The 144,179-nt window shown below is 39.8% G+C and overlaps 1 long non-coding RNA gene and 1 pseudogene across 2 annotated transcripts; both read right to left on the bottom strand.

Annotated features, from left to right (window-relative positions):
- Nucleotides 1-25,986: 25,986 nt before the first annotated feature.
- On the bottom strand, nucleotides 25,987-97,006 carry LOC149126015 (uncharacterized). Of its 2 annotated transcripts, XR_016234881.1 has the most exons (3): nucleotides 96,620-97,006; nucleotides 54,670-54,745; nucleotides 25,987-26,645 (listed from the first exon to the last, which is right to left on the bottom strand). It is a non-coding gene; the product is annotated as an uncharacterized LOC149126015 (long non-coding RNA). The 2 variants fall into 2 exon arrangements; XR_016234882.1 differs by lacking the exons at nucleotides 25,987-26,645; nucleotides 54,670-54,745 and adding an exon at nucleotides 96,322-96,410.
- Nucleotides 97,007-117,798: 20,792 nt separating this feature from the next.
- On the bottom strand, nucleotides 117,799-118,744 carry LOC149126016 (arginyl-tRNA--protein transferase 1 pseudogene; annotated as a pseudogene).
- Nucleotides 118,745-144,179: the final 25,435 nt, after the last annotated feature.

The raw sequence follows: 144,179 nt of genomic DNA on the forward strand, positions 1-144,179 counted from the left end.
TTGTACCCATGCTACCCATGCTACCCACGCTGGAGACCCCGCCTGACTTCTGGGCTCCTGGATTCTGCCTGCTCAGTCCTGGCTGCTGTGGGAATTTGAGGAATAATTCTGCAAATGGAATATCTTTCTCTGTCTCTCCTCCCCTCTCTGTGTCTAAAATAAACTATTTTGACAATTTTTGAAAGATGCCAATCATCTCCAAATTGAGGTTTTCTTTGTTAGAAACTGACAAGCTGACTTGAAAATTTGTAAGAAAAAAACAAAAATAGGCAAAATAACTTGGATAAAAATAAACTAAAGTTGTGGGAATCCCACCATTTGATCCAAAGACTTATTTAAAGCTAGCCAAGACTGTATCATTAGAATAAATATAGACATAGAAATAAATGGAACAGAATATAGAGTCCAGAGAAACATACTCCTTTATATGATGTCAAGGTAATAAAATAATGGATAAAAATAGTGATTTCAACAAATGATGCTGGAATAATTGAAAATGCAATGCAAACGAGGAAACCTCAGGCATTCCCATAATGCTCTTCTCCCATCCTTTATCTCTCTAAGTCCTAAATGTAAAACAGAAAACAAAGTTTCTGAAATTATAAAGAAATGTGAACTTTGACAAAAATACTTTATGTAGTAATATAAAATCATGAGTATTTTTAAAATAGGGGTAAATTGAACTTCATTAAGTAAAAAGTTTGTTTGAAAATCCCTAAACCAAAATGAAAAGCCAAACCAGTAGTTGGAGAAAATATTTGTCAACTTATCTGCTAAAGATTCTATATGAAATCTGTATGCAAAATTTTATACTCAATAACACAAATAACCTTATAGAAACAAAAAAATCTACATAGCATAGAAATAAAAAAGTACCAAAAAAGGTATTTGAAACGCAAATATGCATGTGAAAAGATGCTCAACCTGTTTAGTCATTATGGAAATGCAAATTAAATCTAAAGTAAACACCATGACTGTACACTCACTAGAATAGCCAAATGGAAGGGAAAAAAAAAAAAAAAACTCATTACTAAATGTTAACCAAGGTGCAGAACCACTAGAATTTTCTTATAGTGAGGTGAGGTACCAAACGATTTTTCAGATGTTATTTCCTGGAAGGGAGAACTTTTTACTCATTTGCTACATTTTGTCAGAAATAGAAGACTCCCAGATTAATATACTTTAGGAACTCTTGATTCTGATGTCATATATCTTTCAGAGCATTTTTGCATATTTATTATTCAGATTATTGAAAATAACTGGATTGATATTGGTCATAGAACATTTGTTATCTTTTTTAAACATGTATTACCTATAGTAATTAAATGTAAATCCACATACCAGAAATAGATCATTATACATTTTATTTCAATATTATAGCTACTTTTCTAATTTATGAAGTTATCTAAATCAACAGTTTCTGAAATCTACAACTGTAGCTAGAATAATACTAAAAGCTTGCTTATACCTTTTTTTTTTTTAACTTTTTGAAAACATTTTTTGTTCCCTTTCAAAGAAACCTTTTATTTAAGGAGTACAAACTTCCATTCAGCCAGTCAGTGTCTTTTTTTTTTCTTTTTTTTTTTTTTTTTTTTTTTGACAGGCAGAGTGGACAGTGAGAGAGAGAGACAGAGAGAAAGGTCTTCCTTTGCCATTGGTTCACCCTCCAATGGCCGCCGCGGCCGGCGCACTGCGGCCGGCGCACCGCGCTGATCCGATGGCAGGAGCCAGGAGCCAGGTGCTTTTCCTGGTCTCCCATGGGGTGCAGGGCCCAAGCACCTGGGCCATCCTCCACTGCACTCCCTGGCCACAGCAGAGAGCTGGCCTGGAAGAGGGGCAACCGGGACAGAATCCGGCGCCCCAACCGGGACTAGAACCCGGTGTGCCGGCGCTGCTAGGCGGAGGATTAGCCTAGTGAGCCGTGGCGCCGGCCTACCAGTCAGTGTCTTTTAACTAGAGTTGAGGCTGACTCAACTCAAGTTTAAGGTGACTAATGATAAGTAACGACTTTGCCCTACCATTTTCCCATAAATATTCCACTTTTTACTTTGGATTTCCTTTGTACTTTTACTCAGTGATTTTCTTCCTTTACTTTCTTTCATAGTGATAATCATGTTTCTGTTTTAGCACATCCTTAAGCATCTTTTGCAGCACTGGATGGGTGGTGACAAAATTCTTTAAATTTCAGTTATGAAAGGTCTTTATTTCACCTTCATTCATGAATGACAGCTTTGCACAATATGGTATTCTGAATTGACAGTTCCTTTCTCTTAAGATTTAAAATATACCTTTTCATTCTTTTTAAGCCTGTATGGTTTCTGATGGGAAGTCCACTTAGAGTCTAATTGGAGATCCTCTGAAAGTAATCTGGTGTTTCTCTTGTGCACATTTTAGAATCATTTCTTTGTGTTTTACTGTGGAGAATTTGATTACAATGTATCATGAAGATCTTTTCTGGTCATGTCTATTAGGAGTTCTATGTGCTTCTTGTACTTGAATGTCCCTTTCTTTCTCTTAATTGGGGAAGTTTTCTATTATTATTTCACTAAGATGACCTTCTAATCCTTTCTCTCTTTTCACACTGTCAGGAATGCTTAGAACCCATATATTGGGTCATTCGATAGTATCCTGTAGATCATCAACAGTGTTTTTTAGTTTTCTAATTTCTTCTTATGTTTGGTCTGAATGTATAATTTCCTGTGCTTTGTCTTCTTTCTTCTGCTTCACCAATTCTGTTGTTAAGGCTTTCCTCTACATTCTTTATTTTTTCTTCATTTCCAAGATCTTCTTTTGATTTCTCTTTAAGATCTCAAAATCATGGAAGAAATTATCTTTCATGTCATGTTTTACTAGTTTGTGCATTTGCTTCTGATTACTTCTAAGTAATCCTATGTCACTGTTTTGAATTCCATTTCTAACATGTTTTCAATCTCATCTTCTCAATCTAGTACTGAAGTGTTGTGTTCTTTTGGAGGTGTCATGTTGTCTTCCTTATTCTTGTTTCTTGAATTGGTGCATTTTTTATTTGGCATTTGTGGAAATACTCATTGGTTTCTTCTTTATTTTTGCTGCTGTGGTAGCTTTTATCTTTATACTATTTCTCTATAGATTAGTGGAGTGCCTGCTCTCAGTGAATACCCAGAGTCATGTGGTAGGTGTGGCTAAGGAGCTCTGTTCAGTTCTCCAGGTTGGAAGGGTGTGTCTCAGTTGAAACACTCAGGTTTGGTGTTGTAAATCTGTCTCTCTCTCTTTCTCTCTCTCTCTTTTAAACAGAGGGGAGGTTTGTTCTTGTCTGTTGCTGTAGACCCAGCTGAGACCCTTTAATCAAAGGAAACCAATGCCTGGGCGCTAGCCCCAGTGGGTTTAATATTCATCCAGTCTGCCACAATGACCACACAAAGGATCTGTGCAGTTCTCAGTGTAAGCTCAGATTCCCCAGCAATGTTCCTCACCAGATAACTAGGGATCCCTGAGCATGTGGACATGTGGAGCCTCCCACAGTGACTGCCCAGATCTCAGCCACACCCTGTGTCCTCCCACACAGCCTCAGTGTTTTCACAGTCCCAGCACACAAGCCTCCCACAGTCCTGAGCACCCAGTCCTCTGTCTGTTCTCCCCACCTGACTCAGGAGTCTCTGCTTATCTGGTTGCTGGGGGCAGCCGTGAGCTGGCAAAGCTATTACATATGCCTAAAGTGGCGCCTGCTCTTTATCAGTTTGTTACCAGATGCTATTGGAGGGTGATCAGGGAGAGTGAAACGTGCTCCACACTTTACTTTTTTCTCCTCTAGTTTGGGAGGTACAAACTCTAGTTTGTACCTCTCCTCTAGTTTGGGAGTTGTGGGGGCACCGGGCTCCAAGCTGGATTTCCTCTAGGCACTTCCTGCAGCTTTTTCACCGGCGGCTTGGGCTGCTGCATTCTGGTCTCACCTCACTCTCCAATGCTGATGTGGAGGCTCTCAGCTGCTAGGGTCCTGAGTTGTGTGCATCCATGCCCTCCATGTAGGTCCACTGTGTCCCTCTGATTTGTGTAGAGTTTCCTCTGCTGTTTTCTCCCAAACTCTTCCCTAAGACTGACTGCTTATATTTTAAGGGACTTCCAGATTTTTTTTTTAAGTAACATAATCTAAGCAAAGGACATCATTTGATGATAAAAATTATAATGGAAACCAGACTGAATTGTGCCCTGTGTGGGCAAACACTTCTGCAATCCTTCAAATTTCCATTTTTAAGATATTTGTTTAATATTTTATTAGTGAGTTTAATGCATATAGGAATTATGAAGAATTTAATGCTATTGTGCAAGCCCAAATTTGTGATGCCATACTCATAGTTACATCAGAATTCTTCCCAACCATATTCTGCCCTCTGAGAACACTGAGATAATTTTACAAATGTTAACTTTTGTTCAGTCCTTTAATATTTCAATGTAATATTAAACCCTAATAAAAAGATGAATTACCACACATGCCCCTTATTCCCATTTTATGCAAATACTCGGATGCTTTTTCTCCTAGACATTCAGAACAGGATTTACAAAGGACATATCAGATGGCTCACTATTACGTTCTTATTGAATTTCTCTGCTCCCTTATCAGGGTGGGATTCTACTCATTATTATTGTGATTTCATTCCATGCTTCTTCTCCATGTAAACTCCACAGCACTTTAAGACTGGCATACACACATTAGCGTCATTTCTGGACACTTGGAGAAAATGCAGAGAAATGCTGCACTGCACAAAATAGTTTACTTACTTCAGTAGCAAGAGGAAAAATTCTCTAAACATTTAAATGTTTACAGAAACATCTAAAATTTTGTAAAACGCTTGCAAAGATATTTTGCATGAATGTCAGTGTTGAAACTTGCTGTATTACTCTACAAAGCGATTTGTCAGGCTATGAGTTGAAGACACTTAGGAAACATTTGTCCTTTATGTTGCCAAGAACAAGATGTTCTACTTGAATTTCCCCAGCTTTGGAAACAAGATGATTGTCCCCTAATTGATACTAGTTTTGTATGACTAATCACCAAACATTGTAGACTTCCGCTGCTGATTTGGTTAATTGCATCTCACTTATCACATTTATCTTCATACCGCATCAGGGTGGGTGGGGATTCTGCCACAGTGATTACATTAAATTATGAGCACTTTATGTGATGGTTGTTTCAGATGTGTTCTAAGATATGACACGGATGATGGTTAATAAATGATGGATAGAAAAGGAGTTAAATTCTATATACAGATGCCTTTTTAGACATAGTATACAGTAAGTCAAAGGAAGACAGCAATAATACAGATGGTTTCCTATAAGACTTTCCATTTTAAAGAGCTGTAGCTGGGGTAGGCATTTGAGAAAAAAGTTAAGTAGCAGCATGAGATACCTGCATTGCACGGCTCCTCTCTCTGTTCCACATTCCTGCTAATACACGTGTGGGAGGCAGTAGGTAACGGCTCACGTACTTGCAAGTCCTGGATTGACCTCCTTGTTCTTGGCTTTGGCCAGGCTCAGACCTGGGTATTGCAGGCATTTGACATTTGGAGACTAAATGAGCAGATGGGATATTCATTCATTCATTCATTATCTACCCCTCCTGACATAAATAAGTATTTTTTAAAAGGGTTGTAGAAATAATTTCTTTGAGAAATGTGAAATCTTTCCAATGTTTCAAGATATTTTAATATTTAAGCAGAACAAGATATCACCATGAGAGAATGTACTAAGGGCATATTCTATTAGGATTTACAGTTACTACATTTACCATTGAAAAGTATGACTCATAAATACTTAATAAAATATTTCAGAAACCTCTAAGGTCCTAAACTCAGCCTAACTTCACACCAGATGATTGTGTATCCTGTCCTTTACTGTGTTGCTTGTACAATGGGAACTCATCTCCAGTAAGGATGCCAGATACACAAGCTCTTTGAGAAACCGGAAGTGGTAGCAATCATCCAACATATCAATTTCTAATGCCAAGATGTTTCCTTTTACCCAGTCTGATGGCTAAAAGCAGTCTGACACTCGTTAAGCATTTCACTCCAAAGTTTTCACTGAATCCTGGACACTAGCATCTGCTCTGATCACTATCTATCCAGCAAACAAAGCTTAACTTTAAACATATTCTAACACTACTAGCAAGATGATTCTACGCTGTTTCATGCAATATAATCTTACTAACAGAGCTTTTCTGACTGACTGACTAATGTGTATTTGGTGAAGTAGCTTTTAAAAATCAAACTGATTGGTTATATTGTTATTATAGCCAAAATAACTTTCGATAATTCAATTCCCTGTCTGAATAATTCTTTGTTAATATTAAAATGTTTTCTCCCGTTTTTCCAAATTACTTTCTGGTATTAAATTATGCTTATTTATTTATTTATTATTTATTTATTTGTGTATCAGGGACTGTATCTAATTTGCCTTTGTATTTCAACACACAGCAGTTTCTGTCACATGTTAGACACACAATGATCTAATGCAAACCATAAACTTGGGTTAGAAGATCCATGGTTTTCTCAGATTATCTTTTCCTGGAAGGCAAATCCATTTTCAAGCTACCATGTGTGCGTCTGTTGGCTGCTAATGGCTGATGCTTTCTACCCAGAATGTCTCAAGGTTGTTTGAGCATTCTGTGATGTGCTTTACACTCCAGAGACTTAGGATGGAAAATGTCACCCAAGACCACACCCATGCTGGGTTGCCACAAAAACTAAAGTGATCTTTCAAAAAGTATCGTGCATACCACGTACAAACCCTTCAGGGGTATCCCACCTAACACAGTATTAAAACCACTTACCTTATCCCACAAGACCAAACACTTCCACTCCACTACATATCGGTTTTGACATTCTGAATTTTCTAGCTCATACATCATACCCAAAACACAAACGTTCTGGAGTAGTTGCAAATACAACTAGGATATCCTTCTGTCTCAGATCCAATGCCAATGTTCTCTCCACAAATCCACCAAAGTGAACCCTATACATTACAAAATAATTATTTCCTATGTACAAATAAGACAAGCAAAAATACCTAAAAAACTTGAGAAGATAATAGATACTGTCAACAGTAGGATATCAGTCTATAAAGGAAATCCAATTTAGTAATAAAAGGAATCAGAACCATTTTTAGAACATAAAATGTTGTTGAGGGTATGGAAGAAATAGAAATATCATCTACTTCTAGTATTAATTTAAACTGATACAAATCCTTTGTGAAGTAATCTAAATTATCCAGTATTTCTATACATACCTTTGTTGTCTACTTTATATCCACGTATTAAAGCTTTAAAATACATGCCCCAAATTACATCAGATATAATTCTAATATGTTTTTGTTAACTTTTTCATACAGTTTGTTTTACAGCTCCAAAATATGACCTTTCTCTTTATTCTAATGAGTGATCCTTGCACTTAGTTTTTGAAACAATAATTTTTCAAAATGGGATTAAAAAATTTCAGCACAATAATTAAAACAGAATATTGGCTGTAAAAACTACATATTTTGCCTCATTACCAAATCTTTATAAATATCACCCTAGTTGATTCTGTCATTTTATCTATTTCTTGTGAAATTAGCCTGCAGTTTTAAAACTAATTTTGAAATGTTTGGATGCTTAATAATTTGTCATTTTGATATTTATAATTAAAAATTTTGTTGCAAAGTATAAGTGTTTGTGAATTTTCTTTGTTAAACTAAAAGATGGTCACTGGTCTATAATGATACACTAACCTATAATTCCATTATTTTATTTAGACAAAGAGTTTGAATGTGTCTATTTAAAATAATACTATATTCTTTAGATAAATTAATTTACCTATTTCCAAGAATCATGCAACAGAGCACCAATGGTACCATTGTCTCTGTAAAGGAAAATATGTAAATAAACTAAATGTTTACAAAGTCTAGAATGGAAAAAGAATAAAACAAAATATCTTACGATATAGCTATGCAAAACAGCATAGCAAGGAAAACAACATTTTTGATAAATAAAAATTGATCCAATCAGCCTGTGAACAACTGTATTTCCCTATGGTAGTATTGGCAGAAGAGGATCTCAGGAACACTCGTGGCACCTCTTTTCATCTAAGGTAATTAAAGAGCAAGTCCAGAACCAATAGAAGTAAGGACTTTGGTAACCTTCCTCACTGCCATACTTGAAGTATGAATTTCAAAGAGAAATACCCTAAGAGTGATGATAAATGAGAAGAAAAATCACCAGTAACACTCACAGCAAGTTTAAGTCATCTGAATGGTACAGGAAAAATAAAAATCAAATGAAAAGAATAATCCATTGCTGTGACCCATACAAAGTTCATGGAAGAAGGTGAGAATCATCTATGGAGGAAAATTGCACCATCCTAAATCCTACCATATTTCCAAAACCAATCAATCAAAAAGATACCATGTAGCTAACATTTTCTGGAAGAGAAGTAAAGGAGCATCAGACCAGATAAAACAAGACCCACAGGACTTAGAAAATTATCTGGTATGGAATGTTAAGCCCCAATACAAAATATATTGACAGGTAAAAGGCAACATTCAAATTTTTAACAAAAACCTGGACATGATCAATACAAAACATGCGAAGTTTGAATGATATATTACTACTTGTAATCCTGTAAAAATTACTAAAGTTGTCTTAAATAGCATTATTAACTCACTGAATTTTCACATATTTGGTGGTGCTGCTCAAATTATCTAAATCTTGGGGCTGGCGCTGTGGCATAGTGGGTTAAGCCACTGTTGGTGTGTCAGCATCCTAAATGGGCACCCGTTGGAGTCCTGGCTGCTCCACTTTTGGTCCAGCCATCTGCTAATGTGTCTGGGAAAACAGTCGAGGATGGCCCAAGTGCTGGGGCCCCTGCCCCACATGCCAGATCCAGATGGAGTTCCTGGCTCCTGGCTTCTATCTGGCTCAGCCCTGGCCACTGCAGCTGTTTGGAAGAAATGGAAGATACCTCTCACTCTCTCCATCTCTCTCTGTATTCTGACTTTCAAATAACTAAATAAATCTTAAACTCAAAAAAACTTCTCAAATTTTGACAATGGTGAGTTCCTCATTTTGATTCTTACTCCTTTTGGTCTCTAGCCCACTCATTTTCCCTTGGTTCCTTGCCTTCTGGTTTGGCAAAATGTGCCATTTTGTCCTTGCACATTTTTTGCCCCAGACTATAATCAACCATTTCACCCAAGAGTGGTTTCTTTTCTTTCCTTTTATTTTTCTTTTGAAAATCTGAAGGGAACAGGCATTTAGCCCAGCAGTTAAGATGTTGGTTAAGATATTTGTTCCTACATCCAAGTATCTGGATTCAAAGTTCTGACTTTGCTCCTGATTCCAGATTGCTGTTAAAGTGCACCTGGGGACAATGAATAATGGCTCAAATAGCTTGATTTCCTTCCACCTACATGGGAGACTTCAACTGAATTGCTGGTTCTTGGCTTTTCCTTGACCTGCAACCATCCATTGTAGGCATTTGGGGAGTGAACCAGTAGATGAAAGCTCTGTGTATCTGTCTCACTCTTTCTCTACCTCTCTGCCTCTCAAAAATATTTTAAATGCAAAATAATACAAGGGTACTTTAAGTTTAGTAAAGAAATGGAGTCATGCCTTTGAGGGGTCTTCAAAAACTGCATCGAGCAGGTGTATGATGATAATACTACGGACAGATTTCAAATTTTTCCCCTTTCCTTTTTACTGGCACCTAGGATTCTGATTCAATGAAGTAAAATGACTCTGAAGTTTCTCTGATCCACTTGTCTATATTTAAAAGATTTGGGTAGGGATACTATGAGCTTTGAGAACTTATCTAAAATAATAAATATTGACAAACACACAACTTCGTAAGAATAGTGATAAAATAGAAAATCATAAAGTATTAAAAAACATGAATCACAATACTAAAAATATTTCCCTCTTTGGAGGAGTTACAGCATGGAAAGGGTGAACATTCTCAGAAATCTCTAACTTGTATCTTCAAGGATATTTAAGAAGCTAATCATTTATGCAATTAAACTGGAAGCCATGGCAAGGGCACAAAATAATCATTTGGCAACAATATAGCTAATTGCAAAGTAGGCATGTGTTTAAACATGGTACTAAATTCCATATAAGAACAAATCAGCAAATTAGAAAATAATGGCAGAAAAATTATGTTACTCAGAAGAATGAGATTTCCAAAAATGAAACTAAATGGAAAGAAACCTATAAAAAGATCTATGATATTCAACATATTTATCATAGGCTCAACAGTGTAAATATGGTTATTTGTAACTTTCTAATTAATTACTCCTGTCTCTACATAATATGTTTACAGGTGATTAAGTATCTCCTCTTTGATATTTCCCCCCCTCAGAATGATGTATCACTGGGAACTAAAGGACATTTTGGGGGTTGAATAGGTTCTATGTGGCTTTATTTCTCTGAAAGATGAAGTGACAGCATACAAATAATCAACATGGGAACACCTGTGTAAGATTTTATTTGTAGAAGAACTACACAAGTTAGCAATGCCAGTAAGGCATCATGGGGATGTGTACCTCTTTCTTGAAATACATTTCTAGCTATTTCCATTTTAATCATTTGATAATTTCTACTGGTGTTTTGAACATTCTTATTGATTTTTGAGGTTAGTAAAAATGATAAAGTTAACATAGTCTTTTAGATTAAAGAAAAAATATCATAAACTATACAGAATAGGAAGACTACAGTACTGTGAAGACATTTAAGTACTCTAAGTCAGGTGTAGCTGTGTGTGGAAGTCTGTAAGTTAAAAGAAGAAAACAGAAATCCTTCCAGTCGATAAACAGGATCCTACCGAGAGGTAGGTCAACATCAAGCCATCCAAGGAGCACTTGTAACGACGCTCACAAATCCACATGTGAAAAAGGACAGCAAACATCAAGGTTCAATTGAACTGCAGTGTGTTAGTCGATTTACTGTGCTGCCAACAGTAAATTCTTTCCTAAAGAACTGCTTCTCACAGAAATCATTGAATGCTGAACGCGTCATGACAAGATACAAAGCAGTGAGACCAGATGGAGGCTGAACACAGGATTCTGTGTTTGAAGATAAAGGAGCTTAAACTTTTAGAATCATTAATCTCTTTGTTTTGAAAGTCTCTTCTGCCAATATAATTGAACGAAGGAATTAGTGCAAAACAATAATGAGTGCAGGTTTTACATGCTTTGCTTTTGTTTAATTTTTATCACATACTTGATGCACTGCCAGAATTTTGCTTCTGATGGTAATGTGGCATAGTCTGCTTGTTGGATTTCTTTCTCCTTTGAATGTGGGAAGAACTAATGGTTTTTTAAAGAAGCAACTAACAGCACTCTATTTGTTTTAACCCTACATTTATGGTAGACATTCCATATCACGCTCAAGACCTTTATTAAGTAACCCATATCTCTTCAGTCTCTACACTGAAAAACGGACGGCTGGAGATTAAAATGGCTCCTCCGAATCATCAAGTAATTTTATACCTAAGAGATTGTAAATACTGCTTTGACCTTGTGTGAAATGCTCATTCACAGGTCCTCACACAGGTGGCTCTTTCTAAACATTCTGTTCTCCGTTTAATATTGGCTCCTCAGCCACCAAGTAACTTCCAATCTCTGTCACATACCCTCCTTTATTTTATTTAACATAATGATTCATAGATGCAGATCTGTCCACCCATCCCTCTGTCTACAATTTGCATGGCTGCTTGCTGTCTGTTTTCTCAAACTAGAATAAGCCTCCCGAGAGCCGATTGTTTCTGTCTTGTGAACTACTCTATCCCCACTGCTTGGATTAGGATCTGTCATTAATGGGTACACATATGTCGCTCCCCCTCTTCGTGGAGGAACGACACAGGACCCTGCGCTGTTCTTTCGTCTGCTCGGCCCTCCCCGGGTTTGCTGCTGGTTCTTCCCGGGTTGGCTACTATCCCTTCCACCTCCGTGGAAGGGCAGTTCCCCCTGGCCACATTCCCCACTTCCGCAGGGGAGCGGCACACCGCCGGCCGGCTTTCTCGGGGGCTGCACGGGTGTTCCTTCAGCTAGATGTTCCCCTTAGATGTTCCCCATAGATGTTCCCGGTGCATGCCATCTCTCTCCTCCTTCATAGTCCTCCCCCGCCAATCCCAACTCGGCTGCCCACACGCCGAGTACGCTGCTCTCCTCCAATCAGGAGCAAGTCCTACAGTTTATTAGTTGAACTGGAGGCAGCTGTGCGGAAGCTGTTTTCTCCTCTCCCAGCGCCATATTGTGGGAGAGCAGATGCATAGAATAAGTCTTAATTCCAGTAACTCAGTCCAGTCCGGATTGCTCCCCACAGGTCCCCCTTTCTTTTTATTTTTGGCGTTGATACGCGCCTGTCTTCGGTGTCCCGCGGCACACACTCTGCTCTACTTGCTAGAGTTGCCACAGGCTCTTACAAGTCCTATCAATCAGGCAAACCGAATCCGGGTCCTCTCTTCGCCATGTTGTGAGGAGGTTTTTAGGCGCTGATGCGTGCCTGTGTTCGGTGCCCTGCAGCGCATGCTCTGGTCGAGCCTGCAGGGGCTTACAAGCCCTATCAGGCAAACCGAATCCAAGCCTTCTCATTGCCTTTTTGTGGGGAGGCCTTACTGATGTTAATTCGTGCCTGTCTTCGGTGACCTGCGGCGCATAAGCTGCTAGCCGCCCAGGTGCTCATCGCCTCACTAATCGGGCAGACCGAATCCAAGCCTTCTAATTGTTGTATTGTAGGGAGGCCTTTCTATTTCTCTATTTCTCTATCTCCGGGCATTCCTATTTCTCCCATTTTACTTCTGTCTGCCAACATTCCCATTTCTCTCACTCCACTTCCAAACTTCTGTTTCTCCCCGCAGCTTCCCGCTGCCCGCCCCGAGGCTACTTCTCGGCGGCTTCCCGGCTGAGCCCCTTCAGCCCGCGCCTCTTTCATCTGCGCAGCTTCCCGGCTTTGCGCGGCTTGGCTTCGCGCGCTCCGCGGTCTCCACGCCCTTCGCGTCTGCACCACGGCCTCGCGCCAGCCCCGTTCCCTATCTATTCACGCCCCGTGCTCTCTCTGCACGCGGCGGCTTCCGCGAGTAACACAGCGTAGCTTACGTGTCCGCCACTAGCATTCAATCTAAGTTCCCCGGGCTAGCCTGGCGAATTCAACCCAGCATACGTCTCCGCCCCACGGTTTGGCTTCCCGTCCTTTGCTCCCCGGGCTAATCAGACGGATCCCAATCTGGCTTACGTTTCAGCTTCTGGTTTCAACTTTTCGCCCCCTATTCCCGGGCTAACTTGAGAACCCCAAAGTGGCTTTCGTGTCCGCCTTGGCCTGCCCCCCATGGCTTCAATTTCCCTAACATTTTTCTCTACCCGGTATGTTTCCCCAAGCTTTCCTCCAACAATACTCCTCCCTCATTTCTCCTGGCCTCTCCCCACAGTCCGCATCCGAGTCTGTTTGTTCTAGCTTTTCACTTTCGCTTTCGACCTTAGAGATTTCTCCCAGCTTCCCCCCGTAGTCCGTATCCGAGTCTATGCCTAGGCTTTCAACAGCTTCCTCCGGCACCTCTTTTGTCCGGCTTTTCCCTAGGCTGTTTGCTAGTCTCTCTCTCCGGTATTTTCCCAGTTCTTCCCGTTTCTTCCCTCCTAAGTTTCTTATCCGTCCTAGGTTTCCTATCCGAGTCACGGCACCACTATGTCGCTCCCCCTCTTCGTGGAGGAACGACACAGGACCCTGCGCTGTTCTTTCGTCTGCTCGGCCCTCCCCGGGTTTGCTGCTGGTTCTTCCCGGGTTGGCTACTATCCCTTCCACCTCCGTGGAAGGGCAGTTCCCCCTGGCCACATTCCCCACTTCCGCAGGGGAGCGGCACACCGCCGGCCGGCTTTCTCGGGGGCTGCACGGGTGTTCCTTCAGCTAGATGTTCCCCTTAGATGTTCCCCATAGATGTTCCCGGTGCATGCCATCTCTCTCCTCCTTCATAGTCCTCCCCCGCCAATCCCAACTCGGCTGCCCACACGCCGAGTACGCTGCTCTCCTCCAATCAGGAGCAAGTCCTACAGTTTATTGGCTGAACTGGAGGCAGCTGTGTAGAAGCTGTTTTCTCCTCTCCCAGCGCCATATTGTGGGAGAGCAGATGCATAGAATAAGTCTTAATTCCAGTAACTCAGTCCAGTCCGGATTGCTCCCCACAACATAAGTACTTGCCAACGAAGGAAGGAGCGTATGCAGCATGTGCGAATGGAAAACCATTTACAATGTTGCCAGTAGGCATGAAACAAGGGATTGCAGAATTGTAGCTTGGATCAGCCTCATCCCGGTTCTGGCTCAAGCTTTAAAATTAATAAAAAATTAGATGATCTCTGAACACTAGAAAAAAATTAGTGATATTAGGACTTAACATTTTTTTTTTTTGACAAGCAGAGTTAGTAAGAGAGAGAGAGACAGAGAGAAAGGTCTTCCTTCTGTTGGTTCACCCCCCAAATGGCCGCTATGGCCTGTGCGAAGCCAGGAGCCAGGCACTTCCTCCTGGTCTCCCATGCGGGTGTAGGGCCCAAGTCCTGGGCCATCCTCCACTGCCTTCCTGGACCACAGCAGAGAGCTGGACTGGAAGAGGAGCAACTGGGACAGAACCGGCACTCCAACAGGGACTAGAAGCCGGGGTGCCGGCGCCGCAGGCAGAGGATTAGCCTAGTGAGCCCCACAAACTTGAAAGCCCCTCATAGTTGTAGGCCCAAATGTGCGCATAAATTTCCAAACTACTCACAGTCCAGTCACTCTATTTCTACGGTTGTGATAGATGGAGAACAGGGATTAGAAAAGAAGAAACATTCTGAGGCAAAGCCACTTCCAGTGTACCACAGGGTATGTTGGGCGTGTTTCCTCTTATGTGCCTGGAGAACCCAGGGCAGGTGTGCCCAGACCTGGAGGACTTTAGAAATCCCTGTAGTTACCGTGTCCATGCAATCTCCAGGACCCACGCTGCAAAGCCGCTGGTTGGCTCACTGGGGCTCCCACACTCTCTGTGGGGTTCCAGCCTCCCCTGTTCATACCCATTCTGTGGTTTTACCACCAGAAGCAGCAGCCCTTGAAGAACTTCGAGATATTCAATCATGAGTGACGAGCCCACAGCAGATTCTCAAAAAAAAAAAAAAGTGCCATACAGCCTGAAGATGGGACATAAGGGAGAGACCTGCTAAGCACTGATAGACAAAACATAGTAACATTTTTTCCTTTCATTTTTGCAGATGAATGCTATATATCCTTTTAGACTTATTTTATGCATGGACCCAAGAAGGCATCTCAATGTAATTTATTATACTTACATCACTACTACTACTAAACACACACGCACGTCTCTGTATGAGATACTGTTCTCTGAAGTGTTCATTTATTGATCAATTTGCCACTCAGAAACTCCATGAAGCAGATACTCTCATTAACCCACGTTTGTCAAATGGCAGATTTAGGAACCCAGAAAGTAATAAATAACTTACCCAAGATTATGCAGCGTTGGGGCCAAGATCTCTACCTTAAACTATTCAAATTTACTTAACTTTGTCACAACTCACAGAAATAAATATTTTCAAAGTGCTGTGTGGGTTTTTTTCATTTTTGTTCATGTTTTCTTGTTCTTAAACCCTTAGAAATGTCAGTGCATGTGGTTTTTAGGTGGCCTTTCAGGTCTCTTATTCTCATGAATAGAGACAGTGAGAGCATCCAAGGACAGCTCAGTTAAGAGAGCACCTGAGGTGGACTGGGGATGGGGTGTGAAAATGCAGACATGGAGTGCTCCTGTCTTTCTGCACCTGCCGAGGTCCATGGAGAGGGAACTGGGCAAGTGTGCATGTGTTCCTGTGTCTGACCAGGCTCATGGAAGGAGATCCAGTCAGTCATCCGTGTCTCCCTACACCTGACAGGGCCAGAGGGAGAGGGAATCAGCAACCCTCCATGTTGTCCTGTAACTGACAGGGGCCGCCAAGAAAGAGAACCAAGGAGAGATTCCTCCCTTAGGGCATGAAGCAGAGATTCCTGTGAGCAAGAACTGAACTATAAGAAGATCAATAGCCAAGAAGGCAGGGGTTCAGAACGTTGGTATTTTGTGATTATATCCATGCCCCTACGCTGTACTCACCAGGACGGGGAAGCACAGGACACAACAGTTACACAGGCTTTAGAAGTGAAGTATGCAGTAATTTTAACCAGTGATCAATTGTAGTGTCATTAAAGTGACTGTCTTCCTCAAAAGTGCTGCTGTCATCTTTCAGAATAAATAAATTAGGTTAAAAAATTCAACTGTGAGAGAATTAGGCAAGTGACAAGCATTGGAAAAAGGCAGTTGTGGAATTCCATGAAAAGCTCTAATTATTGGCACTGCCAGGGTGATATTTTAATTACAATGTTATTTCTGAAGTATTCTGGGATAGCATCTGATTATTCATTAATATAATATCAAAGTGCCTCCAATTTTAAAAAATGGCAATCTGATATAAAAATATTTAATACTGTGCATCATTCAGAAGTTGAATTAATAACAATTACAATCTAATACCATGTCTAAGAGGTGAGAAGACTGTGAAATGAGTACTTTTTTATTACATCTGTTCAATATAGATTCACTACACTAGTTAGTAGCTTTCAAAAAGAAAATATCACTAATTATGAAATCATAAATAACTATAGAAAGAAAGTACACTAAATTTTTGGTTTAATTTCATTTTATAGCAAATATCAGAAAAAAATTACATCAGGCTTCACTGCTAACAGAAAAATGTAAACAGATAAGCCCTAATTCTACAAATTCTTAACTTCAAACAAAGCAGCATCTGCCTCATTACCTCCTCTCATTACAACATGTAAATATATCTATAAATGAAAGCTGAAACACTGCCCTTGATGTTCTATCTAATGTGTATTCTTCTTTTAAAAAGATTATTTATCTGAATGACAGAGTGTTATATCGGGTGGGGGAGTTAAGGGAAGAGGAGAGAGAAACACAGGGAGGGAGATGGAGGTGGGGAGGGAGGAAGAGAGAAAAGGATGCCTCTTCCATCCACTGGTTCACCTGCCTAATGGCTGCAACCACTGGGGCTGGTCAAGACCAAACCCAGGAGCCCAGAGCTTCATTTGGGTCTCCCACAGGGATGGCAGGGGCCCAGGCACTTAGGCCATCCTCCACCGCCTTCCCAGGCACCTTAGCAGAAAGCTGGATCGGAAGTGGAGCAACCAGCACTCCAACATGGGGTTGCAGCACTGCAGGGGGCACCTTAACACACTGTACCACACGGGAGCCTCTACCTTTTCATTCAACAAACAGCAACCATCAGCAAGAAAGTACTGATTACTGTTGTGTATTATTAATAGCTTACATACATGTTTCATTATATTGTGACTTTTTCATTTTACGTTTTATCAATCTTATTATCCTTAGTAACTAAAGCTGCATATAATTTAAAGAATGTGCTCAGAAAGCATTAATTTATAACTTCATCTATAGTATACACATCTTACTACTTCTATAGAACAAAACAAATAAATGGATATTAAAGAGTCTGGCTTGTAATTAGATGTGTTATTGCAAAACTCTTATCTCCGTTAACGAGATGCTGAGACAATACAAATGAAAGAATACAAAGATTATTTTTCGTAATCTTCCCTGTTTCTGCTAATGTGCCTCTGGAACTTCTTAGAGTACTTGGAAATAATCTGGATAAACAAACCACACATGTCCAATATTTTCTAAGAGTGAGAACATCAGATTTCAACACTATTTTGGTAGAGGAAAGAGTAACTTTGTTTCACATAATGAAAACACAACAGTACATACTCGGTAAAATTCAGTATTTGTGCTTAATAAAACACAGATTAATTAATGAAGAAAAAGGTTTTTTGTTTGCCTTCATTCTGCTCATCTGACTGACCTGCGTGGATTCGGACAAACTAAGAGACACTAAGAATCAAGCAGCTCCTGTACATTCATTGCATTTACCTATCATCTACAAGGCCTTTGGCCTAGCAGGCCTGACCTCAGAGTCGCGAGATCAGCCACAGTTTAGCCGCCATCTTTCTCTGGTGTTCAAGCAGGTTGACAGCTGCCTCAGGGTGCATGCGCATGGCAGACAGAAAAGGTCAATTCTTGCACTTGTGTGCATATCTGAAGACACAGATCCACCACCACCACTCACTAATGAAGAGTCTGTAGGGATTTCTCACTAGTCAAAGTTGGCATACCTGTGCCGGAAGATAGAAAAGATTCCTCAATTACCAGCATAGATCAGAGAGGCCAGAGCATGAGAGAAAAAAGGCGGTGGTGCAGCTCAAACGGAGGAGTGCACGCAAGTCTATTTTAATGAAAGCACTGATTCTCTGTAAGAGATGGAGTTTAACTTTTCTGATCTGAAGTCTCTGTGGATGACAGACAGCTGGTGAATGCGAGCGTGTAGCAGCTGCGGAACTACGCCAGCAACTAACTCACCCAGAGAAGAACAGAGGGAGGAGAATCATGTTCCTTTCCATTAAATCTAGTCTGCTTCATAAACAAGCATGCTCTATCCATATAAATGCAACTAGCAACTTCTGGAAGTCATCCAGGCATTTAATTTTTATTTTCCATTTCAGAAAGTGCTTTTTCACATAATTAATTTATAACAATCAACTAAATTTTTCACTATTTCCTGGCATATAATAAGAGTTTAATAAGAGTTATTATGATTAGAATTATGATTGTGTTTACTCTATGAAGGAACTAGCAGGAATATAGGTAAATAATTTATGGACCTGCCAATGAAAGGTTTTGAAATCCAGTTGAAAAAGCCAAACAAAGAGACAAAATAATCAATGTAACACAGGATGTTTGAAGAGAAGCAGGTAATTGCTAAGTTCTGGAAAGACTTTTGAAGGATGCAGGACTTCAGCAGGACTTGGAAGAAGGGCTAAGAACTAGGGCAGTACAGATGAAAGGATATTTTGAAGTGGGAAGAATAATATGAGACATGACCTTGGAAAAGATTGTGCAAAGCATTTAGTAAATTACAGCTTCAGCTCACTTGTTATTCCCCGTTCACAGTCAAGTTGTTATTTTTGTTTTTCTAGTACCATGAACCTGAATGTTGTCTCCTCGTTGACATTTGTTACTCTTGGTCTGCAATACCTCTGCTTCTCTTTCATTCCGATTTTAACTCCCGGATGTGTTTCCCTATTTGGCATACAAAGATTCCATCTCTCTCCCTACTCATACTTCAGGGCATGGTGTCGCTTTTGCAACAGCCATTGCTATTACAATCAAAGCCCATTACTCTCTTTTTTTACTGATTTTCACTGGAATTCACTACTGATGGGGACTTGGCTGAAAATTTCAATAAAGAGCAGCTCATGTTTCTGGACACTTGGATAAAGACATACAAGAGTCTTATAACTAGAAATCTTAGTAAATTCTGTCAAAAGGGAAACTTTATTTTCCCATTGAAAGGGAAATTACAAAATATCTTTAAGAATGTGAGGAAAAATGTGTGAGAAGATAAATCTATGTAAAACTCAAAGATCTTAACAGACATTGAGACTGTTCACTCAAAATGGTAACTTTCTAGGATAGAAAAGAAAAACCGACTCTTAGTCCTTTCATTATGATCAATTGTGAACTGAAATTGATCACTTGGAATAGTGAGATGGCATTGGTACATGCCACCTTGATGGGATTGAATTGGAATACCCTGGTATGTTTTTAACTCTACCATTTGGGGCAAGTCAGCTTGAACATGTCCCAAATTATACATCTCTTCCCTCTCTTATTCCCACTCTTATGTTTAACAGGGATCACATTTCAGTTAATTTTTAACACTTAAGAATAGCTGTGTATTAATTACAGAATTAAACCAGTCATATTAAGTAGAACAGACAAAAAAAAATACTAAGAGGGATAATGTATTAAGTTGTTCATTAACAGTCAGGGCTATGCTGATCATGTCACCGTTTCCCATAGTGTCCATTTCACTTCAGGAGGTTTCCTTTTTGGTGTTCAGTCAGTTGTCACCGATCAGGGAGAACATATGGTATTTGTCCCTTTGGGACTGGCTTATTTCACTCAGCATGATGTGTTCATAATGAAAGGACTAAGAGTCAAAGGGAGCACATAAACAAGTCTAGTACCTGCTAACACTAACCTATAGAATAAATAAAGGGGAGAGTGATCCAACATGGGAAGTGAGATACTCAGTAGACTCATAGAATGGCAGATGTCCTAAATAGCACTCTGGCCTCAGAATCAGCCCTAAAGGCATTTGGATCTGGCTGAAAAGCCCATGAGAGTATTTCAGGCATGGAAAGCCAAGACACTCTGGCAAAAGATCTCTGTGAGTGAGATCCCAGTGGAAAGAACAGGTCTTCAAAGAAGGAGGTACCTTTCTCTGAAGGGAGGAGAGAACCTCCACTTTGACTATGACCTTGTCTAAACAAGATAAGAGTTGGAGAACTCAGAGGGCTTCCATAGCCTTGGAAACTCATGACTGGAGCATAGGGAGATTATTGATGCCATAGACAGGAGTGTCAATTGGTAAAGTCAACAACAGGAGTCACTGTGCACTTACTCCTCATGTAGGATCTCTGTCCTTAATGTGCTGTACATTGAGATTTAATGCTATAACGAGTACTCAAACAATATATTTCACTTTGTGTTTCTATGTGGGTGCAAACTGTTGAAATCTTTACTTAATGTATACTAAACTGATCCTCTGTAAAAAAAAAAAAAAAAAAAAAAAAAAAGAAGAAATTATCAACTCTCAACTTGACTCTCACTGGGATTAAACATGACAATAGGTCTGATCTGATTTCATCATCATTAAAAAAATCATCTATTATTTTTCACTTTATGTTTCTGTGTGGGAGCAAACTGTTGAAATCCTTACTTAATGTATACTAAGCTGATCTTCTGTATATTAAGATAATTGAAAATGAATCTTGATGTGAATGGAAGGGGAGAGGGAGTGGGAAAGGGGAGGGTAGTGGGTGGGAGGGACGGTATGTGGGGGAAGCCATTGTAATCCATAAATCGTACTTTGGAAATTTATATTCATTAAATAAAAGTTAAAAAAAAAAGAAAAACCGAGAGACTATAAATTAATAATACATTTTATACTTATGTACTGTCGCTCCCCGTCTTCGTGGAGGAACGACACAGGACCCTGCGCTGTTCTTTTGTCTGCTCGGCCCTCCCCGGGTTGCTGCTGGTCCTTCCCGGGTTGGCTGCTGGTCCTTCCACCTCCGTGGAAGGGCAGTTCCCCCTGCCACATTCCCCACTTCCGCGGGGGAGCGGCACACCGCTGGCTGGCTCTCTCGGGGGCTGCACAGGTGTTCCTTCAGATAGATGTTCCCCTTAGATGTTCCTGGTGCATGCTGTCTCTCTCCTCCTTTATAGTCCTCCTCTGCCAATCCCAACTCGGCTGCCCACATGCCGAGTACGCTGCTCTCCTCCAATCAGGAGCAAGTCCTACAGTTTATTGGCTGAACTGGAGGCAGCTGTGTAGAAGCTGTTTTCTTCTCTCCCAGTGCCATATTGTGGGAGAGCAGATGCATAGAATAAGTCTTAATTCCAGTAACAGTATAGTCCGAGTTGCTCCCCACAATGTACTACTATTCTTTATAATGAGTTTCTATCTTATACTTTTTCCAAATTGGTCAGAAGAAATAAATTTTTAAAATGTAGGTAATTGATAGCATGTATGATTATACATCATTTATTCAGTGGAAAAACTGTAACATATCAAATACCAAAATGAGAAAGATCCACAATGCATCTATCACACATGAAAAGCTGTGCACATAAGTTAACTTGTTACAATCATAGACTGATGGACTCAACTAGTAAGTCAGTAACATTTCCATTTCTAAGTCATCAACTTTGAGGATAACAGCTTAAATGGAGGCATACAACAAACCTGAGCCAGCAATAAATTGCACTGAAACACGATATAGATTGTAACAAACTAACAGAGATGGTGAAGGAAAATGGAATACAACCTTGTACGTGATATAACCTTTTTCAAAATAAATCCAAAATAATAAGAGAAATGAAGAAAAAATCACCTTCAATTAATTTTGAAAAAAAAAAACACACCCTAAACCACAACATATGAGAACAGCCATGAATATAATGAAATTGAGACCACATGAAGGAAAACAGCTGGAGTTAGCATAAATCCCTACGGATGCCCCAGACACAGAGGCAGCTGGAGTACAGGGAGGAGCTTTTGTGAAGCATGAGATCTAGAATGGTCAGTCCAAGAGACCCTGTCTGTGTGAGGAGACTTGTTAACGGAATGGGAAAAATCTACACCCTGATTATAACAGTTTCATGAATGTATGCAGTTGTCATAACTCACTGAATCTTATATTTAACTTCATCAATAATTAAATGAAAGTTATGCCACTGTAAGCTTAATTAATTTTATTTTTTATGCCTGAATTTCCTCATGGAATTTATCAGCACTATACAGAAATGTAGAATTTTAGAAATTATGAAAAATTATTGTTTCCTACTTTGCACTCAGATTTTTATTACACTAATTCTAGAACTTCCCAGAAGTCATGATTATTTTTTTCATCACATTAATGAATTTCTTTGGCCACCTGCCTTAATTACAATTAATTTTTTCTGTAGATTCACAACACTACTTCTGCCAATCATCATTGTCTGACCATTTGTATTACACTGCAATCCTCTGTTATATTCTAGCATCTCACATTCCTGTGGCTTTGTGACCCAAAAGTAAAAGAAGTTACTATTGGGTGGTTAGTCTCTATCTTGTTACTGAACTTAAATGGAAATAGAGTGCCTAATACAAGAGGTGTCTTAAGAACTCATTCACTTGACTTTTAAACTATAATAATCCTTAATAATCATTTGCTATGATTATAACATGTATTAATGCTAAATATAAAATACATTTTAATTTCTTATTAATTTTTCAATGGAATATAAAAAAGAAAATTAGAGATTGGTATCTTAAGGATTAAGAAAATATCTAATAAAAGCAAATAGTATAATGCAACACAAAGGAAGATCTATAAACATTGTAAAACAAGAATAGGGCCAGGCACATAGCACAGCCATTGAGATACCACTGGGGACTTCTGCCATCTATGATGGAGACCTGGGTTGAGTCCTGGGCTCCACCTCTTGGAGGCACATAGAAAGTGACCCAGCAGATGACAAGTCTCTCCCTCCCAACCCCTCTCTACATCTTTCAAATAAGTAAATAAATTAACTACAAGTTTTTTTTTTTTTGTAAAGTAAAATAAGAGCAGGACTTAGCAAAATGCATTCATCATTAACTTATGATATTCCCTCGCTTTGCTTCAAGACTGACACATATTGAAAAAATAATAAAACAGTTGGCCCACAAAATCACCATCAACATGGTGCACTCAAATACATTCTGAGCCATTTAATTAAAGTAACTTCAAAGCCAGAAAACATGATGGAAGGAATTCTATTGTCTTTAAATAAAATTTGCTTTAAATAAAATTGTGCATGTGTGGTACAAGAAGAAACCCTCCACACCATGCGTGCTGAGAACTGTAGGTTTCCTCAGAATGTCACAGAAGTCAACATGGAAAGGGGGATGAACCTGCATGCCAGTGATATTTTAATGGTATTTTAATGGTGAAGAATTGCATATGAAACTCTCAAACAGGTATCTCAATTTTTCCTACAAAATACATGAGGACCATTTGGTCAACTTCTTTATTGTAAGAGGCAAAGTCCAAGGTGCAAAGCATGGTGCAACACACTGGATTTATGCCAGCTCTGATCACTTTTGGTAAGGAGTACAGAAACCACAAAGTTTGTAATAATAGGTTTATAAAAAACTGTGACAGAACACAGTGGAGCAAAATAACCAGGTCATTCAATGGGAAATACTATTGTGTTAATGCACTTCAAGGAAATTTCATTTAACTAGTGAGTAGCTATCATCACTGAAAAATTAATTAATTTAATTTCAAAGAACAGGCATAGAATTAGCTTTAATATGAAGAGGGTGTGAGTAGGAAGGTTGGAAGTCACAAACGAAGACTCTCACCAGAGTGTAAACACAGTGTGAAATGATACAATTTGAAACTTATCAGTGACATAGAATGAACAAGAAAACTGAGAAATGAACAAAGACATAAAAATAACATCACAGAACAGAATAAAGTCAGTTACCATGCAAATAAAGGAATTATGCTACAGCTGAAGGAAAACTAAAGGAAGTCATGGTGATTCAGGTAAAAATTAATGAATTGAAATTCAAGCTTTTGTATCTAGATTTCAAACATTTATAAAGGACTAGCATTGTGGCACAGCAGATTAAGCCGCCACTTCAATAACAGCATCCCGTATCAGAGCATTGATGCCAGTCCCAACTGCTCTGCTTCCAATCCAGCTTCCTGCTCGTGTGCTTGTCAGACAGTAGATAAGAACCAAAGTACTTGAATGGTCACCATTCACACGGGAGACAAAGAAGTCCCTGGCTCCCAGCTTCGGCCTGACCCCGCCCTGGCTGTTGTACACATTTGAGGAATGAACCAACATCCGGAACATCCCTCTCTGTTGCTCTGCCTTTCAAGCAAATAAATATTTAAAAACACTTTTAAGTGCAGTTAAGTGAACAACTTACAGCAAGTGAAAATAAAACCAGACACTTATATACAGTAAAATCTTCATATTCTCATTTCTAGAGAAGAAAGGATGACAGTCAATGACTTAGAGAACTCCTGTTTAACATTTAGGAAGCAACACTGTGATATAAAAAGTGTTAAGCAAAAATTTGAAATTACAAATTTTTATAACTGGAATAATATGTCTCTGAAAAAATCAAATGGACAAATCAATATCTCAGTCATAGGGGTTAAAGAATTAAGTCTGTGACGTGGTGTTATGTTAAAGAGGGGATATGGGAGAGGGCAGATGGAGGGAAGGAAGTAAGAAAAATCAGAAGTGAGGAGACTAAAATTATTAATAGTTTATAGAAGAATAAAAAATGATTTATAACGATCAGATATAAGCTTGATGTAACATACATAAAAACAATAAATGTGGCATAAGAAATGAAACAGAAAACCTGAAAAATATTTCACGTACTTCATTTTCTGTACTGACATATGATCACTAAATAAAATATTGTTAAAGCTTCTGGTGGTTACTGTACACTCAAATCCATGATCATTTGCAATGTGGACTCAGAATGAAAAAAGACCAGTTCATTCATTCGTTCAGCAATCACTTACCATGCACCAAATGTGTGCAAGGCCAATTCCCAGAACTTGGAGAACAAAGTCTTGCTCTTGTGAAACGTAAAATGAAATAACCACACATAATAAACAATAAATTGAATGCTATGTCAGAGGTGAAACCAGGGGTGAAGAGACTGATAGGAGAAAAACCAATGTGGATGCAGAGAGCTGGGGATGACTCGGGAGGGCTTCTCTGGAAAGCCTGAAAGTGGGTGGGAAAAATCCGTTGTGGGAACAAAGTCAGGATGCTGGACCCTCGGCTGCATTTGGCTTTAGTCGGCAATCACTTTCATTCTGCTTGAGGACTGAGAAACTTCCTGAGTTCGATTTTCTCATGTAGAATTCCCTTAAATGTGTCCAAAATTATCCTTATTTTATTTTTTGATATTACATTTTCATAGGGATATAATTCTACACAGGTATTCATTACTTACATTGAGAATTCTGCTGTCATTTTTATTTTGTTCGGTGTGTGGTTATCAGCTGTTCTACAAAAAAGTGGATCTGTATGATTATCTTGTGTTTACCTACTTGGGATCCATAGCAATTCCTGATTTTATCAGTAAATGTATTTCACCTGTTAAATTTAAGTTTTGCAATAATCAAATGACTATTTATTACAATGTATTTAACAATTTCGTTTGATAAATCACAGATTTATAATTCTCTTTGGATTTTTATTTTTATGAACCTATTCAACACAACCCCAAAACTTAAAATGAGTGGGTTTTCCCTGAGTGTATCTCTGTTGTCTGTTTCATTTTTGGTTATTTACTCAAGTCCTAGAATATCAGTACTTGATTGAATACCAGATATCATAAAAATTTTAGAGACACTTTGAAACTGTAGATGGCCTAGTTTACTCTGGAAATGATGATTTTTTTTCTCCTACCAGCACAAATAGCAGCACTCAGACATGCAATGTGATAATGCATAGCAAGGATTCAGCATTTGCAAAGCTGGGCTATTACTGATCGCTGTTTATTCTTACGGACAGCATTTCATGTGTCTCTGCCGACAGTATTTTCCTTGGATGCACTTCACTCACAGCTTTATGAAACTGTCTGCAACTGCACTCAGCTTACTAACACCCCAGCCGCCAGGTTCCATTTAGATTCCCACCTCTCTGTTCTTCACTCTTCATCACTTGATTTCTGTCGCAGAGACGCTCAGCTGCTTGGCTTCCACACCTGCAAGCTTCAGCTCAGCAGTTAAATCAAAACCTGCTCAGGATATCGTGCTCACCTTTGTGCTTCAGCTCTGCGTAGCCTGGACACCACCTTACTGGTGCTGCAGTAGCACTCCTGCACCGTCAGGTGATGTTTACTGAACTGCTTTTCTATTTCCCACTTACGTATTGTGACAGATCTCGATCCAAACTAGACTTGTATGTCTGGAAACAGAAAGCACACATTCTTTAATGTATTTGTTTATTCACCAAGCATTTTTGAGTATTTACTGTTTATTCATTCAATGTGTTTGCTAAGTCATTGGTACTCTTCAAGGCGTTGGGATACCTCAGTTGAATAAAAGATAACTCTGCCCTGATGGATTTTGATTTTAATTTGGGGAGACCTGAACCAAAAAACTTCAAATATATTGATATACTCATAGAATGTTATTTCTGATATGAAGATTACAGTTTGTAGGGAAAACTAAAAGAACATCTGAGGATAGAAAATAAAAAGGAGTGAATTAAAAGGATGATTAGGAAATTTCTCTTTAAGCAGATATTAGAAGCACCCTAAACTGAGAGGCATTTAGCAACCTGTATAGTATTTGAGAAAAAATATTATTATATACAAAGAAGGTTAAGTGCAAAAAACTGTAAGGAAAAGGCTAGTTACTTCTCCTAGATCAGCAAAAGGTCCAGTTTGGTCAAACAGTTACCGACAGTACTAATAAGAGGAGATATGCTCAGATAGATTTATAGTGCAATCATGCAAAGTCTTTTAGGTCACAGAAATAACACACCACTTTATTCTAAATATGAGTGGTGCCCTTTAAAGGTAATAGCTATGCTTAATTTTTGAAAATATTTTTCCAGTTGTTTCGTTGATGATACACTGGAAAAGTAAAGGAGGATTTAGGGAGAATTCTTCGTTAATCATTCCAACATTCTAAGCAAGAGATTGTGTTAACATAGGGATGTTACTATTTGGGGGATATGAGATTACATTTAAAGCTAACCAACTGAATTTATGAATATGTTAAAAATTAGTTGAGTAGTAAAAGCTAATTTCAGCATACTCATTTAAAATATTTGAATCTTTTGGAATTCAGTTTGACTTGAGCATTGGAATGCCTGTGAGGTGTCTAAGATGAGCTACTGTGTTGGCAATGGAGATGCCCAAACTCAGCACTGAGTTTGGAGCTGATGACATGCAGATGAGTATGCATCCCTTTTGAAACCGTGACCATTGATAAAATCCACAGGTAATGAATGTAAAGTGGAAAACTGCTAGGGTGAACACTCACTTTTGGAAGTTTCAGTTTTGGAGGTTTGGGGAGGAAAATTTAGTACATGAGTCTAAGAAGGAACTCCTAAAGAAGAAGGAAGTCAGAATCTTGTCTTCAACTGTAACTTCATTCCTTGAAAGAGATGGCATCAAATACTACTCAAAGTTGAATGAGAAGTCTGGTAATTGGCCATTTACTATGGTTTATCTGTTTGCCAGGTTTGTAATTTAAGAAGGAAATGGCTTCTGTCTTCAAGGGGTTTCTATCCACGGGTAGCAAAATGACAGCCATCCAATTATATCTAAAGAAATGAGAAGTGCCTTTGTGCAAAGTTTTCCATAGTAAACAGCATAGACTGTTAAAAAAAGCAACTTTCATCTGGTGTGTGAGTCAAATAATAGTTCATTTCTGAAGTGATATTTAGATCAACAACAAGGGGATGAATAAAAGTTAAACAAACAAAGAGGGTAGAAAAAAATAATAAAGAGAACTGCAACCAAGTAGAAGTTAGAACCAAGAGGCCCTCATTCTCTAGTTCTCCCTTTCTGGGCTTCTGGCAAGGTGTGGGCTAAATTATGACATCATTATATTTCCATGAATCTATCAGAGTCAGGAAGCATGGACTGAGATAACGTACTTTTAAAGAAGAATGATTTTTAGATTGACTACTTTCAAAAATTTCTACCTGATGAGACAACTAGCATCAATATAAAAAACATTAGTACCATTTTATTGCAGAATAATTCATGTATTTTATACATAAACTGAGTCTTCACTATCAGAATTGGAGCATTCATTACCATGAGTAATATGAAAGTGTGTAAAATAGTTTCTAATGTCTGCAGTCACTTTTATTAAGTTTCAATTACTATGGAAGAGATTGTTTTTCTCTATTCTAAAGTACTGTGTAAGGTAAGTGCTCTAAGTGTGCCCCCATTTGGGCAAGAAATCTGTGATGAGTGCACGTGGGAAACACTCTTGAGGTCACACAGCTACTGAAGGGAATATCCTTTTAACAGAGGAAGAAACAGTGCTCCTGACAACTCCATTTTAGTTCTTTATAACGCAAAAATATAGGCAATCCTCATACAGAGAAGAACTGAGATTTTCCGTCTTCAGCCTTCACGGTCCCAACAATGTGATTGTCCATATTCCTTAATGCACTTGACCTTTGTAGTTATAATTTGTAGTAAAACCTAAAACTTTTATTTATTTGAGGTAATGGTCCTTCAGAAACATTAAAGGAATGTAAGTTAGATGAAATACAGCTCATTTCAAAAAATACATTGATTTTTGTAAAAAAAAAAAAAAAAACAACTGCATATAGATTTGGAAAAAGAAAAAGTAAAGATTAAGGGATAGCCCTACCTCACGTTTCACCAAAGGGCAAAGCGCAGCCTGCACTGGATGAAACCTGCCTGCAGGAGGGGCGAGGAGGGTGAGCAGGCTGGCTCACTGGCCTGCGGAGTGCCAACACAGGCAGATCAAGTGAGTGCAGTGGAGCCAAATCAGCAGGTTTGGGGGCAGAGCCTTCACTGAAAGCAGAAACCTGCTCTGGTCTCAGCATTCTGCAACCATGGCTCAGGGGCCGTCAGTCCAACTAGTCCACTCACTATAGAATAAAGCAAGGGACCAATCCACTCCTCAGGCACCTGAGAACATCACCCCTCCATTTTTTTTTTTTTTTTTTTTTTTTTACAGGCAGAGTGGACAGTGAGAGAGAGAGACAGAGAGAGAGAGAGAGAGAAGGGTCTTCCTTTGCCATTGGTTCACCCTCCAATGGCCGCTGCGGCGGGCGCACCATGCTGATCCAATGGCAGGAGACAGGAACTTATCCTGGTCTCCCATGGGGTGCAGGGCCCAAGCACTTGGGCCATCCTCCACTGCCTTCCTGGGCCACAGCAGAGAGCTGGCCTGGAAGAGGGGCAACCGGGACAGAATCCGGTGCCCCGACCGGGACTAGAGCCCCGTGTGCCGACGCCGCAAGGTGGAGGATTAGCCTAGTGAGCCGCAGCGCTGGCCGGCCCCTCCACTGTTAAGATGGTATCAGGCACCCCATTCACACACACAGAAGAGAATGGGACATGATGTGGGGGTAAATTCTGGGGAGGGGCCCAGTTTCTTTATGCCAGGGAAAAAAAAGACCAAAATACCAACATTAATTTCCCTGTAGAATGAGAGTGTAAAATGCATTGAACTTGAGTGTCCCAGAGCTTTAAAGAGCTGGTTCAGTTCATACCAAATACACAGAAATCACCTGGAGTAACTTCTCCAGAAGAATTTAAGATGGCAACTCCTAGTGCATTGATGTCTAGGCTTAAGTGGCAATAAATATTAAGTAACAATGCAGTTAGTTGTCACTTTAAGAACTATTTTACAAAAACAAAGGAAACTAAAAGTATATGAAGATGAAAGAGAGGGCTAAGATAGGAAAAGGAATTTTCCATATAAAATATAAAAGCCAAACAAAATTAACAATCAAGGAAAGAAAAAAGAAAGCCAAAACATAATCTGAGAGCCTTTTGATTAAAACAAATTTTTGGGTTCCTTTCTTGAAAAGAAAAAGCTGTCCCCCAAGATGCTCTATGCCCTGAACATAAACCTGGGATTACCAAAATAGTATGAAAAATGTCACCTTTAAATCTTCTGCTACAATACCCAATGTTATAGGAGCTCAATGTTTTACTTCAACTATAAATTGTACAGGGGCACAGTAGAGGCTTTTGAAGAAACTATTATGATTAAAAAAAAAAAAAAGATCAAGCAGCAGTTATCACTTTAAACACACATCTCCTGAAGATACACACAACATACTTCCGCTAAACGCATACGCAACAGTGCATCAGGCTCAACGGTAGAGAGGTAAATGTGTGGGACAGCAGACGCTCTCTAGGACCCCACGCATGCAGCAGTGTAACACCATCTCTGGCCTCAGATGACCCAGGTTCCAACACCCACTGACCACTTATGTGGTATAGAAAAGGTGGCCAGGTACCGAGATGTCCTCCTTTGTTGTTTGTAGCTAAGAACTTGACAGGAGAAGGGACCTCTTCACACATCCCGAGGTGCACGTGACAGCATTCCCAGGACTCGCGTGCAGCAGAGCTCCAGAGACGACTCAGCTGCTGCCACTGGAAGTGACAACAGCATCTGTCGGCTCCCTCTCTCCCACCCCTGGCGACCACCATTCTAGTCTGTTTCCAGAAATTTCTGTCTCAGTTCCTCACAAAAGTGGATTCATGCAGTATTTTTCTTCCATGACTGGCTTATCCCTTGAGCATAATATCCTCCAGGTTCATCTCCGTTTAACCTATGGCCAGGACTATAATATAATAGTCGGCAGATTTTCCTTACCACAGGCCATCAGGGAAATGCCAATCAAAACCATGATAAGATATCACCTCACATCTGTCAGGATAGTTATAACTTTATTTTTTTTAATCTGATTTTTTCTCATTTATTTTAAAATAATGATCCAATTGTTTCCATTAGAGCAAGAACACTGAGTTTTGTATTTTCCCTATTCCCTCCCACTTTTTTTTATTTAGTAAATATAAATTTTCAAAGTACAGTTTATGGATTACAATGGCTTCCCCCCCCCATAATTTCCCTCCCACTCGCACTCCTCCCATCTCACGCTCCCTCCCCCCATTCCATTCACATCAACACATTTTCAATTATCTTTATATATAGAAGATTGATTTAGTATATATTAAGTAAAGATTTCATCAGTTTGCACCCACACAGAAACACAAAGTGTAAAATACTTTTCAGTACTAATTATAGCATTACATCACATTGGACAACACTTTAAGGACAGATCCCACTTGAGAAGTAAGTACACAGTGACTCCTGTTGTTGACCTAACAATTTGACACTCTTGTTTATGGTGTCAATAATCTCCCTAGGCTCTAGTCATGAGTTGCCAAGGCTATGGAAGCCTTTTGAGTTCGCTGACTTCGATCTTACTCCGACAGGGTCATAGTCAAAGTGGAAGTTCTCCCTTCAGAGAAAGGTACCTCCTTCTTTAATGGCCCCATTCTTTCCACTGGGATCTCACTCACAGAGATCTTTCATTTAGGTCTTCTTCTTCTTTTTTTTTTTTTCCAGAGTGTCTTGCTTTCCATGCCTAAAATACTCTCATGAGCTCTTCAGCCAGATCCGAATGCCTTAAGGGCTGATTCTGAGGCCAGAGTACCGTTTAGGACATCTGCCATTCTACGAGTCTGCTGTGTATCTCACTTCCCATGTTGGATTGTTCTCTCCCTTTTTGTATTAGCAGACACTAGACTTGTTTGTGTGATCCCTTTGATTCTTAGACCTATCAGTGTGATCAATTGTGAACAGAAATTGATCACTGGGACTAGGGAGATGGCATTGGTACATGCCACTTTCATGGGATTGTATTGGAATCCCCTGGCATGTTTCTAACTCCACCATTTGGGGCAAGCCTGATTGAGCATGTCCCAAAGTGTACATCTCCTCCCTCTCTTATTCCCACTCTTATATTTAACAGGGATCACTTTTCAGTTAAAATTTAAACACCTGAGAATAATTGTGTGTTAATTACAGAGTTCAACGAATAGTACTAGAACAAAACAAGGAAAAAATACTAAAATGGATAAAGTATTACATTGTACATCAACAGCATGAGAGCTGATCGAGTCACTGTTTCTCATAATGTCCATTTCACTTCAATCGGTTTCCTCTTTGGTGCTGTTAGTTGTCACCGATCAGGGAGAACATGATATTTGTCCCTTTGGGACTGGCTTAATTCACTCAGCATGATGTTTTCCAGATTCCTCCATCTTATTGCAAATGACCAGATTTCATTGTTTTTGACTGCTGTATAGTATTCGATAGAGTACATGCCCCATAACTTCTTTATCCAGTCTACTGTTGATGGGCATTTGGGTTGGTTCCAGGTCTTAGCTATTGTGAATTGAGCTGAAATAAACATTCATGTGCAGACAGCTTGTTTGTTTGCCAATTTCATTTCCTTTGGGTAAATTCCAAGGAGTGGGATGGCTGGGTTGAACGGTAGGGTTATATTCAGGTTTCTGAGGAATCTCCAGACTGACTTCCATAGTGGCTTAACCAGTTTGCATTCCCACCAACAGTGGGTTAGTGTCCCTTTTTTCCCCACATCCTCTCCAGCACCTATTGTTGGTAGATTTCTGTATGTGAGCCATTCTAACCGGGGTGAGGTGGAACCTCATTGTGGTTTTGATTTGCATTTCCCTGATTGCTAGTGATCTTGAACATTTTTTCATGTGTCTGTTGGCCATTTGGATTTCCTCTTTTGAAAAATGTCTATTGAGGTCCTTGGCCCATCTCTTAAGTGGGTTGTTTGTTTTGATGTTGTGGAGTTTCTTGATTTCTTTGTAGATTCTGGTTATCAACCCTTTATCTGTTGCATAGTTTGCAAGTATTTTTTCCCATTCTGTCAGTTGCCTCTTCACTCTCCTGTTTCTTTTGCAGTACAGAAACTTCTCAATTTGATGCAATCCCAATAGTTAATTTTGGCTTTGACTGCCTGCGCCTCCAGGGTCTTTTCTAGGAAGTCTTTGCCGGTACCTATATCTTGCAGGGTTTCTCCAATGCTCTCTAATAATTTGATGGTGTCAGGTCATAGATTTAAGTCTTTAATCCATGTTGAGTGAATTTTTGTGTAAGGCGAAAGGTAGGGGTCTTACTTCATGATTCTGCACGTTATAACTTTAAAAAAAAGTTAGCAAAGATGTAGAGAAATTGATACTTTGGGCACTGTGGGTGGGAATGTGAAATCATGCAGCTGTTAGAGAAAACAGCATGAAGTTTCCTTAAAAAAAAATAGCATTACTGCATGACCCAGTGATCCCACTGTGAGGTGTGTGTGGAGTGCAGTATACATATGGAAATCAGGATTACAGAGACTTGTCTGCAGTCCCATATTCAATGCAGCTTTGATAACAATCATGCAATGAGTGAATGCCCATCTGTCAATGAACAGATTTAAATGATTATATATAGATAGATAGATAGATACATTGGAATACTATTCAGTCATAAGAAGAAGGTACTCAACTACTTTGGCTTCTATTTCTTCATTGGTAAAAGATGGACTATTATGGTATGTGCCGCTCTGAACTGTCGTGAATATTAAAGATATGGATGTTTATCACTCAATTCATTTTCAGATAAATGTACTGGTAACTAATCAATAAATCCTAGACATGATTATGATATGATTTTTTACTTAAACATGACATTTATTGCCATCCTAGTCCTTTTATTTTTCTGGTAATAAATAAATTAAATATTAAGCTAGAAAATTCCCACAAAGGTTTTATTTTTTATTTTACATAGGTTTATGTGTTAACCAATGCATGCATATGCAGTAAACAACCTGCATTTCAAATTCAGGCAGAATTAACCTCTTGTATAGCCTTATTTTTAACTGCATATTAGGTACTTTTATAAATGAAAGATTTTTTTTTAAATTTTTTTGACAGGCAGAATGGACAGTGAGAGAGAGAGACAGAGAGAAAGGTCTTCCTTTGCCGTTAGTTCACCCTCCAATGGCCGCTGCGGCCGGCGCGCTGCAGCCGGTGCACTGTGCTGATTCCGCTGATCCGATGGCAGGAGCCAGGTACTTCTCCTGGTCTCCCATGGGGTGCAGGACCCAAGTACTTGGGCCATCCTCCACTGCACTCCCTGGCCACAGCAGAGAGCTGGCCTGGAAGAGGGGCAACCGGGACAGAATCCGGCACCCCGACTGGGACTAGAACCCGGTGTGCCGGCGCCGCAAGGCGGAGGATTAGCCTATGAGCCGTAGCACCGGCCCATAAATGAAAGACTTTCAAAATGCATTTTGAATGAACTGTAGGAAAAGAGTAAGAAAAACTGAGAAAGGAAGAAAGGATTTATTTTAGCTTTAAAATTAATAATGGACACAAGATTGTGCATATTTATAAACTTTCGAAAGTCGTGTACAGCGCACAGTGATTAGATCAGTGTGATTGCCATATTGGCCACCTCAACCACTGTTCATGTCACTCTGTCGGGAATATGCTAATCCTCTTTCCTATTATTCTGAAATACAGTTATTGCCATCATCCATGGATTGCTCCTTGTGCTGTGAAACTTTAGACGTCACTGCACCTGGAAACCTCTTAGCCATGCTCTCTCCTCCCACCCCTACCTTTCCCAGCCTGCGGTCAGCACGGTTCCACTCTCACTTCTGTGAGATTAACTTTGTAACCTCCATATGTAGGGAGAACCAGTGGCGTTTATTTCTCCTGTGCCTGAATTATTTCACTTCAAAAATGTCTTTCAGTTCCATTCATGTTGCTACAAATAACAGAATTTCATTCTTCTTATTCATAAATATCTCACTGTAATATGTATTACAGCTTCTTTACCCCTTTTTTATTACCTTTGCTATCTTTTATACCAATGGAATTATTTAAATTTTGTTAACAGACACAAAAATTGTATATAATCTATGAGGTACCATGTGATGTTTTGTTACAGCTACATATAACATTGAATCAGTGCAAATATATTTATCTTGAAAAACATTTATTTATGGCAAAAGCATTCAAAATCCTACCTGACTTTTCAATAAAATATTTAATATATTAACACTATCTGTAGCCATTATTCTGTGTGATAGAATCCTATAGTGTCTTACTCCTAACTATAACTTAGTATCCATTTTAGAGTTTTATTTATTATTTATTTCAAAGACAGAGTTTCAGAGAAAGGAAAACATACACACATGGCCAGGGGAAGTAGGGAATCTTACATCCACTGGTTTACTCCCTAAATGGCTGCAATGGCCAGGGATCGATTGGGCTGAAGCAAGAAGCCTATAATTCCCATCTGGGTCTCATGTGGGTGGCAGGGGTCCAGATACTTGGGGCTTTTCACATGGCTTTGCCAGGAACACTAATAGGAAGCTTGATCAGAAATGCAGCAGCCAGAACTGGAAATTTGCTAACTTGCTATCCCTTTATGACGCAGGTTTCTATTACTTTTGCATGGTATTTATGCTAATAATCTCTATGCATTCTTTATAAGAAATATTTAATTATTTCAAAGGCAGAATTGAGAGAGAGGAAGAGGCACAGAGAGCAAGAGAGCCATCTTCCATCTACCGGTTTACTCCCCAAATGACCATGACTGGACCAGGCTGAAGCCAGGAGACTAACTCCATCTGGGTCTACCTTGTGGGTGCAGGGTCCCAAGTACTTGTGCCGTCTTCTGCTACTTTCCCAAGAACATTAGCAGGGATGTGGATCAAAAATGGAGCATTAGGGACTTGAATCATTGCCTCTATGAGATGCCAGCATTCCAAGTGGCACCTTATCCCACTAGGTCACAATGTTGGCCCCAACTGGCCTCTGGTAACCACCTTCATACTTAGAACTTCTATGAGACCACCTTTATTTAGAATCCAAAGGTAAGTCAGATCATTTGGTGCTGTATCCGTGTTTGACTTAATTCACTTAATATAATGACCTTCAGTTCCATTTATGTTGCTGCAAATCTTAAGATTTAATCCATATTTATGGCTGAGTGGTATCCCATTCTGTTATTTGTATTGTATTTTCCTTATCCATTCATCAGTGGATGGACCTTTAGCTTCTTTGCATTTCTTGGTTATTATGAATTACACGGCAGTAAACATGGGAATTAAAGTATCTCTTCCACGTACTTAGTTCCTTCTTGAACACACCGAAGGGGCCAGCGCTGTGGCATAGCAGGTGAAACCGCAGCCTGCAGTGTCAGCATCCCATATGGGCACTAGTTTGAGCCCTGGCTGCTCCACTTCCAACCCCGCTCTCTGCTACGACCTGGGAAAGCAGAGATGGCCCAAATCCTCAGAACCCTGCCTCCATGAAGACTGGGAAGAAGCTCCTGGCTCCTGGCTTCGGATTGGTACAGCTCCAGGTGTTGCAACCATCTGTGGAGTGAACAAGCAGATGGGAGACCTCTCTCTGCCTCTGCCTCTCTAACTCTGCCTTTCAAATAAATAAATGAATCTTTAAAAAAAATGGTAGAAGCCATTAATTTGGCATTAATTTGGTGTACCTTATTATGTATAAGATCTGCACAACTCTACATACATTTATGTGAATCATAAAACATGGGAGTGGGTGGGAATTGTGCTTGATGCGATGGTTACGGGATGACTTGTGATGCCTGCTACCCACAGGAGAGCAGGAGCGCAGGTTTCACGTTCTCTCCCAGCTTCCTGCTGCTACACATTGCGGGAGGCCTCAGGTGGTGCTTCATGTACCGTACGCATGGGACTCAGGGAGAGACCCTGACTGAGTTGTGGACTCCAAGCTTCGGTGCAGATCAGCCCTGCTGCTGAGAGCGTCTGAGGAGTGACCCAGGAGATCAAAGGTCTGCTTCTCTCTCACACACTCTCCTGCCTTCAAAACAAACCAACAGCTTAAACTTCCTAACAGAACAGGTTAAATCAGGCAGATGGCTACAGCAGATTATTTTACTAAATCTATACTGACAAAGTCATTTATTAAGAAATGTCTTAACTATGTTTAATACAGTACTTTTTATAGTACTTGCTGTATACTTGGTCCATAATTATTATTTGCTTAGATTGTGAAATGAGACTCACATCTAAGTTAGAATTCAGAATGCTGTGGGGGCCATAATATTTTTTTTTAAAGGGAGAGTGGACAGTGAGAAAGAGAGAGACAGAGAGAAAGGTCTTCCTTTTTTCCGTTGGCTCACCCCCCAATGACCGCTGCGGCCTGTGTGCTGTGGCTGGTGCACTGTGCTGTTCTGAAGCCAGAAGCTAGGTGCTTCTCCTGGTCTCCCATGGGGTACAGGACCCAAGCACTTGGGCCATCCTCCACTGCACTCCCTGGCCACAGCAGAGAGCTGGCCTGGAAGAGGGGCAACCGGGACAGAATCCAGCACCCGGACCAGGACTAGAACCTGGTGTGCTGGTGCCACAGGCAGAGGATTAGCCTATTGAGCCACGGCACTGGCATGGGGACCATAATATTAACACTGTTTGAAAAAAAAATACACTATGAATGATAAAATACATGTCTCAAATTCAGTATGTAATAGCATCAGTAACACTCATCTGCTTGTATCCCAGCAAGTAGACGCTAAGATGACAATATTCATCCTAAGCTTTGCTTTTCAGACACTTTGGTAAGAAACATTGTCTGGAAGCCTAGCACAGCTAGTAGGTAGACACTGAGCAGTTAAAGTGATTTGGAAAAACAAAACCACAGTTAGGAAAAGCAAGCTGGGAGCCAGCATTAATACTCACTGTATGCAACACACAAAAGAAACGACCGACCATGAGAGAATAAGCAAAGAACCCTCTCAGTAACAATCCCGCAAACTGTGAGGTCTCCTGGGGAGCCCCCTGCCACACTCTTTTCTTCAGAATCTAGTTTTTCTGTTTGCCTGCCTGTGTGTTTTATATTTCAGACAGCCCAGCATAGCCAGCAGTTAAGTTTAAAAACTGAGCACACATTGTAATTCTAATAAAACATACTAGAGAAATTAATCACGCAAAGTAAGTAGTGTTAAAAACATCTATTTTATTCACTTATCACAGAGATAAAGGTGATTCTTTAAAGGAGAAAATAGAGACACTCCTCGTCTATAGACCCACAGAAGTATCTTGATGAAAAAAATAACCAAAGGGGTTAAAGATCCATTTCACTTGTGAAAAATGTGTGTGAGTAAAGAGCACTCTCCAAATGTTCTCTCCCTCCCAGTCACTGCCTCTGAGCAATCCCGAAGACACGGGAAACCTCCCCTAGACGGTGGGAGCGTGCACACTGGGAAATAGTTCTATCTGTGAGCCCAGAGGCGCTATCAATATTTCACCATTCATCTATTTTTAACAACCTAAGACCATGCCTCACAGGCTCTTAGAATGGCATGAACTTTTAGCTCCTTAACTGTCTGCTCCCCCAGGCAGACGATTCTGAAGTAAAAACCACTGTGAATGAAAGGCCTCAGTACCACTGAAAAATTACAAAGACGTTCATTAAGACATTAAAAATAAGCACTTCACAGTCTTACCAGCACTTCACATTTTACAGTATTACCCAAGAGTCCTTGCAAAACTGATACATGTGTCACATACTTTCTTACTCTTTGAGGTATTGATTTATTGAAATATTGATCATATTTTACTGATTGTAATTTCTAGTTTCCTCAACACTCAAAGTGCTATTATATTTTATGTCTACATTAATCAATTTTCAAGCAAGTTTCAATACCTTGTGGTCTTCTGCAATTGGGTAGTGCTTAGGTTATTTATATAATTTGGGGTTATTTAAGAATCAGTGAAAAAAATAATGCATTCTTGAAGAATTTACTGCTAATTAGGCAGTAAAATATCTGCTATTGTAGAAAAAATTTCTATAAATTGATGCTTGACAAAAATACCAAAAATAAAGGATGTTGGTAAATCTAAAGTACCAATAATCTCACATTTGTTTAGAATACTGAAAAATGAGGTGCATCTTCATTGGCCCTGTCTGGCATAGTCATTTCCCCAGGGGATCTAAGGGACCTCAAAATGCTGCCCATCCAAAACTTTCAGTTCCCTAACTTCCTCTCTTTTGGGCAGAGACCTCACGGAGACAAATATGTTTTACGTGCTTCGCAGTAGCTTTCCTTTCATGAAAACATACAGAATACACCGCCAATGTATTATGTGGGAGAAGGGTAGGAGGACAAGATCAGCTCAAGTTCATATCAATTCTAAGGTCGGTCATAGTCCCCAGGACATAAAATAATCACGCATGCTCTTAGAATTGATGAAAGATGACTTCTTTGTTTTAGATACCTGATTCTAAAGCACAGGATATTCTAAGTGTTTATTTTTTTTTTAAGATTTATTTATTTGAAAGGCAGAATTACAGAGAGGCCAAGACAGAGAGAGAGAGAGGTCCTTCATATGCTCGTTCACTCCCCAGTTGGCCGCAACACCCAGAGCTGTGCCAATCCCAAGCCAGGAGCCAGGAGCTTCTTTCAGGTCTCCCACATGGGTGCAGGGGCCCAAGGACTTGGGCCATCTTCTACAGCTATCCCAGGCCATAGCAGAGAGCTGGATCAGAAGTGAAGTAGCCAGGTCTCGAACCGGCGCCCATATGGGATACCAGCACCACAGGCGGTGGCTTTACCCTCTATGCCACAGCACTGGCCCCATAATATGTGTTTTAACTAGACATTTTGCCTGTGTAGTCTTGAGTTATACTTATTTGTATCAAGAAATGGAAAATTTGGTTTTCCTTTTTAATGTAAGCATAGATTCAAAAATAATTCATCATCACCGAGTACAGTCAACAGGCAATATGTATGAAGGCACGTGTCACAAAATATCTGTAAAATTATCTTCTAGCGGGATTAGATTGTCAGTACTTTCTTGGATAATAAGCAGCATTGCTAACTCGTTATTTTAAAATGATGCATAGAGCATATCAACTTACACTAAAAAGGAACACTGTATTACTCTTTACTGGCCAAACAATTACAGAGATTATATCTCTTTATGGAAAAGCTCAGTGTAACCCATCACAAAGCTGACTTTCCCTTTTCCAACTCAGAAATTTAAAAAAAGAAATTTCAGGCATCATATAAGGAGAATCAATTAAAAGCTAATCCCTTGTGAAAGCTATACTATGTTGTAATTGAAGAGTCGTGTGAAAACTTACAGAGGATAAAATAGTATCCAAATAACCAAATTCTACAGACTACATGTTTGTGTTGCCCCAGATTCACTTATCCAAATCCTAAATGGACCACAGGGAGGCAGTTACTAGGTTATAAGGGTTGATTGAGCCTTTATGATGAGACTTGACTTCTTAACAAAGGAGACTTGAGCGAATTTGTTCTCTCTCTCTTCCTCTCTTTCCTCTCCTCTGCTCTCCCCCTCTTTCCCTGCCATTCATCGATTTGAGAATAAAGGAAGACAACTGTATATAGACCAGGAAACAGTCTCTCACCAGACACTGGATTGCAGGTGCCTGCATTTTGGATTTCCCAGCTCCAGAAGTGTGATAAATAGTATCTGTTTTATTCTCATCTACTCCAATTTAAAGTAACTTACTGAGGCTCTTCATTTTGGGGTCCAGTTTAGGAACAATAATCCTAAATAGTTAAACATAATCAAGAACGGTTTCCATAAAGTGCCCCATATACACCTCTATACCTTATATTGCATGCATGTAGGATCTTTTCCAAGCCATAGTTCAATATAATACACAATCTTAATATTGCCACATTAATATAACTGTTTAATATTTTAAGAGGTGAAATGTTTTCCATGTTCACAATGACATAATGCTGTAAGTCCAAAGCACTATTGTAAAACCTGACGAAATTTGGAGGAATTTAGCACCTTGGGCTGTCTTTAACTCACAGTCTACAAGTGGACACTACATTTGTAAGAGAAAATTATCGGTGTATCTCTATGAATAGTATGGAAAACAAATCAAGAGCTCCTAGCAAAAGCGAGAATAAGTCACTGAACTGTTACTGAAAAGATCTGAGATGCCAAACCATGAAATGTACTTGAAGTCAACACCACTTGCACAGGGTGCAAAGGACATTCAGACTTCTGAGGGGTTCAGACACACTCACGCATGAGAAAGTCAGAGGGTCTTTATGTCAGTTACATCATGGGGACAGGGGAGCTTCAATTAAACACAAGTCAACATGGCAGTGCTTGACACACATTTCTGCAGGGCTTTTTTTCTTTTTATTTAAAGGAAAAACACAGAATGGGTGAAATTAAGAATCTGAGAGTTTCAGAACTTAGCACTGCTTCATTTGAGGAAGAAGGGCCACCCTGCTGTTCCTAACACAAATCCAGGTTTTAGCAGCCCTGTATCATCCTTCATTTGATTCCATTACTCCAGGAGCTTAAACTTTCTTCTTATTTGAATGTAAGAGAAAGACGAGAGGGGAGAGGGAGATAAAGGGGTATCTTTTATACACTGGTTCCCTCCCCAAAGCCCACAACAGCTATGGTTGGACCAGGTGGAGTTGAAGCCAGGAGCCTGGGGCTCAGTCTGGTTCTTCTTTGGGGAAGGCAGGGACCCAAGTACTTGGGCCATCATCTGCTGCCTCCCAGGATGCGCATTAGCAGAATGACTGACAGGAAGCAGAGCACACTGGAAGCACGCACTCCAGTACCGGCTGTGGGTGCCCCAACCTGCACCAGATGCCCATCGTCATATACTCACTTTATAACCACACTAGCCTTAACTGGATCACCTCTAGTCACACTTGAGCAACGGAACCACTGAATTTAATATATTTGAATGCTAATTCTGTCATTCATGATGTGAAATACAGCACGCTGTATCACTAATAAAAGTACAGTGAATTGGATATAGAAATCATATAAAACCTGTCACTTTACAATATGTACTGCTCGATATTCTCCTTCAATCATGCTCTGCTCATAACGTAGCCTTGTTTTCTGAAAAGTCAGACTTGCAGACTCACAGAAGAAAATAAGGCAGCACTTGAAGTCACATGGAAGCCCAGGGTTCCTGGGGAATTTTATTAGTGCTGTTTCCACATGAACTCCAGAAACGTTTAAAGTAACTTTCAGAGAAGGTATTTCCTCCTTGTGATGTCACTTCTCCTTTAATAATATAATAGGCTTGCAAATAAAACATGTGGAAAGCACAATGCTTGCAAAAATAAAATAAAATAAAATAAACCGATCTGGATGCAGCTTTTGGTGCACTTCACTGAAGCACAGACTGGAGTGGGACGCTCTCCTTCAGTCCCGTTCCGTGTCCTCCCCACTGGCTCTGCCCTTCCCTGCGGGTCAGGCTCCCTCTCCCTGTGTCTTGCACTTGGTCTGCTTACTTGCAAATCAGCCGATCACTGGATCACATGTGGAGACAAAAGGGGGTCGCTGGATTTTCGTGAATCACTTCACTTGCTCCTAAGACCAATGGGTAGTAGGTGGTCCTGGCTACTGGTCATCCAGCTTTATGTGACAATCTCCATTGGTTTTCCTTAACTGTCGTTCCACACAAACTGGAAGATTTTGAGGGATAGAGTGACTGAGGGGCAATGTATGTGATGGACTCATTGGGAATCTGAGCATTATTTATTTCTAAGCATAGATTATTTGAAAACAATGTTCGCTGGGTATTTTTTAAAACTTAAACAGCATAGCAATAATAAAAGGCACAAAGAGATTGGAAAAGATAAAGCTATTAGAGTGTAATAAACGTTATGATTTCTAGGAAAATTAGTGAGGAAATGAAGTACACTTGATCACTTAAGAAACAGTGCAAAGGAGGAAAACCAAGCGGTTAAAATTAACTCCTTACATTCAGAAAATATGAAACAGGTAGAGATAAAGAACGATGAAGTGTGTGATGTAAATAATTCACATAGACTCACTTCTGCTGGAAAAGACAGCATGAAATCAGAACTTAAATTGATGAAAAATAAAACGATAAATTATTTCTGAAACCTAAGGGTATAGAAAGATTGGAAAAAATGATAGAAGAAAGCATTCCATGAAGAAATGCAGAGACCGTATGTGCAGGAATTTTCCACACCCCGTAAGAGAACAATGGGTGTAAACTAATAGAATGAAATGGAGGCAGAGGCCAAACTCATGAGCTGGCAGGAAAATCAGTAAAAATACAGTACCAGATATGAAGTTAGAGGGAAGGTGTGGTTCTGGTGGACAGCTCATGGGATTAGAGTTCACCATGAACCAGGAGTGAATGCTTCCAGGGGGGAAAACAGTTACCCTTCCGTCAGCCACAACTGCCGAGACGGCCTCAAGTAAGTGAAATGATCGAAACTGTAGGTTAAGGTACAGTGACTTAAGATTAGAAATTACTCTGCTGTCACAATCAGAGTACAGATTAAATCTTCTGAGCATAACTAACTCCTTATTAATTGGGTATTTGGGAAAGTAAGTTGAAAGGGTAAGCAAAGACAGCCTCCTACATTGGCTCTAATTTGAGCAACCAGGCTGAGGGTCGGTGTGCATGATACGTATGACAGGTGAGCATCTGCAACTAAGAGTGGAACGGCACCAGATGTCAAGCAGAAGCACACTCCTGAATCTTAACATTAAAACCAAAGTCTCATCTACGGGGGAAATTACAGTATGAATTTGATGGGGAAAACACAGAGGATGGGAGTAAATTTCTCATTTCACTGGAAGATAGTGATACTGAGATAAAACCACATGCTCGTGGAGAGCATTTAGAGAAGGGAGTGTTTCTGTTAGGATTAAAGAAATTAAATAAATTCATAGCAAAGTATTATTGTACAAAAGATTTTATTTTTCTACCTAGCGTCTTACATGTGAGAAAACAATGTACCTAAATATTAATGGGGATAATTCTCAAACTACCCATGTAAAATAAGACTCCTTGTTTCTCTGGAGAACCGTAACATGTGTGGGTTTTTTGTCTGTCTTCGTATCTATGCATTCTGTCATCTACACTAGTCATTACCGTGGCTCTTCCATGTCTATCCCTAACACATGGCAATTAATTTATGTTATACAATCAACACAGCCTCAGAATTGATCAGAAGACTTAACTGGCACCTGTAAACTCTATTCTAAGAGGAAGGCCATCGAGAAAGTGGATTAGACTGTTTTCTAGAATTTTAGTCTCTAAATTTCTGAGGATAGCAAAATCTAAGATGAGATCTATGATAGGTATTACAACCCAAATATAAGCCAGTTCTAGATTACTGAATCAAAAGCAGGAATTGTAAGGATCCAGTGATTTTCTTTGACAGTAGATTTAAGAGTGACAGTGATAGATCACTGGTTACAAGTAATGGGAGTTCTAGCAGCAAACATATATTATAGCATCCATAGAACATACTATGAAGCTATATTATAGTCATCATATTTGATAATCAAGTTTTATGCAATATCAACTTTTAATGATTAATACATTTTACATCACAGTAGTACATGTTAGGAAACATCTAGTAACTTCAGAATTATCCATCAACCTTGTAGTTGTTTTCTTTTTAATGCCTAAAAGAGAACCAGTGAATGTAAGCAGAATTTTTGATTGATGCAGAAGTTGCTTTGTTTGACCTTATTTTTACAGAAATCTTTTCAACAGAGACAATTTCTACCGCTTGTTCAGATGAGCTATATTTTTCAAAAGGAAAATATATCCCTACAGCATAAATCCAGCAAAGCACTGAACAAATTGAGAGGTACTCCTTCCAATCTGTGCATTTGTTTGAACAATCTTGACAAACATCAGCTGTCATCCCTATTTCATGCTTGAGTTTTTATGCTCAATCTTTGTCATCTCCGAAAGAGGCTTTTCCCAATACAAAACAAAATGAGGAATACTCTCTCAAAGGGTGCACCATAAATTGGGAGCACCAAGCCAGAAATCTCTAATGGATCTTCTACCTCAAATAGAAGAGGAAAGCAAAAAATTAAAGTTGCTCTACATCTTCTGACATCTATCTCTGTCTTACATCTCGCCTCATCACACTGCCAACCAAATCTGAATAAAGAACAATACATGGTGATCAAGGACCCAACGACCTCATACAACTCAGAACTGTCAGGACAGCCCTGACAACTGAATCTCATTTTATTAAATGTAACATTTGATGACAGTGTCTTTTCACGTTGGACTTTCAAGCGTCTAACAAGTGATGCTCAGATCATCAATTGAAACTCAACTGTCTTGACCAAGAACACAAATCCTTGAAAGGCATGGGGTAGACAGAGGCACAACTGAGTCATCACTTTACCTAGCATTCATTCATTTTTTTTTTTTTTTTGACAGGCAGAGTGGACAGTGAGAGAGAGAGAGACAGAGAGAAAGGTCTTCCTTTGCCGTTGGTTCACCCTCCAATGGCCGCCGCGCTGCAGCTGGCGCACCGTGCTGATCCGAAGCCAGGAGCCAGGTACTTCTCCTGGTCTCCCATGGGCTGCAGGGCCCAAGCACTTGGGCCATCCTCCACTGTACTCCCTGGCCACAGCAGAGAGCTGGCCTGGAAGAGGAGCAACCGGGACAGAATCCAGCGCCCTGACCAGAACTAGAACCCAGTGTGCCGGCGCCGCAGGTGGAGAATTAGCCTATTGAGCCGCGGTGCCGGCCTAGTTATGTGGTTTTTATGACTGTAAGCATAAAGAAATAGTTAGACCTAAGAAACAATAAAATGGGCAGAAAATGAAGTAAAACTAATACATAAAAACCCAGTTCATCAATTTTTAAAATCTAGAGTCTAAACAAGGCTAACCCTGTCAAAGACAACTGGAACACTTTGGAACAAATATGTTGCTATCGCATGGTATCCTTCACGTTGGCAAAGCGAAAATGATCAGGGCAGAGAAGGAAGCAGTACCTTGACTATACAACAAGCTCACAACAGCCGTGAGGACTGTGGGGCTGGATCAGTGTCAGGGTGACCACGACTATGGATGCACACCCAGAATTCCGCTGGGGAAGCTTATTATGTTCTGCTTTAGGAAGCAATGCCATGGAAGGGAGAAGAAAAATACAGAATCATGCAATGGGTGAATCTGGACCACACGGCGGTCCCAGCAAGGTTTGTCACCCTGGTGGAGATGTCTAAAGGTACAACATCTCTGTGATGTCAGGACCTGGGCTTGAGGTTTGGGCCTTGAGGCCTCCATACCAACAAGTCGCTGAATACAGGCTGCCTCTGCAAAAGGCTTGCCCTTGGACTAGGTGGCTCACTTCAACTCAGTCAAGCTCTCCATAAAGCTTTGCAACAGCCAGGAGATAAGATCTTAGAAAGAACCACTCTCTTCAAATTTAGTCAATATACCAATTCATCACTTGCTGATAGAAATTTTCATTTTCACTTTTACCTTCACTTTTCAACACAATCGACAGTCATGCCAAGTGTTTCCGCCATTTCTCTACCACCTCCATGCTCAATGAGCCTGGCTTTCAATGTTCTGAATGTATTTATCAAATGTTTTCTATCAAATATTAAACCATTTGGAAATATATAAGGAAGATAATTTTTTCCAGAAGATGCAATTCTTTCCATTCTTATTTTTAAAGGGAAATCAAGTCAGATACATGTTTTCTATTTTCATGGATCTGCATTGTACTTTCCTTGTGCTAAATGTTACTGCATGCATGCGTCACTGCATCTTTTTGGTTTATTTCTTAACTGCAATTTTCATTTACATGCAGAAATGCATGTCATAAATCTGCCACAATATATTAGTTGTACCGGATGTATTAAATGTAGCTACTTTTTTATGACACAACTAGAAGAGCTTACTTCATTAAGCTGTCTTAGAAATACATTATCTACTCATCAGCTAACAAAACGCAGGACAGCTAAGCTTCCTTTCACAAATCCATGCCTTAGATTGTCTGAAAAAACACAACCATTACAATGTACCAGAACAACCATTCACTTCATTTATCTGACACATTCACTGATACCCCAAAAAATTGAAAGTTTTAAAAGGAAAGTCTTTAGCAGACATATAAAAAAAAACAAATTCTATGTTATGAATTATTGTCCATGAGGATTTCCTAGGCATCTGATTATCAGTTAATTCCAACTTTTCTCACAGATACTACAGTTGATTGTGACTATCTCTAATAAAATTATTATTAAAATCATGTATGTCAAAGCACATTATGTGAAGATGAATTTTACCTTAGTAAAACACTGGATTTGACAAATTCTTGATATATATTCCCAGAACACTCTTCCCTACCTACCCTGACATGAATTTTTATCAGAATAACTAAACCTTGCAAGAAGCCACCACGTTCAATCTTAAATTATCATCACCTCATTATATTCCAACTTTTACTACTACATATCCCATATCTCACATGTTTCAACCAAGTATTCAATTGCTACGGCATTTGTTGTATAATTGTTTGTGGACTGTCTTGTCCACACAGCTACAAGCTACATCAAGAATGATGCATGTTACTCACCACTGGATTCATGGGGCCCAGGGCAGGAACAGGCACACAGGAAGCCGTTAATAAGCAGCCACGGGATGAATACATGAGTATCAGTCAACTCCTTTAACGCATGGTTGAAAATCTGAAATTATCAATTCCCAACTTGACTCTCACTGGGATTAAACATGACAATAGGTCTGCTCTGATTTCATCATCATTTAAAAAAAATCATCTATTATTTTTCACTTTATGTTTCTGTGTGGGAGCAAACTGTTGAAATCCATACTTGATGTATACTAAGCTGATCTTCTGTATATTAAGATAATCAAAAATGAATCTTGATGTGAATGGAAGGGGAGAGGGAGTGGGAAAGGGGAGGGTTGTGGGTGGGAGGGACGGTATGGGGGGGAAGCCATTGTAATCCATAAGTCGTACTTTGGAAATTTATATGCATTAAATAAAAGTTTAAAAAAAAAAAGAAAAAAAAGAAAAGTTATGGAACACTTATTTGGCAGGCGGGCTATTATCCTCACTCAGAAAAATCTGAGAAAATGGACTGTAAATAGTGTGACTTGAGATATTCGTTAAAATGTAATTTGTAAAACTGACAATAAGACCTAGCAATAGCAATCCTGGGTATTTTCTCAGAGAAATAAAAATGTATGTCCAAATAAAAAACATGGACATGTGTAAAAAAAAAAGAAAATCTGAATATGAATTTTAATTGTTTGTATCCTATAACAAATGGATAACATTTATATAATAGTCATGCTTTTTCATTTATTTAATCACTTTTACTTCATTTATCCATTCACTTAGTAACTATGTACTTCACACTTCACAAGTGCTAGGTTCTAGCTATACAAGTTAGAAATACAAACCCTGGGAGGGGTGCGAGTGGGAGGGAAGTTATGGGGGGGAAAGCCATTGTATTCCATAAACTGTATTTTGGAAATTTATATTTACTAAATAAAAGTTAAAAAAAAAGAAATATAAACCCTGTCCTGGCTCTGAAGGATATTACACATGAGAAAAACCAGTGTTAACCAAATATGCCCAGAGTAGGAGCACCATGCAGACATAGCAAGAAGCACCATAGGGAGCAGTGGCCAAGTTTCACCAGCACGTGGTAAGAGCCAAGATGACCAGGAATGCCTTTTCCAATAAAACAGCGTCGACCTGAAATCTGAAGAGCGAGGCTGCGTTCCCAAGATGCGTAAACACTTCCGTGCAGCGTGCCCTACAAAGGTGTGGGGGCAGACACCAGTGTGATGACCTGGTGCTGACAGGTCAAGTCAGGCGCAACTGGATGCATTAAAACTGCTATCAATAAGGGATGCAGGTTGCCCTGCTCCCTGGCACTTCCAGACTGCCCGACTGGGAATAGATAACACGGGAAAATGTTTTATCACAGGAAACTTTCTCCCTGTGGTGCTTCTAAATCACGATGTTAACATGGGGTTTGTGACTGAAGCAGCTTGGGACACAAAGCTGTCAGAGCTAACGTATAGCTGTTCAGAGCAGTGCTGCTCAGCACTGCCTTGGGGCCCTAGTCCTGTAGGAAACGGAGTTCAAAAGCAGCTAATCCAGGTAGCATAGTGATAGGAAAACGCAGCATGCCTCTGTGATCAATCATTTAACATCCTGCTTTACACCAGGTAAATGCAATGGAGTAGCAAAGACCACAAAGTAGGAAAAATAAGGGCTACCCAAGGACAGCAAAGAAGGCTAGTGCTGATGGAGCAAGGATCATGGGAGAATTAACTTCTACTCAAGGCCACTTTCATTTTTAACTACAATCTTTTCATATGCATATTAGTGGTTTGACTGTAAGTATTCCCAATTTACTTCAAGATTCTGCTCAACACAGACATTTGAATAGGACGGAACTTTGTTGTTGATGTTGTTGTTCAAGTACCTGGCCATGATTGCTGTCACAGGAATTTTACTAACGTCCAGTGCTTGATACAGCTCATCTTAAAAGCAGAAGCATAAATGAAGCATAAAAACAGCAAAACACTCTTCAAAAGCAGCACTAGGGCCTGACACAGTTATTGCTGTCAGGCCTCCTGAGAGGTAACTGTCATTGTCTTCTCTACCTGGCTGGATCTACTTCTCCTGTGGAAATCATCACACTATTGGACAAGGTTTTGGATTAGGCTCAACCTTTTAAGAAGCTTCAAGGGATTGAGAGCACAACAAACAAAACCCAGAAACCTTATGTATAGTAGAGATGACACAATCAGGTATGATATTTGTCCTAAAGGCAGGGCTTGTAAAATGCACGCCCACTCTATGAGGCACACATCAATCTGTGGTGGATGCATCGAAATGTCCTGGAATATATGTCTGTCCACACCCAAGTCTTACCTGCCTGCTAGAATTACAAGAAAGCTTCTTGGCCATATTTGAGGTTCCAGAAATGTAAGCCAGACAATGTGGTCACTTTGGCTCAAGGAATATTATTTTTAATTGTACTCTTAATGAATGACTGGTGTGTGCATTATGAGTGTACAATAGCAAGTCAAGGAAGACAGTCCAGGACATCCCTAAGAATATTTTACCAGAAGGTAGGGTTTTAGGAACTGATTATGGAATGTGGACTGAAATTACAGAATCAAATTAGAGACCTCAGAATACCCCATGCGAGGACATAATGAGAAGACATTTATCTATGAATGAGAATATGGATGCTTACCAGACACTGAAGGTATTGACAATTAAACCTTGGACTCCAAATTAAAGAGCAATGAGGAATAAATTTCCATGGTTGATGAGCTACATATTGTACAATATTCTGCTATGTCCATCTGAAAGGACTGAGACTTAAGTCCTTATTGCACTCCTGATTTTCTCCAGCACCTATCATAAACTCATCACAACTCTGTGGTATTGGCTCTGATTTTGTGAGAGGCCCTTCGCTCCCTTAAACATAAATTGAAGTTTATAGCTGTTCCCATTGTATAGTTTCTCTGGAGATTTATTTTCTCTCCTTACTTCATAGTGTAAATTTCAAAAGTCATATGGGGATAATTTGATCAAGACATTTGAATCTTAATTCTAGAGCAAGCCAGAAAACCCATCCCATCAACTCTAACATGGTCACCAGACTTTGTTAAGGGTATCCATATTCCAAAGACTTAACACTGAATATAAATATATTCCATGCTTGAGTTTTCCTCAATATGAAGAGTAACAGAAAAAATTAAGGAAAACCACCATATTTTTTAGCTTGGAATGGAACAATAAAGAATACTGTGAATAAGTATGGGCTATATGTCTTTATATAGTTGTTATTGAAGTGGTGTTTAGATGTTTGGGAAGCACATATAGGATTCAAAGAGGACTTGGAGTTGACAGGTGTCAATACATCTTCACAGGCATCTGGCATTAGGTACAAGGCAGAAGTCTCAGCAGGAAATTATGTGGAATACCTTAGAAGAACAGGGCATAAGGATCAATGGAGAACTTGAGCTTTATGAAATAAAATAAGGTGGAAAACTGACAAAATAGAAGAAATATTTATTTTATGCCTTTTCTATGCTTTCCACTGTGCCACAAGAAACTGAGGTAGAACATATTTTTAAACCATTCTTTGGTACCCTTGAATACTAGTTTTACCATGAAAGTATCTTAGTTCTGATAATATTAGGCAAAGGGTTTGAACAGTCTCATACGTATGTATTACGTATTTCCTAGTGCTACCTTTAAAACTTTGGCATTTCTATCTCCCAAGGGAAATACTGTTATTGCTATCAATGTAAAGATACCAATTATTGATACTTTACCTCTCAATCATGTTGTAATTTTAATAATGTACCAAGTGACACACGAAACAGTATTTAAAATGTCTAACTCAATATTAAGGCGATGGTAAATACTGAAATCTGTGTGATTCCAAAGTTAATGCGCTTAATTTCTACATTTGACTGACTCCAAGCACAGTAGCAACTTTGTTAAACAGCGGGTCTAGGACTTAGTAAGACTCGAGTGATTTGACTTCATGATGGTACAATAGCAATAAGCATTCAGCAGGATGTGTTCTTCAGATTTGAATTCTCATCTTTTCCTAGACTGGCCACATACAAGACTGTACTTTCACAATGATAGGTAGTGGCGAATCCATAGCCCCTGTCAGCCACATAATTTCAAAGGCAAACAGCTGTACTCTGTTTCTAAGCTATGATGTTTGGTGGATTAGGTGGATTCAATGTATTTTTGACTTACAGTATTTTCAATAGATAATGGATTTAAAGAGACAAAATCTGATTCTAAACCAAGGATCACCTATACTTCTAAGGGTCATTCTGATGGAATTATCAATGGAAAATGACTTCTCTAAGAAAGGCCATCTGTATTTTCAAGAAAAATGCTTTCTTAAGTGGCTTTTAATAGCGATGGCGACATTGTACATCACCTGCTACCAATATAATCACAGAAAATGATGAACAGAGTATAAGAGGAAATATGCTGACCTCAGAAAACAAAGAGTTTTATAAAGATGGCCAAGTAAGTGAAAATTTGTGAATTTATCCCTCATAAAAAGTACAGAAAGCTGCAATAGCAATAAATGTCTGTTTTGTGTCAACATTTCCTTACAGCTTCTAGTTTTATAAGAAAATGATTTATATGTTTAAATATATGCTTAGCTAAATAATTAACCACAATCTTTCTGTTTCCAATCATCTCTGGCACTTGAACTGCTATGTACACAGAGATTTCATGATATACTTTCATTTGGTAGCGAACATTAAATGATCTTAATTTGCTTGAGTTATTTGCATTGATAACTAATATCCTCTTGTAAAATATCCTCATTTTCTATTTGATTCTACTTCAACCAGTATAAGGGAATGACCACAATAATTTAAGTATGAAAAAAGTATAAATTATAACTCTTCTATTCAATTAAAGTTTTTTGATGTCTACACCTACATTTTTCTATAGAAACTATCAGTAGTACAGTGTAATAAAACGGAGCACAACTTATGAGTAATATGCTTTACAAAAATCAAACACAACTATGGTACTTATGACAAAAATAAATATATGTAAGTAAGGACATTTTATATGTTCTGAACTGATAATCTCCAACATCTATTGTGTGACAAAATAGGGTCCCTTAGATAATAACACTATAATGTAGATTTAATGGATGTCATTTTTCAGACATTTGGATTTTTAATTGCTTTCTTTTCAGCTTCATTAGCACTATGGCAACTCTTTAGTCATTCTAATTTTAAGCAAAAAAAAAAATACTGCTATAACTTTTTTTGTTTTTAAGGAGATGTGCTATTAAATAAAGCCATCACATAAACTGAAACATTTATACTTAGTACCACATTTCAGAAGGGCTAAAATAGGTCTCTAGTGATATGCTTGTCTGATTCTTTGCCTGCAGTCTAATAAAACTAGCATTGTTTTACTATGAAAACTATATCTTAATGGTTCCTTCTCTTCAAAGTATCCTATCTGTCATGTACCTTGCCCAGCCTCCTACCCCTCTGTAAGTATGGCTGAGAAATGGCTTGGAATCCAAAAGTAGAAATCAAAGAAGCCACAGTGTTAGCCAATAAGCCTTAGAACATTCACAGAAAAATGGCAAGACCATGTAATTATTTATCAATTTATCAATAATAACCTTGAATGTAAATTCACTGGACTCTCCAATTAAAACATACAAACTGGCTGATCAATTAAAATACAAGATCCAACTATATACTGCCTTCAAGAAGCACAGCTCACCAACAAATATACACAGACTGAAAGTGAAAGGATGCAAAAACATACTCCACGTAAATGGAAATAAAAAAGCAATAGTACCTAAATTAAAATAAGACAAAATAGACTTAAAGACAAACTGTTAAAAGAGACAAAGAAGTTCATTATATAATGATCAGTTCAATAGGAAGTTGCAACTATAGTAAATGTACACACACTCAATACTGGAGGACCCAGTTATTTAAAACAAATGGTAATAGATCTAAAAGGAGAGATATCCTCCAATATATTATTAATGAAAGACTTTAACACCCCAGTTTTATCAATGGACAGATAACTAGACAAAAAATCAACAAATAAATAACAGAACTATTATACACTGTAGACCAAATGAATCTAATTGATATCTACAGAGAACAGATTATATGTTAGCCCATAAAACAAGTCGCAACAAATTGAAAAATACTGAAATCGTACCATGTGTCTTTTCTGATTGCAATGGAAGAAGCTGTAAAATAATAACATAAGAAACTCCAGAAAACAGACAAACATATGAAGACTAAACAACATGCTCCCAAATGAACAGCAGGTCCTACAAGAAATCAGAAGGGAAATCAAAAAATTCCTGAAATAAATGAAGATGACAACATTACACATCAAATTTGTGGGACACAGCAAAACAAAGTGGTAAGAGAATTTTACAGCAAACAGTGCCTATACAAAGACGTTGGAAATACATCAAATAAATGATCTAACAACGCATGTAGAAGAACCAGATCAAAGCCAAAACTAGTAGGAAGAAAAGAATAGTGAAAGAAGCGGCTGTGAGCCACCATAAAAGTAGCCTTAATAAAAAAAAAAAAATGGGGCTCCTGAGACAAACAGTTCCAGAGACAGCCTTGGGAAATGGGGAGTAAACCGGTTCACAGAGAAAGCAGTTAGCTACTAACCAGAGATACGGGAAACAGAACATCCTTCTATGTAGATAAGCCCCCTCCCCTGTGCTTGTTCAAGCTTAACAACAACAACAAAAAAAAACCACGAGGCATGTAGGGCACGTAGCCACCCCTTTCTGCTCTTCAATGACCCCCTCCCCTTATCCAAGCTTCCGTTTCTCCTCCTCCTCGACGACCTCCTCCCCTTGTAGTTGCCCAATAAACTTTCGCCACCCTATGGTATGTTAATTTTGTGGTTTTGCCCCTTAAAAGCTGTGTGAGATAGCTGCTCGGGGCTCCTCTCTCTTGCTCGCTGCTTGCAGCAGTAGAGGGCCCATTTGCGCAAATGAAATAAAATTACCTCCTGTTCTTTTGCATCGTCTGGTCTGGAGTCTGTGTTTCTGGGGTCGTCACAAAAGGACACCGCTTTTGGGGTCCTACAATAGAAATTCAAAAAGTTATTAAAAAAGCTGAAAAAACAAAAAACCACAATATGAAAGGTCAGTGAAATGAAGAGCTGTTTTTATGCAAAAATAGACAAATGTGATAAGCCATTGGTTCAAGTAACCAAACAAAAAGGATAGAGAAGACACAAATGAATAAAATCAGAGATGAAAAAGGTGATGTCACAGCTGGTGGCATTGAAGTAAGAGAATCATTAGGAATTATTACAAACAACTTTACTCCAACCAATGGAAAACCTAGATGAAATGGATAGTTTTCTGGACACATACAACTTATCAAAACTGAGTCATGGAGATACTGAAAACCTAAATAAACCAATAATCAAGATAGAGACTGAGTCAGTAATAAAGAACCTTGCAACAAAGAAAATGCAGGACCAGATGGATTTACTGCAGATTTCTACCAAACTGTTAAAGAAATAATTTCAATTCTTCTTAAAGTATTCAAAACAATTGAAAGGGAGGGAATCCTCCAAAACTTCTTCTATGAAGCCAGCATCACCTTAACTGCAAAACTAGAAAAAGACACAAAGATAGAGAACTATAGACCGATATCCCTGATGAAAATTGACGTGAAGATCCGCAACAAGATACCACCTAAGCAAATCCAACAACACACCAAAAAGATCATCCACCTGGACCAAGCAGGATTTATCCCAGGGAGGCAGGGCTGGTTCAACATATGCAAATCAATAAACATGATACATATTAACAAACCGATTAACCAAAACCACATTATTAGGGCAGACATTTTGGTGAAGCAAGTTTAGCCATCATCTACAGACCCAGCAACTCATACAGGCAACCAGTTCAAACCGTGGCTGCTCTACTTCTGATCCAGTCTCCTGCTAATGTGCCTGGAAAAGCAGAAGAAGATGGCCCAAGTCTTTGGCCTCTGCATGAATGCGGGAGATGCAAATGAAGCTCCTGTGTCCTGGCTTTGGCCTGGCCCAGCTGGACCACTTTGGGAAGTGAACCAACGGAGAGAAGATCTCTTTTGTCTCTCCCTCTCTCTGTGTAATTATTTCAAATAAATAAATGCATCTTTAAAAAAAAACTACACGATTATCTCAAGAGGTGCAGAGAAAGTATTTGATAAATACAATATCCTCAATACAATTGAGGCAATATATGACAAACTCACAGCAAACATCTTATTGAACTGGGAAAAGCTAAAAGCATTCCCACGAAGATCTGAAAGCAGAAAAGGATGCCTACTGTCATCACTGTATTAAAGACAGTTTTAGCCAGAGCCACTAGGCAAGAAAAAAGGAAACCAAAGGGATCCAAACTGGCAAGGAAGCAAATAAAATTATCCCTGGTTGCAGAGGACATAATTCTACATATAGGGGAAGCAAAATAGTTCGCTAAAAGAATACCAGAACTCCTAAGAGTGTTTGACAGGGCCAGTGTTGTGGGATAGTGGGTTAAGCTGTTGCCTGCAGAGCTGGCGTCTCATTGGGCACCAGTGCAAATCCTGCTTTGAGTCCCAGCTGCTCCTGCACCCAGGTGAGAGACCCTGTAGAAGCTCCTGGATCTGGCTTCGATCTGGTCAGCTCCAGCCATTGTGGCCATTTGTGGAGTGAAGCCACAGATGGAAGACCTCTCTCTCCCTGTAACTTTGTTTTTCAACTAAGTAAAGTGAATCTTTTAAAAAACAAGTAGAGGGACACAGTCAAACAGGATGCACTCATTCAACCAAAAGGATGTGGAGTTATGAAAGATTTTTTGGAAATAGGGCTATGATTAAGCTACTTGGTCCCTTACCTTTGTTACACATTATCCAGGTTAGTATGTGTACTTCCCAGTGATGCCAGTCATTGTATTCTCCATTTTTCCTAAACTAGAATGTGTTAGTCACTTTCTGTGGCTATCACTGAATACCATAAAGACAAGAGATACAACCAGCTCATTTTTCTGGAGGCTGGGAAAACTCAGGCAACAGCGCTAGTAGCATCTAATGATGGCCTTCCTGTTGGCCTTGGCATTCTGTCCCGTGGAGAGTTGCAGCAAGTCTTTCTCGTCTAAAGCCATGAAATCAATCACGGGGGTCCCTCATCTCGTCCAAATGACCTCCCCCAGGCCTCACCTCCAAATACCATTTACGTACAACTTGGAGGTTAAATTTCCAGCACATGCTTTCTGGGGGACCATTAAAACCAAAGCACAACTCAGGTTGTTTTTCAGAGAGAGATCCAAAAGAACCCTTCACGAACGCAACACCTCAGCCAAGGTTTCTGAGCTCAGACAGACTACACAGCAATAGCACCGCTGGTAGACAACCCCAAAATCACAGGTGGGATAGAAGCAGTCCTGCAGCTCATTACACACTCCAGGTTGACAAGTGAGAATTTAATAGACATTTCCTGGACTGTTTATGTTAATTCTGATGCTGTTGTCTGATTTTAACACATTGTTTGATCCTATTAAATTTATTGATTGACCAATTACTTCACTCAAATGCTTATAGGTGGGGCTGGCGCTATGGCACAGGGGGTTAACACCCCGGCCTGGTGTGCCGACATCCCATATGGGTTCAAGTCCCGGCTGCTCCACTTCCCATCCAGCTCTCTGCTATGGCCTGGGAAAGCAGAAGATGGCCCAAGTCCTTGGGCCCCTGCACCCGCGTGGGAGACCCAGAAGAAGCTCCTGGCTGCTGGCTTCGGATCGGTGCAGTTCTGGTCATTGCGGCCAACTGGGGAGTGAACCATAGGATGGAAGACCCCCCTCCCTCTCTCACTCTCTCTCTCTCAGTCTCTGACTCTGACTTTCAAGTAAAATAAATAAATCTTTAAAAAAACACAAAAGCTTATATATAATGAAAAAGCAGTTGTTATTGGTCTATGTTTTATAGATCATCTCTCCCAAGTGGATAAATAATTCTAGGATCCCAGAGGTTACAGATGGTAACAGTTAGCTCTCTGGTGACCACTGAATATTGATTTATCTGCTGTTGCCATACATCTCAACCTAGAAAGATGGGGTCCTAGAAGGGCAAAAGTGACTTTTCAGAATAGATGTTTCATTCCACATGGTAGGTATGAACCAAACTGGCATCTCTATGTGTGAAAACATGCCTTCTGTACCAAAGTAAATGAAAATTTAGGATGAAAGGCGCTTCGCAACCTGAAAAATACAGAAAACTCTCCAGGCACTACAGTGCCATTTCATTGCCATCACATCAATGACAAAGACTCCTTTTGAAAACAGGTCCTCTGATAGCACTTCACTCTGTCTGGTGAATTGCTAAAACAAATACTCAAATAAGTGGCAGCTGTTCCGCAGCAGTGAACCTATCCTCTTCAACGATGCTTCCATAGCTTTCGTTTCTACCAAAATGTCAGGTGAAGGGGGTTGAGATGCAACACCACCGTCTACATTCCAGAAGGCAGCTGATCTCAGCCATGGAACAGCTCATCATATCCAAGAATGTGATTCGTGCATTTCAGAGCACAACACGAACCAAGAGTTGATTCCTTTTTCCTTTCTCACCATTACTTTACTTACTACCACAGTCACAAAATATTTATGCATATCCTTACTGATTTATTATGTCTAATCTCAATTAACCTCTCACTGAAATATGAGCATCTAACCCACTAAATGCCGTACTCACATCTACATCCTGACTCATGTAAATATTACTTTTTAGATATTCTAGGAAATGTTTGATAGGGTGTTTTCCTCCAGACTGCATTTTTATCTGTGCTGTAAAGACAAATTAACATCAAAAGCTTTAATTCCCCCTGTTGACAATAAGGACAGAGTTCTCTTTCCTTTAAATTACAGAACTTAAGTCAGAAAATTCTTAATTGAAAATATTTTCTGCCTTCTTTGAAATATGTATCTATCTCCCCATGGAAATTAAATAAGCCTCTTATCAGTTATAACACCCAGGAATGTCTTTCTTAGGAGCCCTGGAGCCATCTTTTTGAGACATAAACATGAAGACACAGCATCCCTTTCACCTGGCTTTTGTGAGAGAATAGGAGCCTAATTTGATGGGTGCCTTATCCTAACTTGCAGAAACTACCTTCTATCATCAACACAACACAGATACGTTCTTCTTCTGGATGAAGCTAACAGTCAGCCAAATACCCAGTGCAGTCAGGATAAACCATGTGGGGCAAATGGTGCTCTCGAGTCCTCCTGAAAACACACATGTAACCAGTTGTCTCTGCTTGCCTAGAGGCGTTGGAACCTTTATGTTTGTTCAGTCCCTGAGTAGAGGGTCTGTCATGTGCAACCCAATGTACAATAAAACAAGTTTTCTATGTTTGCCATCGTTGTGGAGAAATTTTCTAAGTTGGATGACTGTTTTTAATTATATTTCCCCCAACATTGCACACATGTCCACAAGCCATGTTTCCCAATTTGCCTTGCATTTATTTCGCTTTATCAGTTACACTTCTGATATTGGCTACAGTCAGTACTTCGGTTTGTCCTGACACAGTTTGGAGGAACTCTTCTTGGCATCTCCCCATGTAGTATCTTTACATTATCTCCATGCAGATCCTACTTGGGAGCTGGGCATCTCATAACCTTATGGATTTGTTTCACATGTTGGTTTGTATTGCCGTTGGCTTCTCTATCATATAGTGGGTTTAGCAAAGCTTTCACCTTCTGCTCATGTCTTATCTTTCAAATGCCTCAAATAACTATCCTCTATCAAATAGCCTCTCCTGCAAGTCTATTTTTTAAATTCAAATACTTAAAACTTCTTGGGTTTGGGAAGTAGTGAATTCTTTATATTTTTAGTCATTTCCTTAGGTGGTAAGAGACAGATTTTTGTAATACTACCTTATTCAGGTATCTAGGTAATTCACTACACCAACAGCTATTTTATTAACTGTTTTTTTCTTTGGCATAACTGAGTTATCTCAATAGAAAGATTTCCACTCTGCAGGCTATGGAAGGTATATTGTTATACAACTCCCCTTCCCCAGATCTGGTTATTTCTCTTAAATGGGGCCATTTCCCCCCAAAAGAAAGCACCCACTGTGACATAAAGATCTCCTTATTCACTTAATGTATTTATAATAATGAAACATCATGTCCCTCAGCTACAACACTTACCATAGTTCCCTGTCTTTGCCTACACCAGCTCACCTCTACCAAATATAAATTTTCGCAGAATGTTTGCACTAACTATAAGCATGCCATTAACATGACTAAGATGAACCTTTATCAAAAAATAACAAAGCTTAATCATACCCAAAATTCTACCTGTCAGTATGTTTAAGGAACCACCACAAATAACTGAAAACTTTGACAGGATGTAATTAAAACAGACAATAGCTACAATGAAATTAACAATAACTACCACATAGTTTCTATGAGTCAAAAAGACAATAGTTGGCATAAACTTTCAGGTAGAGAAGGCTGTTTAATGTTAGCTGAAGAAGTGTCTCAAAAATTTCCATTCTTACTTTCTTTACTTCAAAGCTATTTTGCTCTGCAGATCCTTTACTGGGGCCAGGTTTGTGCTTTTCAAAGAACAGTATCAAAGGAATTAGCCCTTTGGAAAAAGTCAAGAGGGAGTCATGAGCCGGGAAGTGCTTTTCTGTGCCTTGGGCTGTTCCCAGGGAGCCTGAATGCCCAAGGACTGGTTTAGAAGTTATGTTTGTGCCTGAGTAGATATTTCTTTCAATCTACCACTCCATGTTACTATTGCTTTTTTATGGTGGGCTTAAAATTCAAGTCAAATCATGACCTTGGAAAGATGTAAATGTGAACAATCCATTGCCATTTCATGTTAATTTCTGTCATCAGCAACAGACGCAAGACAAAAACCTGGCTTTGCCACAATCAGAGCACCTTTGACCCTTGCGTGCTAATGCTCAGCATCTTCAAATTTCACTACAGTGGGTAAGGGGGGACACCAGGGCCTTAGTGTCTCTAATTCCCATGAAGTGTTTCTGCAAGGAATACCCTACTAAATACATTCATCTATTCACCCATTTAACAAGCACTAACTGTGTATTTAATCAGCTCCATATTGAATACACAAAGCTAAACTCAGCAAACACTGCTTATTGTTTAAAAGGGGAAACATCTTAGGCATAAGGAAACACATGAATATATTTTAAACTTTGTGTGTATCAGGTAAAGACTAAAAGTTTTAAAAAAAATTGACAGAAGTATGGGAAAAATAGATTAGATACTAGGTCAGGGCTAGTCTCCTTTAAGAGTGGGTAGCTGTGGCCGGCGCCGCGGCTCACTAGGCTAATCCTCCGCCTAGCGGCGCCGGCATACCGGGTTCTAGTCCCGGTCGGGGCGCCGGATTCTGTCCCGGTTGCCCCTCTTCCAGGCCAACCCTCTGCTGTGGCCAGGGAGTGCAGTGGAGGATGGCCCAGGTGCTTGGGCCCTGCACCCCATGGGAGACCAGGAGAAGTACCTGGCTCCTGGCTCCTGCCATCGGATCAGCGCGGTGCGCCGGCCGCAGCGCGCCGGCTGCGGCAACCATTGGAGGGTGAACCAACGGCAAAGGAAGACCTTTCTCTCTGTCTCTCTCTCTCACTGTCCACTCTGCCTGTCAAAAAAAAAAAAAAAAAAAAAAAAAAAGAGTGGGTAGCTGTGACTCAAACTGGGTAGACAAAGGAAAGAGAAGAGAGAGAAAAGAGGTTTAGTTGAAGTAGGCCACGTTCAGACACTGCCAGATACTGACTTCGATTATTTAATATAGTTTAACTTTCTGAGTTAAAAGTTTGCAAACTGTAGAGTCCTTTTCTCTTACTTTCTGCTGGCCTCAGAGTGTCTTTGGAAGCTCGGGATTCCTGAGCACTTTTCCAAAGTCTGTATTTGTTTTGTCTTCTCAAACCAGATCTATCTCACTTCTCCCTTGAGCTCTTGGCAAAAGCACATTCAATGAAATATATATATGTATATATATAATATTAAATGTATATATGATATATACATATACAATACATATTATATATGCATATATAATATACACATATTATTAATATATATTATTGTATATTAATTATATATTATATGTATATATAATATATACATATATTTTATATATCATATATACTATATATGTATGTTATATAATATATATACATATATATTTAAATATTTATTCACTTGAGAGGCAGAAAGGGGAAGAGAGAGAGAGAGAAATCTATCATTCCCTGGGTCACTGTATGCCAATAATTATACCCAAATATATCATCCAGCCCATTAAAAATTTCCATTTACTGATGCTTTTGAAAATGCTATCATCAAGGAAAATATAGAAAATGTACTATTTTCAACAAACTGCAAGGGGAAAAGAAGGTGATATTGTGGCTGACAGAAGTTGACCTTATCAAATTATAACAGTGGCTACCTTTTATCCTAAAATCTAAGTGTGTGACCAGTGACATTTCCAGCAAAGCACATGTAAAGCATAATATACTACCTAAACAACACTTTTTCTAGAAGCAGGGATCAAATACAGGTTTTAGATGTAGGGACTAGAAACAAATGTCTTTTAGATGTATTATTCTTCAAGTATTGATTCAGGTTATGTTAAAAAAAAAAGAGAGAAGAAAATAGAGTTTTGGGGGCTGGCACTGTGGCCTAGTGGGTAAAGACACCACCTGCAGTGCCAGCATCTCATATTGGTTCCAGTTTGAGTTCCAGTTGCTCCACTTCCAATCCAGCTCTCTGCTATGGCTTGGGAAAGCAGTAGAAGATGGCCCAAGTGCTTGGGCCCCTGAACCCATGTGAGAGACCCAGAAAAAGCTCCGAGCTTTGGATCTACCAGTTTTGACCACTTCAGCCAACTGGGGAGTGAACCAGTGAATAGAAGACCTCTCTCTTTGCCTCTCCTTCTCTCTCTGCCTCTCTTTCTCTGTGTAACTCTGAATTTCAAATAAATATTTTTAAAAAATAAATAAAACGGAATTTTAAAGTATTTTAAGTTTCTCATGTTACAGGATATAATTAAAAATGGAGAGAGGGGAAACAGAACACAAAATATCATTATTTGAAATTTACTGTGAGAAAACTTAGCACTGGAGGTCAAAATGGATTCAAATACTTACCAAGCCAAATCCCAAATCCTGTCCATCTTTTGTTGTGTAACTGAAAAGAGATTTTTCTTAAAATGTACTGTTCAATGTGCCTATTATTCTATCAGATGCACAGATAATTGAGATTGGCACACTTCAATTAGATTACTGTTCCTCATTCTCCACTCTATAGCTATATTTTGCCCAACATTGATCCTTGCCCTCTAAACTTTGTGTTTCTTCCAGTGTGTAGAACATTTTCCCTATACTACTGGATAGGGACTTCTGGCATGGATTGACCAGTCAAATATTAGTACCTGGGGGAAATAACAGATTTCAATCTTTTCCATAGTTTGGTTTGCCCTCTTGTCTTCTGAGATCCAGCTTCAGTGTAGCATATTCAGGCCAGGCACTGGTCAAGGACAAAGCAGGGAGGGGCTCCAGACAATGTAGTTTTACATTTGCACTGGATCTTAGCCAAAAGGCCAAGAAGCATTATGTCTTACATCTGAAAACTTAGAAAAATTTGCACTAGTTTGCCAAAGAGTGACAGTTGAAAAAATGAAAAGATAATTTTAAAATCAAACATACTGAAACTGCATATGAAGAATTTGATAGACACATACATTATGCATAAACTTCTATTTCATTACCATGCTTTAAGTAAATGCTTAGTGTATCATGTACATGAGGATGTTTTTCTATACAAATTTAGTGAAACTGTTTACTCCAAGATATTCTAATAACAACATCAATGTTAATTGTTGGGCTATACTGTTATGTGCCAGGTGCACTTCTGAGGATCTTACTTAACCTATACATCCTACCATTTTAGAGTTAAAAATAACTAAAGTTCAAGTTCTGTTATTTCTTAATAAATAGAATTTTTGAGCTATTTGACTCTAATCCCATGATCTTTCTCCAATTACTGGTTAGTACTCAAAACACTACTTAGTTTTCCAGACATATAAATTTCCATAGATTAATGGAAATGTTAAAGAATATTAATATGTTTAGAATAAAATAGAAATTAAATGATTACAAACCTATGGCTTGATGAGGTAATAAAGCTTTCAGGTAAAGAATTCCTTTTTTATTCTCAAACAAGTATATTTACACTCATACATTAGCATTCATAGGAGTTTGGTTCTATGACATCCTGTAGGTACCCAAACTCAAGGATGTTCTAGTCCTTTAGACTTCAAAAAGATTGTAGAAAATGAAATTAGTTTTATTTTGGTAGTAGCACACACTTTTTAAATCCATGCATAATTTTTTCTAACATACATTTTCCATAAAGTTTTTGAAGACCCTTTTATATAGCATTATCCAGAATATATCTGAACTGATACCGGTGTCCTATGTAATTCTGTTGTTTTGCCGTAAGACAAAAGGACTATTGGGTCCAGATATTCTTTCAGCTGGAACACGAAACTAACTAGTGCTAAATATTCCCTTAGATGGTATGATTGACATATTCATCATGATGTTTTCTTCTAATCTTGGACTCCCTTCAGAACTTCTTGTAAGGCTGGTCAGGTGGTGGTGAATTCTCTGTTTTTGTGTATCTGGGAAATAGCTTATTCCTCCTTCCATTCTAAAGGATAGCCTCGCTAGATGTAATATTCCTGTTTGAAAGTATTTTTAACACCTTAGTCATTCACACGACCCATCTAATCAATTAGCACACCATGCTGGCTCGCTGTTCAAAATATATCCACTGCCACTGCCACCATCCCGCTCTCAGAAGAGTCCAACATTTCCTGGATTACTAACGCTAATGGCCTAACCAGCAATTCTTATATACCACCTTTAAAATGCAAGGAGAATAGGAAATTTAAAATAACCTTTACTTGAAGTTAACATGAGCATTACAGGAAGCAAAAAATTTAAGAGGAGCAAAGGGCGAAGCAATCAATCAGATGTAAAGTGTCTTAGTTCCTGGGTGCACATATACACGAAATCCAATTGTATGTGCACATATACACAAAATCCAATTGTAATGTGTGCAATTTGAAAACCAAGAGTATACTACACCAACTCAGTCTGTTGGAAATATATAATCCTTGCATTCTTCAGACAAATTGTGTACAAGATAGAAAATTTTCTAGATAAAATTATTGCAGTTACAATTAAAAAGCTCTGCTCCCTTAATGCTCAACTTTACATAAGATCTGTATTTCTAAGAAAATTCATTATCAGACCTATACCATCAAAACATTAGCAAGAAATTATTTCCCACTGAATTGCCTAACAAAATGACAGCCAAAGGCGTTCTCTCTGATGCCCCTCATTTCTTGCCACATCACTTTCTCCCTTGCAGCCACATTGACCACTGACATCCTTGGCTGTTCTGATGTCAACCAAGCCTTCAGGTCCTCAGACTGGTTGCTCCTGCTGTCTCTTCCCCAGGAAGTTAACTCCCCCCCCTCTTTCACCCTTGGTCCCAACCACAAGAGGCACCTCTACTGGACTGAAGGCTAGCAGCTGAGAAAGCCACATCCCAGAAACCCAGACTGTGAAGACGCTGGGGTGCTCCCCCAACTCCTCACGCCTTCCCACCATGCCAGGAAGCGCCAGGTAACACCAGGGGACTGACATAAAGGATGCAAGGAAGATCTACAGACAGGGATGGAGCAGACATGCCCAGGACTCCGCTCTGGCCAGCCCTCTAGCACAAAACCCTAACAGGGGTGGGTGGTTGTTTTATTTTTCTTTTTTTTCTGCCAAGGGCCATTTGGATATTTGTAACAATATTCACACACCATACAAAATGACCAACATTAAGATGAGCTTGCTGTAGAATTATTGAATTTCAAGTCCCATCTGTGGATGCCTTGGCAGGGCAAGACTAAATGATTTTGCAGGCCGTAAACAGCCTGCAGTCTGGACATCCCCACACCTGCTACAAGAACCATCTCTTGGATAAACGCTTCTTTCATCCTTTCTCCCTCCAACAAAGGTCTTTTCCTATGCCCCGGGGACTTTCAGGCACCTGAGCCCTGTGTCCTAGGGGAAAGAAGTACAGAGTCTAGCCCAGGTTCAGCATTTCTCACGTCCCTCCACTCCAGGGTCGCTCACGAAGCAAAGCTTTGCGCAGTGTCTGGCTGTGCTCCTGATCTTTCTCCTCAACACCCAGTAGCAGCCATAGCCGGACAATCAGTGCAAATGCACTTTATCTGCTCCACCCAGGGGTTTTATTTTCTGGTATAAACCCACATCCAGCCTTTAGTAATTCATTAAAAAAACTGAGTGTTTTTATTTGATTCATTTGCATTACAGCCCCATCTTGCTTCTTGGTCTGCCACAGAGATGCCAGCATTAACTTTCTCTTTTTCCTTCAATTTCGGATGAGTGTACTCAACCAGTCTTTGAAGTGTTCAAGAAAAGTAATGACTCTGCAGACTGTATGCCCTTTTCTTGCTGTCAAAGTGAGAACAATGCTCTTCCCAGCTCTCTGTAAACTTGGATGGAACCAGAATTTCCCTTGACGTTTTGCTAAGAGGACGTTTTCTACGGAACAGTTCTTGATGCCTCTACCAAGACAAAATACGAGATTTTCCCTAGAGTTAAAGGGGTCTTTTTGCACTTTGTGTGAATTTATGAAAAGATAACATTCTGCTCGATGAGTCCACAACTCTGTTTTAGGTAATGTTGCTTTCATGTGTGTGAGATACAGGCCTTCTGCAGGCATTTTTTCTTTTTCTGTTTTCTGTAATATATTCTGAGTTTTCTCATGTTAGGCCAACCATTTCTTAATTGTATTCTGTTCCATTTGTTTTATTTTCTTTATCTGAAAGCATTTTGCCTCCGGCTTTATTCTGGAAGCACTTTGAGTTCCTTTCATGTTGAAACGGACACTGATTCCCATGCATCGTCCTACTGTGTCAGAGGATAACTAAACTCAGGTCCCTTTCTCATTTCTTGAAGTGCCTTTTTGAGGTATATTTGACATAAAAAAAACTGTACATGTTTAATGCTCGATGTGTTTGGAGTTAAGAGTAAACCAACGACACCATCTCTGCGAACATCATACTGTCATTGATTATCACCGATCTCAAATGAGATGGGAAAAGTTCTTATTATCACCCTTTTATCCTGAACATCATAGAGCTGTATTCTGGAGAACTAGTGACAGCCATGGCAACACTGATCTTTGAAAGGTAATCTCTCCAACGTGGCACACGATGAGATGTTAACTCAGTAAGTCTTGTTCTTTGAACTGGTAAATGAGCATGGCAAATGCAGTCCTTGCACATTTAATCTGGAAAGACTCAGATTATATCAGCCACCAAAGGTTTCTAACCAAGATAGATCAGCCCCTGAACAGCCCATAATTCTTTAACCCTACTTTGAAGAACTTCTGAACAACATCCCCCTGGGGAAACACAAAAACAAAACAAAAAACCAGGCAGACCTAGCAGTAACTCAGTGGGCAATGGATACACATGTTAAGTATTTTTTTCCTTTTTTTAATTTCAGAGGCAGACAGAGAGTGAGACAGTATGAGTGAGACTGGTTCACTCCAGACTGGTTCACTCCCCACATGCCTGCAATGGCCAACCCAAAGGCGGGAGCCAGGAACTCAGTCCAGTTCTCCCATGTCATTGGTAGCTTCTCCAGCACCTGAGTCTTACTGGTACCCCTCAGGGTCTGCATTAGCAGGAATCTGGAGTGAAGAGCCAGAGCTGGTTATTGAACCCAGGTACTCAGATGTAGAACTTGAGTATTTTAAAGGGTCTTAACATTTATGCTCAAGGTCTGCCCCCTTCTCCCCATTGCTAAAGTACAAGATATAGGAGAGTTGTAATGGCTTATTTTCCGGACCATATGCCTGAAATCTTAGCATTTTCTACAGGTTCTTTTATATTTAAGCAGGATCTTGGTACAAGAGAGAATTTTCCTGCACTTTTTTTTTTTCTAATAACTTCATTCCCATGCTCCCTGTGCAAACATAAACGATTAAAATGGCTTGGATTCCAAGTATTCCAATTATTTCTGTGGGATTTCCAAGGGTAATAAAGGCCAAAATTCTGAATTTCAGAAGACTAATATAATCATACATAGTTTTCTAATTTTAAGCATTGTTAAAAAAAAAATTTCCTATCCATACATTTCTGGTGAGTAATGCAAAACAGATCACTTTAGTACAAAAAGAAAAAAAAAAAACACAGTTCACCAAATCAGTATTACGTGTATGTAACAAGAATATCATTTAACCAAGGGTTCACCACGGTACAAAGTTGAATGCGGTTGTCAATTTCTGAAGACCGAGCTTTGCTGTGACGCTTGCATTAGTCTCCAAGGAAATGCTGCTGTGACAACGTAAAGCCTTACGCCATGATCCAGAAACCAGTGCCTCATCTTAACCTTGAATAAAGTGGCTGCAGACGCTCAGCGGCTGTGATGGGGAAAGGGGAGTGATTGCCCTTGTGTGATGTCAAAATGGAAGGTGGTAACGACAGCAGTCAGGGCTGTACGCATATAAGCTTACATGGGCAAAAAAAATAGTGTCTTCCACAGCCGTTCTCTTTAGTTCCCTTTACAGATTTATTGTGATTTTGGCATTGCCTAGGAAACTTATCTAGCATTTCCAACTTTCTATGTCTGCAGACTCTAAACCGTTCTACTAAATGTACAACATATAGCGTCTATGATATGTCTACAGCACACAATTTTACTCATTTATCTACATTTATCTTACAGGTCTGTCAAACCAATTTTGCAAAGCACTGTGTGCCAGAGATCTTTTCCAATACAAGGTACTGTCTGCATGTGTAGCCTTAGTAATAACTTTCATTGCCTTTTAAACTGGATTTATTCAAAGTCATCTTGCTATGCTATATTTTAAGTGAAGTTGAAGAAAGAAAGTAATGTAACATATTTAAGTACTTACTTCTTGAAGAAAATAATGTCCCCAGGACCACCTAGTAGACCATAATCATATATAACCATATATAACTTTAGAATAAGGGTCTGGCGCTGTGGCGTAGCAGGTAAAGCTGCCACCTGCAGTGCCAGCATCCTATACGGGCACTGGTTTGAGTCCTGGCTGCTCTACTTTCAATTTAGCTCTCTGCTAAGCCTTGGAAAGCAGTAGAAGATGGCCCAAGTCCTTGGGCTCTTGCATCTGTGTGGGAGACCCGGAGGAAGCTCCTGGCTTTACACTGGCACAGCTCCAGCCACTGTGGCCATTTGAGGAGTGAACCAGCGGACAGCAGAACTCCACCCAAGCTCTCTGTAACTCTGCCTTTCAAATAAATAATTTTTTAAAAAAGAACTTTAGAATACATTAAAATATCATAATCATAGCTTATACATGAGAAAAAACAGATACCATGCAATTTCAGAGATCTATAAAACCAAGATTTTGAAGAGAAAAACATCATGCTCCTGAAAAGGAGTATCTGAAGTTTGCAGATTATTATAGTTTTAAAATCCCACATTAAGTTCTACAACTCATCCATCACCGCGTTAGGTTCTAGGAATCCAACAGTTAATGTTTTGTTCTTGGCCTTCAAAGAGCACTTATTCTGTGGGGGAAAAGTTGACAGTAAAAACATAATTACAATTTCAAAAGCAGTACAGGAAAGGGTCACAACAAATGGGTTTACAAACTCCGATGAAGTCTTGAAAAATGTTATGGAAGAGGTAAAAGAGGATTTACGGGTCAGCAGTCAGAAAGAGTAGAATAGGTAATCCCCAAGAAGCACATGCAGGTCTCAATAGGAAGACTTGAATAATCAAAAACCTGGTAATTCATTTGACAAAAACATAAAGAAGTGGCTAAATGTATTAATACATTAATACCTCTGTAGCCTAAAATCACAGCAGTGAAACCGGGCATTCTTATTTATAACTCTAGAAAGTGAAGGTTTTTTATATTGCTCTGTTCTGTTACTTGATGTAGTTTTAGCAAGGTTCTGTTTACCAATTAAGAATATAGGTCTATTGGCAAATTTTTTAATGCCACTAAGAAATTTTATCTAATCCTGCTCTCCTGCTTACTCATCCATTGGGGATTATATTAATAGATGAACATATCTAAACATTGTTGATATAATCCCTATTAAATTTCCCCCAAGTTCAAACATTCATTCATAATTTACTATTATTTCAACACATAGTTTACTATATATGCAACTATTTATTTATGATTTTTCATTGATCTCAACTTTTTATTTTTCTATTTGTCTGATATAAAAGAAAGGGAAGAAATCAATCTGGATGCAGACCTTCCATACCCAGTTGCGCAGGCATATTGGATGGCAGTCAGAGAGGAGGTTGCCATAAATTCCTCACCAAATTCCCAACTCACAAACTCACAGGTTAACTATCACACGTGTTCAAAGTTATTAAGTCTAGAGATGTCTAATATAACAAGAGGTAGCTGAACACTAATTCTCTTCTCAAAAAGAGTATGTTTCTGAAAAATACAATGGGGACTTTGAGCAGGTTCACACTGCACTTCAGCACCAATCCATCACCTATCTCTCAATGCTGCTGTCATTGAAAATCATTGGGTTCTATTTTTATTGGGAGCTAGGAATGGTTTCACTGGAATATAAATTTCTTCTATTATTAGTTGCATCTCTTTGCAATTCTATCCTGAGTTAATGTTACTGAAATAAAATGCATAACTTCCATTAGTAATTTCAAATTAATTGGTAGAGAACATTATAAAGAAAAAATAAAAACAAAGTAGATATAACATGTTTCCTCTCTTCCTTAATGTTCATCACTCAATAAGAATCTCCTGTGTTTTTATGGCTAGACCCCAAGATTTTTTTTTGTTTGTTTATCTTGAGTGAAATGAAGGAGACAGACACAGTCCTACGGAAGCCAAAAGAACTGAACAGATTACTGTTCTGTGTATCACCTATCAATTAACCTGTGGATTGGTAATCTCTCTCATAAATGTATATATAACAATTAAAAGCAATATTAGAGAATGAATAAAATTTTAAGGGATACTTTACTATATATACTTACATATGGAAGTATCATTGAAAAATATTAAGAGTAACATCCAGTCCCAAAAACGGATTTCCCCCTTTTCTCCTGCCATTGTCATTTCAGGCGCCTCCGCTCCCGGCACAGTGGTGCCATGTCAGGCCTTGACATTACTGTCAAGACATCATTTGAGGACATCAAGAAGGACTCCGGCTTTTTCAAGAGTCAGATCATTTGCCTCTATAGCCGGTTCACCTGGACAAGGCGAGAGTGCAGCTCTCAGCGGGGAAGTTGTCCAGAGGATTCCGCAGCTGGCAGATGGGATCACCACCGCATCCTTCCCGGAGGGAAAGGACCAGGTCAACTTCTGTGGATTCAAGAGGTCCTTGACTTCTTCCAATCCAGAGAGAAAAATGCAAGGAGCAAAGCAGTGAATGGACCAGACCCACTCAACTGACTACGTAGTCTGGACAAACGTGACATGATTTCCCATGCTGAGCTGTGACAGGCGCATATGAAGCAGAGAGCAAACCACGCCAGGAACCACCCTGCAGAGCTCTTTACACTACAGCCAAGGTGCCTTCCCTCCAGCTAGGGGCCAGCAAGTTCCGTCATCCTTTATGTTTGTCCTTTGCATCCTTCTTCTCCCTTACGCCCAACCTGCTATCCACTTTTTCTGAATCCCCTCTGTTCTGCTGGGTCCCCAAGATACGCCTATTGATTCTATTCCTGACTTGGCAGGACAGTTTGGTGGTCTGGCAGGGCCTGTCGACCTTTACTTTTGGAAAGATCTCTAGGATGCTGTCTCTCCAGGAGTTTTCAGTGATCAACACTTCTTTCAGAAGAGTAAGACCATCTCTTGGTCCCCTGTACTTTATAACGCCATCAGAGGCTTTCTGGGTAGAGACGTCTTTCTTGCGAGGTGGCCTCAGTGTTTGGTGTGGAGCCAAGTTCTACGTTGCTTGCCCCAGTCACCCCTACCTTTGGCCTGTGGCCTCTGATTCTCTACTCCATGGCTTTCTTTGCTAGTGCACTGACAACTGTTCAGCAAGCAGCCATGTGCCTGCAGATCTGCTTGTTCTGAGGACAGTTACCCCCATGATGGCTGCTCTGAACAACATACTTGGAGACTTTTTCCATGGATTTTTGAGTAAGGATGCTGGATACCCTATAAAGCCTTATGCATTCACACCATGGTTTGTACCTCAGTGTTACTGCTCCAAGTTGTAAAATTAACATTTTGAACTGCCTAACTTTCCCCAATCCCAAATATTTAAAGAATGCCTTCAGAATCCTGCAATTTTGCACAAAATTCTTTGTGAACAATGTTTATACTGGGAAAATATTAACGCTGGCAGCCATTGTCACCTAATAGAGGTCTAAAGCATTGAATGCATTTTATCATTCATTGCCTGGTTTTATTGGCTTTCCTAGTTCCTCCTGTAGACCGCTGCTAATCCTTTAGAAGCAAGCACCCCTGGTATAGCCTAAGGTGGCAATACAAGTATTAAGCAAGTGAGAGCAACTTCTCTGCCAAAGTCAGCTTAACCTAAACTTTGTTTGATTAGCTGTTTCCATCTTCATGTCCTCCTGTATCAGTCTATTCACCTACGTAAGTATCTGCCCTCGACTGATTTGACTCACTGCTTGCTTGCATCCTTGCTTGTTTCCTTGTCTTGGAAGGCTGTCCAAGACGTGTGCACAATGCTTTAGGAAGGGGAAGAGTAGGCAGCAGAGGAGTGATCAAGCTGCATGATCCAAGTCTAAATGAATGCAGCATTCTTCGTGAAATAACCATCTGACTTTTTGATCAAGTGATAAAAGAAGTTACAAGGGAAGAACTGTCAGATGCTGATCTGTTAAAGAGGGACTTCAGAGGTCTTTGATTTGCATATTTAAAGTTCCTAAGATTACAGCTTTCGCCCTGCCTTTTGGGTGTGCAGCAAACTATTTTAATCCACAGTTGTGCCTTATTGTCCCATTAAAGTTATATTCTTCAATCCATCAATAAATACTTTTGGCTAATAAAATTTCCCTGAACAATCATTAGGATTTGAAAAAATACTTCTGTGCATTAACATACACATACATATGTAAATTTAACACATATTAGACAGCCATACAGGTCCCATTTTTTAAGAGATGACTGAACTCCACATTTAATCATTTTCTGTAATAAAGCAACAAAAATTAGCAAGAGAAATCAAGATATTCTGCCCAGTTTCTAAATAATACTCACACTGCTGTGATTTTTAAAAATGTGAGTATTTTTTCATTGTTCCTCAGATGGGATAATAGCATACTTAGTGCAGAGAAAAACTTATTTCTGAGGCACTAAGCATCTGGGGAAATAAATGACTAACATTTTATGTGACCAAATTTTTGTTGCCTTTTTTAAAAAAATTTAGTCTTGTGGAACTGCAGTCTTCCTACTTTTTACTTGTTGAATATTATGATGAGTAACAAGTTGACCGTGTGAATATAGAGTGGATTAAAATTATGTCTTGGCCAACACTGATGAAGACAGGGGCGGGAGGGAATGGGCACTGGGGGCAGCAGGGGAATGAGAGAAGTGTGGATGTCTTCTTGGAACAATACCCACGGGATCCATCAAATCTGCTCGCTTTATATTAATTTCTTTTAAATTTAGTTATATCCGTGGCAAGCAGTCAGGCTGATGGATTTTGTTTTGAAAGCCAGAGCACATAAAGGAACACTATTGATCATACCTGGAGACAGGATAAAAGGGAAGCTTTGTGTCGTCCTGTTCAGCCACTGAAGGCTACAATCATCATTAGTCTCTCCCTGGACAGGAAGCCAGGACAAATTAGATCAGAATTTTAAGCTCCAATTTGATCTAATCTGCTCGGGTAGATAAAACCTCATAGTTCCATTATGCAAAATGTATCATCTTAAGCAATTTGTTTCCTTGTCATCTTTCCTTTGACTTTTTATTCTGTGACAGACCAAGAAACAACACTGACTTCCCTCAGAGAGTTTATTTCACATCTGGTGTCTTTCAGAAAGCTTCCTATAGGAACAGCCTTCATGGTCACCATCATTCACTTTCTTTAAACATCACACGATTCACTTGCACACAAATCAAACTTCTGAAGGAATTTGTCAAAGTGACTTCCATACTGATATGGACCAAAGACCTGAAGAGAGAGCTAGCGCAACCCGAGACTAACTCTCCACTTCACGGACAGTGCAGCAAAGTGCATGGGATGCCCCTGGGAAGGGTACACAGCACCAGAGCTGAGGCCAACTTCTCACAAGGGACTCCTCACCCAGCAGGACTTCCTGAAACAATCTCCCCTGGGAGTGTGGCAAGACCGGATGCAGAGGCAGATTTTATTCATGCATTCTCCCTCTATCCCATTTATTCTCTACAGTACCTTCATGATAGCAGCAAAATGGACTTTGATTTCATTTTGTGTTTCTGACAAGTGCTCAACTTTAATGGGGAGATAGCAGGTTTTTTGCACAGTTCCCCCAAGTCCAGAAAACCTAAGTTAAGTTTCACTCAGAACAGCTTCTCCAAACATGATTCTGTATGTGTGCACCAGACATCGATCTGCAATTCAGCCAGCTAGTAGCAGAGGATTATGAGAGGGGTCTGGCTGCAGGCAGGACTTTTGAGAGCTCATGTCATTTGGCCTGGGTTGGAAAGGAAATGACCGCTTCTCCCTCCATTTGAAAACTTATCAGGTGGCTGACAACTCACTGTAACCCTTCCTCATATTTTTTGCAAAGTGGAGAACTTACTAGGTTTCTGACCCATGTCTAGTTGATAGCATGCACAGTTCTTTTGGCTCATTTTCTAAGACATTATAAAAAGGAAGCAGATACCTGTTTTGCTGGTGTGGATATTATATTTCAAGGATGGGGGATGAAATGGCTACGAGATTGGCTCACGTTTTAATCTTAATCTTGGATCCTACACATTCTGTGATACTGTGGGCAAGCTTCTCCATCTTCTTACACCTCATGATACTACACAAAATGTGAGAACAACCACACCTACTTTGTGTATTGGATTTGGAATGTGAAATGCCATACAGATTAGAGTTGTATGTAGCAAACACTAAATCCACAATAAATATTGGTAACAGAATTTGTAAGTGGATATTCTGCATAGTACTTGGCACTGTCGAAGCCAATAGACTACATATAAGAATTTAGGGTCATGTTTTTATGAGATTCACTAGGTGCAACAATTTTATGAGTTTACTGTATAACTCTAAGAGTAGCCGTCATGTTGTGAACTGCCACCACAAAATAGTATGGGAGAGACAGTGAGTCAATTCTGATCTGAAACAAAGAGATCAACAGTGACAGAAAATAATCCCTTCAGAATGCAGATTCCTCAAGGTGCTATGGGTAATAAATCTGAGCTCATTCTACACAGTATGGGAGGGCTTCAAAAAGTTCATGGAAAACAGAAGTAAAAGTTCATTTTGATGTTAAACTGGAAGTCCATGCAATGTTTTTTCATAAGTACATTCTGTGACTTTTAGATGATCCCTTGTATAAATGGATTTCAAAAATGTTGCAAAAAAATAATATTTTAATTCCAACTTGATGAACTATACAAAGTATCCCTCATTATAGAAACACTCATAAAACCCATTAAAAGTGTGCACCTTTCTGAAATCTATAAGCCCATATTAATGAAGTAAAAAAACAATAGTGAAAGTCTTAAATCATTCAAGTTGTTGTTTTAAAGAGCTCAATCAAGCAAAAATGAGGATATGAAAAAATACAAGAAATGAGGAAAAAAATTAGAAAGATCAAAAATAACAGAATTTTAACTGTACCTACAGAAGCACTTCTTAGTAAGATTTACTTCCTTGGGGCCAGCGCTATGGCTTAGTGGGTAAGGCCAACGCCTGCAGTGCCGGCATCCCATATGGGCGCCAGTTTGTGTCCTGGCTGCTCCACTTCCAATGCAGCTCTCTGCTATGGTCTGGGAAAGCATCAGAAGATGGCCCAGGTCCTTGGGCCACTACACCCATGTGGGAAGACCTGGAGGAAGCTCCTGGCTCCTGGCTTCAGATCAGCGCAGCTCAGGCTGTTGAGGCCAATTGGGGAGTGAACCAGCAGATAGAAGACTCATTCTCCCTCTCCCTCTCCCTCTGTGTAACTCTTTCAAATAAACAAATCTTTAAAAAAAAAAAAAAAGATTTACTTACTTGAAAACTATGAATTACACAAAATTAACCTCAAGAGAAGTGAGAACACTTACATAATTACCAGAAGAAAGAATGGGAATGTGACAAAGATTGAAGATTGAAAAGCCTAAGAACCAAGAGGTTCACAATCAATTTTTATCTGCCGTGTTTACATCAGCAGTGGTGTAAATATTTTAACTATTTAAATTTGTTTTAGGATGTCAGCATAATTTCTATATCCAAAATGAATTAAAAAGGAAAATGTCTATCTCACTTTGAACTCAATGATAAAAATTGTCAACAAGTATTTCTCCATAAAAGCAACAGTAGTAAGTATGAAGGAATTACTTGACATTACTACAGTTTATATTATAAATTAAAATTTCAGAAGAAAACTGATATACCACTTAAAAAGTTACAGAATCAAACTACTGAATTTTTTTTTTTTTTTTTGACAAGCAGAGTTAGAGAGAGACAGAGAGAAAGGTCTTCCTTCCGTTGGCTCATCCCCCAAATGGCTGCTACGGCCGGCACACTGCACCAATCCAAAGCCAGAAGCCAGGTGCTTCTTCCAGGCCTCCCACGCGGGTGCAGGGCCCAAGGACCTGGGTGATCCTCCACTGCCCTCCCAGGCCACATAGGGAACTGGACTGGAAGAGGAACAACTGGGACAGAACCGGCGCCCCGACCGGGACTAGAACCTGGGGTACTGGTGCCACTAGACAGAGGATCAGCCTAGTGAGCCGTGGCGCCAAACTACTGAATTTTTAAAAAAATGCTTAAAACATTATCCTACATGTCAAATAACTAAAATAACTTATTTTTTAATATTTAGTAATTTGTTATTATTGTTCACTATTGCCTTGACAAATTTATAAAACAGAATATAAAACAGTAACATACCACATATTTTCTTTGATAAAAATACGTGACCATCCTTTACTGTTGATATGCTTATGTATCTACATTACTGAAGACATTGTTGTGAGAAGTTCTAGATTTAAAGAAAACATTTTGGAAACAAAATGTAGAATATGAAAATTCAAGTTCAGTAACACTTCTTCAGTCTCTGAGAAACAAAGTTACACTGAAGTGAAATAAGTATCACGCACCAAATAGTACCAAAGTTCTAATTTGAAAATAAATATAGAGATATGTTGCTTCTGTGTGAAAAAATAAAAAGCTAACAAAGATCACTAACATTGTGTTCTTATCAGATGCCAGGTAACATTTTAAGCATTTATATCCAATTGCATTTCAAAATAACTTATGTGGAATTAGGCATTCTACTTTTCCTTGATTAAACTGCCCAGTAGACGTATACAATGTGAATGGGTACAATAAGTGGTAGGCAAGGGACTATGGCTTCAGGTCTATATAATCAGTTACTGTAATTCTACTAAATCTTAATGATGTAAATCAAAAAGATATGAAGATTAAAGCAAAGCAAAAATAAAAAACAGAAAGCAAAACCCAAACAAAAAACTACAAAACCCATCCCCCCAAAAAGATATGAAGCAATAGTAAAACATAGCATGGTTTGGAAGGGAAGACAATTCTAAAAATAAAAATTCTAAAAAAAAATAAGATAGGAATTTAATACACTTCTGATTAGTGTGGAATTAGAGAAATTCCACATTCCAAAGTATACTATAGTACTTAACAAAATAGTATGAACTTTGTAATGTCATGGATTTAAATTTCTATTTTCCCAAATATTAGCCAAATGACAAAATGAAAAGTACTCAAAGTCTCTGAGATTACCATTGGTTTTTTGAGGATTATATGCAATAGCATACAAAATTTTTCATAATTTGCTATACAAATCATTGTCAACTCAATAGTAGCTGTTGGGTGGGTACTGTGGAGCATCAGGTTAACCTCCCACTTGGGTTGTCCACACCCCTTTCCCAAGGGCCTGGGATGGAGTTTGACCTCTACTTCCAACTCAGCTTCTTGCTAGCACACATCTTGGAAGGCAGCCAGTGATGGCTCAATAGGTGGGTCTCTACCACCCACCTAGGGGGCCTGTATGGAATTGTTGGCTCCTGGCTTTGGCCTAACCCAACACTGACTGTTGCAGGTATTTTGGGGGAATGAAGGTATTTTGGAAAGTGTGTCAGTGAATGGAAGATAGTTATTCTTTTTGTCTTGCTCTCTCTTCCCTGCTTTCTGCGCCCGCTACTTCCAATTAGGTGCAAATGAACATTTAAAAACAGCACTAGCCATTATTTCTAGTAAACCTCTAGACAGTCAAAAGTCTGTTAGTCTATCTTAAATGCTTTAAAAGCAAGAAAGGCTATAAAAATTGCATATTACAACTATAATGAGTATTCTCAAAAGAGTTTTTGTCAGTTAGAAAAGCTCCACTTAAGAAAAAATAATTAGCTGCATATAATTTATAATTTTCCAATGGCCAGGTAATTTAAATAACCATCATAAAAAAATATATCCTGCTCTATTTATGACTTTTCTTCTTCAAAGATAATTTTAAAAATTTTTGAATTGGACATTGCAAACATCTGTAAGGGCAGAAGTAAAATTATATATTTTAATAAACATATCCAGTAATTAATCATCCTCAATTGATTTCTATTGACTGAGTTAAGAAAAATACATTCAGAAAAATAATTGACATTCACAGTGATAATCTGTGCTAAAAATTGGCACCCTACAATCAATCTTCAAGATGCTTAAATCAGGGAAAATCCATGCTGATTCTGACCAGGGGCAGATAGCAGGAGCAGCAGAGGCGCTGCATTCCCAGGGGAGGGGTGGAGCGAAGGCTGGGGTGCAAAGTCTACACAAAGCAGAGAAGCTGTGCAGCAGCAGGAACAGTCCAAATAAGCAACCGTGAATGGGGACACCGGTGACTTCCGTGGTCCAGAGGGGACGCCAGCCTCTGAGAGGGTGGAGGGAACAGACTGGTGGCCCCATCACTGCAGTTACTGCCCGAGAGAGAACCTTGCAGACCGCACCCACTGACTCGCCTGGGCCCTGGCAGGTCCCTGGGAAAGAAAAGCGTGTTTCTTTCTTCACATCCCACAAAGGGTGCCTGGAGACCAGCAGGGAGAAAGCTGCCGTCTTAGCATCAGCAGAGGCTATGGTGGCTGTCACACATGGATTTGGGGATTTTATCAGGGAAAATTCTGCATTCCTCACTGACTTGGAGTCTGGCCTGGAGGGTTGACAGGGGGCTGGGCAAATATTTAGGATGGTGGAGGACTCCCATCTCCCCACTTTACCCTTCCATGTGGGGCTCAGACTGCCCAGGCAGCACACTCACAGGCAATTGGCTCTGGGAAATCTTGTGCTTTCTCCAATGAATGGGGCTAGCATGTGGGGCTGAGAGTGGATCGCCTATACCCTGTGACTCTGGGAGCCTCGCATCAATGCTGCGACTGCAAAATAGGGGGTGGGGTGCAGCTGGGTCCCTGGGCAACTATTGTATCAAGCCTCAGAGCTCCCTGAATGCCTTGGCTGGGTCACTGCAGAGGGTTCGGAACTACACTCAGGACTGCACAGATCCTTTGTGCAGTTCAACTGCACCCAACAATCCATCGAAACATCATGCACCAGGACCCAGTGGCTTTTATCCCTGGTATGCAGGGATGGTTTACCACACAAAAATCAACAAATGTGATACATCACGTGAACAAACGGAGGAATAAAAACCATATGATTATCTCAATACATGCAGAGAAAGCATTTGATAAAACACAACATTCTTTCATGATTAATAAACCTTAACCAAATTGGGAATAGAAGGAATGTTAATATATATATATGTAAAATATATAACAAAATCACATCAAGATTCATAATGAATGGGGAAAAGTTGGAAACATTTCTACTAACATCCAGATTCTGACAAGGATGCACACTTTCACCACTGCTATTCAATGTAGATCTGCAAGTTTTAGCCAGAGCCATTAGGCAAGGAAAAGAAATCAAAGGGGTATTAATTTGTTTGCAGAAGACATGTTTCTATATAAGGGAACCAAAAGACTCTACTAAGACCACTGGAACTCCACAGGGCCGGTACTGTGGCTCACTTGGTTAATCCTCTGCCTGTGGTGACGGCATCCCATATGGGCGCTGGGTTCTAGTCCCGGTTGTTCCTCTTCCAGTCCAGCTCTCTGCTGTGGCCTGGGAGGGCAGTGGAGGATGGCCCAAGTGCTTGGGCCCCTGCACCTGCATGGGAGACCAGGAAGAAGCACCTGGCTCCTGGCTTCAGATCAGCGCAGAGCGTCGGTCATAGCAGCCATTTGGGGAGTGAACCAACAGAAGGAAGACCTTTCTCTCTGTCTCTCTGTCTATAACTCTACCTTTCAAATACAAAAAAAATTTTAAAAAGACTACTGGAATTCTTGAGAGAGTTTGGTAAAGATATAGAATATAAAATCAACACATTAAAAATTAACAGCCTTTTTTTTTTAATATACACACAAACAGTGCCATGGCTGACAAAGATATTTAAGATAGTCACTTCACAATAGCTATAAAAAATTTTTAGAAATTTGGAATGAATTTGTCCAAGGAGGTGAAAGATCACTACCATGAAAATCACAAAACATTAAATAAATTGAAGCCAAAAAATGAAAAAAAAAAATTTCCATGTTCATGGATTTTAAGAATCAACATCTTTAAAATGTCCGTACTACCAAAAGCAATTTACAGATTGATTTTGATCCCAATCAAAATACCAACAACATTCTTCTCAGATCTAGATACAAGTATGCTAAAATTCATATGGAAACACAAGGGACTCCAAATAGCTCTAACAATCTTAAACAACAAAAACAAAGCTGGAGGCATCACAATACCAAATTTCAAGACATACTACAGAGAAGTTATAATCAAAACAGCCTGGTACTGGAATAAAAATAGACATCTAGACGAAGATAACAGATTATAAACCCCAGAAATTAATACACGCATCTATAACCAACTAATCTTTGACAAAGGAGTTAAAATCAATTCTTGGAGCAAGGACAATCTCTTGGACAGTTGGATCTCCATGCGCAAAGCTGTGAAACAAGTCCCCTACCTTACACCTTGTACAAAAATCAAGCCCAAATAGAATAAGTATCTAAATCTATGACCTCATGCCATTAAATTACTAGAGAAGAACATCAGGGAACTCCTGCAAGGCATTTACACAGACCAAGACTTCTTGGAAAAGACTCCATAATCACAGGTAATAAAGACAGAAATAGACAAATAGGATTACATCAAGCTAAGAACTTTCTAGACTTCAAAGCAAGCACTAAGCAAAGTAAAGAGGTAACCAACAGATTTCACAAAAAAATCTGTGAAGTATGTAACTGATAGAGGATCAATACCCAGGATGTATAAATAGCTCAAGAAACTCAACCAAACAAATAATCCAGTGAGATAGGCCAAGGACAAGAAGGCCACTGCCTGCAATGCTGACGAACTATATGGGTGACAGTTCAAGTCCTGGATGCTCCACTTCTGATCCAGCTCTATGCTAGTGCACCTGAGAAAGCAGAAGATGGCACAAGTCCTGCACACCCATGGAAGACCTGGAAGAAGCTCCTGGCTCAGGGCTTCAGTCTGGCCCAGCCCTTGTCATCATGGCTATTTGAGGAGTAAACCAGCAGATTAAAGAGTTCCCTCTCTCTCCTTCCTCTCCCCACCCCCTCTCTTTAATTCTACCTCTCAAATAACAAAGTAAATCTTCAAAAAAGCTAAAATGCATGTTTATAGCAGCAGCGAGTTAGCAAGGGCTGGTCCTGCTTCTATCTATCTTCGTGTAGAGAATAAACAGTTCATTTACCTTAGAGTGTCATCCTTTATTCAAAGGTCACCTCTCATTTGCTATAATTAGAAAAGTATTGTGAATAATGACATCCCTAAGCACCAGTTATGTTTTATAAATTAGAATTATGTCATACGCTATGCCAGAAACAAACAGTCCAACAAATGTGTTCAGAAATCTTGAAAATGAAGACAAATTCCATTAATTCTAACATCTGTTTCAAAAAAACAGTCTATTATTTCGAGTCTAAAATGCCCAAAAGGCAAAGAATTCAACAAGAGATAGATCTCTGAACTTAAATGGAAATTAATTCAACATAGTAAGTTTCAAAGCACAGTAATTTGATGCATGTATTCTTTAAAGTTCTTAGTAAATCTCTGTTCTTTTTTCTCTCTCCTTATCACAGAAAATTGACCTCTTATCATCTCAACAATCATCTGCTCAAGCTCATTATTTTTAATTGGCGACGAACAAACTGAGTAAGGAAACTAAATAGCATAATCTATTTGATCACTTTAGCAAGAGTACACTTGGTCACTTTTAGTTAGATCTGAATTTTTTCCAATTTGATCTTAGAGAGGGAATATATTTTACATCTTGAAATAGTTAATTTAGCACAGGACAAGGACATATGGCCACATGTATGCTCACACTTTATTTTTGCTGATTTATTTGAAAGGCAGAGTTCCACAGAGAGAGGGACAGGATCCTCCCCCCCCACACCAGTGTACTCCCCAAATGGCCACGATGGTTGTGGCCATTTCTCTGTTACGTTCCCAGGCACATTCGCAGGGAGCTGGATTGGTGTAGAACAGCCAGGACTCAATACAAGGCCCACAGGCGATGTCAGTGTCACAGAAAGCAGCACAAACAGCTGCACCACAACAGCAGTCTACTTGATCGTTAGAAATCCTCACTTTAATCTAAGATTCAAGTCTCTAATAAAAATGGTATTCATAATGTAATCCATAATCCTGCCATGTACATTTATTGCTACTTCTCATCTAATATTTCCAGGAATGCAACTGTGTGACTGAAAGACATCACTAATGCTGTAAATGCAGTCTCTGGCTACAATAGGTTTATAGTCATTGGTATTTATGTTTCCTCGTAGGAGAGGCATTTTAGCACAGCATTAAGAACTTATAAATGAAGGAAGGAACAGAAGTGACTAATACAGTCTGCTGCTGTTTTGAGTCTCTTTGCCTTATGTAGAATTTAATAGTTTGCTTACTTTAACAGAAAGATAGCCAAGGAGGGACACTGCCCCATAAAACCATTACAAACTGGAAGAGCATACATGTGCTCCCGTGTATTCACCTGGCACTGGCTGTGGTCAGGTAGTTGATTACATGCTTGGTCTAGCGTCTCATCACTTCCTTTACTATGTTGAGCTTTCTGTATGGCAAAGCTTTAATACCAAACACTGATTGCATATTAGTATCATTGTATCCTAACATGTAGCTAAGTAGACGTTTTTTAAAAAGATTTATTTGAAAGTCAGAGATACTGAGAGAAGAGGAGGAAGGGAGGGAGGGAGAGCAAGCGAGCTAGCCCATCTGCTGGTTCACCCCCCAAAGGGCCACAACGGCCAGGGCTGGGTCAGGCAGAAGCCAAGAGCTTCATCCTGGTCTCCTGCTTGTGTGCAGGGGCCCAAGCAACTCAGTCACGTTAGGCTGCTTTCTCCTGGAATATTAGCACAAAACTGGATCAGAAGCGGTACAGCCTGGACTCAAACCAACACCCATATGCTATGCCAGCACTGCAGGTGGTGGCCTAATCCACTGTGGCACTGTGCCAGCCCCTAGGGGCATATTTTAACCTATTCTGAGAATGGACCTTAAAAATAATTAAATGGCCACTACTAAGTGCAATGCTTTTAAATGCAATGCTTTTCTTGTAATAGAACCTCCAAATGCCAATTAATGAAATGCAAATCCAATTTGTATAAGAGAGGATGAGCACCTGAACAGCAAAACGATTCTCAAGTGATAGTGAAAAGCAGACTTAGGCAAAACTGAAGATTAATACGAGTATGTATTAAAGTTTTTGCCAAAGAAAATGTAAGTATTTCTACCGCAGGTAACAAGTGTGTATTACCTAAAGCATCATCATATATATATAGTATGTTTCTTTTATCCAAAAGCATTTCATTCACAAAATCATTAGATATATGCATCTGACTTAGTAGTGCTTTATGCCTATTTGTGAACGCCAAATAATTGATCACACATTGTAATAAAGAAGGTGAATAGTATGTATATCAACAGTTCAATATCTTACAGAAAAGAAAGGGTTTAAAAACCCAATTATTATACTTTTTTTTAAACTTTTATTTAATGAATATAAATTTCCAAAGTACAGCTTATGGGTTACAATGGCTTCCCCCCCATAACGTTCCTCCCACCCGCAACCCTCCCCTTATCCGCTCCCTCTCCCCTTCCATTCACATCAAGATTCATTTTCGATTCTCTTTATATACAGAAGATCAGTTTAGCATACATTAAGTAAAGATTTCAACTGTTTACACCCACACAGAAACATAAAGTGAAAAATACTGTTTGAGTACTAGTTATAGCATTAAATCTCAATGTACAGCACACTAAGGACAGAGATCCTACATGAGGAGTAAGTGCACAGTGACTCCTGTTGTTGACTTAACAAATTGACACTCTTGTTTATGGCATCAGGAATCACCCTAGGCTCTTGTCATGAGCTGTCAAGGCTATGGAAGCCCCCTGAGTTCACCGACTCTGATCATATTTAGTCAAGGCCATGGTCAAAGTGGAAGTTCTCTCCTCCTTTCAGAGAAAGGTACCTCCTTCTTTGATGACCCGTTCTTTCCACTGGGATCTCACTCACAGAGATCTTTCATTTAGGTTTCTTTCTTTTTTTTTTCCCCAGAGTGTCTCGGCTTTCCATTCCTGAAATACTCTCATGGGCTTTTCAGCCGGATCCGCATGCCTTAAAGGCTGATTCTGAGGCCAGAGTGCTGTTTAGGACATCTGGCATTCTATGGGTCTGCTGTGTATCTCACTTCCCATGTTGGATCATTCTCTCCCTTTTTGATTCTATCAGCTAGTATTTGCAGACACTATTCTTGTTTATGTGATCCCTTTGGTTCTTAGTCCTATCATTATGATCAATTGTGAACAGAAATTGATCACTGGGCCTAGTGAGATGGCATTGGTACATGCCACCTTGATGGGATTGAATTTGAATCCCCTGGTATGTTTCTAACTCTACCGTTTGAGGTAAGTCAGCTTGAGCATGTCCCGAATTGCACATCTCTTCCCTCTCTTATTCCCACTCTTACATTTAACAGCAATCACTTTTCAGTTAAGTTTCAGCACTTAAGAAGAATTGTGTATTGATTACAGTATTCAACCAAAAGCATTAAGTAGAACAAACAAAAAAATACTAAGAGGGATAACATATTAAGTTACTCATCAACAGGGCTGATCAAGTCACCGTTTCTCATAGTGTTCATTTCACTTTAACAGGTTTCCTTTTTGGTGCTCAGTTAGTTGTCACCTATCAGGGAGAACAAGTGATATTTGTCCCTTTGGGATTGGCTTATTTCACTCAGCATAATGTTTTCCAAATTCCTAACAGGGATCACTTTTCAGTCAAAATTTAAACACCTAAGAATAATTGTGTGTTAATTACAATTATTATACTTAAAAAGTTTATCTTTCCCTAAAGAAAAAATTCCTTGGTATCCTTTTTAACATGTTGCTGAGATTATAAAACTTAATTTATTGAAATTCTTCTATCATTACAATCTCATAATTAATAGAAAACAAACATTACTACTGAGTACATCAGTCCCGTAGCCTGTTAACCAGTTCTAGCAAACCCCATTGCTGCTACTGTTGACAACTGCCTGAAGGGTTTCCCCTCCACAGAACTGACGTGCTACAGGAAGTTACGGTCGGTAGCTTATGAAGGAGCAGGGCAGTATAGTGGGCTTCTGAGCCGTGAAGAAATGATTCCGATTAGGAAAACGTTTCCCTGGTCTCCTAACCAACAGCAGTGCCATAGGCTACTGCAGGAGAACTGTGCAGTAATCTCAACATCCCAGAAATTAAAACCAATCCCAAGTAACAGTCACTTCAGCCATCCACATTTGAAATCTAACATCACATATACAATCCTCAAGAGGAGGCAACACGATTCTGCGGAAAACATCAAAACGAAGAAAAGATACAAATAATGCGATGTATCTTAGTGGTTGGTGATGAAGTGAGAATGACTGCCAAGAAACCAGGTGCTGTGGGGCAGTTAAGTCCCTACCAGGAAGCCCACACCCTGTATCAGAGTGCTTGGGTTGGGGTAGCACCTCTGCTTCCAGTCCAGCTTCCTGACAGTGTGCATCCGGGAGGCAGAAGATAATCGGTCAAGTACTTGGGTACCTGCCACTCACGTGGGAGACCCCCCATTGAGCTCTTGGCTCCTGGCTTCAGCTGGCACAGCTCTGGAAGTTGCAGGTCTGTCTCTGACTCTCACTCTCTACTGCTCTGCCTTTTGGTGGTACTATCTATCCAGTTGTCTTTCAGCCTTCATATCCTGGTCCATACTGCACAACTTAAACTAGATTTTCTTCTGTAAATTTCTTGGTACCTCCATTGCTGTTTTCCAAGCACAATTTTTCTCTGCTTGGGTACTGGGCAGTGTGGAGAGCTATCCAATTTCCTTCAGCAGGGTACAGAAGGCTTGTGTGTTCCTGTGACAGGGAACCACAGGTCAGTGGATGCTTTCATATCCATCACTTAGGCAACTGCAGGCTGTGGGGTCCCTCCATTAACTAGATCTGACCTGCTATTCTCAATGACAAGTCTACAGGGAACTGTAAAGAGCGAGCATGAAACACATAAATACCCCGCTGTTGGTGAAACACAGTGTCAGAAGAATGGAACACTTTGCCATTTAAAAAATGTAGAGGGGGCAACTATTTGGCCTGGTGATTTTGTTCTAAGCAGAACAAAGGCTGAGAAGGATTCTCAAGTCTGAACCAGGTGTGAAGATCATTTAACCAGAAGGCAAGGGAGTAGAATGAGCATGTGGCACTGGTTGTTGAACTTGTGGTAGGCAGTGAGGGACAGGTCATCAGAGCAGGGTGCTACAGTTGAGGGGAAAGGTGCAGCAACAGTGATGGGAAATTGGTATACTCAAAGGTGTTATTCAAATAAACATTAGAAGTAACAAAAGTAGGGGCTGGCCCTGTGGTGTAGAAGGTTAAGCCTCCCCCTGTGGTGCTGGCATCCCATATGGGCGCCAGTTCATGTTGCAGCTGTTGTTCTTCCAATCCAGCTCTCGGCTCGTGTTCTAGGATAGTAATGGAAGGTGGCCCAAGCGCTTGAGCCCCTGCACCCATTGGGGAAGAAGCTCCTGGCTTTGAATGGGCCTAGCTCCAGCCATTGTGGCCATTTGGAGAGTGAACTAAAGATGGAAGACCTTTCTCTTTCTCTGTCTGTCTGGAACTCTACCCCTCAAATAAAATCTTTAAACAGAAAAACACTGATAGGTTTCTCAGTACAAAACATAGCATGGTTTTTCAGTGTTGGTGTGTACTTGATGACCATCAAAAAGATTACTGCATAAATCATTTTACATGTGTATGCATATAAGCACATTTACTTACATGCACACATAGCTTTTCAAGTTCTATCCACTGAAAATGCTTTGGAGCAGAACGTTCCAAAAATAAGGGTTAAATCTAGCACCCCAATATAAGGTTCTAAGTATCATTTTCCATAAATATAACCAGAAAGAACTTAAGCATTGAGTTGACACTGGATACCAAATTTTTTCATTAAAATAACAAAATTCTGTATTTTTCCAATAATGACCATATTATTGTTTTTCTTCAAAAAATCTTCAAAATAAATTTTTTTAATTTGCCTAGTTTTACTGAAGAACTAAGCACATACTTGAATTGCATACTGGCTACTTCACTTCTCAGATCTAGGTGAACCCTGTTCAGCTTGGATAAATCACCAATTTTCCTGAGCTGATCTGAAGTTTCCACTTCATTTGTATGTATTATCCTACACAAGGAAGGGAGGCCACAGCAGGGCTGCACATCTATGACCACAGGGATGATCAGAGTCAGCAACATGGCTGCAACAAAAAGTTCCACGATGAATAAAATGTAGATGAATAAAACCTAGGTTCCCCTAGCTGGATGGCATGTTCTTCATGATGGTGATTGATATAGAGATGAAGTTAGTCACATGCAAACAATGATACCACTTAGGACCAGTGTGACAGATGAGAGAGAAGATTGTGAATATAAAGAAATGCCAGCTCTGCAGATCAGAGCATTCCTTCCCAGTAGGAGCATGGCTAGTGTCCATGTGTGGGTGTGTGAATAGCTTAACTGGTTCTACCAGGAGCCATTCCAATACAGGCGGAAGCAAGAAGCCTGGATGACAAATCAGCACATTCTCCCCGTTACTATTACGGATCAGCTGAACAGTTCAGAACAGTAGCTACAGTGTCACTGAGTGGTTTTCCCCATCTCTCTGGCCACTCAGGAGCTCTGAGCACCCTCAAGCAAGTCTTATGATGATGACGATGAAGACGACGATGATGAGGATGACAAAAGTCGTAACTGCAACAACTACGAGAAAGCTAAGTAATGAGTAACAGCACTGAACTCTCCATGTGGTTTACTTAAAGCAGTGCTAAAAACAAACAATATCCACACAATTATCATCCTCTTTCGAAGATGGATAAACTAAGACCCAGCAAAGTTAAAATGCCCACAGTCACAGAGCTAATGACTGGAGGTTTAACATTAACTTTGTGGGGAGCAACTCGGACTATACTGTTACTGGAATTAAGACTTATTCTGTGCATCTGCTCTCCCACAATATGGCGCTGGGAGAGAAGAAAACAGCTTCTACACAGCTGCCTCCAGTTCAGCCAATAAACTGTAGGACTTGCTCCTGATTGGAGGAGAGCAGCGTACTCGGCGTGTGGGTAGCAGAGTTGGGATTGGTGGAAGAGGACTATAAAGGAGGAGAGAGACGGCATGCACCGGGAACATCTAAGGGGAACATCTGAGGGAACACCTGTGCAGCCCCCGAGAGAGACGGCCGGCGGTGTGCCGCTCCCCTGCGGAAGTGGGGAATGTGGCAGGGGGAACCGCCCTTCCACGGAGGTGGAAGGGACAGTAGCCAACCCGGGAAGAACCAGCAGCAAACCCGGGGAGGGCCGAGCAGACGAAAGAACAGCGCAGGGTCCTGTGTCGTTCCTCCACGAAGAGGGGGAGCGACAAACTTTAGTCAAACTGTCTATTTTGGACATGTAAGTTAGCAACTATAGAATCGCTCTGTACTTTAAAGTTCCTCAAAAATGCCCATCTTCAGCCAGCTTTCTTTTCTATCTTGCTGGTTTTGGCTAAATAGAATCTGAAGTCATTGCAGCAGATAATAAGGGAAGAAAAGCAAACAGGTTTTCTCCATAGGCCCCAGCAAATATTGTGCTTGGATTTCTTCAATGTAATCTGCCAAGTCTGAATCCAAAGCTTGGGATGCTCTCATATTCACACATACCAAGCTGTGCCTTCACAACTGATACAGTCTCCAGCTTGCCAGAGCTGCCCAGGGTGGAAAAAGCTGTGGACTCCATCGGATTTTGTCTGTTCCTGTTTTGTGAGCGCCCATCAACAAACACTCACTAGCCCATCTGTTTGGTTTATCATTTACTACTCCCAGGAAGTGAACAGCTTGGAAAGCTGACCAATCTAAGCTTAGAGTCACGTGTGGAGTCACAACAGAGCCAGATTGAGCTTCACCCTCAGAACAAGATCAGTAAGGGGGAGGGAAAGATTCTGTTGATGAACACCAGTATACATGGGAGCTTTCCTCAGTGTGTTAGAGAAACAAATTATCACCACAGGATGGCCAATGTCTTCAAACCCTGCTCCTCAGAATCTGTTCAAACTGCGCATAGCTCTGGTCTTGTGCTAGAGAATTACAGAGTTGGAGTCAATCATTTCAGGACTGCCTCTGGGCACTGTTTGGAAGTGTCCCAAACAGTTCAGTCACGCAGGGATTCAACTGAAAAACAAAGCCAAATGCCCAATTTTCTCGTCTAACTTATGTTTTCCTTCTCAGTTTCCAGTTACAGTAACTAGAGAATTGGTCGAGTATGAAGATTAAAACATGCCAAAAAGTACTTCAAAACTTATTTAAATACACATCTCCTCTGCATTGTTGATTTCTTCATTCAGAGAACTCCTTCAATCAGGATATTTGAATCACTGATTCTTCTATCGCTGGGAGACAAGATATTTTTTAATGATTAATGTAAAAACAGTTGTCTTTATGACATTAGAGGCCAATATTCACTTTTTTATTTATTTATTTATTTATTTATTTCAGGCAGAGTGCACAGTGAGAGAGAGAGACAGAGAGAAAGGTCTTCCTTTTGCCATTGGTTCACCCTCCAATGGCCGCAGCGGCCGGCGCACCGCGCTGATCCGATGGCAGGAGCCACGTACTTATCCTGGTCTCCCACGGGGTGCAGGGCCCAAGCACTTGGGCCATCCTCCACTGCACTCCTTGGCCACAGCAGAGAGCTGGCCTGGAAGAGGGGCAACCGGGACAGAATCCGGTGCCCGACCAGGACCAGAACCCGGTGTGCCGGCGCCGCTAGGTGGAGGATTAGCCTATTGAGTCACGGCACCGGCCCAATATTCACTTTGATTTTCCCTTAAATTCTTGAGATTAGATTAACATCTCGAGTCGCTGTATCATTCACCCTATAACTAAAACTACAGCAGGGATCTCAAAGACTTCTGTTTTACAGCATACTGGACCAAAGAAAAGCCACAGGGAACCAAAAAAGTAGCTTGCCAAGAAGCAGAGTTTAATAAAAACATAAGTAGCGGGGCCGGTGCCATGGTGCAGTGGGTTAACGGCCTGGCCTGAAGCACCAGCATCCCACATGGGCGCTGGTTCTAGTCCCGGCTGCTCCATTTCCAATCCAGCTCTCTGCTGTGGCCCCAGAAAGCAGTAGAAGATGGCCCAAGTCCTTGGGCCTCTGCACCCACGTGGGAGACCCGGAGGAAGCTCCTGGCTCCTGGCTCCTGGCTTCAGATTGGCACTGTTCTGGCCATTGCAGCCATCTGGGGAGTAAACCATCAGATGGAAGACCTCTCTCTCTCTGCTTCTCCTCTCTTTCAAATAAATAAATAAAATAAATATTAAAAAAAACATAAGTAGCATAAGTAAACTGAGGCCAACCTATATTACCAAAAAAGAGAATATTCTTTCAGCAAAAAATCTTTCACTTAATCAATAATTATAACATAAAAGGCTAAACAAGAATATTTCCAAAAAAATGGAAAATGGAATTTAAAAATAGGGTGCAAAAAGCATTCAAAACCCATGCATTTCTGTGAACTTTTTTAGATCCCTTCATTCACATGGATGAATAAAAAAAATAAAAACCCCTACAACTATAACATTATTGAAAAAAGCATAGGTGATTCCTTTAAAAAACACTACTTCCTCAGATTTAAGAAAATCTACTTTTCAGCAATTAAAATGCAAACAAGGCTTATAAGAGAAACAGTTACAAAACACATATTTGAAATAGTGTTTATGTCTAGAACATATTTTTAAACTCTTATAATATGAACACAAGTAAAGATGGACAAAAGATTAGAACACAAACATTACCAAAAGACATAGCAGTCACGGACACCTATATTGAAGATGTTCAACACTAGACATTCGTGAATGCAGATTAAACCACCATGAGATACGATGATACACCTTTAACATGGCTGTATTAAGAGAGCAACTCCAGTGTTGGCAGGTTTACAACAGCAGAAACTCACAAGCCTGCCTACTGGGAACATCAAATGCTACCACTTTATTCTGAAAAAAAAAAAAAATACCAGTAATTTCCAAAATTTTTGCATCAAAGTAAATTTTTTCAAAGATTTATTTATTTGAAAGGCAGAGTTACAGAGAGGCAGAGGCAAAGGCAGAGAGAGAGAGAGTGGTCTTCCATCTGCGGGCGAAGTCCCCAATTGGCTGCAACGGCCGGAGATGCGCGGATCCAAAGCCAGGAGCCAAGAGCTTCCTCTATGTCTCCCAAGCGGGTGCAGGAGCCCAAGGACTTGGGCCATCCTCCATTGCCTCCCAGGCCATAGCAGAGAGCTGGATCAGAAGTGGAGCAACCAGGTCTGGAACCGGCGCCCTAATGGGATGCCGGCACTGCAGGCGTCAGCCTTACCCACTGTGCCACAGCGCCGGTGGCGTAGTGATGGCATAGTGATACACAAAAAATAAATCTTTTTATTCCAGCTTTTTTTTACAACCTGTTTAAGTCTCATAATATATCTTGCATGTAACTCAGATGCTCTATACGTAAGAATATACCTAAGAAAAATAAAAGCCCATCTTCATACAAAGATTTGTACATGAGTGTTCATAATGTCATATTTCTATAGACAAAAACTGGAAACAATGCAAATTGTACACAAACAGGTGAGTTAACAAATGACTGTTAGTGTAGACATAAAATACTACTCAGTTACAAACAGAATGAATAACATATGCAGTGACATGAATGACTGTCAACATATTAATTCTGGAGATACACAGACCTAACAAGGTACATGATACAGGATCCTCTCAGATAAAATTATGAAAACAACTATATATATTAGTGAAATCTGATCAGTGATTGTCTTGGGCATACCAAGTGGGGTAAAGGATTACAATGAAGCCCAAGGCAACATCTTGATTACAGTGATGTTGCCAAGACTGTATAACCATGTCAACCTTTAACAGTTTGTCATGTCAATCGTACTCCAGTCAAACTGTAAAATAAAACACTAATAAAGGCAAGAGATATGTTTCTATACTTTTTACTTACATTCCAGTGGCCAGAATGCACTAATCTGACATTTCGGTCTACTACATAAATGCAAGTGCAACTTACTAATACTTCCCACTTGTTCATCTGCTATCAAAGGTCACATGACATAAGAAATGCTGACTTCCACTGTATTGGACCAAGTAAATTTTCAAGTAAGAAGTGTAATTACATTGCAATAGCCAACCGAGGTTACTAGAAGTAATAACCACCTCAAGGCCTGTGTCCCAATCTTTTGTTAGTTTCCTCTTCCTTCAATGCAAAAATGAAAGAACTTGACATAAAACCTTCCATCCCTAAAATACACAAATTCCAATTTTAAAAAGTCAGCCGCTGAAAAATACTGCAGAGCACATCCATAAACCCAACAGCTAGAATGCATGCAACGCTGCATGGAACATCTCTTCTGTAACAATCTTGTATCTGAAAACATACAGGAGCTGCATAATGAAATTCTCTCGCTTCCTAAGTATCATGGGTTAATCTTTCTTCATTATGGAAAACAAAGTGCACTTTCTGAGTAGTTCTATAAAGGGCAAGCTAGTGTACTGGGCAGGTAAACGGAAGCTATCGTCGTTATCTAACCGTGTATTTTCTAAGGCTATCATAGCTGCCATAAAATAAATGAGTTCCCCATGAAGCTATTTATTTCAAACAATGAGATTCACATTTTCAAAAGTGCGAGTGTTGTTTTACATTATCAACACTTAAAAACTACAGATACTGTGCTTTAGTCAAGAAACACACACCTCCCTCAGGCAGCAGAGGTCAGAAATACAGATAGTTACTGACAGCCTATTCTCTTTTTTATTGGCTCAATTTATTTTCCGAGTCAGTCATCCCTTGAAATAACAAAGCCAAGATCACTTTATAAAGTGAGCACAGCGTTACGGGAGACGGGACGTGAAGCTAGGGCACTGTGTCCTGTCCTTTTTCCGCATCACATCAAGTGTAAGATAGTACTAATAAGGCACGCTGTGGGAGGTCAGAGAGATTATGGCTGGAGGGACGTCCATCAATTCCAGCCTCCTCAGACCCTACCCAACGACGTGAATGGCTACAGGGATCAGCTTCTCAGACATATCCATCACTCATTTGTGCACACCCACCATGCGCTCTACACCGAGAAACCCTGACGCTAGTTTTATGTTCATATGCCACAGGGAAGATTGGTTTGTAAAGCAATACTGATCTTTTCTAAGAGCAACCCTGCATTTTAGGAAAGTTGGTTTGTTGTCTCAGGGATTCTCCAGAATCTGATGCCTACGATAGCATTTTTTCCCCCTCAGAACTCACTTTTTTTTTTTTTTTTTTTTTTTTTTTTTTTTTACCAAGAATTGTATTCCTGGAATTGCACTACATGTAAAAAATTTAAATGCACATTTTTATTGTAAATGTACATTTTCCTATTACATGTATTTTACAAGAGACATTAATACTTTGTTACCAAGGTCAAGGTCTTTAATATTCAGCACAGAGCCATTTCATCCTTCTTAAGGTGTTTTACGTCAAACTAGATAGCACAACATTAATGCCAGGAAATAACCAGTGTGCTTTAAAAATTTTTGAAAAAAAAAATTGAATTAGAAAATAAGCTTATTTTGGTGCAAGAATAATTTAAAGCCATAGGATTTTTTGGAAACGCACGTCTTCCATTACCTCTATAGGGGCCCCACCTACATGTATGTACCCACGTGATTCCTCTTATTTTTAGTATTAGGAATTAAATAGGTCTGCTGCTTTGTGAAGCCAACATTATTAACTAGCAATTTATCATTTTGCCTCAAACGATCTAAGAAATATGTATGTTCAACAATGTTTTTCCAGAATACAGGACATCAGCAAACCCATGGCCATCTGGAGTAAAAAGGGCAATTCCTGCGATTATTGCAGCCGACTGCCTGGTGAGCAGATCTTGATTATAATACCAGGAAAAGGAACCCAGGCCTAGTGCGATCATCTTCCTCATTTAAGCAGGTGTATCTGCAAGTCTGGAAGGGCTGGGGTGGCCAGGACTCGCTAGGTAGAAGATTAAAAAGATACAGCTGCCAAGAAACCTACAGAGGGTTTCCACATGTACAAGAAAAAGCTCTGTAACAGCTAGGGAAAAAAGCACCTGCAAACAGTGAGGGTCTAATCCCCCCATCAGCAGGGAAAGCTTCTTAATTGAGAAGGTATCAAGTAGAGAACTCAGAACCAGGATAGAGTTAGCCAGAGAATATCAAACTTTTCCCCTGGTCCTACATAAGTAAACAAAGCCAAGACCTGACTCATCAAAATGTTCCCAAGTAACATAACTGCATCACACAACAAAGTCTAAATGCATTTATAGAACCACAAACATATCCAGCACTCAAGAGGGCAATAGCTACAAAGCTCAGCACCCAACAAAAAAGTTACCAGCCAAGGAAAATAACAGGAAAATACAACACCTAATCAAAGGGTCAAAATCAGCACCATTGGTAAGTTAAATTTCATCAAGACTAAGAACCCATGTACAAAAAATACTCCAAGAGGGCCAAACAAAATACAGTCTAGGAAAATCATTCACAAGTAAAATGTGTCTTACTATCTAAAATAAGAAAACATCTACATATGTAACACACACTTACCAACCAGGTAACAAATCACAAGTTTCCATACAAAATATCCTCAACACCACTAGCAGTTAGAGAAATGGGAATTAAACAGCTACCATGCAACATGCCCATACCTATGAATGAGAATAGCATTTAAAAAGTTTGACACCATGCATATGGATGTTAAGGAACTAAAACTCTTAAATACTGCACAAAGATTATGTCACATATTTTGGAAGCTTGTTAAAAAGTGAAATATACACCCAACATACGAACCCACTGTTGCACTTCAGGAAGACATGAAGCATCCAACCACACAGACTCATACACGAATGTTTAAGCAACTATTTCTAAGTGCCAAAGATACGAAATATCCAAATGCCCATTATCAGGTAAGTGCACAGATTATCATGTAACCATACAATGAACTGCTCATTCCACATGAAAACAGGAATTGACTATTGTGCAAACAATAGACACAAATTCTAAAGTTGTAATATGAAGCAAAGTAGCTAAACAAGCCCCCCAAAAGCACTTATTTTTTTTTTGACAGGCAGACTGGACAGTGAGAGAGAGAGACAGAGAGAAAGGTCTTCCTTTGCCGTTGGTTCACCCTCCAGTGGCCACTGCGGTTGTGGCCAGCGCACCACACTGATCTGAAGCCAGGAGCCAGGTGCTTCTCCTGGTCTCCCATGGGGTACAGGGCCCAAGCACTTGGGCCATCCTCTACTGCCTTCCCGGGCCACAGCAGAGAGCTGGACTAGAAGAGGGGCAACCGGGACAGAATCCGGCTCCCCAACCGGGACTACAACCCGGGGTGCCACTGGCGCTGCAGGCGAAGGATTAGTCTATTGAGCCGCGGCGCCGGCCCAGAAGCCCTTACTTTATAATTATGATTCATTTACATGAAATTCTGGAAAATGCTAAGTAGTCCATGGTGATAGCAGGTTAATAGTTACCTGGGCCCAGGGAAGTGCACACATAGATTAGAGAGATTATAAAAAGGCACAGCATAGGTTTTGGGCATGAGATACATTCATTATTTAGATTTCAGTGATAGTACGTAAGTGTCAAATTTACTAAAATTCACTCTATATGTGTCAAACTTTGATAACCACTAAGATTTTTTTTAAATTCATAAACATTTAAGTTTTGAATATTAGCAGTTTATTTAAATAAAAATCTGACTACATTCACCAACTCCTTTCCAGGGCCAAGGGGAGATTTGACCAGTGAACTCTGTAAAAGAACACAGCAACCATGGGTCAGTTCCTTCCAGACTCCCCTTCAGACCCGCTCCCCTGGAGGATCTGTCTCGGTCTTTCTTCCGCTGTGCAGCCAAAGACCTGGACTCTGCCAAAACCCCCCTCGCCTTTACAGGACACGAATAACCCACAGTATCTGTAATAGGACTTGTCCTCACTTATTTAATGTATCTGAGCACTTACTGTGCACCAGGCATTGCTCCAAGCTCTGGGAAAGCTCAGTCAAGAAGGGATACTTGTTTTTAACTCTGTGAATCCAACATGATAGCTGCAATGGGGGTTGTTGAATGTGGGTACCCACTAGCTCATAACTCGCTGTCTCCTTGCTCTTGCCCCTTTTCTCTCATCTATAAAATGGAATAAAATACTAAGCGTCTTGTGGAGCACTGCTTCTCAGCCCTTCCCACCAGAACCTCCGTGTATACTCTCGCACCGGCTCATGCCAGCGTTACGTGAGACAGCCTCCAATTTTAGTGTTAAACCAGTGCACCTGAAGGTCTGGTTAAACCACACCTACGGGGACCCAGATGGAACAAATGCTGCTGCTGATGGAATTACACCTCGGAACCACTGTGTTAGAAGCTGGTGCTAAGAGCAATTTAACGAGGTGCCAAGCCTCATGGAAGAAAGATTTAGGGTGCTGCTAGGACTGCGTCTACTCATCCAGACTGTCCCGTTGGAGCACATATTTTTAAAATACCATGACATCTCATGAGCTTCGTTTTCCTAAAGGGAATTTGTTTCTATCAACATCCACAGCCAGTCTACTACCTATAAGGCTCATTCCTGCCGAGTCCAACAGTTTTTTCAGCACTTCTCTGGACTCCTTTCAGCTCGGTGCATTTTTACCCTCTCCTCTTGGTCGTTGTGAACCAAGGGTTATGACTTTGCCATCTACAAGGAGAAAGATCTGGTGGGTATAGACAACAGTGAGATAACATAGAGCCAGACTGAGTTGTAAAGATCTTCACAGTGCTCACAGGAGCAAGGGATGTTTGGGCAGACCTAAACAATGAAAATAATTAACAGTATGAGCTCTAAGTCTACATACTAGAAGCAAATCACCCTATCTTGGGTACTGTTTCTATCCATAAATAAGATTTTTACTTTGGGATCTGATATCCCAGAGGACTATGGCTAAGATTAAGGGAAAACAAGGGCCAACACCTGGGAAGAGTTCAGCAGGTATACTCAGATTCAAGAGGGGCCTTGCAGCCCTTGAATTAGCCTCATCCAAACCCCCAGACTGATCAGCCTAGAAGAGAGGCTGAAGCCCCAGACTGGGGCAGCTGTGGTGTGGGTCAGGCCTCCTCTCGGACTCAATCCTGCAAGTCTGCATGTAAGCCTCTCAACCACAGAGTAATTAACCTGCCCCTCCTCTCATGCAGAGAGGTTGGCTTTGCAATTCAGCTGCTGGCCAGCACTGGCCACTCTTCTCAGTGTTCTGAAGTCTGTCTGCACATTGCATTTTTTTTTTTTTTTGACAGGCAAAGTGGACAGTGAGAGAGAGAGACAGACAGAAAGGTCTTCCTTTGCCGTTGGTTCACCCTCCAATGGCCGCCGCGGCCAGTGCGCTGCGGCCGGCGCACCACGCTGATCCGATGGCAGGAGCCAGGTGCTTATCCTGGTCTCCCATGGGGTGCAGGCCCAAGTACTTGGGCCATCCTCCACTGCACTCCCAGGCCACAGCAGAGAGCTGGCCTGGAAGAGGGGCAACCGGGACAGAACCCCGTGCCCCGACCGGGACTAGAACCCAGTGTGCTGGCGCTGCAAGGCAGAGGATTAGCCTAGTGAGCCGCGGCACCGGCTGCACATTGCTTTTTTTTTTTTTTTTTTTTTTTGACAGGCAGAGTGGACAGTGAGAGAGAGACAGAGAGAGAAAGGTCTTCCTTTGCCGCTGGTTCACCCTCCAATGGCCGCCGCTGCAGCCGGCGCACCGCGCTGATCCTGGCAGGAGCCAGGAGCCAGGTGCTTTTCCTGGTCTCCCATGGGGTGCAGGGCCCAAGCACCTGGGCCATCCTCCACTGCACTCCCTGGCCATAGCAGAGAGCTGGCCTGGAAGAGGGGCAACCGGGACAGAATCCGGCGCCCCAACCGGGACTAGAACCCGGTGTGCCGGCGCCGCAAGGTGGAGGATTAGCCTATTGAGCCACGGCGCCGGCTCACATTGCATTTTGATTTTTACTTCAGGCCTCATCTAGGTTTCTCCTGGATTGCATCTCTTGTTTCTGATTATCCACTCTTGTCTGCAAAGGAGACGAAATGCAGCAACCATGGTAATGACAAACGCATTCGCCAGTGAAGCCCTGGCTGGCTGGCATACTGCAGCAGACTTCATCAGTGATCCACAAGGGATTTTATCACAGCTTCCTACATGAATTGAGACGACAACACTGTTGTTATCATAATTATATGAAGCAACCAGCCTTTTGAATATACACTAAGTGTTAATATTTGGATTCTTGCTTTTTTCTTTGACAATATGGTGATACTAAACATTCAAAAGAATACACTGTTACTAACGTCTATATATTTGTGTGTGTTGTGTATATATATAAATGAACACTTTTGTTTGAGGAAGAAAGAAATGAAAACAAAAATGAGAATGACTACTCCAAAGTAAGCAATATGGAAAAGTAAAAAATTTATACTAAATATATATAAGTAAATATAAATACATTAAATATATATAAATAAAAATACATGCATACATGCACAAAATAATAAGTTTTCTTTTCCTTTGGAGATGGGCATTGGGCTAGCAGTGAAGACACCTGTAGATCACATTGATTGCTTATTTAAACTCCTGACTCTGGCTCCCTGCCAAGGTGGACTATGAAAGGCAGCCAGTGATGGCCCAAGTACTTATGTCCCTGCACCTACATGGGAAACCCGTATTGAGCTCTTCGCCATTGTGGACATTTGGATATTGAAATAGAGGATGGCAGTTTCTCTCTCTCTCCTTTACAAATTAATTATTTAAAATTAACCTCTCCTATCTGGGCTAATGAGGGCTTTGTTAAAAGGGGAGAGGGCGGCACTGTGGCACAGCAGGTTACGCCACTGTCTACAACACAGGAATCCCATATGTGCACCAGCTCAAGTCCCGGCTGCTCCATTTCTGATTCCTCTCGCCACTAATGCACCTGGGAAAGCAGCATAAGATGGCCCAAGTCCTAAGGACCCAGCACCCACGTGGGAGACCCAGATGAAACTCCTGTCTCCAAGCTTCCACCTGACCCAGCCCTGGCCATTGCAGCAATTTGGGGAGTGAACCAGCAGGAGGAAAATCGTTCTCTCTTTCTCTGTGTCTTTTTTTCTCTAACTCTGATTTTCAAATAATAAATAAATAAACCTTTTCTTAAAAAGGGGGGAGGTAGGAAAGAGGTATTTGGAACAGTGGTTAAGCCCCGCCTTGAAATGCCTGTGTTCCGTATCAGAAAGCTTGAGTTCAGTCCAGTCTCTGCTCCCATTTTCTGCTTGCTGCTAATGTGCACCCTAAAGGCGGTAATAATGGCTCAAGAATCCGGGTCCCTGCCACCCATGTGGGAGTGCCAGATTGAGTTCTGGACTCCAGGTTTTGGTCTGGCCCCATCCTGGCAATTGTGTGCATTTGGTAGAGTGAACCAGCAATGGAAGAACTCTTTCTCTGTCTCTCTCTCCTTGTATCACTGCCTATCAAATAAAATAAAAAGGAAGCTTATAAAAATTACTTACATGGAGTGAGAGTCTAGTTATCTAATTTCTCAACACCAAACAATGAAACTAAAAATCATCAGATTAATGGAAAGCATCTAGAAAAAAAAATATTTACCTAAAGGACATTGAGTAAAAGTTATTCTGATAAAAATACAAATTTAAAAAATTCACAGAAACTAATTAGTACTAGAGACTTTCCAAAGAATGTTCCAAAGAAATAAGTAAATTAGCTAAGAAGTAAAATGTGAGTGTAAGAAAAAGTAGTGGACAAAGAATTTACTGTGAAAATATATTAATACAAATATTAACAGCATAAGAAAATTAAAATGATTAATACTGGGTATAAAATACAGAATAAAATTGCAGATAAATATAATTTCTACATAATATGTAGAAAAATGCAAAGTAAGCAAAACAAAAAAGGGAAAATAGTAGAAAATAATCCATTGGATAATAAAAATAAATTAGATAAATAATGAGCTCAAAGCATGGTACACTGAAAAGAGTGGTAGATAAAAAAATTTCACATTTGATTAAGAAAGAAAAATTTCTCCAAATAAAATTCATTACAGTTTTCTCAATTAGAAAAATCGAATTGGTATTAAACTGTGGTGGTGATGAAATAGTAGTCTAGTGCATGAATAATTGGCATTTTTATATTAAACCCTTCCTCTAAATGTAAAATATCAGCTTCCATTCATTAAAAATATTGCCTTTTGGTAATGAATTTTAAATATTTCCTCATACAGGTCTTATTCATTCTTCTTAAGTAAACATGTAGTTATCATTTCTTTATCTTCATTTTTTTCCTCCTGTGGAGAAAGACCTTGAAATGTTCATTTTGTTCATAGTAAATTTATTGAACAGTTCTTGTTTTCTCATGATTGATTTTAATTGTCTCTCTGGGATCTTCCAAGTAGATAATTATATGGTCAACAAATAATAACATTTTCCCTTCTCAGTCCTCATGCTTATATTTTTATGACACTGTAATACTTAGCACCAATAGAGGTTGTGAGTCTTTGTGATTTTCCTGATGTTAGTCAGTGCATGTTAGATTTTCTTTGTTTTTCCTCAGAAATCTTTTATTTAAGGTATACAAACTTCATGCATTTCATGAATATAACTTTAGGAAGATGGTGATTCTTCCCACCCTGCCCACCCTCCCACCTGCACTCCCACCCTTGTTTCTCCTCCCTCTCCTATTCCCATTCTTATTTTTCACTAGGATCTATTTTCAATTAACTTTATACACAGAATATTAAGTCTATACTAAGTAAAGAATTCAACAAATAATATGAAAAAAAAAAAAACTTCCTCAACAATCCAGACAAAGGTTGTTCAAAATCATCGATTAATTTTTAAGTGCTCTATTAGTTACCACAGATCAGGAGGGAGAACATATGGTATTTGGCCTTCTGAAACTAACTTTTTTCACTAAGTATGTTTTCCAGTTTCATCCATTTTGTTGCAAACAACAGGATATAATTTTTTTTTTTACCACTGTGTTGTATTCCATGGTGTACATATCCCATAATTTTTTATCCAATCTTCAGTTGATGGACATCTGGGTTGATTCCATGTCTTAGCTATTGTGAACTAAGCTGTAATAAACATAGGAGTGCAGATAACTCTTTCATATGCTGATTTCATTTCCCTTGGGTCAGTTCCCAGGAGTGGGAAGGCTGGGTCATATGGTAGCTCTATATTCAGATTCCTGAGGCACCTGCATACTGTCTTCCACAGTGGCTGTGCCAGTTTACATTCCCCTAGATTTTCATCATTTAGCAAGTTTCTGCCTTTCGGGTGAGGATACATCTTTTCCATGGTGATCAGCAAGTATATACGCACTCTTATTTAGTTTAAATTATTTACCAGAAATAAATTTGGAATTTTACCAAATTCTGTTCAAAATTTATAAATTTTTCCAAATTCTTTCACATTCCCTTTCTCACCCTTGTATCATAAAAATAACATTCAAATATTTTCTGAGTTCAATTCCTTTCTTACTGAAGTACACATTCCACAAATTTTAGTAAAAGGTAAGTCACCGTTCATCAGAATATGTTCTTAATTCCACTTTTCTGCTTCACTGGTATTTTAGCTGGGTTAGAATTATAAATCGATAAATATTTTCTCTCATTACTTAGAAGACAGTCCCTTATCTTTTTGCATTTATCTTTGCTAATTTGAAGTTTTCTGTCAACCTAATGAAGCTTTAATAAATTGTCTTTCTCCCTTGCTTTTAAATTATCTTCTATTTAATATCCTACATTTTGTGTGTCAATCATTTTTCACAATGTTTTGAATGCATAAATATATTAAGTTGACAAAGATTACATATTTTATGAAGATTTCATATATTCAAAGGATCTTTGATGATTTGATATACATGTGCATTTTATTATGATGATCAAAATCAAATTAATGAATACATCCATCATCACTCATGATGTACAAAAACATCCAGAACTTGTTCCTCTAGTAATTAAGCATTTGTGTCAACATCTTCCCATGTCCCTCACCCTCTGGGGACTTGGGTATCCGTGTGTGTAGGTGTATGTGTTGCAATTTTGAGGGTTCCCTTAGCTCTTAGCTTATAGTTTAATATTTTTTCTATGTCTGACCTAATGGATGATTTAACACTAAGTGCTAATTTTTACAAACTACAATTCTATTTTAATAAATTATGTTTTGGTTATTCATAAGTGCTTATCATTTCTCTTCCTTAATTTGGTTATTTTATTGTATTTGGTCAATTTCATACCTGCTCTTTAACTTCATCATTTTAAATTTTCTAATGTTGGGCTCTGGAGTCATCCTTCACCCACAGCTGCTAAGATACTTGGTCCCCATCTGTAGGCATTCCCTGACCTTGTCCTCCGGATTGTGAAGCTGTCCCCCAAAGTGTATATAGATTTGCTCATTCCCTGCTGATGGCAATTGCACTGGAAGCATTTTATATTTTATTTCATCATGAAGGTAATGTAAACTCACATCTCATATTCAAGCATGAGTTGGCCTTGGTTTTGTAAGTTTTGGAAGTGAAATTCCAAAAAGTGGCTTGGTTACAGGCACCCGGGTGGGCATTGTAGCACAGTGGGATAAGCTACAGCCCAGGATAATCGCATCCCTGTTTAAGTCTCAGGTATTCTGCTTCTGATCCACTTCCTGCTGACGCAACCTGGAAGGCAGCAGGTGGTTCAAGTGCTTGGGCTCCTGACGCCCCTGTGTCTCTTAGCCTCAGCCTGGCCCAGCCAACGCCCATGTGGGAATAAGCCAGGAGAATGGAAGACCTGGGCTGCCATAGCAGATTTCTATAAACAGTTGCTTTGGCCAAAGAACTTGATTCTTTCACGATCCTGGTAGCTAGAAGTCTACAACCAAGGCATGCCAGGTGCTCGGCAGAAACTTCTCGTGTTTCTTCCCCACTCCTGGTAGCGGCCATCAACTCAAGGCATTTCTTGGTTTGTCGCCACGTCGCCCCATTCCTCGCCGCTGTTGTCACATCGCTTTCTCTCTGTGTGTCTCTGTCTCCTCTTAGAAGTCAGATGGCATGAAGGGTCCACCATACTCCAGGGTGACTCGATCTGAATTAGCATTCTGCTTAGGGTGATCTATGCATTCTCAAGATGATAGAATCTTCTATGCATCTACCTCCCATCTCTCCGTGTCTTGTGGGACTCAATGCTCACATCTGTATTTCTACCTGCCATCTCTTCAGGACAATTTGTGTTTCTATCATCAGGCTCCTCAAATACTTCCAAGACAGTGCCCATTCAACTCTACTTCCCATACTTACCTATCCATTACAGCGGTGCTCCCCTTTCCAGTACCAAGATTGTAGTGTGTTGTTACTGCTGACACTTCCATCTGAAACTTCATCTCCAGACATGCAAAATAATACATTCTGCTATTCTGGAGACTAGAAGTTTCAATTAAAGTGTCAGCAGGGGGAGCGGCCCTGTGGCACACTGGATTAAAACACTGTCTGCAGTGCTGGCATCCCACATGGGCACTGGTTTGAGTTCCGGCTTCTCTATTTCCAATCCAGCTCCCAATATACCTGGGAAAGCAGCAGAGGATGGCTCAAGTGCTTGGGACCCTGTACCCACACGGGAGACCTGGAAGAAGCTCTTGATTCCTGGCTTTGGATCAGCTCAGCTCCAGCCATTGTAATCTTCTGGGGAGTGAACTAGCGAATGGAAGGCCTCTCTTTCTGTCTCTGTCTCTACCTCTCTCTGTAACTCTTTCAAAATAAATAAAATAAATCTTTAAATCAAAAAAAAAGTGTCAGCAGGACCACACTCCCTCTGAAACTCCAGAGAAAATCACTACTCATCTCCTCCTGTGGCAGCCACAGTCCGTGGTGTTCTTAGCCCGCAGCTGCATCGCGATGTGCTCTGCCTCCTTCATCACTTTGCATTTTCCATGCATGTTTCCGTGCCCACATTTCTCACTACTTCCTAGGACACCAGTTCAACACATCATAACATGACTTTATTTTTTTAAAAAAGATTTTATTTATTTATTTGGGAGGTAGAGTTATGGACAGTGAGAAAGAGAGCAAGACAGCCTTCCATCAGCTGGTTGACTCCCCAAATGGTCGCAATGGCCAGAGCTGCACCCATCTAAAGCCAGGAGTTTCTGCCAGGTTTCCCATGCAGGTGCAGGGGCCCAAGCACTGGGGCCATTTTCTACTGCTTTCCCAGGCTATAAGCAGAGAGCTGGATTGGGAGAGGAGCAGCGGGACAAGAATCAACACCCCTATGAGATGCCAGTACCACAGGCAGAGAGGCTTAATGTACTGTGCCAGTGCAGGCCCCTTAACTTTATTAGGACACTAGTCTGAATTAAGATTCATGCTGCCTAACCTAACTCGTCTTAACTTTATGATATCTTAAAATGCCCTATTTCCAAATATGGTCACATTTACTGGTACTGGGAGTTACAATCTCAACATATATTTGGAGATGCCATTTAGCTGGTAACAGAGATGATGCCAACTCAGACTCTCAAGTGATCCCGGTGTTCCATCAATGTCACTAGCAGACGAGTGATTTTGTTATCCAGTATTGTCTGTCTTTTTCTTTTTTTTCACATTCACTAAGGATTTATGGAACCTATAACTTAGGAGATTTGCTTCCTTGCTTGAAACTCAATTACTGGGTCATATTCTTTTCCCTTAAGGACTTCGATATCACTTTCATCTGCAGCTGAAGAATTACCAGCTCAGCTTTCTCGCCAGCATTTCTGTTTATGTATTCATTATTCAGTGCTTCTGGGTCGGAAGTGTGCCCTTGCAGCCTTCAGATTTAGGCAGATCTATTTTTTTATTTTATTTTATTTTATTTTATTTTTTTAAGGGAAAGAGTTTATTGGGGGAAACCTGACAAACCGGAGGGAAGGGCAAAGAAGGAAAAAGAGGGAGAAGGAGAGTGTAAAAGAGAGAGACAGAGACAGAGATCTGGAGACAGAGAGAGAGAAAGAAAGAGAGAGGGAGATAGATAGATAGATAGATAGATAGATAGATAGATAGATAGAGCGAGCGAGCCAAGAGTTCAGGAACAGGTCCATTTAAAACTCTGCTGGGAAGAGGGAGTGGGAAAGGGGAGGGTTGCGGGTGGGAGGGACGTTATGGGGGGGAAGCCATTGTAATCCATAAGCCATACTTTGGAAATTTATATTCATTAAATAAAAGTTAAAAAAAAAAAAAAAAAACAAAAACAAAAACCTTTGCCGGGGATGGGCAGGGAAGTAGGAGCAGCGAATCCCATTAGGATGGGGGTGGGGCTGACACTGATGGTTGGGCCATGTGGCTACCTGGCCTCCAGCAATGGCGGTGGGGGCTAGAGCCTAGGATGGTGTCAGGGTTAGATCACACCACAGATAAGACTGCACCATGTTACTAACATTCTCCCCTTTTGTTTTTTATAAAGCAGGAGTTGTATGGGATTACATTAGCCCCAAAAGTCCAGGAGGGGTAAAGGGACGATGGTCTGTCTTTAGAGCTGCTTCCTGCTGCCATGGGGTGATAAGGTACTCTGCTGCCATGGGGTGATGTCTCAAGCCGCTGTCTCCTGGGTGGGGAGCCGAGTACATCCCTGTAGCAGCATTTGGATGACCGCTTGGTTGCTGAGGGCCTTGGTTCATTCCATTAACAACTCCTACAAAGAGTTAAGCAGACACGGTAGTATAAAAGACAGGTGAGAAGAGCAACCAAGATCCTAAGAGTGGCATTAACCAGGTAATGAGAAGATTTCATGGGGGGCAGGGGGCAGTCTCTGGACCCTTGTGAAGACTGTTTGATGGACGTGGTTTAAAGCTGATCCCAAACAAGACTGGGATAAAGGCCACTCAACTTTTACAGGTAGAGGGGTTTGTCTGTAGAGAAATTCTGAACGATCATACAACATTAAGTGGGGGAGAGAGAGGACCATCAGTACCCACAGGTCAGGAGAAGATCCATTGCTGTTAGAGTAGGGCCCCAGATGGGCTAGATAGGGTCTAGAACAAAAGACAGAGTCATTATTGGGGAACCTAAGAGCTGCTGTCTAAATCACGACTAAGTTCTCTGATTGAGAGGCAAATAGAAACTGGCAGAAGGGCTTGATAATCAGGTGAGCTTTAAGCCTTGTAAGTGGTGAGTCCCAGACTTTTCTATCTTTTCACATGGGGTGTGAACCTCCATTACCGAGCTGGCCTGGGAGGAGAGCTGACCAGGTAAAGGCAGGTGGCATGTTCTAGGCAGATTTAAACATGTGAACACAATAATGTGTATACATCTTTAAACAATCTACCTATAGCTACTGATAGATTTAAATTGTTTTCCTGTTTGTTTATTTTTTTGCTTTCTTTATTAGGGTGATTATAGCAACATTGGATTACCTTGAACTTCTACAGCTGCAACTTTCTTTTAAATTGTTTAACCGCTTGTTTCCATTCAGTTTTGCTATATTCTCTTTGACCTGCCTTTGATATTGGTATTGCTATACTTGCTGGTTTGGGCTGAGTCCACCGTGGTTTTATATTCTGCAGAGGGTTTATTTTCTCCTCCATGAAACTTTTAAGGGATACCAGCTCACTTTTCTTCTGTTTATGTTATTGCACCATTCTTTGATTCCTTCCACTTCTTGGCTCTTTCTTCCCACAGAAAGGATATATAGTTTTTCAGTTTTCTCAGTACTGTGGTCATGTTTGCTGAAAAATTTCTGGTTCTGTAGTAAAATCTGTCTGCTGCCTGATCATCAGCTGTCTTTATTGCATTCCTCCGCTCCTCTCTCCAAGGTTCTTAAACTTTCTTGGGTAGATTCTAGGTTGAATATCTTTTTCTCGATAACCTTTGAAAGAGTGCTGCCCTTGCTGTACCAGATGTTTGCTAAAGAAAAATAGGAACTGGTTAAGAAACAACTTCATCATGCTCTCACCACGTCTCTGGTTCACTGTGGCATAAAGGAGGCTCTAATTATAGGAACAAAGATGTGCCTGTGCACACACTGTAACTGACAGGTAATTTAGATAGATAGATAGATGATAGATACACACACACACACACACACACACAAATATATAGAGAATGTTGTTTATACAAAGGGAACAAATTTCATGTATTTCATACATACAGTTTTAATAACATAGTGATACTTCTCACACGACCCTCCTTCCCTTGCTCCCACACTCCATGCTCCTGCCTGTTTTATTTTTCTTTTAATTCCTCAGTGACAAACTTTCAACTTACTTTACACTCACAAGTTTAATCCTCCACTAAATAAAGAATTCAGCAAGTACTAAGTAGAAAACACTTTTTCCTCAGGAGTATAGGCAATAAACAAATCTCAAAATGTCAATTTCACTCATACATTACATTTTTTGTAGTCTGTATATTTGTTACCACATATCAGAAAAAACATATTATATTTGTCTTTTTGGGACTGACTTATTTCACTAAGCATAAAGATCTCCAGTTGCAACCATTTTGTTGTGCAAGACAATATTTCATTCTTTCTTATGGCTGAGTGAAATTCCATCATAATTCACACACACACACACACACACACACACATCACATTTTCTTTATCCAGTTGTTGGTTGATAGATATCTGGGTTGAGTCCACATCTTAGCTATTGTGAGTTGAGCTGCTATGAACATGGGAGTACAGATAACTTTCATGTGCTGATTTCATTTCTTTTGGGTAAATTCCCAAGAGTGGAATGGCCAGGTCATATGGTAAATCTATTTTCAGGTTTCTGAGGAATGTCTGTACTGTCTTCCATAATGGTTGAATGAGTTTACATTCCTACTAGCAGTGTGTTAAGGCACCTTTTTCCCCACATCACCATCAGCATTTGTTATTTTTTGATTGTTGCATGATAGCCAGACAGTTAATTTCCACAGTACTTTTGTATTATGTCAAATTTACCAGAATAAAAAGCTTCGGATTTGACTGCTGCACAATATCTTTCATTTGTTCCTTTGTGCAAAATGACTTGTTGGTGAAATTTCCCCTGAATTCTGATTCTTCCACCCCATACTGTTCAATGAGATCCGAGAATACTATCCCAGCCACCTCATGTTCTACATGCCAAGGTTATAGGAAAATGATTCTTAATTTAGCCTCTCAGCCTGTGCCCATAATTTTGGAGAAATTCATGTTGACTAATAAGGCCTGATCAGATAGCAACAAAATCAGTTCTGTTGATTGAATACAGCAGGGAAGCTTAGTAAACATTTATCCACATCAGGATTTCTTGGACAGGCTGAAACATGATGTAATTAATAATTAACTAGCATTAAACAACAACAAAAATAAAACTAAACTCTGAATGGAAAACCTATTTGTAAAAGCATATGTGTAAATTATAGATCATATCTATAAACAGGACCTGATTAGAAAATAATTCAATCAACTGATCAGTTATGTTTTACGTGATCTGGGTTTTCTTATAAGTAGATAAATGAGCGTTAGCATAAATGAGTATTATTGTTCATGTTGCTTTACCTAAGAAGATGCCTTCCAGGCTGGCGCCGCGGCTCACTAGGCTAATCCTCCACTTTGTGGCGCCGGCACCCCGGGTTCTAGTCCTGGTCGGGGCACCAGATTCTGTCCCAGTTGCCCCTCTTCCAGGCCAGCTCTCTGCTGTGGCCCGGGAGTGCAGTGGAGGATGGCCCAAGTGCTTGGGCCCTGCACCCACATAGGAGACCAGGAGAAGCACCTGCCTCCCGGCTTCGGATCAGTGCGGTGTGCCAGCCGCAGTGCACCAGCCGCAGCAGCCATTGGACAGTGAACCAACGGTAAAGGAAGACCTTTCTCTCTGTCTCTGTCTCTCTCTGTCCACTCTGCCTGTCAAAAATTAAAAAAAAGAAGATGCCTTCCATTCAAAAGTGAAATTTTAAACTACCATTATCATCATATGCAGGGGGATGGCAAAGAGACGGGTATATATTAGATTTTGTGGATGACAAAGGTAATAAGACTGGACTTTATAAAGCACAGTGTAAAAACAAATAAATGTAATACATCAGCCTAACCCTAGAACAGCAGCAATTTAATTGAAAAGAGGTTTTTAAAACTAAGTGGAAATTATGAATGTTTAACAAACTTATAGAATAATTTTAATACAGATAGAATCAATCCACACATTCCTAAAACTGTAATAAAACCAACAGTTGCAAAATAGTTTCCCCTGGAATTGTGAAATCAATTTTCTGATACATACATAAAATAAAAACTTTTCGAAATTGAATACAAACTTCTTTGAACTGACATCTTGTTTCTGGGAAATGCTGTGGCTGTCTCACGTATTTGTCACAAAAGCAATTACCATGAGTGCATTTTCAAGTACAAATATAATAAAGCATAAAGTCACTACATTGTATGAATGTTCATTCAAACAAAATTACAACAGCAATAGTAACAAGCAAAACAATCCAGAAGATTAAATGAAATTAAGGCCAGTCGGGGGAAGATGCTTACTGCAGAAAAAGGACAGCACAAACGGAGTACTTAAAATAAATAAATAAGTAAATAAACCCACCTCCAACACATGGAGGACTATTGCCTGAAAAGAATTGAGCTGAACATAGAAAAGAAAAGGGATGAGCGAATAGAGGGTGGATGAAGAAAGGACATTTTCAAAACCATGTATTACCAAGGCTAATACATACATAACACCAGATGTACCACTGGTTATCATCACATCACTGGTAGGAAATTTCCCAAGTAGAATTCCTAATCATTTTTATGGGAAAATTTGCTGATATCAGCCTATAAACTTAACTGCAATCCACTACTACAGTACAAAAAAAGGGAGAATTTAAAATACTGGAAGTACATAGAGAATTCCAAGAATTCATGAGGCCAAGAAATACTGTTATCTTTAAAAGGTGTTGAAATTCCAATGTTTAAAAGACCAAAACCTTTTGTCACTCTTGTAAGTTCCACTTTCCTGCATTTGCATTTCAATTCTATATATTTTCAGTGAGGTCTGAATTTTCTGAAACAGTGAAACTGAGCACACAGTGAATATATTACTAGACATCACTATGCCATGTCCTTTGTGAAGGAAGGAAAAACGTGGATATCAAGACCTGAATGTTGTTAACTGACACCTATTACAGTTTTTCCTTCCATGAAATGAGAAACCTCTGATGCATTCTAACCTACAAATTAGGTATTTTAACAGAAAAGGGGTAATCTGAAGATGAAACAAATGATTTGCTTTTCCTGGATCCCAATCGTGACATCTTATTACTGGGGGTTTAGATTCAGTCATAAAGGTAAGAACATCCAGGGAAGGTGGATGATTTTTGGCGAATAGTGTTTTGAATTTTTGAAACAATTTTATTTATTTATTTGAGAGGTAGAGTTACAGACAGTGAAATAGAAAGACAGAGAGAAAGGTCTTCCATCACTGGTTCACTCCCCAAATAGCCACAATGGCTAGAGATGAGCTAATCTGGAGCCAGGAGCCAGGAGCTTCTGAGTCTCCGATGCAGGTGCAGGGCCCAAGCACTTGGGCCATCCCTACTGCTTTCCCAGGCCCTAGCAGAGGGCTGAATCAGAAGAAGAGCAGCTGGGACTAGAATTGGCGCCCATATGTGATGCTGGCACCGCAGGCAGAGGATTAACCTACTGTGCCACAGCACCAGCCCCTAGTGTTCTGAATATGTAAGGAGGAGTTGCAGGATTTTCCTTTTAAATAGTTTTCACTCTACTAATCACTCTTCAGCAATCATTTGAAGCCTCAAAAATGTCAGAAAATATACTTAATTTAGCCTACCAATTTATGTACAACTGAGAAACAACTCACTGCATATAGTATCAGTTGAGGTTAAGTCAAGAATAGTCTCAAAAGGCAACTTCATTCATGAACTGTACACTGCACTTGCTTGGAGGACTGTTAACGTTGGCTTACTTCAGCGATGTTGAATTTCTCTAAGCTAAATAATTTGGAAATAAACTTTTACTGTGAGTATAGTGGTCTCCTAAACTACAAAGGAAATATTGTCTGTCAACCACTATCTTGATGGATGCATCACCCACACTAACAAAATCCACTTACTGTAGTTGTTGGATGAGATGCCCTATTACTATCAATTAGAACAAGTCAATTAATACGAGTAAAGCCTTTTCTATTCTTACAGATTTTCTATTTCACAGTCAGGAGGAGAGAACTGTTGCTCTCATCAACCACAGTCATGGATGTGTCTATTTCTTTTTACAATTTTGTATTTCTTTGCCACATATATATTGAAGTTCAGTTTTTTTTTTTTTTTTAATTTTTTGACAGGCAGAGTGGACAGTGAGAGAGAGAGACAGAGAGAAAGGTCTTCCTTTTGCCGTTGCTTCACCCTCCAATGGCCACTGCAGCCAGCGCGCTGCAGCCGGCGCACCACACTGATCCGATGGCAGGAGCCAGGTGCTTTTCCTGGTCTCCCATGGGGTGCAGGGCCTAAGGACTTGGGCCATCCTCCACTGCACTCCCTGGCCACAGCAGAGAGCTGGCCTGGAAGAGGGGCAACCGGGACAGAATCCGGCGCCCCGACTGGGACTAGAACCCGGTGTGCCGGCGCCGCTAGGCGGAGGATTAGCCTAGTGAGCCGTGGCGCCGGCCGAAGTTCAGTTTTTAAGTGAACACATACTATGATAAATCTTCCTTATGAACTGAATCCTTGGTCATTATGAAATACTTCTCTTTATTTTTGATAATATTATTTGTCCTGAACATATTATTAGAGTGTGCTTATACTGTTTTCCCATCCTTTTAGACAAACTTGAATATTTAAGTGTGCATCTTGTAAGCATTATAGTCATCAAAGGACTCAACCATTTAAAACAAAGAGAGCCTAAAAATTACCAGAGAAAACTTTGGGGTTTACTTTTAGAAAAACGAACACCATGTAATTTTTCACTGACTTTGGAGAATAGCTCTGAATGCAGTAGTCAACCTATTCCTCAATGCAAAACACTCAAATTTAACCCTTCTATTAGAAGCAAAATATCCACAAGATCTAATTCAATTCAAAAGGAGAACTAAAATCTCACCTTCCCCTTTTCTGCTTCCTTCAAATGTTCCAGATCGAAGCATTTTCTTAAAATAGATCTTCAGACAAGGAAATGACACACAGGGAGAGTAAGTGATATAATTGAGTTATTTAGCTGGACTCCAGTGTGAACATCGGGCTGCTGGTCCTTAGTTGAGGGCACTTCATTCCTACCTTTCTTTTCTACCCCACCCACCAAAATTTCAGAGTCCTTTTTATTGAAACATCCTTTTGTTCCTCTCCAAACTTGCAGCACGCTCACACACACACACACACACATTATTAGTTACTAATCAAGAAAAGTGTAATTATCTAAGGAATTCCATACATCCTCATCACCCTTGCTAACAGTCATCTCTAAACTTGGCATTAGTCACATATATTTGAGGAATTAAGAGAAAGCCATCTTTCAATCTCCCTAATAGTTTAACAACTGAAAGTTGGGCTGGCGCTGTGGCACAGCAGGTTAAGCCATGGCCTGCAGCAACAGCTTCCCATATGGATACTAGTTCAAGTCCTGGCTATGCCACTTCTGATCCAGCTCCCTTCTAATGCACCTGGGAAAGCACTGGAAGGTGGCCCAAGTCCTTGGAGAAAGAAAACAAAGTTGATGCTCAGAACTCCTATCTCGATTAGACAAATGTATGTATGTGTGTGTGTGTGGCATGTAAATATATTCTTAAAGTGAAACATATAGTTTGTGATCATTGTTGGACAGGTGGCACTCTATGTATTAATCTTAAAGACAGAGTATTAGCAATAGATTATTTCCAAGAACAGAAAATTCAGTACTGACAATGGGGTTAAGCAACTATATCCTTAACTATAACTCAAAAGCCCAAGAAAAATTCTTCCATAGATTAGTGTAAAACCAAAGGAAAACAATACCAAGAGCATGAGGAATAGTATCATGAAGGGTGTTCACTGGATGCATTTTTCTGTACAGTCATCTGCACAGAAGAGAAGAGAGACTGTTGACCTCACTTTGTATATGAGGGTGCCAGAGCTCGGAGAAACCAGTTGCTTAGGCTACATCCACCCAGCTAAAGGGTGATGAAATCATATTCCTAACTTGAGTCATCAAAACTCAAATGAAGAGGACACCCAATTCTGCTCTAGCACACTACCTTCTATTCTGAGCCAGCTAACTGACTACATCATTTAAAAAATATCCACTGTGGCCGGCGCTGTGGTGTAGTAGGTTAAGCATCCGCCTGTGATGCTTAACCATATGGGTGCTAGTTCAAGTCCAGGCTGTTCCACTTCTGATCCAGCTCCCTTTTGTTGGTCTGGGAAAGCAGTGGAAGATGGCCCAAGTGCTTGATCCTCTGCACCCACATGGGAAACCCAGAAGAGGCTCCTGGCTCTTAGATTTGGATCAGCTCAGCTCTGGCCATGGCAGCCATCTGTAGAGTGAACCAGCAGATGAAAGACCTCTCTCAGTCTCTATCTCTCTCTCTGTCTGTAACTCTGTCTCTCAAATAAATAAATCTTTAAAAAATACATTGGTGACAGTATCCTCTGGAGAAAAAAGGTTATTTTTATTATATTGATGTCATGTAAATTATCAAGTCCATTTAAGCTATAACAGGACCAAATAATTTTATATATTTCCATTGGTAAATTATGCAGAAAGCAAGCAAATAGGAATTGGACCTGCCCCAAGGAAACTATGAAACCCTGTCCCTAGGTAATTTATGACTCCAAAAATTACATGCAAATATATCATTTTTCAAAGACTGGAGGTAGATAAATCACAGCCAGTGGGGAAGGAATCCAATAGTTCACAAAAGGCCGTGTGATTTCCCCCTTTTCTCCTTTTAACTTAGTGCTTTGGGGGAGTTCTTCATTCCAGTTGTAATAAGAACTTGGGCAGCTGCTTCATTTCTCATCATATGCGGGTGATTATGGGAGAGAATGACTGTCTGTCAAAAGGAGAAGATTGCCCATGGAACGTCTGAAAATATAAAATTGCTTGTTGCAAAGTGATTGCTTGAGTTTATCTGCCACGCACAGCCTGCCTGGGCTACAGTCACTAAAATTCGAATGAGACCGTCAGAAACAGTTGTGTTGAAGTATAGCACTAAAAACAAACTTTTCATCATGAATTAACTGATTTATTTAATTCTTCAAATTAAGCACTTGAAAAATTAATCACTGATGATATATTACTGCTTATTCTTCAATGTTATTCCATTACCAGTAAATAAAGCACTTACTCATTTTACTCTAGTTTTAACTATCACAATAATGCAATTGTGGTTGATTGTGGTATTTTTAAGTCCTAAGATAATACTTCATTTCACTATTTACTTATGCACACATATATTATTAACCTTCATAAAATATTTAGTATATGAGATTATCAATGTTCTGGTAAAATTATGTATATTCATAAAATTTGAGAAATAATCAAATGTAGATTTTACACTTGTACAGGAACATGAATGAATGTGATAAATATATCATATGACTAAAATCCATTAAGAATTTATGAGAATATCAAAATTTTGTGTGTGATTAAAATAGTTTATGAAATGAATAGACAAGTATAAAGTAATTAGTAATGAAATGAGTTTTAGAGAGACTAATAAATACAAATGACTGATTGAAAATAATACATATACACTGTTTTTATTCCTCACTCTTTTTATAGGTATCAAATTTTATTAGAGAAATTCACTCTTTTAGGGAAATTTTCATGGAAAAGCCAATTTTTTTTCACTGCTACCAATATTAGCAATTAAAATTGAATATGTGGAGCTATTGAGGTTATTCCCTTGACAAGATGAGTTTTTAATGCCTGAATTGTCCCTTCATCTACTAGTCTACTAAAATGACTGAGAATGCTAGTGAAGAATGGTGTAAAATTCTGCATAAATAATGTATTAATCACCTCAAGTGTTCAACTGCTGAAAAGATTCATAGGTCGAAGAGACAATGTACTCACGGAATAATAAGTACACCGATGGCAAGAGAAGAACATACGATGAAAGAGACCCAAGGTCATGAGTTGATCCCTGTCCTCTCACATCTGGGACTTACAGGACCTATAAAGTCCTGTGGCACAAGGAAGTCCTAAATATTATTATTAGTGGATACTGAGTTCTTTTATAAGGAGCTGGTCCGGGACACAATGTGAGGCACATTCCACCTATGTGACCATCTGTGGAATGTTTTACAACATCAACAACCGATTCTCCAACTTTATTTGGGTGTCCAACAATTCAATCCAATTCTGCAGCTTTCAGAATTAGTGAAAAGCTCATGGGTGAAGGGTACAATCCTGACTTTAAATATCAACTATAAACAGGGTATCCATTTTACCCACACTCTTCCCAGCTGACTACAAATTTGGGAGTAACCACGACTCCAATCAGTTTGAATAACTGCCTGGAGTGACTCAGAAAACCTCCAAAGGTTCTATACAGTTACTATTAAAGATTTATTATAAAAATTTAACTAAGGAACAGACAAATAGGTGAGACGTGCAGTACAATATATGGGAGTTGGGTGCAGAACTTCCATGTGGTTTTCCCAGGCTTCCAATGTGTCAATATGTTCAGCTGGAAGCTCTCAGAATCTCTTTGTTCATAGTCCAGGCTCCAACCCTTCTCCCTTCTATGGAGGCTGGGATGGGGCTGAAAGTTCCAATCCTCAAGCCACGTGGTTTACTACCCCGCTATTCAGCCCCTATTCTAAAGCTATCTTGGGGGCCTCAAGCAAGAGTCATCTCATTACCATGTAAGTCATTCTTATAACTCAGGAAACTCCAAGACTTTTAGAAGTTCCAGACCAGAAACCCAGGGCAAAGACAATGTATACATATATTTTTCTTATGATAAAGCACCATCCATAATCATTGAAACCCCCAGAGTTGGGTAGGGCATTTAGCCTAGTGGTTAAGGCACCCATTAAGACCTCTACACCCTGTATTAGGTACACGGGCTCAATATCTGGTTCTAGTTCCTCACTCCAGCTTCCTGCTAATGTGGATCATGGGAGCTATCAGGGATGGTTCAAGCATTTGAGTCTCTGCTATCCACATGGGAAAATTGGATTGAGTTTCTCTATCTGGCTTCAGCCTAGCCTAGCCCAGCTCAGCCCAGCCACAGCCCATTGCAGGCATTTAGAGAGTAAGCAAGCAAGTTGGAGCATTCTCTCTCTCTCGCTCGCTCTCTCTCTCTCAACTTATTTTAAAAAATACATATAATATGACGTGTCTGCATCTCAAATAATTTTTTTTAGAAAAAGAAACCCCTAGACCCCATGAAAAGCACGTACAAATTGTAAATCTAATTATTAATCCCAAATAATGCTGACAGGTCAATATGTTCTGCCTCTAACCCAAATATGTAACATTATTTGTGTTTAGCTAATTTATTTATTACATTGGCCAAGTTTCCCTATCACGATCTAGGTAATTTTGAGAATAAGAATGTGATCAATCCAGATGGGCTAGGATTAATCTAAATTATACAAGACAATCTGTAATGAGAAGGCTGCAAAGAAAGCTTCATTCATTCAGAATATATAGACTGCATGTCTTCAGATAGCAGAAAATCGTTTCCTGCTTCTACTGGAAGGTATAATCTTTATTAACAGATCAAAACAAAAAATACAATCCCCAATCGATGTCTGACAACGAACAACAGTCTGATTAGAATATATACTTTTCCTGACCTGTCAGTCAGTAGAGCAAAGAAGCACTGGAATACCCTCTGAGACGAGAGATGGCAACAAATGCTGCGCTTAGTTCCCGTGTAAACTGAGCAGAAATGTGCCCACATAGACAAAGGACTCAGTCTGGATTGACTGTCACTAACTGACAAATGGAAGAAAAAGGAACATTTATGTATGCATTCTTTAGCCACGCATGTATACATGTGTCCACATATTTTAGCAACAGATGTATGCATGTATTCTTTAGTTAATGTCTATATTACAGAGTTTTTATTATATTACTTAGATCAACATCTTAATTTTACTTTCCAAAATCTCAACAAGAGAGAAGTTTAGTATATCTTGCTCCAGAAACAAACTTCCAAAATGGCAAACCTTGATTATAAGACTACATCATAACACACTTTTTAAAATCCTTATATTAACCACGAGATTCTCATAAATACATTGCCACAGGACACAACAAGTCAGAGGTCTATACTGACCCTTATACTTCATCTTGGGACGGGAATGGATATAGAAACCCGTGTAACACTAGCTGAGCTGGGATGCCTTCCCATGGAGCTGGCTGGTGGGAGCAATGTCTCAGTGTAGATTAGACATCCAAGGACAGGGGAATACTCATGTCCCAGTACAAATGCACAGATGAGTCCCAGGATGGAAGAATTTCAGTCCTCTTCACAGCTACGATCTTTCCATCCAACCAGTGCTGCTGGTGAAAGGCACCATAACCACAGTCTGGTCCATCGAGGGCACTCTCTGCCTCCAGGGTGACCTGCAGAACCTTCTGAACTGGCTCACACTTGGCTTATCAGGTGCGTCCTTGTGGATAACCATCCGGCAACATTCCTCGTCCTGCTCAGACTCCTGAAATGTGGCTTTCAACTGAGAACTTGCTGGAGATGACCTCACTACCCTCACCTCTAATTTCTGTGATACATTCTCTGGAAAAGATTCAAAAGTTAACTCGTCAAGTGATTTGGGCTGGCTGGATTTGATCTTTGATGGGAACAGAGATGGTGGCTGGCCTTGAGCCTGGAATCCCTCTCCAGCAGGGCTTTGCTTCATGAGTTTTAATCTTTTCCTTTCCTTCTGGATTTCCTGTGCTTTTCAACATGGAGAGTTACTCCTTTTGCCTGGCTTAGGTTCTACATGAACTCTCACTGAATGTGATAGTTCACCAGAGCTCAGCATCTCCTCTGTGTCTTGTGACTGAGTTAATTCATTAGAATTTTCTTTTTTTTTTTTGCATTTTTTTCTTCTTCTCCTGACTCTCTAGGCTCTGTATGAAATCATCATGTGAATGTTTTACAGTCACACTTTATATCCAATTTATTTATTAATGCAAAGTCACTCACTATATATATACATATTACATGCATTCTTTAATTGTGGATGCATTATGCATTCTTTGTAATGGATATATGCATACATTTGTTTCACCGTGTGTGTATGTCTGCATTATTTAGTCATGGATTATGTGTTTCTAGTCATACATATATTCATGCATTCTTTAGTCATGGATATATGCATTCTACAGTCATGTATGTTTGTATGCATTCTTCAGTCATGGCTTTGCAAATATGCATATGTGTGTATGTATACACATATAAGTGAGCATACTCACATATACAAGTGTATATGTATGAAAATGTATGCATAGATATATAGATGCATGCACACAAATAGCACACAATGTTGATTTAATATCTGCATTTCTCTTAGACAGTAAACTACAAGATGACAGACCACAGACTATTTGTCCATCTTGCACCTAGCATGGGAGCTTGGAGCTCAACCATGAAGAAGGAGTCCAGTTTTCAAAAATATGCAATTGGGGGATTCATATTCAGGAAAGTAAGCAGATAAATACAGCTAGGCCTAAAATGTCTAGACTAGTACAATGGTGCTTATCTACAGGGCTAGTCCATGTTAATTCTATGGCATAGACAAACAATGTTTAAAACATTTCCATACTACCTTGTAGAAATATTCCTTAGCCTTCAGTTGTGTTTAGATTTATAACTCATTAAATTTTCACAAGCAGAATAGAACAAGTACTGTTTATATTATATGGAAATTTTGTTTATTCATTAAATTTGTTATGATAATGTTGTAATTACATGCATTATGATTAAATACTTTCTGTGGGTTGAATAAAATGATTGATTCCTATAGATTATTTTCAAAGTGGCTATGGGAAATAAGCACAGTATAATAGAAATAGCATAGCACAGACTCTCAGAGCTGCATTCAAAACCCAGATGATCCAATAATTACCAGTTACCTATTTGGGAGAAGATTATCTTAGTTTTGCAAATGTTCCTTCATGTATAAAATGATAATGCATTTTCGTATGACAGGACATTGTTATGGGATTTATAAAAGGAGGTAGGTGATAAATTTCTTAGGTTCCAGCTCAGTGTCTAGAGCTTTGATTCTGCAGATGATCAAAAGCTAGTGATACCACTTTATTATATTTTGTAATCTACTTTGTTAATGAAAAGCCCAATGTACTCAATGTTTCTAAAACAGAGCAGAACTAAAAGTATTGACTTCAAAGTCATTTGTGTGGACAAGAGATTTGAGCTAGGAGGGAAAAGTCAAGGAAACAAGGTGGCGAACTCAGCAGCTTATGGATATGTTTTCAGAGGACTCTATTGATCCATTTGTTGAAAAAATATTACCATCCACACTTATTACAGACTATGAATACAACAATAGGTTGCCCAAGTATATACTCTGCTATTATTACTTTTTATTATACTACCATGAACATGAAACAAAGTTTTGCTCCATTGTCTGTGGTCCAGTAAGTCACACAGATGCTAAGTCATGCTCCCATATATTGGAAAGTTTAACTCCCAAAGAATAATGCCATAACTCAACTATACACTGTAATGATTGTTATGATGTTCTGAAAAGTTGAGGTTAAAAGATCTGAAGTGACCTGCAAAGACTTTGTTCTGCACTGAAGGGCCTTAGGAAGTGGTCTCATCTGTTTGCAGTCCTCATTCTATCACTGAAATTAAGCAGCGAAGATTTACCTGTTAACATTTCTAATTATCCCTTAAAAAACAGCATTAAGATGATCAGTAAAAGTAATGTAGAAGTATGAAACTTAAATGCATGCATTTTCTTGGCAATTCTCTCTCTGCATACCTCATTATTCATGGGCCACCCTGTTACTATCAAGTGGATTGGGACAAAAGAAGAATAAAACAAACACACCCCCTCTTTACATAGCTCCCAGTTCAACCACGGAACCTTCCCTCCCGAGCTCAAAAGCTGCGAAAATTATCTTAATTTGTCAAGCCCTGTATCAACCAGGTTAAGAAAAAGTTATGCCCATCCCATTTCCCATATCGCAGTGATGCTACTGAGAAAAACTAATCCTTAAATATCTCAGGCATTTGTGTGGACAAGTCATCTGAGCTAGGAGGGAAAAGTCAAGGAAACAAGATGGAGAACCCAGCGGTTTACGGCTAACTTACTTTCAGATATGATCCCTTTATTGAAAAAAATATTACCTTCCACACTATGACAGACTATGAATACAATTGTATGCCCAAGTATATATTCTGCAACTATTTATCTTTTTTTTTTCTCCTTTGTAAAGATTTAGAGAAAATTGGGAAAGCAGAGAGAGGGAGGGAGGATGAGAGAGAGGGAAGGGGGAGGAAATAAGGGTGAAGGAAACACTATTATATTGGGATTATATCTATGAACTATAATGAACCTGTTAAAAACTAAAAATTTTGGGGGCCAGTGCTGTGGCGTAGAGGATAAAGCCACCGCCTACAATTCTGGCATCTCATATGGGCACAGGTTTGAGTCCCAGCTGCTCCTCTTCCGATCCAGCGCTCTGCTCTGGCCTGGGAAAGCAGTAAAAGATGGCTCAAGTCCTTAGGCCCTGCACCCACACGGGAGACCCAAAAGATGCCTCTAGCTCCTGGCTTCAGATTGGCTCAGCTCCTGTGGTTGCTTCCATCTGGGGGAGTGAATCAGCAGATGGAAGACCTCCCTTTCTCTCTCTCTTTGTCTCTCTTTCTGTCTCTGCCTCTCTGTAACTCTGCCTTTCAAATAAATAAACAAATAAATATTTTAAAGCAATTAAAAATTTTAAGAAGTCTCAGGTAAATCCTATTAACCACAAACGGAAATCAATGTGTTTTCTCTTGTTCTGTTGCAATACATTATTCTTTGGAGATGTTTCCTGCCTCTATATGAAGTTTTTCTGTCCACTTATAAAATAACTGAAAGTTTGAACCCTTATAAAGTAATCCATTTGGGTAGGTATTGTGTCACAGTGGGCTAAGCCACTGCTTGAGAGGCCCACATCCCATATCAGAGTGCAGGTTTGAGTTCCAGCTACTCCACTTCTGATTCAGCTTCCTGCTAACATACTTGTGAAGTACCTGGGTTCCCATCATCAATGTGGGAAATTATGGATGGAGTTCCGGACTCCTGACTTTAGCCAGACCCAGCCCCAGGGCCAACCCAAGTGTTACAGACATGAGGAGAGTGAACCAGCATGAGTAAGATACCTCTCCCCTCCCTCTTCTCTTCTCCAGCTATCACTTAGCCTGTTTAAATCAGCCAGTCTTTATAAAAATCTAATTCATGTAATAAATTTTAATGTTTATGTAATAGAAACATGCAAACATATATAAAAACAAAAGAGATGAAAATACACTTAATGATATTTAAGCTAAGTATTTTAGGCAAATCTTATCATGTATAGATTTAAGTCCATATTCTGAGTACCCAGGTGGGGTGTCATAATTTTACACACAACTTTAATATGCAACTGAAACCAGTTACTACAAACAAATAAAAAACCAAAATGAATAAACTGTTTATTGCTTCTCCTAACCCAATACTATTTACTCTTTAATGTCTGCCCTTTCTGAAATATAGCTTTAATTCTGGAGTACCACCTCCCACCTCCAAATTTCTCTCCTGCCCCCTTTCTGTTTCTCTTGCTCTCACTCTCTTTCCCAGTTAAGCACATTATTCAAATTGTGATTCTTTGGTGGAGAGCGATAGTAGAACATTGGAAATATGAGGGGCTTCAGAAAGTTTGTGGGAAATGAAATTTAAGAAAGCATTTATTTTGTTGCAAAAACAATTGAAATCCATACGAAGATTTTTCATACTATACATTTTTCCACAAACTTTTTGAAGTATCTTCATACACAAGTAGAAAGAAACCACAAGAAAGATAATAACTAAGTGATATTAGGTGCAGACGTATACAACAATATTCTGCCCTTCCTCTTCAAAAACGTTTCACGCAGTCACACAGTCCTCCTTTAAGCAGATCACGTTCAAAACCCAATTGGATGTAAGCAGGAGTTAGCCACAGCTCACCAAACACTTCATCACATTATCTGATTGAATTTAAATTGTTTTTAGGTAATTCAAGGAACAGGGTGTTTGCAGGGGTTCTGGAAATAACAACACTTTCCCACCATAGCAAGTCAGGTTACCCTGCTCATCTGTTTTTAAAGTTAAATCCCTTTCATCCCCAGTGTGAAATTTTTCAACAAAGTCGGATTTGCTATTAAAGATTATGCATAATGATACTTAATGCCACCCAGCAAGCAAACCAGGAACCAGACATGAATGGTAATCTCAATTCTACCTCCAAAGTTCTATTTCCGGGCGTACATGTGTGAATTTCAGATATCAAAGCTGGTTTCATAGGTTCCCTCCTGTCGTGTTTTAAAACAGTCTTTCAAAATTATGGAATTCTAACCATTTATTATGTGTTTGGCCCCAAGGCTGGATGACTCCAGTAAAGCAAATTAGAAAATATCCCAGGCATATTATTACTCCTATTTCCTGAACTGTGCAAGAGGTGCATATCAAGTCACCAGCAGTAAAGCCCTTATAAAAACCTAGCTGAAATTTATCTTTGCTGTTCATTAAATGCCCTTAGGTTGATTGTAACACCGACCAGTGTGGAGCACCATTTTTCACTAACCTCCATAAGATACAAAATCAGCTTAAAGTAATAGATTCCATAAGAAAAGCAGACATGACATGGTTAGGTAAATTTGGGACATAATGGCAAAGTAGAATTAAATGGAGCTTAACTGTCTGTCTTGCAAGACTTTTCAAGCATGCAGTTATATTGATTTAAATCACAAACTACCCGGAATGAGAGGAGACTTGCACAGTTTCTCAAAGTAGTTGTGCACAAGGCTACAGTGTGTCCACGGCAAACACAAGCACAGAGCTTGCTGCTCTATGTGAACACAGATCTCACGGCTCTACACGTTCCAGTAAGGAAAACCCACCTTCCTTTCCCTGCCTGCCTGTGACGCAGTGGATGAGGGAGGGGCAGTCTGGAGGGGCAGGCTCAGCATGCTCACATTCCAGGACTGTGCTTGCCTGCTCTGAGGTCTTAAACTACCGCAATCTCTCTGGATCCTGGAAAAAAAGATAATCACTATAATGTGTACTCCAAGACTTGCAAGGACTAAGTTACTTGCATTCTTAAAGTGCTCAATAGAACAAGTACCCACTAAACATCATTTTCTTTCCCTCTAGTTCAAATCACACCCAAAACTCAGAACCCCTGTGCCACCACCTGGCAACTTTGATTATTTATTTTTAATGTTTTTCTCTGACCCGAGACAAGAACACAACCACAATATTCTACCTTGTCATTCAATTTGTGTTTTCCATTTTACTTTGTCAACAACTGGCATTTAGATAACTTAACCTTTCCAGTGTGCTATGAACTCTGCATATCCATCCCTCCAAGTGCACAGGCTATTAAGAAGGCCCTTAAAGAGCAGTGCTCATGTTAAAAAAAAAGAAACTCAAATGCCACACAACCCAACAGAGTAAGCTACTGTGTTTTGTGAGGCTAACCTTGCCCTTCTCTGCGTCTAATGTTGTGCTTCCTTCTCAGAACAGGAAAATTATACATAACTAGTCCCAGAGTATTGGGATGAAAATAAGATGTGTGGGTCCTGTTTTGAGCCTTCAACTTCAGGTTTCAGCCCCTATCTCTATCAAAAAGAAAAGGTAAACCAAGGCCTTTCCAGCTGTCAAATTTAATAACTAGTCCATGTAGAGTTCAGAGTGAAATATGAGAATTCTATTATTAATAATATAAAAATGTAGATAATATACAAATAAACTATATCACATCCATGTTAAATCTGCACAAGTCTAGCTTCTACAACACCTACTCTGTCTTCACCCCGGTTATTACCATGCTCCTTCCCAAATCAAACACTCGTGAATCAGCTTTTGTCATTCTTGACCTTCCCACAACTTGGGAAGTTGACTCTTGACTTGCGCCATTTTCTTCTCCTGTAATACGCATGGGATGTGACTGTTCTAATTTCTCTTTTATCCCTCAAGTCACTCTCTCAGTCCCCTACATTGCCCTCGAGTGTTCTGACTGCCTACACTTTGGAATTCTAGTGCTTATCTCTATGCCTGTCACAGAGTTGCTCGAAGATCTTTTGTCTATACCCAGGATTTTAACCACCTCTAGAACTTCCCATTGGTTCATTCATTCACCAAACATTGTTTCAATGTCTGTTTGCTCAGAGACCCATGACGAGAACAGAAAGCACTGGTGAAGTCACAGAACATGCACACAGAGCCACATACACACATGTATTCACATGTACACATACAAGTAGTAGTAAATCCATGAAATAAATGGAACTGATGCTAGGCTAGGAACGAAGTGACTAGAGAGGCTAAGGAAGAAAGAATAGGAAAGTCAGAAATAATCATATATTAAGTATCTTAATCATAAAACAAGTCTAAACACATTCTTTATATAAAAATACACAGAGCATATACTCATATCATAGTGGAATTCAATTATAGGTCAATAACAAAACTGATGCAAAATCTCTATGTGCAACTTAAATAGCAATCTATTACTAAATAATTAATTCCTGAAGGAGGAAATTATAACAGAAATTATGAAATATTTAACTGGTATTAAAAATATGATACATTGAAATTTGCCAACTATAGCTAAAGCTAGACTTAAAAGGAAAAATATGCAGCTATGTTGCATATCAGAAAACAAGAAATGCATTTCAATCAATAATTTAAGAAGAAAATAATCAGCAAAGTAAATACAAGATAATGTAAGAAAGATAATTAGGTTGAGAAAAGAAACAAACAATTCAGAGGACAAAGAAAAAAAGTTGTTTCTTTGAAAAGTATTACATAGCTGAAAAACCCTTAGCTTATTAAGAAGTCTGACTCTGAGAAGGGGGAGAGAGTTACAGAGACAGAGACCCAATCAAGAAATGAACATCAAGAGCTAAAAAGATTTGGCACATTCTACTGTTATTAAAAGGATGACGGTGTGGGCATTGTATCACTGCGGATTAGGCTGAACTTGGGACTCATGCAATCCATAGCAGTGAGTGCAAGTTCTGGCCTTCCACTTATGGTTCAGCCCCTGCTGATGCACCTGGGAGTCCGCAGACGGTATCCCAAATTCTTGGGTTCCTTCACCCACATGGGAGACCTCGACAGAGTTCCTGGCTCCTGGCCTTACCCTGGCTGAGCCCTGCCTGTTGCAGGAATTTGGAAAAGTGAACTAGCATGCAAAACAATCTCTGTCTTCCTCTCATTCTCTCCATTACTTTGCCTTTCAAATAAATAAACAAATGCTTTTAAAAATGTTATATTATGACTAGCTTAATGAGACAAAGTTGAAATTAGAAGTAAAATGGAAAAATTCCCAGAAAATCAGACACTCTTCAAAATGGAATAAGACAAAAAATTGAATAGCTATTTTTTTAAGATTTATTTTTATTTATTTGATAGGCAGAGTGACAGAGAGAAAGAGAGAGAGAGAGCAAGATGTTTCATTTACTGGTTCACTTCCCAAATGGCCACAACAGCCAAGTCTGGGCAGCATGAAGCTAGGAGCTTTACCCAAGCCTTCCACATGGGTGGCAGTGGCCCAAGAACTTGGGTCATCTTCCTCGGCGTATTAGCAGAGAGCTGGTTGTGAAGCAGAGCAGCCGGGACTCAAACTGGCATTCACATGGGATGCCCATGTCACAGGCAGCAACTTAATCCACTGCACCACCGCATCGGTCTCCTTATTAACTACTTAAAATGATGAAATCCATAACTTACCAAAGTCCCATCCCACTTACATACACATTTACACATATATAATACAAAAAAATGGTACAAGATTACGTGACTTCACTGGTAAATTCTTCCCAATATTTAATTATATACAGCATCTTTCAGAATGAAAATAAAGGACAATTCCTAAAATATTTAATGAGGGGGCCAGCACTGTGGCGGAGGAGGTAGGGTCACTGCCTGCAGTGCTGGCATCCCATGTCGGCACCAGTTCATGTTCCGGCCGCTCCACTTCTGATCCAGCTCTCTGCTATGACCTGGGAAAGACGTAGAATATGGCTCAGGTCCTTGGGCACCTGCACCCACATGGGAGACCTAGAGGAGGCTCCTGGCTCCTGGCTCCTGGCTGTGGATCAGCGCAGCTCCTGCTGTTGCGGCCAACTGGGGAGTAAACCAGCGGATGGAAGGCCTCTCTGTCTCTCCCTCTCCTTCTCTCTCTGTGGAACTTTGACTTTCAAATAAATAAATAAATTTTGGATGAAAAAAATGTTTAATGAGGCCAGAATATAAAACCTTAAGATATCAGAAAAAAGCCAGCGCCGCGGCTCACTCCTCCGCCTGCGGCGCCGGCACACCGGGTTCTAGTCCCGGTCGGGGCACCGGATTCTGTCCCGGTTGCCCCTCTTCCAGGCCAGCTCTCTGCTGCGGCCCGGGAGTGCAGTGGAGGTTGGCCCAAGTGCTTGGGCCCTGCACCTGCATGGGAGACCAGGAGAAGCACCTGGCTCCTGGCTTCCGATCGGCACTGCGTGCCAGCCGTAGCAGTCATTTTGGGGTTGAACCAATGGAAGGAAGATCTTTCTCTCAGTCTCTCAGTCTCTCTCTCTCTCTGTCTAACTCTGCCTGTCAAAAAAAAAAAAAAAAAAGATATCAGAAGAAAAGAAAATTAAAATTACAGCATAATTCTACTCTTTAACACAAGTGTGAATTTTACAAAGTATTAGTAAACCAAACACAGTGACACAAAAAATGATACAACATGACCTAGTTTTTCTTATTGAGGAATGAAAAGCTGATTTTATGTTTTTAAAGGTAATTGATAGATTTGCCACATTAACAGAAAAATCTTCTTAATAGTTAATGGGAAAGTATTTTACAAAATTTGATATCCAGTAATCACAAAAGCTGTTAACAAAGTAGAAATAAAGGGGAAAACACTAACATCAATCTGATAGATTGCTGCTAAAAGTCTAGAGTGACCATGTTTAAGATTTCTTCAGATTCTGGCTATATGACAAAGATAGCCAATGTCACTGTACAAGTCTCCCTAGCCAGCGTTATAATGTGAAAACAAAAGCCTGTTTATAATTTAAATGAAAAGAAGTAAAATTATCATTATTTGAAGATCACATGTAGAATATCCAAATTCTAGCCATTTAAGAATTAGAGAATCAGGAAGTTTTATAATCGTTCTGGATAAAAGGTCAATAAAAATATCAGTTCTATTCTTTGTACTGGCAAATTAAAACTACATCTTTAAAATAATATCACTTATCATAACATTAAAAAACATAAAATACCAAAGAACAGATCAAACATTACATGTGCAAAATATTTGCAACAGAAAAATATAAAACTTTGCCAGGAGAAGGTAAAGATTATCTGAATAAAGAAGGGGAAATATCACATTTGTGGACTGTAAGAGTTTCCAAATTAGTGCACAGCTTCAATGCTATGCTAACAGAATCCTTAAAAAGTATTTGGTGAGGTAGGAATTAATAAGATGATCCTAAAACTAAAAGATATACAAAAGACCAAAAATGGACAAGAATAAAGCAGGAATTCAATATAACAAGAATTATTGTTATACTGCAATAATTATGGAAGTGTGATACTGGTACAAGCAGAGACAAAAAGGCCGACTCAACTGGATAGATAGTCCACATCTAGAATCCCATGAAACGGACACTTGCTTTAGATTAACTCGCACTATAAAGTAGAGGTGAAAGGGAGCCTTTCTGTCAACCACACCAGGACAAGGGAAACCTAAAAGGTTAAAAAAAAAAAAAAAGAAAGAAAAGAAAAGAAAAGCATGCTCTCCACTCCACAATATACACAAATAAATTGGAATGGATGCTATATATGTGAAAGGTCAAGATAACATTATCTTTTTGACCTTGTGGCATGGAAATCACAAACAGGAAATACAATGCTCTGACACAAAGAAGATGGGTAAACCAGACTACATTGATGTTAATCATTTCTTTCATCAAAGATATAGAAAATGAAAAAAAAAATATGAATCTTAAATTTACAATAAATACAATTGATAAAATTCCCATATTAACTGCATAATAAAGATCGCTGATTAATTGAGAAGGAAAGGAAGACAAGGATTTTTTTTAAATGGGCAAGAAATTTAAACAGTTACTTTACTGATGAAAAGAGCCAATCAATCAATGAGCATCTTAAAGATGGCTCAAGGTTGTTGCTGATCAAAGAATTAAAAAATTAAAAATTAAAACTTCAATTGAATACTACTACATAATTTAAATATAAACACACACACCCCACCCAGGCACCCTGACAATATTATATGGTGAAGAATTAGAATCTTATGCACTACTAATGAAAATATCAATGCAAATTGACATAATGACTTTTGGAAACTCTTTGGCAAGACACAGTGAATTTGAAAATGATCCAACAATTCCACTCTTAGATTTGTAACAAACAGAAATACATTTCCATGACCCACAGTCAAGTAATTTTCATAGCAGCATTATTTGTAACACTACCAGACTGGAAAATGCTAATGTCTGCCAGCAATTGGAAGGCTTAATCAGTTGTGGATTGTGGTGAAATGTCACTATGGGATGGAGTACTAGGAAGAAAATTAACAAGCATCAGCTGCCACAGCGAAAGATTGAATCTCGCACACACACACACACACACACACAAAAGGTCTGCAAGAATCACACACACACAAATGGATAAGGAATGATTCCGTTTGTAAAATGCCTTAGAAAGCAGGCGATTTTTAACATTTGAAGTCAGAATGGGGGTTACCTTTGGAGAGAAGAGCAAGTTGGTAACTGAAAGAGCTTCTGGAATGTAAGTATTAGCTGAATTTCTTGGTCTGAGTAGTGTTCACTTTAGGCTATTTATTGAGCTGTAATTTTAGTGTATGTGCACTTTTCTGTACGTGAGTTATGTTTCAATAATCAAGATGTCATATTGAGAAATTTCAATATCATTATCTCTTTGCTTGGCATAAAACCAATGGCTCCAGAGTGCCATTAGGACAAAGTCTAGAATTCATGAGAACATTTACCTTGTCTTTTTACCCTCATTTTCTACCCTTGCCATAGAGATATTCTTTCTTCTAAACACACAAAACTGCTTTTAATTATGGCATGGGATTTGGAATTTATGAAATATTCCTATCCATTTAGCTAATTCCACTCACTCAGAGAGCTGTTTAAGAACGGCCAGCTTGGGCTTAAATATTCCCCTTTGTGTTATTTTCACACCCTGTTGCACCTCAGTAACAACTCTTAAAAATACTGTGTTATCAGTCTACACATCTATGATTTCATAGAAATCACAGGTATTTTCTTAATTCCTAGCATCAAGCACAATGTTTGGCACCCAACCAACACTTGACAAATATTATTGAACTAGATCATCTTCCCTTCAACTGGTTGAAAATCATAGTGTCAGCTGTAAACAAAAACAAAAAAATAGCATGCTCAAGCATCTTCATCAGCTCTGTTTTGCAGGTGCCATTGAGAAGCATGTGTATTTTGCACCTGTGTGTAGGATGGTGCGTGGACATCTGTTGGGTCCACCTGATCCAGGGTGAAATTTAACTCCATTGTTTATTGGTTGATTTTCTGCTGGAAGATCTACCCATTTCTCAGAGTGTGCTACTGAAATCCCCACTTTTACTACAATGGAATATCTTCCTCTCTCTTCCTTTATGTCTATTAATATTTGCTTTATGTATTCAGGTGTTCTGATATTAGGCGCATTTATACTTACAAATTTTATTTCCTCTGGCCAGATTGAACATTTTGTTACATAACAAAAAGACATGCTACTGCTTTTGATTTAAGAAATATTTTATCTAATAGAAACATAGCTATTCCTGCTCTCTTTTAAATTCTACTTGCATGGAATATCTTATTATGTTCTTTTACTTTCAGTTGACTTGTGTTCTTAGAGATGAAATAACTTTCTTATAAACAGTATATATTTACTATCATTTTAAATGGTATACACTTGATTTCTTATTTTAAATCCATTAAGTCACTTGTTTTTTAGTAGGAAAAGTTGATCCATTTAAACTGAAGTAATTATTGACAGGTAATTTCTTATTACTGTAATTTTGACTTTTTTGCAGAATTTTTTTGCAGTTCATTACTGTTTCTTCTTCTCTCTGAAAATCTTCCTTTGTGCTCTGTGATGCTTCTCTAGTATTCTGCTTTCATTCTTTGCTTATTATTTTTAGAACACCAATTATAGACTATTTCCTTTCTGATTACCTTGAAGCTTACAAAAATCTTTTTGAGTTACATCAGCTATTTTGAAATCAATGGAGCTTAACATCAATTATAAAGAAAAGAAACAAAAAAATGAGATAATAAATACTAATAAAGAACTCCACACTTGCACTCCATTTCTCTCCTCATTTTGAATTTTTGAGATTCTAGATTACCTCTTTCTATATTGCCTCTCTTAATATTTTGATAGTTATTTTGTTTTTACTTCTAGTTTTCACAATAAAGACATGCATGTTTTATGCTTCATGTCTAAAATATTGCAGAATCTTTAATTTGTTTATATACTTATTCTTATAAGTGAGTTTTCTACCTTCTGAGAGTTTCTTCCTACTCATTTGCAGTTTGAAGAACTCCCTTTAGCATTTCTCTAGTGGTGATAAACTCTTCCAGCTCCTGTTTTGGAATGTCTTTATCTCTCTTTGATATTTGAGGGATAGCTTTGCCAGTACAGCATTCTTAGCTGGTACTATTCTTCTCCAGTACTAGGAAAGTATCATTCAGCTTCCTCCTGGCCTGGAAGGTTACTGTTAGGAAGTGTATTATCAGTAAACTGCAGCCATTTTATGGTTTCTTTCTTTTCTTTTGCAGCTTTGAAAATCCTCTTTTATCTTTCACCATGGAGAATTTGTTTAGACGTCTTCAGTAGACTTCATTGGATTGAATATGGCTGGTGGCCTTTGCCCTTTCTTTTCCTGGTAGTTAAATTGTTGGTTTAGATGTTTTCTATTTTTATCTCTTGAATGCACTTTCTACCCCATTTGCATTCTCAAACCACTCATGAACACCAGAAACTCAAGCATTTCATACTGTCCCAAAGTTTCCCTAGGCTTTCTTCATCCCTCTGGAATATTTTATCTTTTTTTCTTCTCAACTGTGTATTTTCAAATACCCTATCTTACAGCTCACTGATTTTTCTGTGTGATCTGGTCTCCTAACCATGTTTTTAATAGTGGTTGGTGTACTTTTTGACTTAAGGGGTTCTGTTTGATTTATTTTAGTTATTTTTATCTCTCTGTCTAGTCTCTCTGTTAAAGAATTAAATAATTTCTCTGTTCTCTTGAAGTTTGTTGAGTTTCCTTAAAACACCTATCTTGAAATTTTCATCTAAACATTTCAAAATTTTAATTCTTATATGGTCTCAATTTCAATTCTTATTTTCTTCCTTAATCAAAGCCATGGCTCAATGGATGTGTCCCATGCTTAGTGTAAGATGTTTCAGCACATTGAAGGAATTACTTGTAGTAATCTGCCTTTGTTTGTAGTTGTCCTTCCAGAAATTCTAAGCAGCATGTTTATTTTCTATGATCCTGCAGACATTTCTGTTGTATTAGCGCTAGATGATGCATGAACTCAAGGTTTTTAAGAGGTTGAGTACTGGTGTGTTTTCACCATTTGAGTCCTATAATACTCTTCAAGCTCAGATTTGTCCACACCCACTCTCAGTGTACTGTTACAGATGGTCTTGGCAAACTTCTAAAAGAGGTGCAGTATGCCTCTACAAGCCCCTGTGGTGACCAACATCCTGATGCTAGATCACACTGACAGCCTACAGCTCTTCTGGGTATTAGGAAGTCTATTCTACTATGTTCTCTCTGCTGCTGGTGTAGACTCACTGACCACTGCTGCTCCAGGTAGCCTCTGGTGATTATGCTTAGAGCACAGGACTGATCAAGTGGGGCCACAGAACTTCACTTGGCACAAAGCAGGCCCAGAGCTCCATCTGTAAGCATTGGACTATAGACAGGAACTGTTAGGATGTACTCAGTGTTAGTACCAGCTTGACATGGAATCCGAAAGTCAGAGTTACACAGAGAGAGAAGAGGCAGAGAGAGAGAGAGAGAGAGAGAGGTCTTCTATCCATTGGTTCACTCCCCAGTTAGCTGCAATGGCTGGAGCTGCAGCAATCAGAAGCTAGGAGCCAGGAGCTTCTTCAGGGTCTCCCACATGGGAGCAGGGGCCCAAGGGCTTGGGCCATCTTCCACTGCTTTCCCAGGCCATAGCAGAGAGCTAGATCAGAAGAGGAGCAGCCGGGACTAGAACTGGTACCCACATTGGATGCTGGCGCTTCAGGCCAGGGCGTTAACCCACTGCGCCACAGCACCGGCCCTGACACTGAATCCCAAAACAACCCTTTGATTCTTTGCTGTATGCCCAAGATGGGAGTATGAATGATAGAGGTAGCCCCTCTGCAAGCCAGGCAAATGCAATATGGATTTCACAGTCATCAGGCTCTAGGACACACCAGGCCCACATGAAGCTGAGGGTAATACATGCCAAAACATGTCCATCCCAGCAGAACACAGATTTCCTCCTGATACTGAGCATGTCTACGGACTCCATCCACTGGCACTGGCTTAGGGACACAGACTGTAAGAACTGCCCAATGTCAGGCTTCACCAGCCTAGCTCTGAGTCACAAGACAGAGTCCTGTGGTTCCTTGCTCTCTGCCCAAATTTGAAGGAAAAATGCTAAAGGTAGACTCTTGGCTGCCCAGACTAGTACCAGATTGGATCACACTTGGGTGTCACAGGCCTTGGGCCCTTTGAAGTCTCAGAGGTGAACATCAGGGCCATGTGAAGCGGGCAGTGATACACACCGAAATTAGCCTGTCCTTTGTAGCTTGGGTCCTGTCAGGCTGAGTCTAGAGACACTGTCCGCAAGCACTGATCTGGGGGTAGAAGAAAGTTCCCTTGGGCTTTGTCAACTATTGAGTCATATGGAGCAGCCCAGCTCTAAACTCCAAGCCGTGCCCTAAACTCCCTCCCATGCCACATCCCACAGTTGCTGGAGTCTTGTTCCTCTTTCTGCTGGAGTTTGGAAGATATTTAGTGGAGGTGATCTGCTAGCCTGATAGCTAAGGAGTGTCCAAATATTCTGTCTACAGTTATAGATGTGGGGCCAGAGGCCATAGTGCCCTATTCAACTCTGACTTTTCTTACAGTTGGTATGAATGAGATCCAGCTCGAAGAGCTGGATGTGGGGCTGCCGCTATGGTGTAGCAGGTAAAGCCATTCATTACCTGCAGCGCTGGTATCCCATCTGGGCGCCGATTCAAGATCCAGCTGCTCCACTTCCAATCCAGCTTTATGCTGTGGCCTGGAAAGGCAGTAGAAGATGGCCCAAGCTCTTGGGCCCCTGCACCTGCATGGGAGACCTGAAAGAAGTTCCTGGCTCCTGGCTTCAGATAGGTGCAGCTCCGTCCATTGCAGCCAACTGGGAAGTGAACCAATGGATGGAAGACCTCTCTGTCTCTCCTTCTCTCTCTGTGTAACTCTGACTTTGAAATAAATAAATAAATCTTAAAAAAAAAAAAAACAAAACTGGATGTAATTCCCTCTCCCTCCCCCAAGTGGATGCATCTCTTTGCAGTGCATTATGGGAGTAGTGATGTTGGCAACTCTTTTCCTCACTGTCTTCAGCATGACTGCTGTTACTATCAAATACCAAAGCTAGGCATGGTGGTATGTCATTTGGCTTCCAAAGCTTTTGTGAAGGTGACTTGGTGTGTGAGTAGCTGTTCTAATTGGTGTCTGTGGGGAAACTGTCCCTGAAGTGTCTTACTCAGCTACCATCTTGAAATATTATATATGTAAATATATATATATATATACACTTTAAAAATTGTACCGAAGTAAGATTATGATTTAATTTCATTTTATCATGAACTTTTTGAAGTGCCCTCAAATATTCAATGACATTGACAATTTGGTAATGTTTACAGAGATACTTCTACAATGTTGAGTTCTTTCAACTGCCAATATTTAAACAGTATACATAATATGATCCATTATCATTACTGCTTACTTTGTACACTTTGCAAAAGGTAAATAGGAACTCAAATGATAGACAGATGGGGGGTGGGGGGAAAAATTATTAGATGGATGGATAGGTTAAAGGGTAGACGTTCACAGATCTTCCGTGTGGTTTGCCTTAGTTAAAGGAAGGCAGTGTAGCAATATTTTAGTTATTAAACAATTGGAAATAAATATATGTAGAAGAATTTATCTCAAGGATATTTAACACATAATCTCTAACACAAAGGGTAGAGTTAATTAAGAAATGTTCCTTGACATAGCAGACTGCTCTAAACTGCTTGTCACTATTATTTTTGAGATGATTTTGGGTTTCTTTTTTTTTTTTTTGACTCCTAGTAAAGAACTAAATTTATGATTGTGTTTATTTTTAATTAATTTAAATCCAAGCTGACACTCTGGCTATTTAAACAATTGTAATATTGAATAGCACAAGAACAGAGACCTTACCATGTCTAGAAAGATATGCAGGTCTGGCCTCTTGCCTCCTCTACGATGTTAAACCTCTTATTTAATCTGTTAGTTTTTTCTCTTGGTATTACTCCTTAATGAAAAACAATGAATTATATTCACAAATTTATAGCAGCTTAAATGAAAAAGAGAAGTTATTTAAAACATGTGACCCTGTTTCCTGAAATGGTTTCTAACCTTTACATTCAGAGAATGAGCTAAGTGACATTTCCAAAGATTCTCTAGTGTGTTATTAACTTTAACTATTTAAGATGTGCTCTGTGTAGTATTTAATAAAAAGTGACTTTTCTCCTGGAGCACAGAAAAATTGTCTTAATTGCAGTATACATCGTAAAATAGGTCTCATGTCTGTGCCCTGTGGTTTCACCTCCTCAAACAATAAGCTCTTCTCTTAGTCCCTCCCCTGAGTCTGTCTCCCAGCCTACCTTACACGACACTGAGTGGGAGAACCAGCCCACATGGCCTCTATTTCTCACTTATCACTGGGCTAGCAGAACAATTCAACAGCTGCTGCCAGAGAAGATAAAGAGAAGAATATTTCTCTGAAGTCTGATTTCCTGTCACCGCACCCTCCTTGCTCTCACCTTGTCCCGTTTTCTGGCCCACAGAGTCACCAGAAAACTCATACGGGGTGGGAGAAGGACAGAGGTTCTCAAACAGTAAATGAGCAAGGTGAAGCTCATGGACAGCTCTGCACCCTCTAGTCACCTGGCATTTGGTATAAGGACAGCAATGTACAGGGGCAATGGTTCATTCCACAGGCTGTCGAGTCAGACAGAAGTGGCTGTGGATCTCAGCTTAGCTATTTACTATGACCTTCAGCCAACTGTTTAACTTTGACATGTCTAAGTATCCCCACCTGTAAAGTGAGTGTATTAAAATGCCTCAAAGTGTGGTTATTTGGAAAAATTAAATAATACATGTAACAATTTAAACTAGTTTTTGGCATAGAGTCAATCCTCAAATGACAGTTATAACAATTTCAAAAGGACAAAATTAATCAGTGTTGGTCCAACTTAATAACAATGGCCTTAGGAAATATTGATTATTCAGTTAATTTTCTTCCTTAACTCCTATGTTGAATTATGCTCTTTATTCAAATTTTAAGACACTTGGGGTAGCTTTTAATATGTCAGTTATTTAATCTTAAAAAAATAAATATTATAGTTGCAAAACCATTTGGTCAAAAATTTGTATTACATTATGCTTCACACAAATTGTACTTAAAATGTTTTTACCAACTACATCAAGAACATGAAAGATGATATGAACTCCACAGGTGATATCTAATTTTCATATATTTTGTTTACAAGTAGGAACAGAATATATTTAAAGTGTGCACTTCAATGCTTTGATGCATAATATGTGTTTGTGACAGCATCATCATAATCAAGGTTGTTAAGAGTTAAATAACTTAGGTACCACATCTAAGTGAGGTCATGTAATCTTTGTCTTTCTTTTTTTTTAAGAATGTAAGCAAGTTTTTATTTTTTTTTAAACTTTTATTTAATGAATATAAATTTCCAAAGTACAGCTTATGGATTACAATGGCTTTCCCCGATAATGTCCCTCCCACCCGCAACCCTCCCCTTTCCCACTCCCTCTCCCCTTCCATTCACATCAAGATTCATTTTCTATTCTCTTTATATACAGAAGATCAGTTGAGCATACATTAAGTAAAGATTTCAACAGTTTGCTCCTACACAGAAACATAAAGTGAAAAATACTGTTTGAGTACTAGTTATAGCATTAAATCTCAATGTATAGCACACTAAGGACAAAGATCCTACAGGAGGAGTAAGTGCACAGTGACTCCTGTTGTTGACTTAACAAATTGACACTCTTGTTTATGGCATCAGTAATCACCCTAGGCTCTTGTCATGAGCTGCCAAGGCTATGGAAGCCCCCTGAGTTCAGCGACTCTGATCATATTTAGACAAGGCCATGGTCAAAGTGGAAGTTCTCTCCTCCCATCAGAGAAAGGTACCTCCTTCTTCTTTTTTTTTTTATTTTTTTTATTTTTTATTTATTTATTTATTTTTTTTTTTTGACAGGCAGAGTGGACAGTGAGAGAGAGAGAGACAGAGAGAAAGGTCTTCCTTTGCCGTTGGTTCACCCTCCAATGGCCGCCGCGGCCAGCGCGCTGCGGCCGGCGCACCGCGCTGATCCGATGGCAGGAGCCAGGAGCCAGGTGCTTTTCCTGGTCTCCCATGGGGTGCAGGGCCCAAGCACCTGGGCCATCCTCCACTGCACTCCCTGGCCACAGCAGAGAGCTGGCCTGGAAGAGGGGCAACCGGGACAGAATCCGGCGCCCCGACCGGGACTAGAACCCGGTGTGCCGGCGCCGCTAGGCGGAGGATTAGCCTAGTGAGCCGCGGCGCCGGCGGTACCTCCTTCTTTGATGACCCATTCTTTCCACTGGGATCTCACTCGTGGAGATCTTTCATTTAGGTTTTTTTTTTTTTTTTTTTCCCCAGAGTGTCTTGGCTTTCCATGCCTGAAATAGTCTCATGGGCTTTTCAGCCGGATCCGCATGCCTTAAGGGCTGATTCTGAGGCCAGAGTGCTGTTTAGGACATCTGCCATTCTATGGGTCTGCTGTGTATCTCACTTCCCATGTTGGATTGTTCTCTCCCTTTTTGATTCTATCAGCTGGTATTTGCAGACACTATTCTTGTTTATTTGATCCCTTTGGTTCTTAGTCCTATCATTATGATCAATTGTGAACAGAAATTGATCACTGGGACTAGTGAGATGGCATTGGTACATGCCACCTTGATGGGATTGAATTTACTTAGCATAATGACCTCAAAGTTCATCTGTGTTGTTGCAAATGGTAGGATTTTATTCTTTTTCAAGGCTGAAAAAATATTCTATTGTATTTTTCTTCAAAATTTTCATGGAAAATGTGCATTATCTTTTAATTCCATTATTCCATGAACATTTTAAAGTAAGCACACATACACAATATATATACACATGCATGTCATAACATCTTTATGCAATCATCCATCAGTGGGCATTTGGATTGTTTTTGTATCTGGGCCCTTGTGAGTAATGCTGCAATTAACATGGATGGGAGTACAGACTTCCCTTTGAGATATAGATCCCTTTCCTTTGGACATAAACTGAGAAGAGTGACTGCTGGATCATGTGGTACCTCTATGTCTAATTTTAGAGGGAGTCTACACACTGTTTTCCATAAAACTGCACCAATTATATTCCCCTCAATAATTTACAAAAATCTCTCTTCTCCACATCAGCCAGCAATTGCTACATTTAGACTTTTTGATGATAATCATGATACAGATACACAAGATGAACGAGTTCTGGAAATCTTAAGTTCATAATGCTGACTGCAGTTAATAATATTGTATCGTATCCATGAAATTTGCTAAGAAGAAAAATCTTAAGTGTTGTTAGTGTACGTGAAAGAGAGAGAAGGAAGAGGGAAAGAAGGAGGTGGAGGAAGGTAGCTGAGATGATGAATATGTTAGAAGACAGTAGACTGTTGCTTTCTGGAAGTGAGGAAGAGGGTGAAAGGGGGAAGACGCTGGCCAGTGGATATAAAGTTTCCGTTATGCAAGGTGTAAGCCACGCTTAAAAAATGAAAATACGGTTTATTTATTTGAAAGATACAGTAACAGAGACAGAAGGAAAGAAAGAGAGTTCATTTGGATTCACTCCCCAGATGTCTACAAGAACTAGGGGTGGACCAGGCCGCAGCCAGGTACCTGGAACTCTGAGTCTCCCATGTGGGTGGCAGGGATCCCAGCATTTGGGTCACCATCTGCTGCTTCCCAGCGTGCACTAACAGCAAGAAGCTGGATGAGAAACATACACTGGACTGGGTCTCAGGGTCTCCCATAAGGAGTGCCTAACTGTTACTCCATAAGGCCCACCACATAGAACCTGTTTGTAAAGCACAAATGGATGAATGGACAGTTGTGGTGGAGTGGACAAAATCTATCCATCCTCTACTCAAGGCTTGTAAACTGCTGTATGTGAAGAACAGGAAGGACTGGCAGCACCAGACAGGTGCATGGGGAGCTTCGGCAGATGTCAAGACGTGCACAGTCTGCACGTTCCTCTGTGCATTGTCAGCTTTGGCGATAGAGACAGCTCAGGTCATTCGCCACTATTTCCTGCAGCACCTACATTTCCTGGCTCACTGTATTCAACCTTTATTTTCTCTTTATTTCCAATAACATAAATAATTTCCCATTTCCTTGCAGTGTTTCTTTCTTCTTGCGATACCTACTGCACACTGTTTCCCTAACTTAATCCTAACTGAAGCAGCACAGCAGGCTTAGTGTCACCACAAATGCACTCATTGTTTTTCCATCAAACGTGCCGTTACTTACAGGGTTTTCTATATCGATGAAGCAATGAAGCAGTGATGAGTGATGGTGGAATATGCTAACTGGCTCTGTTTTAATGTGTGTTTTTTTTTTATAGCATACACAATTCTTTTGTTTGGAAATCATATAAAGGCTACCATGCGCCAAAAATAATCAGATGCATTGTTCCTCTATTTCCTTAATTAACTACACTACACTTTTACTTTGTCTTTTCCTGTAAATTAAAAGTGAGTCACAGTTTGAAAAATAATTCTAAAAGAAAACAACTCTTCCAGCATAGCAATAGTAAATATTAGGGCTGGCATTGTGGCCTAGCAGGTAAAGCCACCACCTGCCGTGCCAGCATCCCATATGGGTGCTGGTTCGAGACCTGGCCACTCCATTTCCAATTCAGCTCTCTGATACGGCCTGGGAAATCAGTGGAAAATGGCGCAAGTCCTTGCATACCTGCACCAATGTGGGAGACCTGGAAGAAAGCTCCAGGCTCCTGGCTTCAGATTGCTGCAACTCCAGCCATTGCGGCCACCTGGGGAGTGAACCAGTGGATGGAAGACCTCTCTCTCTCTCTCTTTCTCTGCCTCGGCCTCTTTGTAACTTTGCCTTTCAAATAAATAAAAAAATAAATCTTAAAAAATAGTAAATATTAACCTTGGTGTACAACCAGATGTCAGTCAATTCTCATCACAATTTTTTCCATTCTTCCATAATAATGTTACTTTAGCCAATAAAAAGTTCATTTTTTAACACATTATTTGCATATTTGCTGTTTTTTTTAAAAACTAAGCAATTTTTTTCAAGCTATAAATGTGCATATATATAACAAGATATGTAATTAAGGTCACAGGAAAAAGAGTCGTCGCAGTGAAAAAAACAGTGTGTCTCACATTTCTGTATAGTATATTAATCTTAATGAATACACGTATCTTTTGACAGCTAAAGTGATGAAGATGTGAAGATAGTAACCCATCAAATTTGGGTTACATAAATAATCTAAAAGCAAGAGGTTTCCACTGCTACCTAATTTAGCCATATATCTCAAGCTGAGTGTAATTTCTTGAGTGTTGCATGAAAGAGAAACTGAGCTCATAGGAGTCATAACTGAGGTCATAGGAGTCATTACCAACCAAGGAGAACACAGACACACATCAATGTTAAAAAACCAAAAGTGAAATTCTCTAAATTCCTGTTCTCTAGATGAAACTCCAATTCTTTTTATAAAACTTTTAAATAAAGTTTTCACTAATTTCTTTTTGGCAACATATAGACTTGGCTAACATTTTTACATTTGCAACAAACTATTAGAGTTTCCTCAAGTTTTAAATAAATCTTAACTAACAGGAGTATTTTAAAAATACTAGGCATCAGTGCCTTGCTTGTGTTGATACAGGGTCATCTTAAATGTCCAATCTATTTAAGTGCTCTGTACAACAATCTTGAATAATTACAGTGGCAGCACTCCAATTTGTATTTTGTTTCTTCTGCTCTCATATGGCTAATTGCTCTCCAAAGTATCCTATTCTATCCACCATTAATTAACTATAATAATTATCTGCAGGACTTTTCTGTACAATTAGAAAGTTTCAGGTATCACAGATAAAATCCGCTTCATCTTTTGATGTATATAGTTATATTCAGTAAACATACACTCTTCCACTCTGTGAAGATTATCTCCCCGGGACAGCGGTGTGGCATAGCAGGTAAAGCTTTAAATGCCTCCTGCGATGCCCTCATCCTGGATGGGTGCTCCTTTGAGTCCTGACTGCTCCACTTCAAATGCAGATTCCCTGCAGATGCACCTGGGAAAGCAGAAGAGGATGGCCCAAGTGTTTGGTCCCCTGCACCCACAAGGGAGACCTGGAAGAAGCTCTGGGCTCCTGGCTTCAGCCTGATCCATCTCCAACCACTACGGCTATATGGGGAGTGAACTAGTAGATGGAAGATATTCTGTCTCTCTCTTCCTCCCCGCACCCCTCATAACTCTGCCTTGCAAAAAAAAAAGATTATTTTCTGGGGCTATGGGAGTAAATCACGAATCCTTTCTGGAACAATTTACTTGAACATTTCTGTGTGGCAATAGTCACATATATTGCATTTTTGTTCTTTTGAAGGCAGTGTGCCTGTATAAATAACACCGTATACTCAAGATGAAACAGACTAGACTGGAACAGTCACTAGAGGCAGAGTTCAGCTGGTTCCTTGTCATCTCAAAGGAACGCAAGAAGAAATCAGTGCACATGAAGCAAAGTCCCACCAGCGACTGTAGCACACCATCCTCCCCAACACACACAGCACATAAAAGGTCATTTCCTAAGGTGAGATACCATCCCCTTCCAAATGTGGGTTACATAAATCATGCAAAATCAAGAGTTTCCCATTACTACCTAATCTTAGACAAGGATCTCCGGCTCTGTGTCATTTGCTGAGGATACAGGAAAGAGAAAGCTTCAGGAAAGATGGCTGAGGTCACAGGGGTTATCAAAAGGGAAGTAGTTTGGCCGGCGCCGCGGCTCACTAGGCTAATCCTCCACCTTGCGGCGCCGGCACACCAGGTTCTAGTCCCGGTTGGGGCACTGGATTCTGTCCCGGTTGCCCCTCTTCCAGGCCAGCTCTCTGCTGTGGCCCAGGAGTGCAGTGGAGGATGGCCCAAGTGCTTGGGCCCTGCACCCCATGGGAGACCAGGAGAAGCACCTGGCTCCTGCCTTCGGGTCCACGTGGTACGCCGGCTGCAGCGTGCCAGCCACGGCGGCCATTGGAGGGTGAACCAACGGCAAAAGGAAGACCTTTCTCTCTGTCTCTCTCTCTCTCTCACTGTCTACTCTGCCTGCAAAAAAAAAAAAAAAAAGGAAGTAGTTTGTCTCATCCTTGTGGGCAGAATTTTTTTAAAGCTTTATTTGTTTGAAAGTCAGAGTTACACACAGAGAAAAGAAGAGGCAGAGACAGACAGACACAGACAGAAAGAGAGGTTTTCTATCAGCTGGTTCACTCCCCAATTGGCTGCAACAGCCAAAGCTGTGCTGATCCAAAGCCAGGAGCCAGGAGCTTCTTCCGGGTCTCCCACGTGTGTACAGGGGTCCAAGGACTTGGGCCATCTTCTACTGCTTTCCCTGGCCATAGCAGAGAGCTGGATCAGAAGTGGAGCAGCCAGGACTCAAACCAGTGCCCATATGGGATGCCGGTACTGCAGGCAGCAGCTTTACCTGCTAACGCCACAGCGCCAGCCCTGGATAGAATGTTAATGAGGACAGTAGGCAAATATGCTGCCAGCTACAATGATGGAGAAGTAAATCAGTAACTTAGTGTGAAGGAAGGGTGAGAGTGGACAATCTACCGGCAAAACGGCACTATTAAGTGTTTTGAGGAGGTAAACATCCTCTCAGAACCCCAACATCCAATTACCCATTGGCAAGATACTAGAATATTATGTTATTTAATGAAAAGTTTACAGGAAAACACATTCGATAGTTTCCAATTTCATGCCATTTTCAGAGACCAAGTGCTGCAAAGAAGGTTTCCATTATAGTTTTGTGATTTGGATAGTGATCTCACATATGAGGACTGATGTCCATCTGAGCCACTGAAATGACCAGGAGTCATCTCAGAGAAGCATATGTGCCCGGAACCCTTGTTGTAACAGTTATTCAACCAGATAATAAGCCGTTCCACTGAGACTGGTGGATACACTGGCCCCTCTGAGTAAGTCATGTTGTGCTGTGTAATATGGCATGCTCAAGGACAGAGCCTTCACCCACAGTCTGCCATGATGCCTGCCTTTAGGGCGTCAAGTCAATGGTTAGTCTAAGGAGGAAAGGTGCCCAGTCACCACGAACCCATGGGAAAGATAAACCAAATACAGAGCTCTCATTGTTGGAGGCCAGTATGAGTTTCCTTATAGCAGCTCGGGCAAAAAGAAAATAAAGGTGTAAGCATTTTCCTTGCTGCCTTAAAAAACATGGAATCTAGCTTTGCAAAACATCCACTTCAGATGGTTCACATTTTCCAGGAAAGAACAGTATTTACAGTACATTCTTTAAGTGTAGTTAGGTAGCAACAATGGAAAACAAGGAAGTGCTAACCTCTACACTGAAAAAATTAGGATTACTGACGCCATAAACAAGAGTGTCAATTTGTTAAGTCAACAACAGGAGTCACTGTGCACTTACTCCTCATGTAGGATCTCTGTCCTTAATGTGCTGTACATTGTGATTTAATGCTATAACTAGTACTCAAACAGTATTTTTCACTTTATGTTTCTATGTGGGTGCAAACTGTTGAAATCTTTACTTAATATATACTAAACTGGTCCTCTGTATATAAAGAGAATTGAAAATGAATCTTGATGTGAATGGAAGGGGAGAGGGAGCGAGAGATGGGAGGGTTGGGGTGGGAGGAAAGTTATGGGGGGAGGAAGCCATTGTAATCCATAAGCTGTACTTTGGAAATTTATATTTACTAAATAAAAGTTAAAAAAAATAGGAATCTGGAAGATTAGCTAAGTTGAGCCATGCCTTGTTTTCTT

This window comes from Oryctolagus cuniculus, chromosome 6 (assembly GCF_051225735.1).
Source record: "Oryctolagus cuniculus isolate XC-2025 breed Fujian yellow rabbit chromosome 6, ASM5122573v1, whole genome shotgun sequence".
NCBI lineage: Eukaryota > Metazoa > Chordata > Mammalia > Lagomorpha > Leporidae > Oryctolagus > Oryctolagus cuniculus.